At 40.0% G+C, this 121,375-nt stretch overlaps 1 protein-coding gene and 1 pseudogene across 5 annotated transcripts; one reads left to right on the plus strand and one right to left on the minus strand.

Annotated features, from left to right (window-relative positions):
• The first annotated feature begins 44,560 nt into the window (after window positions 1-44,560).
• Window positions 44,561-114,665, plus strand: LOC150010478 (WASH complex subunit 2-like). Of its 5 annotated transcripts, XM_090278381.1 has the most exons (31): window positions 44,561-44,637; window positions 44,762-44,884; window positions 45,647-45,811; window positions 51,854-51,916; window positions 54,269-54,442; window positions 56,574-56,667; window positions 57,433-57,494; window positions 58,666-58,713; window positions 60,462-60,572; window positions 61,102-61,183; window positions 61,831-61,899; window positions 71,844-71,962; window positions 72,379-72,436; window positions 73,477-73,536; window positions 73,929-74,102; window positions 75,992-76,119; window positions 76,600-76,686; window positions 79,930-80,031; window positions 83,653-83,784; window positions 87,878-88,041; window positions 98,948-99,056; window positions 104,148-104,303; window positions 106,000-106,182; window positions 107,123-107,251; window positions 107,380-107,460; window positions 108,027-108,149; window positions 109,138-109,200; window positions 109,545-109,757; window positions 111,325-111,942; window positions 112,764-112,941; window positions 114,322-114,665. In XM_090278381.1, the coding sequence occupies exons 2-31, from the start codon at window positions 44,762-44,764 to the stop codon at window positions 114,459-114,461; spliced, it is 4,008 nt and encodes a 1,335-aa protein (XP_090134507.1). In that variant the 5' UTR covers window positions 44,561-44,637; the 3' UTR covers window positions 114,462-114,665. The 5 variants fall into 5 exon arrangements, with proteins under 5 accessions (XP_090134507.1, XP_090134508.1, XP_090134510.1 ...); XM_090278382.1 differs by lacking the exon at window positions 109,138-109,200; XM_090278384.1 differs by lacking the exon at window positions 104,148-104,303.
• On the minus strand, window positions 68,483-68,928 carry LOC150010479 (recQ-mediated genome instability protein 2 pseudogene; annotated as a pseudogene).
• Window positions 114,666-121,375: the final 6,710 nt, after the last annotated feature.

A 121,375-nucleotide genomic window follows, 5' to 3' on the forward strand; every position in this document is an offset into this window, starting at 1 on the left:
GTAAACTTAGAACTTCAACAGAATAAAAAAGAGCAAGGAAACCATAAAAAAGAACCAGTCAGAAAGGAAGGATACACTAACAGAAATGAAGAACAATTTACAGGGAATCAACAGCAGAAGGGATGAAGCTGAGAATCAAATCAATGATTTAGAATAGAAGGAAGCAAAAAATACCCAACCAGAACAAGAAGAAAAAATAATTTTTTTAAAATGAGGATAATGTAAGCAGCCTCTGGGACAACTTCAAGCATACCGATATTCACATCATGTGGGTGCCAGAAGGAGAAGAAAGAAAGCTAAAAATTGAAAAAGTACTTGAAAAAATAATAACAGAAAACTTCCCTAATTTGGTGACAAAAGTAGACATACAAGTCAAGGAAGTGTAGAGAGTCCCAAACATCGTGAACCCAAAAAGGCCTACATGAAGGCACATCACAATTAAAATTCCAAAGGTAAAAGACAAGAGAAAATCTTTTAAAAAGCAAGAGAAAAGCAGTTAGTTACCTACAAAGGAGTTCACATAAGACTATCAGCTGATTTCTCAAAAGAAACTTTGCAGGCTAGAAGAGATTGGCAAGAAATATTCAAAGTGATGAAAAGCAAGGGCCTATAACCAAGATTACTCTAACCAGCAAAGCTATCACTTAGAATCAAAGGACAGATAGAGTTTTCCAGACAAGGAAAAATAAAGGAGTTCATCATCACCAAATCATTATTGTATGAAACATTAAAGGGTGTTCTTTAGGAAGATCAAAATATGAACAATAAAATAATAAGAAATACATATCTATCAACAATTGAATCTAAAAAGCAAAATAAACAAGCAGAATGGATACAGAATCATAGATACAGAAAACATTTTGATGGTTGCCAGATGGAAGGGGCATTGGAGGGGAAATGGGTGAAAAAGATGAAGGAATTAAGTATTATCAGTTGGTACTTACAGAATAGTCATGAGGGTGTAAAGTACAGCATAGGAAATAGGATAGTCAAAGAATATATATGCATGGACATAGGTAACAGTGTGGGGATTGCCTGAGAGGAGGGTAGGAATGAAGAGAGGCAATGAGGGAAAATTGGGACAAATGTAATAGCATAAAAAATAAAACATAATTTAAATTAAAAATAGCACTTAAGCCCTGGCTGGTGTGGCTCAGTGGATTGAGTGCTGGCCTGTGAACCAAAGAGTCGCTGGTTCGATTCCCAGTCAGGGCACATGCCTGGGTTGCAGGCCAGGTCCCCAGTTGGGGGCACATGAGAGGCAACCACACATTGATGTTCCTCTTCCTATCTTTCTTCCTTCCTTTCCCTCTCTCTAAAACTAAGTAAAGAAAATCTTTTTTAAAATAGCACTAAAAAAAAAAAAAGGAAATATTAGCCAATGAGGCTTGCCCTTTGCTCTTACCCTACCCTACTTTCTGGTATCCCTGTGCTAGGAGTAGGGTGCTTCCTGCAATAATTCAGCAAGAAGTGACTTAATGCTCAACTTTTAATTTCGGAATAGACTCTCACAGCTCATGGCAGAGAAAATAGCTTTAGAGAAAAAGGCTTTTGGAGCACCAACAAATCTAATTCTGCCCTGGCTGGTGTGGCTCAGTGGATTGAGTGCTGACCTGCGAATCAAAGGGTCATTAGTTCAATTCCCTGTCAGGGCACATGCCTGGGTTGCAGGCCAGGTCCCCAGTACGGGGTGTGCAAGAGGCAACCGCACACTGATGTTTCTCTTCTTCTCTTTCTCCCTCCCTTCCCTTCTCTCTAAAAATAAATAAATAAAATATTTTTTAAAAAGTCCAATTCTTAGCTTAAACATTCAGCATAAAAAATACCTAGCATCTGCCAAGACTAGATGAATTGCATAGGTCTGAGAAAAAGAGAGAGTTGGAGGGGGGAGCAATAGAGTGAGTCAATGATGTGGGTCCTTGAAAGGAAGCTCCACGTCCTACCTATTACCCCACCCAGGGTGGGCAGCAGAGGAAAGAGTGAAGATAAGTGGGAGGATCTTCAAGCAATGGGGTGGAAAGCTGTTCTTATTTCTTGTGGGGCCCAGAGAGAGCAAGAGAGGTCTTTGAACATCCCTATCTTACAGGGCATGGTGACAGCAGCAGTATGGATCAAGAGCTTCTCTGTCACCTGTGCTCCCAGGGTAATGAAGGACCACATCTAAAAGTGTCCCTGTGTTTGAGCCTTTTCAATGAGTGTCACTAGACAGGGACTGGGCCTGGACTGTGTCTACCTAGGCTGGCCTGTAGTTTGTGGGATCTTGACTTCATGCAGAAAAGATTTCACCATATGAGCCCAGATGATTTAAAAAATTTTAATTGTATTTTTTTCATTACCATTTAACTTCTTTATACCACTCTTCCCCTGCAATCAGGATACTATTGTCCATATACATGAGTCCTTTTTCTTTTTTGCTTGATCCTTCTATTCCTACCCCACCCCCATAGCTGTCATTCTGCTCTCTATCTATGAGCCTATCTCCATTTAGCTTGTTAATTCAGTTTGTTCATTAGATTCTACATGTAAGGAAAATCACATAGTATTTGTCTTTCTCTGACTGGCTTATTTTCTTAGCGTAATAGTCTCCAGGTCCATCCATACTGTTGCAAAGGGTAAAATTTTCTCCTTTTTTATGACCTAGTAGTATTCCATAGGGTAAATGTACCAGAGTTGTATTATCCGCTCATCTACTGAAGGACATGGGCTGCTCGCATACCTTAGTGATTGTAAACAATGCTGCAACAAACACAGGGTTCTTACGTTCTTTTGAATCGGTGTTTTGGGTTTCTTTGGATATATTCCAAGAAGTAGGATAGCTGGGTTAAATTTTTTAATTTTTTGAGGTATCTCCATACTGCTTTCCACAGTAGCTGCACCAGTCTGCATTCTCACCAACAGTGCCAAAGGGTTCATCTTTCTCCACATTCTTGCCAGTACGTGTTTATTGACTTATTGATGATAGCCATTCTGACAGGTGTGAGATGATACCTCATTGTGGTTTGGTTTTAGTTTGCATTTCTCTGATGATTAGTGATGTTGAGCATCTTTTCATATGTCTATTAGCCATCTGCATGTCCTCTTTGGAGAAATGTCTGTTCAATTCTTTTGCTCATTTTTTAATTGAATTGTCTGATTTTTGGTGTTGAGTTTTGTAAGTTCTTTATAAATTTTGGGTATCAGCTCCTTGTCATATGTATTGGTGAATATGTTCTCCCATTTTGTGGGTTGTCTTTTATTTTGCTGATGGTCTCCTTTGCTGTGCAATAACTTTTTATTTTGTTGTAGCCCTCTTTTTTTTTTTTTTCTTTTGTTTCCCTTGCCTGGGGAGATATATCTGTTAAAATATTGCCATGAGCAATGTCTGAGATTTTACTGCTTATGTTCTCTTATAGGATCTTTATGCTTTCAGGTCTAACATTTAAGTCTTTAATCCATTTTGAATTTATTTTTGTGTGTGGTGTAAGAAGATAGGTTAGTTTTATTTTTCTGCACATATCTGTCCCAACACCATTTATTGAATAAACTATCTTTAGCTCATGGTATGTGCTTGTTTCCTCTGACAAATATTAATTGACTATAAAAGTGTGGGTTTATTCCTGGGTCTTTATTCTGTTCCATTGATCAGTGTGTCTGTTTTTATGCCAGTACCATGCTGTTTTGATTACTATGGTTTTATAGTATAGTTTGATATTAAGTAGGGTGATTCTTCCAACTTAGTTATTCTTTTCATGTTCACTGTTATGCAGGGCCTTATGTTGTTCCATATAAATTTTTGAAATAATTGTTCTTGATCCCTTGCTCGCTGTCTTCTTCTTCTGGTATTGCCATGATGTGAATGTTGTTATGCTTCATGCTGTCCCAGAGGTTCCTTAAGTTCTCCTCATTCTTTTAAATTCTTTTTTCTTTTTGCTCCTTTGTTTGGCTGGTTTTTTTTCTATCTTGTCTTCCAAATCTCTGATTTGATCCTCTGCTTCATCTAACCTACTGTTTATTCCTCCAGTGTGTTATTTATTTCATAGATTGCATTCTTTATTTCCAACTGGTCTTTTTTTCTATGGTTTCTATGTCTTCTTTCATGCTGTTGAGTATCTTTATAATCATTACTCTAAACTCTATATTGGGTATATGGCTTGCTTCCCTTTCATTTAGTTCTTCTTCTGGAGTATTCACTTTTTATTTCATTTATGGCCTGTTTCTTTGTCTTCCCATTTTGGCTGCCTCTTTGTGTTTGTTTCTATGCATTATGTAGATCTTCAAAAACTCTGATTCAAACCTATGTCATATGCTGCCTGTTACTGGCTGCAGGCAATCTGTTTGGAGCAATCAGTGATCCACAACTTCTGACTTCCTCTGCTGGGCCTGCATGTGTGCAGAAAGGGCCAGGCTGTGCACCAAGGCCAGCTTTCACCAGCACTGGGTCTTGGGGCGAGTCAGCTGAAGAGTTCCCTTCTAGTTGTTAAACTTAATCAATGATATAGCCTCCAGCTGTACTCAGCTTCCCAGCTTAAGATCCACAGGGTGGGTCAGAGTAATTTCTGAAGGTGGGGCTACTGCTTCCCTTCAGGATAATGCCATTTGGACGGGAATGCTCTGCCTGAGAAAGGTACCTTGTGCAGTTTGGAGAATGACTCAACACAGAGATCCTAGTGGCTCTTCCTTCCGTTCTCTCCTCAGAGCCACCAGCTCCAGACTCTCATCATGCATATCTTGTCCACTCTGCTCTCCCTCTGCTGAAGCCCAGGGTAAGGGGCTACAAATGAAATTTTGTGTGTTGGCTCTTTAATAGGCTCTCTCTATCTCCAGCTGTCTCTCCCTGGTGGACAGAAATACTGGTACTTTTCACAGCTCGGTGTTTTCTTGGTTTCTTTCCCAGCTCTGTTGCTGTAGGCTAGGGAGCCTAGCTTGTGGTATAGACCTCACTCTTCTCAGGGGGAGCCTCCAGCCACTGAAATATCTCTCCAGAACTTTAACTGCTGCCCATGGGAACCCAGCCAGTCCTCTCGCACCTCTTCTGCATTCCTTAACAGTCTTGTTGTGAATTAGTTTCTTCTGTCTGTCCTTGGTTATAAGGCTTCTCTCCAGCCAGTGTTCAGTTGGTTATTCTACAATTTAGTTGTAATTCCAGTTTAGTCCTGGGAGGAGGTTTGTACAGCTTCCACTTACTTATCCACTATCTTGGATCCCAAGTCCAAATGATTGAGAGTATGTTTATTAAACCTGGGGACAGTGAAACAAAGGAAAGACCTTGGTAGAAGAAGCAACAAGACAGAGCCTAAGCAGTGCTCTGCTTTGGCTCCCTAGAAATGTTATAAGAAAGAAGTAAGCCAAGGTAGAGCTGCTGTTAGCTCACTGGGAAATCAGAGAAAAAGGGGGCCTTGGAGCCAGGATCAGAGGGTAAGCATGGCCTATAACCTTATTAAACATGACGTCTGAGCAAATGTCCCCAGGACTGGAAAATTACTGGAAAAGCAAGAACAGAACCTGACTAACCACTCCCCATAGCCACAGGCAAAAGACAACATTGGTGCAAACTGTAGCTTATGCAAAATCAACTGAAACCTCTCGTGTTGCAACACCCCTAACAGCCCAAACACCACACAACAGCAACCCTCCCCCAACCCTTTATAGTCCAATAAAAGCTCAAAACCCCAACCACTCAGGGTTGTATGATTCTCCATGCCTGGTGCTTTCCTCTCTTGGAATGTGAATAAAACTTTGCTCTCTGCATTTTTTTCTCTTCGTGAATTCTTTCACAACCTGTGTCAACAGCCAATCCTAACATTTTGGTGACCCATAAGGGGACATTTTATTTCTCCCTCTCTTCCACATCCTGAGACTTAAGATTAGGGGAGCAGTGGGGAGCAGAACCTCATCCCAGGCTTACCCTCTTACCCTGTCTCTGTGAGGTTTGGAGAGAGTATTCTGATCCTTTGCCATCTCTCTGGACTCTGAGGACAACCTCCTTTTCATCCCCTACACAGCCAGAGGTTGATAAGTCTCTCGGAATCTCAGGATGAAAACATTCTCTTTGTTGAAAGTGATAGCTTAGTCCCCTGTCTTATCATAAACCGTGGTGTTGGGTCTATCTAACTTGCCAAGGGTTTCAGCCACGAGGGACAGCTCTTGACTGTCTCCTTCCTGGGTTTTGTCTGCTCTTGCTTGGTCTTAGGGATGCCTGACTCTGGGACAGATTTTCTGGTCATGGTCTTCCCTCAGACTCAGGAACACGTGACTCTGGTGGCAGATCTCTAGGTTGTTCAAGTAATGAACACCCTTCTCAAACCTTCCCCCCAACTCAGCATGTTCTCATCCCTAAGCTATCCTTCCCTTTTAACTGGAAGGCTTTGGGACTTACCGACCTCAAGCCCAAGCACTTGATTTTCTACTGCAATATGGCCTAGTCCCAATACAAACTAGGTGACCAGTAGGTCTGGCCCATGAATGGATCTTTTTATTATAATACTATCCTCTAACTTGACCTGTACTGCCACCATCTAGAGAAATGGTTACTTATGTTCAGGCCTTTTTTTGAATTCTTGTCATTCCAACCTCCTGTTGCATGCTCTTCCTTATACCTACTTCCCTTCCTCCTCCATCTTCCCAAGATTCAGACAATCTCACCCTCTCTGTACCTCCTACTCCTCAATATCCCCCTTCTGACTCTTTGCCTAACTCTTTAACACCCCCTCCATCTCTTTTCCCTATATCTCCTCCTCAGACCTTTCCCCCTACCTCCTATTTCTGATTGGGTTTCTCCCAGCCATACCTGTTCCAGATGTCCCTTTAAGGAACCTCCTAATCCTGTAACCCAGCTCCCTCTCCATAAGTTTGCTGGACCAGAGGGCATTATTTGGGTCCAGGACTCCTTTTCAATGTCAGACCTCTCAAAATTGAGGTCAGACTTGGCAGTTTTATGGTGAATCCAGCTAAGTTTACAAAGGAATTTGAATATCTCACCCTGTCATATGACCTTTCCTGGAGAGCTATTCACATTCTCTTTTATTTACATTATCTTTTCTGCATGCACAAATTTGGGAAAGAGATCATATCTGCGCCACGGCACAGAAATATGGGGATGACACAAGTTGGAGGCAGCCAAATATTTATATTCCCAGCACCATGGCCATCCCTGACCAGGACCCCAGTTGGGACTACCAAGCTAATTCCCCTGATCACCATAAGTGGGATCACATGCTCTCCTGCCTCATACAGAGAGTGAAGTGGGCTATACTAAGCCTGTTAACTATGACAGAATTAAGGAAATAACTCAAGGGACAGGTGAGAATCCTGTTCCTTTCCTCTCTAGATTCCTGGAGGCTTTTCACATATGCACTAAACTAGATCTTGATTCTAGGGACAGTCAGTCTGTTCTAGCAATGCACTTTGTCTCACAATCAGCCCCTGACATTCAGTGCAAATTCCAAAAGCTAGAAAAGGGCCCTCAGACCCCACAATCAGTTAGTCAATCTGGCTTTCAAAGTCTTTAACAATTGTGATGAGAATAGATAAGATAAGAAAAGAGAGTGGGATTGACAACAGTTCTGGGAGCAAAAAAAAAAAAAAAAAAAGTTTTCATGTCAACCTCAGCAATTAAGGGGCTCTTCAGGGAGGGGCTTACCTGAGGCCCCTGACGCAGCAGCAAGGACAGCCATCAGTGACACCAAGGCCCCAAACCTGCTTAACTGTAAACAGAAGGTCACTGGAGCAAAGAGTACCCTAAGAAAAAATGGAAGCCACTAGGACTGCGCCTATGTTGTAAAAAGATGGGAGTGCCCTCTCCTCAAGGGAATAGATCTAATTCCCTTTCTGGAATTAGCAGGCACTCCTAGAGGGGTTCCCTCTCTACCCATGGACCTCCTTGGCCTCTTCTAGACATTGGACTGATGGGCACCGGCATCAGACCAGGTTCTGCTTCACATCATTGAATTGGCTGAGCTTCAGCTAATTAATTTCTTAATTGATACCAGTACCCCTTATTCTGCTTCTCCCTGGATTTCATGCCTTTTGTTTCTGTCTCCTGTCTCCAACATAGGGGTTCAAGGAAAGGATTTAGGCAACTCTGCAGGAGTGGTCCTATAGAATAGGTGGGCCCTGGACTTTTTCTACTGGTTAACCAAGGAGGGACCTGTGCTATGCTTAATGAGATTGCTGTTTTTTCATTAACCAGTCTGAAAAATATAAAACAATTTTTAAAATGTCATTGACAAAGCCATTAAGTTCTATAAAAAGGGGTCATTGGAAGGATTTGACTGGTGGGATTTTAAGGCCAATATCTGGTCCTGGTTTTCTTCACTAACTTCCTTCCTAGGACCTATTGCAGCCCTTTTCTTTATTCTCAATTTTTGGGCCATGTCTCCTCAAATATCTCATATCCTTCCTTTAAGGGAACATCCAGGCTCTGGGAAATGCCCTTCATAAATGGCCTCTGGCCACAGCTCTCACTTTTCAAGCTATTAAGTCCCACTCTCTTCCATATAGTGATCCATACCAAGACCCTCAGGTAGGGACAACTCTTCATTCTAACTAGCAGGAAGTAACCATAAAAAGATGAGACCTTCACCTATACTCCCCAGATTCGGTTTGATCATTAAGAATAAAATAACTTTAAAACCAGAGGATGGACGGAAAGGACGAAGCTAGCACCATTTGCAATCATGGCGCCATTTGCTGAGCAGGCCTATGACCTTATTAAACATGATTGTCATTTTACTGTTCTGAGCCTATGTCTCCAGGACTGGAAAATTACTGGAAAATCAAGAACAGGATCTGACTAACCACTCCCCACAGCCACGGGCAAAAGATAACATTGGAACAAACTGTAGCTTAAGCAAAACCAACAAAAACCTCCTGTGTTGCAATGCCCCTAACAGCCCAGAGGGTACACTACAGCAACCCTCCTCCCACCCTTTACAATCCAATAAAAGCTCAAAACCCCAGCCCCTCAGGGCCAGTGTGATTCTCCAGGCCTGGCCCCTTTCCTCTCTTAGAAAGTGAATATAACTTTTCTGGCTGCATTTTTCTCTATTTGTGAATTCTTTCACAGCCCAAGTCAACAGCCATCCTAACAGATCAGGTTAGGGTCAGAAAGACATTCAGAGTTCCTTAAGATGAAGTTAGCCCATGTCCACATTTATATCTCTGGTTTCACATTATTATTATTATTTTAATATTTACAAGTTTATTTGAGCCTAACTGATAACATGCCAGGAAACAAGATCTCAAATATTCCTGTAGGAAATGTCCTTAATTTTTCCATGATGGTGGTTATGTGGATGAAAAGGGGGTTCTGTGGAAAGAAATACCACAGGTTGATCTGACTGTAAATTCCTGACAGAGGGCAGAGGCAAACAATAGGGGGAAAATTGGGACAACTGTAATAGAGCAAAAATAAAATATTTAATAAAAAAAAATAGATTCCTGACTGGGCAGGTCATAATAGATAGTAACACCCCAGGCATACACCTTTTAGAATAAAAAGCTTATCTTTCCTCTAAGCAAGCTCTGTTAATTGTTTCTGTTTATCTAGGTTAACATACCTCTGAAATGCCTTTTTCAGACCCCTCAGAAATGTAGCCATCCTCAAGAGAGCATATAATCATGTTAGCTACTTTGGAGCTTAATCCTTGCCTTTTTTTCTCCCACCTACATATAATCTTCCTTATATTCCATTTTGAATTTCAAATGCCCAAAAGAAATTCCAAAATTGTTATTCTCAAAAGCATTTGAGATTTTGTTCCCTGGCATATGTTATCAGTTTGGGCTCAAATAAACTGTTATAAAAATGCTTTACAAGTTTGGACGTTTCTTATGTTGACAGTTACATGACTACACATTTGTCAAAACACATCCAACTGGACACTTAAAACAGGCAAACTTTTAAAAAATATTTTAAAAATATGATATAGGATGATGTAACTAGTGAATGGAAGTTTAATGAAAGACAGAGGACTAAAAAGAGACTACATATTTATCCTACAAGCTCAGGGTAGGCCCACATGAGGGGCCTTACAAACTCAGAGACTAAAAGTAAATACACAAGGTGTTCTGAATATAAAAACTCCTAACTAAAAGCCAGTCAGAGTGGGCAGTCATGTCCTAGGCCTGTGACTTTTTTATTTTCTTTTAAGATTTTATTCATTTATTTTTAGAGAGGGGAAGGGAGGGAGAAAAAGAGGGAGAGAAACATCAATGTGTGGTTGCCTCTCACATGCCCCCAGCTGGGGACCTGGCCTACAACCCAAGCATGTGCCCTGACTGAGTATGTGTCTCTTTGTTTTGCTTTTTATTCAGTTTCAGGGATTCCCCCACTTTGCTTTCTCCTGCCCCTCTAATCTATCACCAATGTATTTCATGTAACCCTCCTTATGTCTTCCCCTTTGAGTCTAATGTATAAAATAAGCTGCAAAACTGCCCTTCTCCAAAGCATTTTCTCAGTTTATTATTTTGCTTCTCAGCAATTGTCAGTTCGGTTCAAATAAACTCTAACAAGACCTTTTTGTAGGCTAGATGTTCTTTTTCAAGAACAATAATATTTCAGTGTATTCCCTCCAAACTGCTTATTAATTACCAGAGAAAAAAGAGTAGTTTTCAATGGAGACTAAGTGATATCGCCTTAACCAAATAATCAAAGCTAATTGCTAATGATGAGGCAAAAATGAACTTCCTGCTATGATGTCTTAAGCACCTTTTTGTGGGGTGTTTGCCAAAAATGCACAACTTAATCTAATCACAAGGAAACAGCAAACAAACCTATTCGGAAGTAGGGTGTGTATTGAAATGGCTGCAGTCAATAAAAGCTACAGGAACTGTCAACAATAAAATAAGACCATGCCCCCACTGGATTTATGTCTTAAAACTGGCACAGACCAGCTCTATCCAACATGGTGACTAATTTCACCTTACAATAACCCTTAGTCTTATAATACTCTCACTGTAATACATTAGCATGCTAAACAGCACACTCTGAGCTGCCATGGTCAGAAATGGAAAGCCCATGTGAAAACAAAAATTGGCCTCCTGAGCTCTTCTGACAAGTCTACATCGCTTGCCTGAAAAGATCCTGAATATTTCTCTCCCTTACTAATTGCCCTAGCCCCAGTTAAATGAGCCTCAATAAAAAAACAAATTCCATTAAAGGGAGTAGCCTTCTCTCTGTCTCACTGCTTCACTAATAAACTCACTTTCACTTTAAACTCTATGCCGTGTTTGAGTTTGAATTCTTTCCCACATGAAGCCAAGAACCCACAGTGGGTCATAGATCTTTGGGCCTCTGAACCCCCAGTAATGCCTACATCATCTCTATAAAATAACTGGCCCATACTCTTCAAAAACATTAAGACCATGAAAGATGAAGAAAAGATGAAGAGATGTTTTAGATTAAAGGCAACTAAATAAATATGACAAATTAATACAATCTTTGATCCTAGGTCAGATCCTGGACTCAAATATAGAATATTGGGATAATTGGTAAAGTTTGACTATGGATTGTGGATCAGATAGTATTATTTTATCAATTTTTAGGTTTCCTAATTTTGATAAATATACTGAGGTTATATTTGAGAAAAAATTCTGTTCTCAGGGCATCCAAACAAGTATTCATGGATAAAAGAGCATGATGAAGGCAAATAATTCTTAGATTGCTCAAAGTGTGTGTGTGTGTGTGTGTGTAAAGAGAAACAGACAGAGACAGAGGACATGACAGCTCAAATGGTAGAAAAATATTAACAGTTCGTGAATCTGGATGAAGAGTATGCAGGATTTCTTTGAACTATTCTATAGGTATATGTAAAACTGCATCAAAATGAAAAGTTTTAAAAAGTATCCTCTTAATGGTCAATACATGTGGGAGACAGGTATGTATGGTACAGAGGGCTGTAGCCTCTGTGCGGAGCCAGGACCAGAAGATGGGCCCATAAGTCTTAACCGACTGGCAAATGTGCCCCACATACCATAATGCCAGTCCCACACTCTGGAGGGTTTTAGAAGTAGAATAGGAGTGTAACGTACTCTTTGAAGCTAATGAAGCCTCTTTGCTTTGTGTAGCCCCAAATTCTTGTCAGTAGAATGTGAAAACAAAATGTTTAAGTAAAAAGAAACATCTGGAGTTCTATGATATGCCTTGGCACCTCGAAGACTTGCTACCTATTTCCGTATGTTAATTTATGTTTCCCTTTGTTGTTACTCCCAACCATTTGGTGGAGGTCTGCATTCTTACCCTGTGCATTTCTGCATGTAGCAAACTCAATAAAAACCCTGACTGAGAAAAGAGTGATCAGTGATCTCCTCTGAGAGACACTCACCCTTCTCTCTCCTCAGATAATTCATCTCTGAGTCAGTTCTTTCATCCACACTGAGGGATCTGCGGGATCGGATACCCCCACAAATACACACATGAAAAAAGTGATCAACTTCATTACTCATTAGGGAAGTGCAAATCAAAACCACAGTGAAATGCCAATTATCACCCACTAAAATGGCTATAATTACAAAAAGAGAGATAATAGCAAGCGTTGCCAGAGATGATAAGATATAGAAACTTAATGGTAGTTTCTTTGAAAGTTAAACATAGAGTTACTTTTTAAACAAGAAATTCCACTTCTAGCCACTGTTAAAGAAAAACAAACCACAGACCCAAAATGGAGACTCTTGTGCTAAAATTTATGATACCAAACCAAGATTGAATACCAAACTTAATTGCTATTAACCTCTGCCAGAAACAAAATCTTACCAAGGAGGTCTGGAATTTTCTGGTCAACACCAATAAAGTCATCTTGTCACATTGGACCTCTCCATTCCTTCTACCCCACAAAGAAGAAGCAATCTGTATAGTAGGAACCCTTGCCAATCTCTTCTCCAAGAACGAGATGTCCAAGAGTGTAAATAATCCTTTTTTTTTTGTCAATAGTTCCCTCGTCCCACTCTTCTGCCTATAAAATCCTTCAATTTTACACAACCCCTCTGGTTGCTAGATGGGATGCTGTCCAATTCATAAGTCATTTATTAAAGTCAATTAGATCTTCCAATTTGCTTGGTTGAATTCTGTTCTTTAACAGTACACACTCAAGAAAATTCAAAACAGATACTCAAATACATACTTGTACATAAATGTTTATAGCAACATTATTAACAATACCCAAAAGGTATAAACTACCTGAATGGTCATAAATAAATAAATGATTACCAAAATGTAGTGTATCCACATAATGGAATATTATTCAGCAGTGAAAAGGATGAAGTATTGATACATTAATAGAACATGGATGAATGTATGTGAAAGAAGCCATTCACTGAAGAGCATATATTATAGGATTTCAATTGTATGAAATATCCAGAGTAGACAAATACATATTAAAGCAGAAAGTAAAATAGTGGGGCCAAGGACTAGGGGGATAGTAGACTGAAAAGTTATAGCTAAAGGTATAGGGTGTCCTCTTGGGGTTGATAAGATGTTCTAAAATTGAACTGTGAATATATTTAAAAAGTATTCAATTGCACACTTTAAATAGTTGTATGGTATGTGAATTATATCTCAATAAAGTTATAACAAAGTGCTCTCTTGTTTTATGAAGTGTTCCAACTCATATGATAAGTCATACGTTCACCCTACTTAAGCTTTATGAACAATTTAAAAACAAGTCTGACTCGATCAAGAATTTTGCCTTTGCAGGTTTTGAATCCTAGCTCTGGCATTTTTTTAGCTTGGTGATCTGGGGCAAATTATTTAACTTTTTGTACCTCAGCATTCTCATCTGTAAACTGATAATAACAGTACCTAAGTTAAAAGGCTGTTCTAGAGATTAGAAAGAACCATTGTTAATATAACAAGAACTGTTTGTGTGATGTCAATGTAACCTGGCAGTCAAGAAGAGTGAACTGGAATGCACATGTGTGAACAATGATGACTTCAATGTACTACTAGACAGTGGGGGTGGTAGACACCATTGCGTGAGCATGTATACTGTGTAGCTATAGCATTCAAAATGACTTAGTGATCACAGCAACAAATCTGTATCTAATTTTCTGTTAAGTTTGAATATTTCTCCATGAAAACTATTTGGATGACTCAAAAGGCTTTTGGGTATAATGCAATGAGTGCAGGACAAATAGAAGTGTGGCACAATTGCTTCAAGTATAATTGAGAATCTATTGAAAGCAATCCACATTCTAGAAGGCCTGCCACAAGCAGAACACCTGAGAATGTTGAATGTATATAGGCTTCAATTAACAAAGATCAGTGTGACAGTGCAAGAACTAGAACCTTATCTGGGGATTCCAAAACTACCATGTCCAAGATTTTGACACAGGAACTTGGCATGAAATGTGTCATGGAAAAATCTGTTTCACAGCTCCCGCTACTAGGGTATCATGCTGCAGTTGCTAATAATTTGATTCAAACCACTACCAATGAACCAGATTTCCTCAAAAAGGTCATAACTTTGAAGGGAACTGAGGAGTCATTGTCTTATGTAATATGTTTCTTTTATCTTGTATCTTCTTCAATGAATGTCTTTATTTTTCATATTACATGACTGGGTACTTTCTGGACAGACCTCATATAAAAGTGTTTCAAAGTGTTTCAAGTAGTAAAAAACAAACAAACAATAGCAAAAAACCCCAAAACTTTAGGGTATGTAACAGAAGTTTCTACAGAGAAGAACTAGAAAGCTTGTCCATTCTTGCATGGAGGAATAAAGGAAAGGAAAAATAGGGTTAATAATAATAATGTCAACTAGTAATGGCCAACATTTATTGAGTGCTAAGTATTTTATATATATATTTTTTAACTATTTTATATTTATATGAGAAAACGACATCTAGCATTGACCATTCTCTTAGGAAAAGCAATGGTCAAACATATCCCCTTTTTATTCCAAAGTCCAGAGGGAGAAAGTGGGTATAAGACATTTTGGATGATTACTCACTATGCACTCCCAACTTCCTTCTCGCTGGTAATCTCATCTTGGAGAGGCTAGAAAGCCTCTGTTTTCTAGCCTCCCTTGAAGCTACAGGTAGACATGTGATTTTATTTTGGCCAATTAGACACAGTATAAGTTTCCTCTAGAGCATCTTAGAAAGATGTTTTGTCTTCAAACAGAAGGGACCAGCACAAAAAGAGAGATGCTGGTGTATTTGGTCCCACCTATTCCATCCTTGAATATGATTGTGATGTTTGGGGATGAGGAAGTCATCTTATGGTGAATAGATGACAAAAACTGGGAAAAAATGCCAAGGGTAACAGGGAAAAAATAGAAATGACATCACTGAGTTACCAAACCATTCCTGATGCCATCTGCTCTTGGGCATTGTGAATAACTTTGTGATTTATATCACTCTTAGTTGAGATCAAAAATATTTCCAATTGATACAACATGTTAGATTAAGGAGAAAACCAAAAGAAAAGGGACTCTGTCCACTTGAAGTCTTGTCAGAATGTTGCTGCCTTGGGGGTGTCTTGTAGCAACTAAGATGATGAGAGTACAATAATGGCAGAGAGAATTGGCTGGGTACCACGGTCAGTATGTGACAAGCTAGTGATCTTGAGCTTTCATGCCCCCAGGAGACATGGGAACACAGAATGCAGCTGCTTTGTTGGGAGTGAATGAACCTTATTGCATGGGAATAACAACAAAAACTTTAGGAAAGTGCAGCACCCACAAGACCACAGTGAAACCAATTCAGTCATGGAAGACCACCAGCCTGGATGAGTCAAGAGAGCAGTTCACTAATTCACCAGCTACACCTAAGAGACAAGGTGCTCAGGAAATCCACTGACAGACATGACTCCATACCAGAGACCTGTGGACACTGAAAATAGTTCCAAAAAACCTTCTCCTATTGAGAGCAGATCTGGGGAGCTTATCACCCCTCTCTCTGTTCCATAATCACGAAATTGGACAGAGGAAGGGACGGGCAAAGAAATATAAACAACTGTGTATTTCCCTGGAAAAACCTGAGTCATCTTGAAGAGGTTATTTGAATCAGAATAGAATGATACTGGTAGGTTTAAAATTCACCTTCACTCCTGCAGTTGCTCTTTTTCCCATCTGCATGGGGACTCTAAAGAAAGATTAAACCCACCTAAGAGGCATAAAGAAGTGTTCTGTGGGTTTGGGGTGCACATTTGTAAATTTTGGGTCCACTGTACACTTCTGTGAGTACAGCCAGGTCTTTCTGTTTGAGCTTTCTATTACAAGTAAGCTAGAGGCCTATGTTAGAATAACAATAGATTCAATTTTTCAAACCCTTGAACCCAGTTGCTTAACTTGCACAGTCTCATTGTACTCATCACAACAATACAGGAAAGAAGGTGTAAATTTCCCATTTCAAAAATTAGGAAACCAAGGCTGCCTAAGGCTAGAATGGGACATGATTTGATGCTACCAGAGGCAGATCCAGGAAGTAAAGAAAGTGCACCTCTACAATGCTATAAAAGATGTGGTAGGAGGAGTGACTCTCAATCAGCTAGCTGGAGGGAAGAGTCCACCAAAGAGCAGCACAACAATAAGCAAAACCCAAGTACAACCAGAGAGCCCAGATAAATGGCATAAAGGACATCCCAAGAGCATCAAATTCAGGAGGCCAAGGAGACTGCACCACAGAACCCCACAGAAGGTCACAACACAAAGACAGGAAGTCAAAGCAGATCAATCTAACAAGCAGAAAAAAAACAAGAAGAGTCACAAAAAAATGGGGAGACAAAGAAACAACCCTACATCAAAAGGAAAGGAGTAATCCCCATAAAGAGTGCTAAATGAAATAGAGGTAAGCAAACTATCAGACATTGAATTCAAAATAATGATTATAGGGAAGCTCACTGAAAACTAAAAAGAACTCCAGGGAAAATAGAAAGAACTCCAGGGAAGATACAGGGAACTTACTGAGAACTATACCAGCATTAAAAAGGACATAGAAACTATCAGTAAGAGCCAGGATGAAATGAAGAATACAATTTCTGAATTGAAGAACACAGTAGAAAGAATTAAAAGCAGGCTAGATAAAGCAGAAGATAAGATCAGTGACCTGGAGGACAACATAGAAAAAAATTCCTAGACAGTGCAACAAAATGAAAAAAGACTAAAAAAAATAAAATAAAATGAAGAGGGTTTAAGAGAGCTGCAGGACACCATGAAACATAGTAATATCCATATCATAGGAATACCAGAAGAAGTAGAGCAGCAAAGGATAGAAAACCTGTTTGAAAAACTAATGACAGAAAACTTCCCTAACTTGATGAGAGAAAAATCGCTCAAGTCCATGAAGCACAGAGAGACCCAACAAAGATGAACCTAAACAGGCCCACTCCAAGGCACATCATAACTAAAATGGAAAAAATCAAAGACAAAGAGAGAATCATAAAAGCAGCAAGAGAGAAACAGCTAATAATGTACAAGGGAGCTCCAATAAGGCTATCATCAGATTTCTCAACAGAAACACTACATGCCAGAAGGGAATGGCAAAAAACATTGCAAGCAATGAAAAACAAAGACCTACAACCAACACTGCTCTACCCAGTAAGGCTCTCATTCAAAGTGGAAAGTGAAATAAGGAGTTTCCCAGACAAAAGAAGGCTAAAAGAATACATCTCCACCAAACCAGCATTGTAAGAGATGCTAAAGGGTCTGCTTTAAGAAGATGAAGAAATAGAAACAGAAAGGAACACAGGTATAAAGGGGGAAAATCACAATGAATAAGTACCTATCAATAATAACTTCAAATGTAAATGGATTAAATGCTCCAATAAAAAGACAAAGGGTAGCTGAATGGATTAGAAAGTATGATCCACATATATGCTGCCTACAAGAGACCAACCTCAGAACAAAAGATCTACACAGACTGAAAGTGAAGGGATAGAAAAAAGTATTTCAAGCAAATGGACATGAAAAAAAGCCGGGGTAGCAATACTTATAGCAGACAAAACAGATTTTACATCAAAGTCCATAAAAAGAGACAGAGAATGATATTTCATAATACTTAAGGGAACAATCCATCAAGAAGATATAAACCTTGTAAATATAAATGAACCCAACATAGGAGCATCCAAATATATAAGGAAAATCTTGGACGACTTCAAGAAGGGTATTGACAGCAACACACTCATAGTAGGAGAATTTAACACCCTATTGTCAACAATTGACAGATCTTCCAAGCAAAGAAACACCAAGGATATTGTGAACCTGAACAACACTCTAGATCACATGGCCTTAATTGACACATACAGAACCTTTCACCCCCAAAAAGCTAAATATACATTCTTTTCAAATGCACATGGAACATTTTCAAAGATAGACCTCATGGTAGGACACAAAACAAGTCTCAACAAATTCAAAAAAAATTGAAATTACATCAAGTATCTTCTCAATTCACAATGGCTTGGAACTAGAAATTAACCACAAGGAAAAAACTCAAAAACATTCAAATTCATGGAGAATGAATAACATGCTATTATATAATGAATGGGTTAACAAGAAATAAAAAAGTTTCTGGAAACAAATGAAAATGAATACACAACAACCCCAAACCTGTAGGATACAGTGAAAGCAGTCCTGAGAGGGAAGTTTGTAACAATACAGACCTACCTAAAAAGGATAGAACAATCTCAAATAAACAACCTAACCCACATCTACAACAACTAGAGGAACAACAACAAAGCCCAGAGCAAGTAGGAGGAAGAAAATAATCAAGATCATATCATAATTAAATGACATAGATATTAAAAGAATAATTCAAAGGATTGATAAAACCAGAAGCTGGTTCTTTGAAAAGATAAACAAAATTGACAAGCCTTTAACGAGACTCATCAAGAAAAAGAGAGAGAAGACCCAAATAAATAAAATCAGAAGTGAAAGAGGAGAAATCACAACCAATACCACAGAAATAAAGAGGATTGTAAGAAATTACTACAAACAACTATATGACAAGAAATTTGACAACCTGGGTGAAATGGACAAATTACTAGAAACTTATAATCTTCTAAAACTGAATCAAGAAGAAGCAGAAAACCTGAATAAACTGATAACAACTAGTGAAATTAAAGGAGTAATAAAAAAACTCTTGACACACAAAAGCCCTGGACTGGATGGCTTTACAGGCAAATTTTACAAAAATTTTAGGTAAGAACTAACTCTTACCCTTCTCAAAATATTCCAAAAAATTCAAGAAGAGCGAAGACTCCCAAACTCTTTTTATCAGGTCAGTATTATCCTGATACCAAAACTGGGTCAAGACACACAAAGAAAGAAAACTACAGGCCAATATCACTGATGAATATGAATGCTAAAATGCTCAACAAAATATTGGCAAACCAGATCCAGCAATATATTTAAAAAATCATACACCAAGATCCAGTGAGATTCATCCCAGGGATGCAAGGATGATGTAATATTCGCAAATCAATAAACATAATACACCACTTAAACAAAATGAAAGACAAAAATCACATAATCATATCACTATAAGCTGAAAAAGTATTTGGTTCAGTTCGGCATCCATTTATGATAAAAACATCCAGCAAACTGGGAATAGAGGGAGCATACTTCAACATAATAAAGGGCATATAATAGAAACCTGCTGCGAACATCATACTCAATAGGCAAAAATAAAAAGCTTTCCCCCTAAGATCAGGAATAAAACAAGGATGTATACTCTCTCCACTCCTGTTCAACATAGTTTTGGAAGTTCTAGCCACAATGATTAGACAAGAAAAAGAAATAAAAGTCACCCATATTGGAAAGGAGGAAGTAAAACTGTCATTATTTGCAGATGACATGATAGTCTACATAGAAAACCTTATAGACTTCACTGGAAAACTACTCAGCCTAATAAATAAATTTGGCAAAAATAGCAGGGTACAAAGTCAATATTTAGAAACCAAAGGCATTTCTGTACACCAACAATAAAATATCAGAGATAGAATCTAGAAAAAAAATATGGTTACTATAACAACAAGAAAAAAAAAGTACTTAGGAATAATCTTAACCAAGAAGGTAAAAGACCTGTTCTTGGAAAACTACAGAACACTGAATAAAGAAATTAAGGAAGATACAAATAAATGAAAGCATGTACCATGTTCATGGATGGGAAGATTCAACATCATTAAAATTTCCATACTACCCAAAGCAATTTTTCAATTCAATGCAATCCCTATTAAAGTACCAATGATATATTTCATAGATCTAGAACAAATACTTCAAAAATTTATATGAATCCCAAATGACCCCAAATAGCCTCAGCAATCTTTAGACAGAAGAACAAAGTCAGAAGAATCACAATACCTGGTATCAAACTATATTACAAGGCCATGGAAATCAAAACAGTATGGTATTGGCATAAGAACAGACATATAGATGAATGCAACAGAATAAAGAGCCCAGAAATAAACCCGGGCCTCTATGGTCAATTAATATTTGAAAAAGGGGGAGGGAGCATAAAATGGAGTGAGAAGAGCCTCTTCAACAAATGGTGCTGGGAGAACTGGACAGGGACATGCAAAAAAATGAAACTAAACCACCAACTTACACCAGAATAAACTCAAGATTGATAGAAGACTTAAGTGTAAAGTGTGACACCATAAAAGCCTTAGAGGAAAAAATAGGCAGTAAAATTTCAGATATCCCATGTAGCAATATTTTAGCTGATATATCTCCTAGGGCAAGGGAAATAAAATAAAGGATAAACAAATGGGACTACACCAAACTAAAGTTTCTGTTCAGTGAAAGAACACATCAGCAAGATGAAAAGGGAACCAACTCTATGGGAGAACATATTTGCCAATGATCAGACAAAGGTTTGATCTCCAAGATATATAGAGAACTTATATGGCTCAACACCAATGACTCAATACCAAGAAGACAGATAATCCAGTTAGCAATATTTACAATAATGAAATGCTGGAAACAGCCTAAGTGCCATCAGTGATGAGTGAATCAAAAAACTGTGGTACATTTACACAATGGAATACTACACAGCAGAAAGAAGGAAGAAATTCCTACCTTTTGCTACAGCATGGATGGAACTGGAGAGTATTATGGTAAGTGAAATAAGCCAGGCAGTGAAAGACAAATATATGATCTCACCTAATACAGGAAACCAATGAACAAAACAAACAAATGAGCACAACAGAACCAGAGACATATAAATAAGGAATAGACTGACAGTGACCAGAGGGGAGGCAGGAGGGGGGAAAAGGAGGAAAGAAGAGGAAGGGAATTTCAGCGTGCCTCAGCCCGCCGTAAGGGACAGCGGCACCAGGCACTTTCTGGTCAGGCCGCCACTGTGACTGAGATAGAGGAGGGAGAATCATTCTTTCTGCTGTGCTCTTCAGAGAGGGTTTTTGTTTTGCTTTTATCTCCTCTCCCCCATTCTGCTTTTGGAAGAGGAGAAGGATGAAACCAAATCAACAAAAAGGCCCACAACCTATGAAAGAATAGGATGTGGCATGTATTGTAAACAAGAAATTTACTTTTGGCTATTACAACAGCTGATAAAAGAATACGGACAGTTAAGAAATACTGTCCTTGGTTCCCAGATAAGGAATCTTTAAATTAAAAGTTTGAAGAAAAAACTAGTCAGGAGTTAAAATGGCTCCAGAAAAGTAAAACCTCCATGTGTCATCAGAATTTACTTTTTTGAAGCTTAGTTCATGCGGCTCTTTGCCCAGTGCATACTGCTGTGGCTCAGAGCGCCGCAGCCTCAGAAAAAAAAGGGAAAGCAAGGAAAATAACTCAGGCTTAGAAGATGCCAAAACTGTGATGAAAGTAGGAAAGGGGCAGAGAGAGCGGAATATGCAAAGCACTGCAATCCCTGTCAAATGATTGGCTCTGCCAGACCCTCCTTGGAATCCTAAAAAGCCACAATAACTCTTGCTGCCTCTGCAGGCTGACACAAGCCCACCAAAATCTTCTCAAATAACAAAAAAAAAAAAAAAAAAAAAAAAAAAAAAAAAAAAAAAAAAAAAGGAGGAGTATGGAGTCCTCCCCAAAGAATCTAACTAATTCAGCAATCCACACTTATAATTTTTTAAATTGTGATGACTTCCTTATTACTCCTATAAAAAACTGTCTTGAGGAAGCAACTCAGACAAAAAATTGGAAAGCCCTGTCTGCTGTTTTGATCATTGTGAGGCAGGGACAGGCTCCAAAGTGAGAGTCCTACTTATCTGCCTCTAAATCTGGCCAAAAGAAGATCAGTTTAAATTACTGGTCTGTTGTAAGCTTACAGCATTTCTCTCCATCCCAAAGTGACTTTTCAAATATTATTTTATAATATACTATCATGAAGTCAAATATTTAGCAACCTAATTGGGCTTAAGTTTTAAAGGATTTATTATGTTTCTTGTAGAAAGTTGGGTATATTGCAGAAAGTCTGAGTAAGTAATAGGCAGTCTGTGCAAGATGAAGGATTGTGTAGGGGGAAGGAAGGAAAAAAGAAGTAAAGAGAAAGGAAGGGAAAAAAAGGAATTAAAGTGGAGCATTGTGAAGGAGAAGGGTAAGAAGGAATAAAGGAAAAAAATACATGCCACATTTGTGCATGGCATAGAAAGGAAGGACATTGTAATGGGTAACTCAAAAAAGAAATAAGAAGGAAAAGTAAGCATATGTTTCTTCGAAACATTGTAAATTTTAGACCTAGAAACTGCAGTCCCCAAAACAAGCCATGCCAAGCTGCTATCTCCCCTGCTTCTGTGAAAGTTGTCAAGGTCACTGGATAATAAAAACAGCCCACTTTTAAGCACACTAAAGGAATGCAGTAATCACCCCAAACAAAGTTGTTTCTCTTTCTCCAGACTCAAAGCAGGAATGGAGAGGGGGACACTCTACACTCCCAGCTCCATCTCAGGGAATAACTGCCACTGTTTAACCCCTTAATTCTCCCCTAGTATTTTACAGAAATAAGCTTGTCTCTGCTTTACATGCAAAAAAGTCCTAGGTTTGTAATATCATCAAAAATACTCAATTTACAGGCAAAAAGGATCTACCAAATTGCCATTGTTATGTGAATTAACCATTTTGTACAAGTTTACTCATCACGGGTTGTTTATCTACCTAACAAGCCCCTACACCCATTCTGGCCAAGAAACCGAGCCTTACTGAAGACCTGAATGACTCACATCCCATTGCAAATGCAAATTGACCAAGAAATCCTGACCCGTCTCTCTGCCACAGAGTCTGCTGTGCTGTTACTGGGAGATCGACAGAATGCTCTAATCATTCAACAACAGCTTCAATCCTGGCTTCTCAAGACTATGTGTCACCCCACTAAAATAGAACTCTAGACAGCATTCTTGAGCTGACATACAACACCATCTATAGAATGCCTTTTCCATCAACCTGAAAGGCCAAATTGATCGGCTACAATTTGAACTCCATCAATAGCTTATGAACATTAAGCAGCTCACTGAACAGAAGGTGTTTTAAACCCTAAGTAATAATTTTCAATGGCTTAACCCTAAAAATTGGTTTCAATGACTAAATTTATGTATATAAATAATAGGGACAGCTGAATGTTTATTGATCATCATTATACTTTGTGTCCTCCGATGTGTCTGCAAGCTTTTATCCTGTGATCGTATTCAAGAAAAGCAAGCAGCAAGCTTTGTAGGAGTTTCTATTGTAAGTTTCTGAGTTAACAAAAAAGGGGGAGATGTAGGGGACTGTTCTGTGTGGTTTTGAGAATTGTAGCCCAGCTGCAAGCTAGGTTCTTCTCCCTCCCCCAGAGGCCTATAAGACTCAACATGAGGCAGACATGACTGGAAGGCCACTCAGGAGGTTCCCATGGGAATTGGATTTAAAAAATGCATATTATGCTTTAGAGCTTGCTCTGTTTTTCTTCTCTCTTAGTTAACTATAAACAGTATGTAGCTGAAAATGTGTAAAGCCTTGCACCTAATGTTAGTGTGGTGCCAGGATGTTTAACAGACCCTGACACAGAGTGATCACTGTGTTCTTTACATTGATATCTGTAATCAGTAACTGTCCACTGTAACCCAAGTGTCTAAAACTTACTGACATTTTCAATTCCTTGCTTGCTCTCTTCTGACCTTGTATCCCTCAAATCTGCTCCTCAATAAAAGGGACCAGAAGAAAACATTCAATGTTCTTCTCCACTAGAGAAATTTGCCACCTCTCCTCCCTCCAGACAAAATACAGTATCCTTGGTAATTTTGTTCTCTCATCCGTGATCTCAAAACCTCTGCTGGACATGGAGTTTCCCACTGAGTCAGGGTGTTGGAGGTGGACAGCCTTCGGGTCTAGTCAAGGAACTAATAAAAATGACCCATGGACATGGACAACTAAATGGGGATTGACTGTGGTGGGGGTGGGGGAGGGGCAGGGGAGAGCAAAGTGGAAAATGGGACAACTGTAATAGAAAAACAGTTTTAAAAAAACATGCTAAGAAAGGGAAAACATTAAATTTAAAATGAAAATAAGAAAGGGCAGGAGGAAGGAAAAATGGAGGACTATATGGAACAGTAAAATTTGAGATTTGAAATACAAAAATAGTGAACATCTAGGAATGAAATTGAAGAAATGAAACCGCAACCACAATATCAATGACAAATGAGCAGATTAATAAACATGGAAAGAGAATAAGAATATTATAAGAAAGGGAGAAATAATGTGAGATGACTAACAAAAAGAAAAATGGTTTTGAGAGGCTGAAGGGAGGAGAAATAGTAAGAGTGAGGAATAGAAACAAAGAGTAAGAAGGGAAGAAATAAAATTTAAAATGAAAATAAGAAAGGGAAGGAAGAAGGCAAAATGAACTAAAAGAAGGGAAGAGTAAAATATGAGATTTGAAATAAAACTAAAATTAAAAAATAGTGAAATAATAACAAAATTGAAAAAAAGAAAAATATTAAAAAGCTATGCAGGAGAAAAAAAACACAAAAAATGAAGGACAAAGTGGAATTCACCTCAGCAAAATACAGTGTTTGCCCATTGTTTCTCCTTCTGGACCCACCCCTGGTGTTGTCAGATGGTGTCCCAGTCTAGTCCTAGGCAGCCTGTTTGAGACTTCAAGCAATCCACAGTCTGTGGCTGTCTCCTTCAGGCCTGGCCTATTCTCATTTTTCTGTCCTGCTGGCTTTCCATTAGCACAAGGCCCAGGGGTGGTTTATCTAACATCTGACAACACCACAAGTACCACCTCCACGTGCTTCCAGATGGGGTCTGTGGTGTGATTGGGAGGGTGAGATACCTGGATCAGCTCTGGAAGGCACTTTTCAGTCTTCAGGGAAGATGGTGAGTGTGTTCCCCTACCCATGCACCACACATCTTGGTCTGTCCCAGATTATGTCCAATAGTGTATAGGTTCTGATGAATTAGCTGTCCATTTCATGTGAGGGGCCAATCTGTTTAAAAGGGTCAGCTCTTTTCTGTTTGACACTGATGGTAGCTTTGTATAAGAGCCAAGGCTAGGTGGGGCCCTGAAAATCCCTCACTGCACCTATATTTAATCTCTGCTTTGCTGGTTCCAGTGGATTAGAATCTGAGGAACCAGTGTAATCCAGAGTTTGATAAAAGTTAAGAAGGGGCTTTTTTTGAGATTCTCCTTTTTTTTCCTGTAAATATCCATTAAGGAGGAGGCTCCTGAGCCTGGCCTCACTGTTCTGAAGAGCCTGCAATCGCACATGTGGGGGTTGGGCACTCCTGCCTGTCAGGGGACCTGCCTGGCTGCAAGGAAGCTCAGATACTTAGTTCTTACCAATCTAGCTCCCAACCCACTGCTCTCGCAGGAGACTCAGACCCAAACTCTCTGTTCTGCGCTGCCCCTCACCCACCAGCCACACCGGATGGGGTCCCCTAATTACTTCTCTGTGCCACCTTTTGTTCTTCCTGTGCAGCTGGACTCAGTGGGAATTAACTGCACTTTCAGTCTGGTTTCTTTGCTGGAAGAAATGCTGCACATGTGCATGGGTTCTCTGCAAGGCCACACTTTAGTTCCCTTTTTAAAAAGTCTCTATGTGGCACCAATACTGCAGAACTGAGACACCGACTAGTTGTGCATCCCACCTCCCCCAAAAGCAAAAAGTCTCTCATTCAGGGCTTCCTGCAGCCTTTCAGTGCCTCCAACAGTTTTAGGAGATAGAGCTTCTCTTTGCAACTCTCCCTGCTGGTGCTACAGCTATGCACGTGCTTCTCACTCTGTATGTACAGTTTGAGTGTCCCAGACTCCCTTTATCTTTCCAAGTCTCTCCTGAAAAGGGTAGGGGGTTCCCTGTACAGGATCACAGATCCCTGCTCTGGTGGGGGAGCCACTAAGCTGCATTTTCTGTCTGGTCTCAACACTGCTGCAGGCATCTCACACAGGGCATTTTTCCCCTCAACTTATAAAATATCTTACTGAATGGTACAAAGCATCCTCTATATTCCATTGTACTCCAGGGTGAGAAAGCCAATGCCCAGGACAGAAAGACCACTGCCCAGGGCACAAATTAAAGAATTTTGCAGCTTTTATCCAATTAACTTGTATGTAATTAAAATTGCACATATGAAACCAAACTTGATGTCATTAGAAAAAAGTATAAAGTTGGGGTTTTCGAGGCCCTTCAGAAGTCGGAGCCCATGGCTCACGCCCAGCACGCCCGCCGTTAAATCCGCCTCTGCACTTCCCCCTAGTGCAGTTTGTTGCTTTAAAAACCAGTATCTGAGTCCCTTTTGGGTGGGAATTGGTCCTGATCTGGCTAGCTCCCCTTCTTTCAGCTTGATGGGAATTGGTCCTGATCTGATTAACTCCCCCTCTCGCTGGAGAGTTTCCCAATAAATCAATTGCTTTGCTATAAGCTCATTGCCTTCTCCTGATTTCCTGGCAACTCCGGACCCACAGTATTATCATACAATGGAATATTATTTAGTCTTAAAAAGAAAGTAAATTCTGACACCTGCTACAACGTGAATGAACCTTGAGGACGTTATGCTAAGTGAAATAAGCTGTCACAAAAACAAAAATACTGTTTTATTCCACACATGAAGTACATAGAATAGTCAGATTCATAGACACAGAAAATAGAATGATGGTTGCCAAAGGCAGAGGGAAGAGAGGAAGGGGAATTGTCTGATAAACACAGAGTTTCAAGATGAAAGAGTTCTGAAGATGAAAGGTGGTGATGGTTGTACAACAGTGTGAATGTACTTAATGTCATTGAACTGTATACTTAAAAATGGTTACAATGGTAAATCTTATGTTATGTGTATCTTACCACAATTGTTGGGGGACTCAAATGTTGGAAAAATTTAGTTTTAGGTAACAACTAATAAGCTTAGTAATCAATGCATGTAAAAAGCTATTGTTTCAGGAACTGGAGGTATGACCCACCTTGACTCCAGGTAACCATAAGCAATTCCACCTTTGTGCCTCAGGAGGACTGCAAGCAATCAAGATGGTATCTGAGCCATTGTACTCCAGGGTGAGACGACCACCTTCCAGGACACAAAGACCGCTGCCCATGGCACAAAGACCACCGCCCAGGACATGGAAGAAAAAAGGCTGCAGCTTTTACTGATTAACATTTTCCCTGAATTCCAAACCTCTTACCTACAATTTTCTTTTCCTTATAAAAAGGGTCCATTTATAACGGAATTTAAGACAGTCTGTTGGGGTACAAACCTGCTATCTCTCAGATTTCTGACCATCTGAATAAAGTGCCCATAAAGATCCAATCCCCGTCTCTGCTTATTGGGTCTGGTAGGTGACAGGCAGTTTTTCTGGATTCACAATTTAAAAAACCAAAACAATAAAACAAAAACCCAGGTCACTTAAAAGCGGGAAAAAAAGATTGCAGTTAGCCAAGTGTCTGGTCTTGGGGAAGTCAAGTGCCTGTAAGCAGGAAGGTCTTTGAGGGGAATGTTGTCCTTCCTTGAGCTCTGTATAAAAATAGGGAGAGGGGTCTGGTGGGCCTTGTCAAGGGTTGAGTTCTCCAAAAGCGACCACATAGATGAAATTAGAGATGCATGATATTTATTAGTTTAACGGCTGTGCAAGTGTTACAGTAGAATGAATAGCAGAGGGAGACATGCTTCACCCACTAACACAGCAGTCCTGAGCCTGGTCTGATAATATTGCCAGGTGTTACAACATCACAAAGAAACACCATGTTAACATGGGAGGAAGGCAGTCCTTAAAATTCTATGTATCCTTTCCACTGTCTGGGAAAGAAAGCCTTTGAAACTGTGCTTTCATCCCAAGGCCAGAAAGGTGGGAAAGGGTCCATGGTGCCCAAAGCAGAAACCCATAAAACAACTTTGGGTAATTGCCTACCTCTGGTCACTATCTGTTGCTATCTGTTTTACAAGGGAGTCCCTAATACAGAAAGAGCCCATAAATGACTCTGGGTAACTGCCCCAACTTTAATTAACTGCCTCCCTTCACTTATGTGTTTTACAACAAAATGGAGTCTGGAGCAAGGTACGGATTTGGGCTAATAAACCCTCCCACATACTTAAGTTTGGGTAGTCACATCTCCCTGAGAAAAACTGGCACCATTTTTACCCATCAATCAATATGTAAATTCTTCACCGCCATCCGGCCAACTATCTATGTCCTCAGAACAAAGGGCTCACTCTCTTTGGCACTGTTGGTGCTCTTGGCTCTCTTGGCCCTCTTGGCCCTCTGGCCACCCTAGGGCAAGCTTCCATTCTGGCCTTTGGCTACCCTTGCTTTTGCTCTCCCATTCACTAATAAACTTTGTGTGCACCCTAATAGGCTTGCTGATCTATAATTCTTTACTGTGTTAGCAGGAAGAACTAGGGTTTCTCCAATAACAAAAGGGAGAGGAAGAAAGCAGAAGAAACTGGATTGAGATGCAGGCTCTGCAAACCCTCAGCCTACCAAGGGTGCACCATGGAGCAGCTAGTACCCATCAGTGTCCACTTCAGAAAGAATTGTTAGAACTTTGGACTCTGCTTCACCCAGTTTCTGGAGGAAGGTAGAGATCTCAAAGGAACCCAAGTTCACCCTGAAAACTAAGGACCCTAAAAGAGCTGACAGCTATAGGCCATCCACTGACCATACTTCTTGTAGCTAGTGTTAGAAATAGTAAAAACCGAAACCAAGGAAGCTGAGATGCAAGATTTATTAAGAGGAACCTGCCAGGCTGTCTCAAAGGAGAGAACAGCAGCTGGTGTATAGGCTGACAAGGCCTTAAATGGAGGGATAGGGAGGAACCTGCAGGGCTGTCTTGAAAGAGAGAACAGCAGCTGGCGTACAGGATGACAGGGTTTTAAAGGGAGGGATAGAGAATGACTGGAACAGGGTATTGGGGCGCCTGTGGGTAACGGTGGGAACAATGGGTTGAGTCTGGAGGTAACGGTGGGAACAATGGGTTGGGTCTGGGGTAACGGCGGGCACAATGGTGGGAACGAGGTACTTGGTGTTTTGTTGTGTATGTTGCTGGGGAGAAGGCACTTGGTGATTTATTGGGCATGTTGCTGGGGAGAAGAATAGAATAAGGGAGTAAAAAATTTTCTACCCCCTACTGGTGTTTTGCAAGATTTGAGGAACTTTTCACTGGACTCCTCAATACTCATTGTTTGTGGTTTTTACTTCCTACTAATCAACTTATTGGGTGGAGGGTTTTGAGGCTCTTACTGAACCTAAGAGCTAGGAAGTAAGTTCTTCCACGATGGGGGTAGGAGGATGGTGGTTGGGAGGGAAGGGGAGGGGATTGGGGATGCAATTAGACAGAACAATTCCTTGTCAACCACAGGCCTCAACCCAGGTTCTTGCAAGCCCTCAAAGACATTGTTCCCTAGGTATTGTGAGGGACAGATAAAAGTGACACTCAGACCGGTAAGAAATGATTAGCAGCAAAAGAGTAATCTAATCTTGAACAACTGTAATTTAGAAATAGAGGGGCTGGAGACAATAAACAGAGTTAACCAAGTGTGAGGGGCACCAATCATGGAATATTTATCAGCTGGGAAATTGTGGCTGGAGATATGAGACTGGGGACATAAACAGTCAGAGTAAACAGTCAGAGTTAACACAAGTGTGAGGGGCACCCGTCATGGAATACTAATCACCGGGGAATTATGCATGGTCAGCGAGTTAAGAAACTTATTCATGAGTTAATTACTACCCTTAGTTGATTTAGTCAATCGTGTTAGATTGTAACTCCGGAGTATCCAGTAGGGAAAAATGGAGAGGAAGGGGAGAGGGTGAAAAGGAGGGGTTTACTTGCGTTAGGATAAAAGCGGCCCGCTGTGAGCTTCAGTGTGCACCCTTTCATCTGGCTGCTCCCAGAGCTGCAGATCTGTGAATAAACAACTGCCTCACTTACTGCTTAAGTCCTATGTCCTAGTGTTTCATTGTGAGCTTTATTTCTCACAGTATTGATGCCTGTTCTATGTTCGTTCAGGCCACCTTTGAGTTCATCTGTAGCTATGGTGGATAGTTCCTTTGCAGGCTAGCAGTTTCACTTTTTGCCATTAGGATAAGTTAACTTTCAACTGCCAGCAAGTCTCTTTAAAACACACAAGTGCATTCATGCCACACACACATGCACACTTGAAAGAAAAAAAAATCTGCCTTTTCAGATGTCAGATTCTGCAAAATTATGGAGCCAAAAATTGACACAGTGCTTTGAATTCAAGGAACAAGCTGGTGTTATTGAAAGAAACTGAGTCATTAGACATAATATTTTGTACTTGCATTTCCCATAAAACAACTTCCATTATCTTGTGGCTATAATATGAGTGGATGGTGACATGTAATTGCTGACATCTTACCAATCTTGTCAGCTACAATATTAGCTTTGGGACCTCTTGAGATTTCTTATCTGACTGACAGGTTATCCATGAAATACATTGTGCAAACAGGATTTGATAAAAGAAAAACAAAAATTTGTTTTACACATTGGATGTTTGTATTTCAGATTTAAATCAATGGCAAGTACATATTGCTTCCTTTCTCAATTAATCATTGGCTAGTCATAGTTAAAGTTCATATTAACAATAGACTGAGTTTTCTTTGTAAAGAAAGACAACTCTGCTGTTTATTGCTGTAGGGCAGGTTATCCTGGCACTTGTTCAGCCCAGCATGATCTTTCTCCAATTTTGACCCTCTTAGTGCCATCCTTGACAGGTTACACCAGGGTCCTCAACCATAAACTGGGCAAGGCAAAGTGAAATATGATTAACTTCATGCCTTTTTCCAAAGAAATCCTAAATAAAGCTTAAACAAAGTTCAGACAATGAAGCTGATCAAATACAAATGGCAAATCAAGATAAGAGAAGACAATTCTTGGGAGTGAAAGAGTGTAACTGAAATCAGACCTGAGATGGAGGTTCCTGGTTTCCAAGGAGGTAAAAAAAGCAAAGCAATTTACATAGTTCTCAGAGAGAAGCATTCCAGATTCTTAACAAAGATACATTTCACCCCACCCGCCTAAATTTATTTTATTTTAGGATTTTATTTTATTTTTCATTTATTTTTAGAAAGAAGAAAAGGGAGGGAGAAAAAGGAGAGAAACATCAGTGTGCAAGAGATAGATACATGAATGGTTGCCTCTCGTACCCCCCCAGCTGGAGACCTGGCCCAGCACTCAGGCAAGTGTCGTAACTGGGAATCAAACAGGCAGCCTTTCAGTTTGCAAGCTGGCTCTCAATCCACTGAGCCACACCAGCCAGGGCAATTTCTTAAATCTTAAAAATGACAAAATTAACTTTTTAAGTAGAAAATTAAATCATAATTCATAAAATAAATTTCTCATGTGGAACTATACATTACACATACAAATTGATGTAATGCATTTCAGTTTTGCAGCACAGATAGAAGTAGTGAATTTTCCATAATGCCTTAAGCCCTATATGAAAAAAACATGGGTTTTGTTTTTAGAAATACCTGGGATTAGATTTCAACTTTACTGTTCACTCTTCGCGGGAACTAAAGAAATTGTTTAATCTTTCAGAAAATAGAGAAGACAGAATCGTCATCACAAGGTTGTAGATTACATGACGTAACACGTAAAACTAACAATATCTGCCGTATAAGAGATTTTCTTTCCTTTTCCTGTATCAGCATGCCCTCTTCCTCTGTCAGTCAGAGTTCTGTTGGGAAAAATGCACATTTGAGGTGTAACATTTAGCAAAGTGACTATTTACAAAGGGACTGTTTACAAAGGTGTACGTGTTACAGAATGGTGACTTTACCAGAGACTAGCAGTATCAGGGAGACATTCTCACTCCCTAGGCCTTGAGGAGTAAAGGGTAGGTCCTATTACCAGAATCTGGGGAGAGAGGCCTTTGGTGAAGGTGATGGGTGACTCAAATGTTGAAAAATTTTAGCTTCACTTAACAGCTAATAAGCTTGGTAATCAATGCATGTAAAAAGCTATTGTTTCAGGAACTAGAAGTATGATCCACCTGGACCATGAGCAGTTCCACCTTTGTGCCTCAGGAGGACGGCAAGCAATCAAGATGGTATCTGAGCCATTGTACTCCAGGGTGAGAAAGACCAATGCCCAGGACAGAAAGACCATTGCCCGGGGCACAAGGATCACCACCCAGAACACAGATGAAAGAATGTTGCAGCTTTTATCCAATTAACCTTTTCCATGAATTCCAAACCCCTTACTTACACTTTTCTTTATCTTATAAAAATGATCCATTTATAATGGAATTTAAGACAGTCTGTTAGGGTACAAACCCTCTGTCTTCTCAGAAAGCCAACCATCTGAATAAAGTGCCCATAAAGATTCAATTCCTGTCTCTGCTTATTGGGTCTGGTAGATGACAGGCAACATGGACACCAGCTTTTCAAGTGTCAAAGAAACAGACTATGGCATGGAAAGAGACAGGGAAATAAAGACTCCAGGGCTCTCTCTTCTCCTACACCCTGTGTCTGCTGCTGCTACCTACACCACCCAAAATCAGCTAGGAGGCAGAGGGAGAGGCAGTCAGAATAATATCTGTAGAGGTCACCCTCCCAGAGCACAGAGTATGGAGGGGAAAGATAAAGAGTGGTCTAAAGGGGCAATAGGTGACCATCCAGTTAATTTGGCTAAAAACCTTGTTACTGATGGTGTTATAGAGGTTCCATTAGTCCCATCTGGGGTCGCCAAAACTGTTACAGAGGGAAAGGGAGTTCTTTCACGTGGTGCCTTGGTGTAAGACCCAACAACTAATGTTGAGGAAAACAAGTCATTATTTACAATATTCCCACCTAGGGAGGGCAGTGAGCACTTCATCTCAGAGCCCTGTTCTCCTATGGGACCTAGCACTTCCCTTGCTCCCCAAATAGCTAGAAGTCAAAAACATGCCCAGAAGTTCCCCATCCCTTATCTGTCAGCTCTCTTCTTCAGGACCTTAGGTACGATGTCATCAGCCTCCATATAACAGTCCAGGAAAACATGTGCCATGTTGCACTGGATCATGCATGGTTCTCCCTTTCAAAGCAGCATGGAGTTGTCCTCTGCCTTCCTTGCAAACCGCATGGATCTCCTCTCTTCCTCTCTAAGATGGTTTCTGCTTATTTTTAAATCTCTGACTGCATCCTGTGACACAGTGGGTGTGGTAACCAGTTCTGACCATTCACAAAACCTTGCGCAGGCTCTGTATGCTCTTTCTGCACTATTCCATGGTCAAAACCCCTCCCATCTCCTTGGGGCCTTGGAAGAACCAAAGCCATTTGCATAACTAAGACACTAGCTACTAGCCATAGTCATGCAAAGGCATCTTAAAAGCTGTTGCCTTTTCTTCATCCCCCAACCTGAGGCTCTGGGGATTTTTGGAGACCCCCACTCTGTAACAATAGGGGACTCAAATGTTGGAAAATTTTAGTTTCAGGTAACAGCTAGTAAGCTGAGTAATCAACACATGTAAAAAGCTATTGTTTCAGAAACTGGAGGTATGACCCACCTTGACTCCAGGAGACCATAAGCAGTTCCACCTCTGTGCCTCAGGAGGCCTGCAAGCAATCAAGGTGGTACCTGAGCCATTGTACTCCTGGGTGAGATGACCACCTCCCAGGACACAAAGACCACTGCTCAGGACGCAAAGACTACTGCCCAGGACACAGAAGAAAGAAGGCTGCAGCTTTTATCTGATTAACTTTTCCCCTAAATTCCAAATCCCTACACTTTTCTTTTCCTTATAAAAAGGGTTCGTTTATAATGGGTTTTAAGATGGTCTGTTAGGGCACAAACCTGCTGTCTTCTCAGATTGCTGACCATCTGAATAAAGCGCCCATAAAGATCCAATCCATGTCTCTGCTTTTTGGGTCTGGTAGATGACAGGCAGCATGAACACTGGCTTTTCCAGTTTCATATTTTGGCAACTCTGCCAGGACAGATTTTGGGATTCTCTGGCAAGTCTGGGTATTTGGCAGAGAGTCCCATTGTCTGCCTGGACTGGGGGCTATAGGGTGCAGATTTGGAGATTCCGTAGCAGCTATCATGTGATTTTACTTGGGGACTCTCCTCCTCTGACCCTCAGCACCTCCTGTCATCTTCATTTCTTACTTATTTTGATTGAATCACTGCTCTTTCTGGTTCAGGTTACAATCCCGGGTCATGACTAAGGTTTTTAGGAATAACAAAGCATCGTCTGGGTTAATTAAGATGCTGTCTAGTTTATAGAGCTCTGTCTGGTAAAAAGGTGTCTTCTGGTTTTTGTGATATTACAGAGCTCTGTCTGGTGGAATTGGGGGGAAAATCCTCTGTTCCAGAAAGTAGCCTTTTGGGGTGAATTTTGGCTGATTGGTTGACCTATGCTTATAAACCTATGACTAAAAGAAAATGTTTTTTATTTTAATACTTTTTGGCTTGTGTATTGTATAATCTAGATTAAGGAGAGTGCTGGCCACTGAATGGGTCTTTAAATTACTGCATTATACTGCAATTAGAGTTGTTTTGTCAAAGCTCAGGAAAGGTGGATGAAATGCTTAACATGGAAGTTTTTTTTGTTTGTTTGTTTGTTTGTTTTTTAACATAATGAAAATGTAGGATTAAAGGGGAATAAGTTAATGGTACAGAGAAAAGGAAATTTGCCCGTGACAGCAGAAGCTCAGAGGAGAGGGATCAGGAAGATCTAGACATTATGGCTGCTGTGAGCCTGGTCAGGGTTCCCAGAGTCCCTCCAGCCATGGGGGACCTTCCTCCTTACTCAGCTGAGGGAACTGGGGAAAGTGAGTCTGAACTGGTCTCACCATCTTAAACCTTTCAGGGAACCAAATTCGGTGAGAAAAAACCCCTACCAGGGCAGGGCAACACTTTTCTGTGAAAACTTCTAGTGGGTGTAGGACAAGAGGGCAGCCCACTGGGTATTATTGGGCACATACTCCATTTTGTACATCAGATCTGTTAAACTGGAAAAACTCTGAAGAGACTAGAGTATATCCCTTTAGAATGGATGGAGTGCACCCAGGCTTTTGAGTCCCTGAAGGCACACCTGGCTTCTACAACAGCCTTGGGGCTTCCAAACTTACTAAAGCCCTCACAGTTATAGCTTAGTGATATTCACAACTCATTGTGTATTTTTCAAGGAAACTAGATCATACTGTCCAGGGATGGCCAGCCGGCTTGAGAGCTGTGCCAACCACCTGCAAGCTCTTACAAGAAACTGAAAATCTTCCTTTGTATAACCTATCACCATTTATACACCTCACCAAGTGTTGAGCCTGCTGGAGCAAAAGGGAAATTTGTGTCTCACTGCTGGAAGAGTGGGCAGGTACCAAGCCATTCTTCATGAGCCATCACAACATCTCCCTGAAAACAGTAAGTAAGTAAAACCCTGCCTCTCTTCTCCTGGAGCCTGACTTGGCTATGCTAATACATGACTGTGCTGAGATAATTGATGAAGTTTATTCTAGCAGAATTGATTTCAGGACCATCCTCTAGAAGAGGCAGACTGGACTCTGTATGCAGATGGGAGCAGTTATACGGGAAAAGGAAACAAAAAGGATGGGTACGCAGTTGTGGCTCTTGAAAGAATAGCGTAGGCTAAGACCTTGCTTCTGGGAAACTCTGCTCAGAAAGCTGAACTGATTGTATTGATCAGGGCACTGGAATTGTCTCACAAAACAAAGTGGGTGTGTCTATTGACTCAAGATAAGCTTTTCTAATTTTGCAATCATATGGTTCTATCTGGAAGGAAAAAGTACCATTAACCTCCAATAAAAAGGATACTAAGCATGCAGCAGAAACGTTAAAATTAGTAGAAATTGTTCAGGTACCTTTATGGTGGCAGTTATGCACTGCCTCATACATCGTAAAGAGGACATGAAGTAGCTAGGGGAAATAATCTGGCTGATCGAGCAGAGAAAGATGCTGCTAAGGGAACATTTATAATGTCTTTGGTACCTGTTCTAGACTTGTCACAATTTGACCCTGAATATTTGATGGCAGACAGAGAAAGCTGAGAGCTGGGATTTTGATGAAGAAGGAGCTGATAGTGGATAAAGAAAGAATAAGAAAGGAGTTATACTGCTTCCTGAACATTTAGTAAAGCCAGTCATGAAGCATTTGCATAAGGCCACTTGTAGGGGACTGCCCTGCATGGTTTTGGGGATTGTAGCCTGGCTGCAAGCTAGGCACCCCAGGGAGGCCTATAAGTCTTGATCGGAAGACTGGAAAGGCTGGAGACAAACATGACCCAAAAGCCCTTTCACAGGGTCCTGTGGGAATTGGATTTAAAGAATGAATATTCTGCTTTGAAGCTTGCTCTGTTTTTCTCACCTCTTAAGTTAGCTATAGACCCTGTGTAACATCAACTACCCAGAGGTTTATTCACTTGATGTCCATATAGTGCCAGGATGCCTAGTGGACTGTGATCCAGAATGCTCACTGTGTTCCTTACATTGTTATTAGTAACCAGTGATTGTTAACAATAATCCAAGCATTTGAAATTGATTAATGATTTGTGTATCCTGACTCTGTATCCTCTGGATACCCTTCTCAATAAAAGGAGCTTGGAAAGCTTGATTGGGGCTTTTCTCCCCTAGAGAGATCAGTCACCTTTTCTCTTCCTAGACAAAAATATAGTGTTTGGGTTACTTATTGTCTCTCATCTGTGATCCAGAGACTACTGCTGGACAGTGACTTTCCACTGAGCTGAAGGCGTGGAAGGCAACCCGTCTCAGCCACTGACTATGTAGGGGACTCATTAAGTACATATATTAAACTGTAGCTCACAAGTCCTGGAACTTCTAAAGCCATACAAAAAGTAATTGCTAGATGTGTTGTATACCAGAAGAACAACCCCAAGACAGATTCCTATCAAATATAAGAAGGGAAACAATACCAAGGGCAGTGTTCACTTGAGGACTGGCAAGCAGACTTTACCCAGATGTCAAGGGTTCGAGGAGGGAGATATTTTCTAGTCTTCATTGACACCTTTTCGGGATAGGCAGAAGCCTATCCTACAAGAACTGAGATATCCTTGGAGATAGTGAAAGCCTTACTGAAGGAAATAATCCCTCGCTTTGGCCTCCCTGGCAGCATACAGAGTGATAATGGACCTGCTTTTCTTTCAGAAATTACATGAAAGTTTAGCAAATTTTTAGGAATCAAGTGGAGACTCCACACAACATGGGGATCTCAGGCATCTGGGAAGGTAGAGAAGATAAATCACACCTTGAAGAAAAATATAGGCAAGCTGTACCAAGAAACTCATCACCATTGGGATCAAGCTTTACCTGTTGCCTTGCTCAGGATAAAGGTGGTTCCTCAAAGTGGGAGTATATATATAATCAAAAAGTGGTCTGGTCTGGTCTGGCCCAACCACAAAAGCATCATGTACTGGGACCTGAGGCCTCTTGAGGCTGCAACAATTTGCTTCATTCCCTGGACAATTCTCTGTTGCTCTCTTGGTGAGCCATCTACTCCAGCCAGCTCTCACTATTTCTCATCCTCTCCATTCCTCTCCGAGCCTTTGTTTTTTAAAACAATTTTTGGACTTCCAGCCAAGATGGAGGCCTAGATAGACATGCTGCATCTACCTCCACAACTAAGAAGGAATACAGCTATATCAAAACTAGAGACAACCAGAAGTTCCAGAAAATAGAGCTACATGGAAGTCCAACAAAGAAAAATATAAAGAAAAAATTCTCATCCAGACAGTTAAGAGGGGTGGAGCCAGGGTGGAGAAGAAGTGGTATGGTGGTGGCAGCAGCGGTGGCAATGGCAGGCCAGCAGAAAATGCAGTCATACATTTTAAAAAGTAGGGAGGGACACCTGGGGAGCATTCTCAGCACCAGACCAGGTCGCACAGCTATGGCTCCAGCACTGGGTAAAATAAAGACTCATTGCTTCTGACTGTTCAAACCAGTGGGGTTTGGGGCAGAGGAAGAAACAGCCAGTCTCTCAGCAGAGTCCGCTTGTTTAAAGGGCCCTCGCGGTCCTAGAACATCTGAAGACCTACCCATTCTAGGAACCATGACCAGAAGAACAGCTAGAGAGGTGCAGGTCCCATACAAGAAACAGGAGAAGTGCCTGGAAAGGGGCAAGTGCTGAGCAAGCAGCATTGTTCCCTTCAGAGCCCTCCCCCACATATAGCGTCACAATGTGGTGAAACAGGTCTCCCCATACTGATGAATACCTAAGGCTCTGCTCCTTACAACGTAACAGGTGGACAGCTCTACCTAAGACTCAGAGGCAGACAAAGAAGGGAACCTGTCAAGATGAGGAGACAGAGAAGTATGGCCCAAAAGAGGGAAAGGATCAAGGTTCCAGTGGGAGAACTAAGGGACAAGGAGATAGCCAACCTAAAAGATGAGGAGATAGCCAACCTAACAGACATAGAGTTTGAAACATTAGTGATAAAGATGCTCAAAGGCTTGACAGTTATGTTTAAGTATCGCAAATGCATAAGGGAAGAAGTGAAGTCTATGCTAAATGAAACAAAGGAAAATCCACACAAAACTAATGGTGAATGGAAGGAAATCAGGGTTCATATCAATGATTTGGAACATAAGGAAGAAAAAAACAGTCGACCAGTACAGAATGAGGAAACAAGAATTGAAAAAAATGAGGAGAGGCTTAAAAACTTCTGGGACAACTTTAAATGTGCCAACATCTAAATCATAGGGGTGCCAGAAGGAGAAGAGGAAGAGCAGAAATTGAAAGCTTATGTGAGCCCTGGCTACTGTGGCTCAGTGGATTGAGCATCGGACTGTGAGCCAATTGTCGCCGGTTCGATTCCCAGTCAGGGCACATGACTAGGTTGCATGTCAGGTCCCCAGTTGAGGGCGTGAGTGAGAGGCAACCACACAGTGATGTTTCTCTCCCTCTCTTTCTCCTTTCCCTTCTCTCTCTAAAAAAAAAAAAAAAAAAAAAAAAAAAGCAAGCAAATAAATAAAATAAATTATTTTAAAAAAAAGAAAAAGAAAGCTTATGTGAGAAAAAAATGAAGAAAAACTCACCAAATTCGGTGAAGGAAAAAGACATACAAGTCCAGGAGGCACAGAGAGTCCCAAACAAGCTAGACCCAAAGAGAACCACACCAAGACACATCATAATTAAAATGCCAAAGTGAAAGATAAAGAGAGAATCTTAAAAGCAGCAAGAGAAAAGCACAAAGGGGTGCCTATAAGACTACCAACTGATTTCTCAAAAGAAACTTTGCAGGCAAGAAGGGACTGGCAAGAAGTATTCAATGTGCTGAAAAGCAGGGACCTACAACCAAAATTACTCTATCCAGCAAAGCTTTCATTTATAATGGAAGGGCAGATAAAGTGCTTCCCAGAAAAGGTAAAGCTAAAAGAGTTCACCATCATCAAGCCATTATTATATAAAATGTTAAAGGGACTTACTTAAGAAAAAGAAGATCAAAACTATGAACATTAAAATGGCAACAAACTCACACCTATCAACAACTAATTCTAAAAAATAAAAACGGAACCCAACTAAGCAAACCAGAATAGAAACAGAATCATAGATATGGGGATCATTTGGAGGGTTATCATCTGGGAGGGGGAATGGGGAGAAAAAGGGAAATGGTGCAGGGCTTAAAAAACATAATTAGTTGGTACAAAATAGAGGGATGTTAAGAATAATATAGGAAGGGTGAAGCCAAAGAACTTATATGCACAACCCATGGACATGAACTAAAGTGGGTGGGATTGCTTGAGAGAAGAGGGGTACTGGGTGGAGGGTAACAAAGGGAAAAGAAATTGGGACAACTGTAACAACATAGTCAATAGAATATACTAAAAAAAAAAAAAGCCAAAATAAATAAATAAACAAATTGGCTGGACATTCAGAGAGAATGGACTGCGTGGACACAGACAGCTTACCAGTCATTGCATAAAAGGATATGTGACCTCTCCCTCCTTTCCACCACATAGTACTCATCAGGTGCCAAAACCCTAAGAAATGAAAAGGGTCTGCCATACAGGGCTGTGAACTAATGATAGTGGTACCCTCTCTTGAATAAGCAGGTTTAGCACATTCCTAAACAGAGCTGTGTGTTTGTATGCTGGGAAGTTGTTCTTTTGTGTAAGTAGACTGGAAAAATTATATTTCAGGGACACAATTAACCTTATAGCCTCTAGTTTGTTAAAGCTCTTCTGTGACCTCCCTTGAGCTATCTACTTTCTGAGTTCTTATTTGTAACATCAAGAACAGGAATATCTTCTTCACTTTGGCAACTATGGGAAACTCGTTCATACCTCTTTGGGGTATTTCCCCCTGCCTTTTGCTCCCTTTAAGGCCTGGCAAATGGTCTTTATTCAGCTTCCTCCAAATCAAGGATAAAAACATGTGTTAGTGATGATTTGTATGTTTTCTCATTGGGTGGAAACATTCCCATGCCTCAGAGCCACAGCCTCAGCAGTAAGTAAAATACTCTTGGAGAAGATACTTCCCTCTTGAGGAAACCCCTCAGATCTCCAGCGCAATCAAGGAACTCATTTCACAGGACAAATTATACAATCTATATAATTTCCAATATGTCCATTGTACTCATGTCCAACATATAGAGGCCATGAAGTCCCTGCCTCAGAAATAGAACTTAATACTTCCCTCAGAGTCTTGGATTGAAGGACCTAATTACTTGCTTTCACTTGAAGGCTTGGATGTTTCTTCTTGTGTGGGATCCAAATATACAACACCTTGCCAACCCAACAGTGAGGCAGATGTGGTATTATGTTAGTACTGATGCTGCCATCAGAAAGATTCTCTCTTCTTCTGCTATTATCCCTAAACCAAACTCCTTTGTCTAGAAAGTTTAAACAAATGAAGCAAATGCAACTGGGATATTGGGTATGTGTTTTCAGTCCTCACTCCAACTGAAACTCCATAATTCATAAGCAAAGCTTTGGAAATGTCTTCGATAGAGCTTTCTTTCCTCGATATGGAGTAGCCGAATTCAAAAGCCTATCAAAAATCTATTCTTGTGGCACAATAATGGAACACTACTGCAACTGCTCTTGACAAGGAATAATTGACAGTCTAGCTGTAGTACTATAAAATCATATGGCTCTGAATGTGTTAGCCACCCAACAAGATGATATTTATGCCTTATTAGGAGAGAGATGTTGCTTCTATGTCAACAAATCAGTTAAAGTGATAAAACAGCCTGAGGTTCTGAAACAAAACATTAAAATCTTAGAACTGACAAAACACTATCCTATAAACGAGGACTGGACAGTTATTTAGCTGGTTGGCTACAGGAATAAACACCGGGCTTCATTCTATATTACAGGCTTTAATCATATTGGTTTTTGTGACTGTACCTAATTATGTGTCTTAACAGGTGCATCAAATGACTACCGGCGACTATCCAAATAATGCTAGACCACTGAGACCACCGCTACAAATTTTTTTTTTAATCAGAGAAATATGTGACTTAGCTCTGCTTTTGACGCTCAGGAAATGTCTTTCTCTCCTAAATGGGATATAACATTCCAGGACTCAGTTTTCCTGGTGATGGGGGAACAGTGTTGCTTTTTAAATGGTGCTTCCTAATGATTAAACATAGATGATCTCTAAGGAAAGATCTCAGTCAAAAGGAGGAAATGTAAATAAATAAATAAATAAATAAATAAAAGCAAAATGGAGGTACCATTTTTTAAAGAGCAATCTAAAATGGAGCTGATGGTTCTCTAGGAAGCTGAGATAACATACCCCTTCCATGTGAAACTAAATATTTGAACTGGGCTAAAGCACAAATGGTTACATCTTTTTTCTTTTTAAAGACTTTATTTATTTATTTATTTTCACAGAGGGGAGAAGGTAGGGAGAAAGAGAGGGAAACATCATGTGGGGAATGAGCTGGCAACCCAGACATGTGCCCCAACTGGGAATCAAACTATCAAACCAGTGACCTTTTGGTTCTCAGGCCCATGCTCAGTCCACTGAGCCACACCAGCTATGGCCAAAAGGCTACATCTTGGTACAAGTCCTGGGATTGACTCTGCAACACTGAACTCTATATTAAAAGAAGTACCATTTTCACTTAGTAATAAACATAAGCAATCAACCATGTATAGGACAGTATAAGTTTAGCTATAGTGTAACACAGTGACTAACTATGTGGTTCCTGGCTCTGATTCTTTACTGATTTCCTAATCCTGAGTAAATTACTTATACTCCCCATGCCCAAGTGTTCTCAACTATAACCCAGTGATAATAGTGCCTACCTTGTGAAGTCACTATGAGAATTAAATTAATTAACATGTATTAAAGTATTTGATAAACACTGAGCACTTCATAAATGTTAGATATTATTATTAAAGGGGAGACAAATATGTAAATAAATTACAATACAATGCAACACTTCATGATTAATATTTTTACAAATGTATAAAAATAACTGAGAGGGCACTTAAACTATACTTGGGACAATCAGGGAAGACATCACTGAGGTGATAGAGGGTAAAACAAAAAAGAAGTCCAAGAGTTGGACAAATAAAGGGCAAAGGAGAAGTGGTAAGATCTATGTTTTAAAAATTTTTTTATTTGTCAATTATAGCTGACATACAATATTGTGTTAGTTTCAGATATAGAACATAGTGATGAGACATTTACATACCTAATGAAGTGATCACCACTGTAAGCCTAGTACCCATCTGTTACTATACATAGTTAATACAATATTTTTGACTATATTCCCTATGATGTACATTACATTCCTGTGACTTATTTTATAACTGGTAATTTGTACTGTTTAATTCCCTTCACCTTTTTTACCCAAATCCCAACCTTATCTCATCGGGCAACCATAAGTTTGTTCTCTATATCTATGAGTTTGTTTCTGTTTTATTTGTTCATTTGTTCACATATATTTGTCTTTCTCTCTTTGCCTTGTTTCACCTAGCATAATATCATTAGGTCTATTCATGTTATCGCAAATGACAAGCTTTCTTTCTTTTTTAATGTCTGAGTAATATTGTTTAATACTGACCATATGGCAGGCACCATGCTAGCTATTGTACAAATAGCATCATTTTTACAGAGGAAGAAACCCCAAGGAGGTTAAATTACTGACCCTGAGGCACACAGTAATGAGTTGTTGGGATCTTTATTTTTAAAAATAATTTGGTCTGTAACTGGAGGGTCTCAGCAGAGGGAACTTCTAATAAGTGTGACAGAATAGCCAGATCACTGAGCACTAGTAGAGCTGGGCAGAGAAGGAAAACTCTGACTCCAAAAAACCTCCGCTGCCTTGCGGCATACCTCTTCAGGGGAAAGGCTAAGGGAGTAAACCCCGACAGAAAATCCGGAGCCGGAGTCCCTAAGGCGGTTTGACGTTGTAGTCAACACCGGCAACTCCTGCGGCGCACCTGAAGCCAAGCTGTATTGACTCCGTCTTTCCCTTGGACCCTTCAGCTGCGAAGAGAGGGGGGGTCTGCTGCATGGGCAACAGCAGACCCTCCATATCACCCTGCCCAGGCTCTGTAGCTTCAGCTTCACTGGAGAGGACACTCCAGCGTCATCACAAGATGTCGATTCAACACGGGAGGAGACAGATACCGTGTCACTCCCGAGTCGGACTGCACAACCATTCTCGGCGGTGCAGATAGACTCTTAAGAAGCTACATCATCGTCTCTCGAGACGGACGGCTGCCGACAAAGTAGAGCTGGGAGAGTTGAAGGTGGATTGCTGGCAGGGATCAGATTATAAATGGTTTTTGCCTGTCATACTGTTAGACTGGACTTAAAATCTGAGTGCAATATCCAAGGAGTAAAGGATTTTATGCAGGCCCTACACAGTTAAAACGTCGCATGCCATTAAAACATGACGATGGCCAGATAGGTGAGTCATTCCCCATTTACTGATAGCCTATGTGCCAAACCCAGGACAGGCAGCGAACTGGCAGCAAGGAACAGGCGTGGGGAGGGAAAGCTCTCTCTGTGTGCATATCCCCGAGTCTGCCTGTTCCACACAAACTCCTTTCGGAAGCAGGGGCTGGCAACTACCTGAACCCTCCCGCTAAAATGCACGCTGGCGGACTCCTACCCTTTCGCGCCCCCTGGCGTCGGCACCCCACCCTCTTCTAGCTTCCCTGCCCCTGGTCAGCTACAAATTTTTTAACTTTTATTCCAGCTATGGATCTGCCACTTCCTTCCGGGCGCGCAGCGGGCCAGTCACGTGTAGGCTAGGTCACGTGCGTCCTGTCACATGAAACACGGTCACGTGTAAGGGGCTTGAGGCTTGGGACTCGGCTTCCGGGTATCTGTGGACCTGGGCGGGTGCAGGCTTTGTGGTGGGTGATGTGCTTGAGTGCACTTCAGGGATGGTGAGGGCGGGGGAGGGCGGGGGAGGGTCGTGTGGGGCCCGGGCTTTGGTTTTCCGAAGCTCAGCCTCTCTTCTTGTCGCTCCCGCTGCAGATGAATCGGACGACCCCCGGCCAGGAACAGGCGCCGGCGTCAGAGCCTGTGTGGGAGAGGCCCTGGTCGGTGGAGGAGATCCGCAGGGGCAGCCAGAGCTGGTCGCTGGCAGCGGACGCGGGCGTGAGAGGCCAGCCCCTGGGACTAGACGGGAGGCGCCGGGAGGGATGGTCAGGCCGCCTGGGGTGACGCTCAGCCTGTGAACTGGAGCCCCGATGTGCCCTCCACCTAGGCGGTCCTCTGCCACCTGTCTTTTTAATAACACACATCCCTTCTCGCCCTCAAAAACTCCACCAGGGCAGGGCCCAGGGCGAGGGCGGGCCCGTCGGCCTTTGCCCGTAGTGCTTCCACTTGGACTGTGGCCCAGACGTGGGCTTCTCTTACTGGAGGGGCAGGTCGATTTCCCTTGCCCCGCGGGATTGCTATGGAACTAGTGAAGCAACTGCCTGAGGGACCCTAGACTAGTGTGTATAGGGATGCAAGACAAGCCAGTATGCAGTTGTCGAGTGGGGTTTTTAAGGCGGTGGCCCAGAAAGCTCAGAACTGTGATTCCAAAGTCACATAAGAACAGAATTTTTTTTTTAAATTAGTGATTTGTTGTTTCACCCTTTGTAAGTGACCCCTGTAGAAAGACAGCCAAACAGGACTTTTAAAAATTCCTCCATAAATGAAATAACAAGTGCCCATTGATTACTTGCCACTGTTTTGATGGGTTTTCTAAATGTTTTTCATTGCCGTTTGGCCTTAGTACTGACAAAACCAGCATCCCTTTTACATTCCAGAATAGACGCACAAAGGTGAAAGAAGTATTTTTTGTTTTTTGTTTTGACAGAAAGAATAGATGCATATAATATTGATACTTCCGTATCTTTATTTTTTAAATAGCTACTACAGTTTCTACAGGAATTTTCACAGCAAACTATCTCCAGGACCCATGAAATCAAGAAACAAGTAGATGGACTAATTCAGGAAACTAAAGCCACAGATTGTCGCTTACATAATGTCTTCAATGATTTCCTTATGCTGTCTAATACCCAGTTCATTGAGAATGTGAGTTACTTAATTACTTATAAATAATGCTTTTTCGAGGTGCAAGAATCATTGTGATATTATGTGATCTATTATTAATTTCCCTTCTACATTTTGATGGAAGTGGTGGTTCTTGGTAAGTAAGCTTCTTTCTCTAGGATTAACCCTTTTTAAAAAAAAAAAAACTAATAAAGTTTTTTTAAAGTTTTTAAAAGAACCTAATGGTAAAATTTTCTCATTCTAGTCTTCCCATCGCTTTTTAATTTTGAGAGTACAATTGTCAGCAGTTGTGCTGAATTGCATGGTACTCAACAAGCCTTGTTATGGCATATTACGTAAAGAGAGCCATGCACCTGGTCAGGTCTTCTGAGCCACCAACATGTGGCTGCAGTGATTGATTATTCCATTATGTTCTGATGAATTATATTAAAGGCATGTATGTGTTCACTTGAAATATTCTCAGTTAACATTCTGTTATGATGGCTGAACCTGTGATATAGAATCAACTGAGCTGTAACACTATGTGTAATTTTGTTTGTATATTTATTGAGTTTCTGTTAAGTGCTATGTCCTAGGAATACATAGATAAATTTATATAAAGCCTCTCCTTACAAAAGATCACAGTCTTCCATAATAGTGTAGTTCCAGAATAGAAAGGAAGCAAGCAAGTATCGCTGGAACCCAGTGAGTAAAGGTGAGACTATTAAGAGATGAGGGTGGAGAGGAAGCTTAATTAAACGGATTTATATTTCTCATAGGGTGACTAACTTCCTCAGTATTAGCATAAATTAGTCTTTGAAAGGAAGATAAAGTAGTCTGTTACCTAAAAATGTTAGATGTAGAGTAATAGAAAAGATTTTGATAATTGCAAGATTTTAAAAAGCCCACAATTCTGGATTCTTATGAAACTACCAAATATTGTTATACAGGTATCTTATGTTTGTGCATTTTTTAGTAGTTCAGGTTGAAATGCCATGACTAGCCTTTTGGGGGGAGATATGTATAAAATAAAGATCTTGGAAATCTCTTTACCAGTAAGTTTAAAATATAACAAGTATTCTATTAAAATCTGTAGTCATATTCTGGTTGGCTACACAGAATATCCCTGCTTGTTCCTGAGCATCTTCCTCACTGGAAGAGCTAGGTTACAGGACTCAGCTTTACCGTACTATCACATGCAGTCCATTACTTTTTCATCAAGCTAAATTTGGTGTCGTTTTAAATGTGTATACTCATTTTCATTCTGCTGGATCAGGCATTCAGCTCTTCTCTGCAGTCAATGTTGCAGCCCTAGACAGGGCAAGGAATAAAGTTGGGAGGTTTCTTTTGTGCCCCAAGTGCCTGTACCACATTGGCACTGGATTGGTACCAGATTGATGCTTTGAGGTATGATTTTTCTGAATCATAGTCTTCTGGCCTTACTTCAGCTCTTCTCTTTTGTTCACGTTTTCTTAGATTGTAAGTTTTCTGTGATCTAGGTTTTTTTGGTGTGTGTTTTGTTTTTGTTGATTTTTTTTTTTTTTTTGGTAATACTTCTTTGTTTCTTTTCACTTCTTGGATTCCTGTTTTCCATCCATCAGTCCATCCCCTTAGTTCTTTATGTCTCTTCTCGTTCCAGTCTGCAGCCAGAATTCCCCTCTGGATGTGTCTGTTATTGCCAAATTTAACTGCTTCCCAGATCCTTGTAACATATGTGTTACGTGGTTGTTTCAGTTCATGGCAGAGCATGATGATGTGGAGAGTACGGCTAAAACTCAAAATATTTTTAAGCTGATCTTATATTTGGCAGTAATTTGGCTCTTAATGTATTTTTTCAAATTCTGACATTGGTATTCATGTATTATAGTTCTGGCTTGAGTGATGGTGCCATTTGGTTTCATGGTCTATTAGAAAGATATTCAAAGTCAGGTAGGTTTCTGGGTTTTAGTAATTAACCTCAGAAGCAGCTACAAGATTGTAAACTGCATTATGGAATTAGTGAAACTGAACAGCCATGAAGTCTTTGTAGGGCAAGAGAAATTAGTACTTTTAGTAAAGGCTCCAGAGGGGACGCTGAAGGAGGAGAAATACTAATTAACAAAATGCTTCAGTATATTAACAAAAGGGAGCACAGTTCTTAATTATCAATCTGTTAATTTAGGAATTTTGTCCTGAAACATAAATTGACCTAGTTATTAACTTCTTTAGTAGCATTTCCCAAGGTTATAATTTTACACTTATTGATATGCAGTGAATTTCCCTCTGAATCAAGCACCATATTTTTGTTAACTTTTATTTCTTCGGTTCAGCACAAACCTGATATATAGGGACTCATTGAATATTTGAATGAATGAATGTGAGAACACATAAATGGAAGTGACCAGGGCTATGTATAATCTGTTTAGAATTCCCCAGCCCCTGGTCCCCTTTTCTCCAATTCCCCATCTTCAGCTCTTACCATGTCTCCCCAAATGAGGGAAAGATCCTTTGAGTGGAAATACCCAAGATACTTTAAAATTCTGGATATGGTTACCTGATTTGAAAATGATTAAAAAACACATGAACCTGTGAGTTCAGGATGAAGGAAGTTAGCATTGATTGTCTGCTGTGTACTGAGTACTTGAGATGTACAGTTCTGGTTACTCTCAAAATTTTCCATGGGTTTTATGGATTTGCTTGTTGGTTTCTTAGAATATCATGTTTGACTTTCCAGCTGCAGGCTGTTGATGTCTTGTGAAGTAGTTTTTAATGACAGGCAGGGAAAAATAAAGGATGTTGGTACTGTTCAGACTTCAGGGTGAATCTCAACCTTTTAGGGAAAATGGTCTTGCTATTTAAATTCTGAGGCTGATATGTCTTAAAGTTTTAATTTTAAGAATTACTTATTTTTTTGTTCCTGTGTTTGAAAATTGCTTTCCAATTGCCTGATCTTTATCAAACAATTAGAAAAAAGATTTGGAAAAAGAAGCAGCATCTGAAATTTTATCAGCTAGTGGGGAGCTACTCAGCATTTTGGTATATACCAAATCCATTTCCCATGCAGACATTGGGCTTTAAGTATTTTTTCCTTTCTTGTTATAAGCGTATTGAACACTCATTGTAGAAGAGATTGGCTAGATAAAAAATATTAAAATTTAAAATAATTACAAAACAATTAATTATAATTCTACCATTCCAGTTAACCAACCATGAAATATTTTGGCATATTTCTTTCTCTTTTTTAAAACTTGAACATTTTCTCTTCTTTTTTTGAAGATTTTATATATTTTCACAGAGAGGGGAAGGGAGGGAGAGAAACATCGATGAGAGTGAGAAACATCAGTTGGCTGCCTCTTGCACGCCTCCAACCAGAGACCTGGCCTGCAACCCAGGCATGTGCCCTTGACTGGGAATTGACCTTTTGGTTCACAGGCTGGTGCTCAATCCACTGAGCCACACCAGCCAGGGCAATTTTAACCTTTTCTAGATTACTGTGTGTGTGTGTATGTGTGTGTGTGTGTGTATTTGCAGCCTGCATTTTTCTTAATGTTAGTTTGTTATTTTATAAGCATTTTAACATATCTATAAGGCTTTTGTGAACTTAATTTTTATTGTTCTTCTGCTATATGGCTAAATCATAAATTATTTAACAGTCTTTCAAAATAAAAATTTTTAGTGAAGTATTTCATATGCTTAGAAAAGAACAGGTAATAACCACGAATGCTAATGGTGTACACCATCCTGAATTAACAGATTTTACTATTTTGCTGTATTTGCTTCAAAGACATTAACTCTCCATTTTTTCCCTTAACTCTATAAACATTTTAGGTGAGGGCTCCTTTGTATCTCTGTCTTTTTCTTCTTCTTCCCTGGGAAGATATATTTGTGAATGTGCATGAATGCATATGTGTAGTATGAGGTAGGGATCTCATTTTTTTTTTTTTTTTCATGCGGTTGAACTTTATTGGGTGGTTATTTTCCTCACTGACTTATGTGTATGGATGCATGTGTGTGCAGATATGTTTATATGAATGTAAAATCAGGTGTACAGCCCTGGCTCATGTGGCTCAGTGGATTGAGCATCAGCCTGTGAACCAAAAGGTCACTGGTTTGATTCTCGGTCAGGGCACATGCCTAGGTTGTGGGCCAGGTCTGTGGTTGGCGGAGGGTGAGAGACTACTGATGGGTATTTCTCTCCCTCTTTCCCTCCCATCCCCTCTCTAAACATAAATGAATAAAATTTAAAAAAAAAATCTGTTAAGGCTTACATGTAATTCTGGCCTCTTCTATTATGTTTATCTGCTGTACGCCAGTATCATACCCTTAAATACCACAGGTTTCTAATAAATCTTAATAGAGCAAGTCCCCATGGCTTCTTTTTATTCAGAAGTGTCATGGTTCTCCTTGGCTTTTTACTCTCCTATGTGAATTTTAGAATTATCTTGCTAAGTTCCACAGAAAATCCTATTAGCATTTTGATGGAATTGCATAGAATAAGAAATTTGGTGTTGATGATTTCCACTGTAAATCATGATGCCATGAGCATCTTATTGTTTGTGTTTGTGATTATTTTTCATGGAACTAAATTTCAAGAAGTGGAATTCTTGGGTCAGAAGATATGGACATTTAAACATAATACTGTCTCATCAAATTGGCAGATATTTTTAAAAGGTGAATAACACCTGCTGGCAGAGGTTTGGGAACTGGGCAACTTGAATAAAATGTTGGTGACTGTGTGTGTTATCACAGATTTATGAATAGTAATCTGGAAGGAGTTATTAAGATTAAAAAACAGTTTTGTCCTTGGACTTGTCAATCCTGTTTTGGAAAGCCTATAGAAATAATGGATCAGGGTCTAAGAATATATGTGTGCATATGTTTACACCAGTTTGTTTACAAGAGCATAAACTGGGAATTTCCATGATGTTCACCAATAGGGACTGTCAAATTAGTTATGATTAAGTTCATACCGTAGAATATTATGCAGATATTAAGAAGATTGACTCAAATCTATATGCATTGACCCGGAAAGTGAAAAAGTGGGGCAGAAAACTGGACTTTTTTTTTTTTTTTTTTTTTTTTTTAAGCAGGAAGGGTGGGAGAATTCTGAATGTGTGCAGATATCTGTATATATTTGTGTAAGAACCACAGGAAAGAGTTAAATTGGTTATTCCAAGGGTTAGGTTGGAGATAGGGCAGGAAGTACTTTAAAATATGTCTCTTTTTCATATATCTTTATATTGACTTTTTAATTTTAATTGAGATACAATTCACATTCCATAAAATTCACCCTTTTCAAAAGTGTGCAAGTCAGTAGATTTTAGTATATTCACTAAGTTTTGTAACTATTACCTGTCTCTAATTTCAGAACATTTTTATCACCCCACTGTTTATAATAGCATTTTTTACCTTTGGTGTTTATAAAACCAAAAGTACTTCAACAATAACAAAGGAAATCATGATGAGTTGCTGGAGTGATAGCTCTGTTTGGAAAAGAGAGGCCTACAGTGTCCATGCCTGTGAGTCAATAAAATTGCTGGCCTGCTGGCCAAGTATTGGTGGGCATGGCCTATCTATTTTCATATAAATACAATAGGATAATAAAAATTTACCAACCATATGAAGCAACAGAATGAAAATAACTTTTACCTTTACCATTTCTAGTGCTCAAATGTTAAAACCGTTGTTACTGATTTTGTAAGTTCTATCAGTTGACGTTCTCCGTAGCCTCACATTTGAGTTAGCTGTATCATTGCCCCATCAGCATTAAGTATTACGTTAAACAGAAACGTGTGAAAGCTGGTACTGTACTGTTTTTGTGACTCTTTGGTCAACAGTGAGATTGAACTTCTTTTTATGTCTCCTAGTCAGTTGTGTCCTCCGTTTTTGTTTTTGTTTTTAATTTAGTTGTTGGTGAATTGACTACTGATTTGTGTTTTTTGTCCCTGATTAGTGACCTTGGCCAGTGCTAAATAATCATTTCTTCCTTGTCTTTATTGTATATTGAATTCATCCTTTTTAAAAATTGTATACTGAATTCTTTCGTTGTGATTTATTCCAAATGATGTTTTGACCATTTAAAAATGAATTTGCTTCCATATTTAGCGTGTATATGATGAAGAAGTGGAGGAACCGGTTCTCAAAACTGAGGCAGAAAAAGCGGAACAGGTACTTGTGTTAAATTCCTCTTCTGTTGAATTCCTGACTTAGAGATGAAAAGTGGTATAGATTTGTAATGTGGCTGGTAGGGGATGGATATTGGTGAAATGAGGAAAACTGCTCCTGTCCGCCCAATAAACTCTTTTACTTCTCACATTTAATATACTAAGAAATATATAGTAAAGTTTCTGCATTCTGGCTTTAGAGCCCAGTTCAGCAGAGATTTTCTGTAAAGGGCTAGTCAATAAGTATTTTAGGTTTTGCTAGCTTCATTGGTCTGTCGCTTTTTTGTCTTTTATTCATTTTTCTCTTTCCTTTTTCCTCTTTCCTTTAAAAATATAAAACCAATTTTTACATCGAGGGCTATGCAGGAATAGGCCAGAGGCTGGGCTATAGTTTGTAAGTTATTTGAAGACTGTTTACCTATCCTTTCATGACTCCTTTGCTTCTTATTTCTACCAGTTAGAACTGACAGATGCTTGCTGGATAGTCCACACACATTGGAGTGCCTTCTAACTACTGCAGGATGTGTTAGTATGGAGGATACGGACTATGGAGTGAATGTTACTGACTCTGGGAGGATTGCAAGGAGCTAGTGATGTGGAGAAAGACTGCCCTCAGGAGGTTGCAGTCTTGGTTGGGGTGACAGGATATATAGCATGTCAGAGCTCCATGAAAGTTCAGATGTGAAAGAGCTCAGTGGGTAAGATAGCAGAGAAAAGTTTCAAGGATGAGATGTTGGTTGGTTGAGGAAAGAAAGTCCAGATTTTAAGGCCATTTTAGCAAGAAAGAGTGCCATAAGCTAAGGTTCTGAGTTAGGAGATGTACCTGGTATTTTATGAAGAGAAGGGTTAAGGGGGAAGGGGTGGAAGCTGGAGGGCTTCATAAATTGGGCTGAGGAGTTGAAGGGCAGCAGTCCCTACCTTTTTCCCCCTGTGGCTTCCTGTTATTATTCCTGGGTTCTCACATCATAGGCCAGAGGCCAGATAAATGTTCTTGACTCTAGCAGAAGTTGTACCCTTTTCCTCCCACTTAGGAAAGCACAATGGGATGTGATTGAGTTTATTATGGGAGTATGGGAGTAGCTTTGAATCACCTCTAACTTATTTAAAAATATAAATCATTTGAAAAAGTTGGTACTTTATTAGTAACTGTTACTTGTAACATATGAAATTGTTAGACTAGGAAGGGATATTAGATACGAGCTATAGTTCTTCCTATTCCCAGCCTTTTTTTTAAAATAAGTTTTTTTAATATTACTAATTTTAATATTACTCAAGGGTTTGCTAACTATTTAAGTACAATAGTATCCAGTTACACCAAGACAAGGTTCAATTTCAAAGTGAAGGTATGTAAGTGAACTCTTCAAAATGCCACTATGTATTTATTTCACAAACATATTTTCACATACTTAGTACAGTGTTACCTATTTAGAAGCAAGCATACCAGATGCAACCAAAACAAAAATGCTAAATTAGAAACACTTCCATATTTGAGATAAAAGTGTAAAATTCTCCTAGGATTTTCCCTTCTGGTTCTCAAAACAACACTGTATGGTTTGGTTCTTTCTATAATTGTCCATCACTTTAGAATATGTGTGAAGAGGGGGAATGACACTAAATTTTTTTTTTCAATATTTCTTACAATTGATAACATAGTTGATTGTATGAGGGACTGTCACTGAAAACTGCGTTGTAGGAAGTAGAGACCTGTGGACTATTTTCAGCAGGTTGGTGATCTATACAGACCTCTGGGGCGGGTGGGGAAGATTGTTCTTAGGGTGGTGAACAGCATAGATTAGAGATGAAATTGACCCTCTTGGTTTGAAACAAATTTATAAAATAGCTGTAATTGTCTAATTACCATTATTTTTTAACTAATTAAAAAACCACACCTCTTGCTGGAGTATTTTCTTCTAGGTTTTTACTCTTAAAATTGTCCAAAGCACCATTAGTTAACCAAGGAGAGTGGGATAGAGTTCTGGTAAAGCTGAAAGTCTAAGCCCTTCACTGCTCTTGGAGCAGGAAAGTGAGGGGCTATTTGAGGGCTTGTGATATGCCGTCCATTGTTGCTGTACTTTTACCTAAGTTATCTGACTGAACCATCATGCAGTAGTCTCTTGTTTTCATAGATGGGGAATCTGGAGTTCCGGGACTTTTACTTTGACCCATATCCTGAAAGTGATAAACTTGGGATTTAAACTTATTCCAAAGTCTGTATTAAGGCATTCATCAGAATCTGCATATTAAGATTTTTTTTTTTTTTTGGAGCACTGATCTAGGTTTTAGAGGACATTCACAATGTTTTATTATAGTGGAATCAACATATTGAAGATCCATGCTGAACAGTATTTTTTTGTAGGAGAAGACCCGGGAACAGAAAGAAGTAGATCTGATTCCAAAAGTTCAGGAGGCCGTGAATTATGGTTTACAAGTATTGGACAGTGCATTTGAACAACTAGATATAAAAGCAGGAAACTCAGACTCTGAGGAGGAAGATGCTAATGAGCGGGTGGAACTGATCCTCGAACCAAAGGTAAAGGCATGCAATTCAGATATTTATTGTTACACCTGTTGTGTTTTGGATACTTTATTTGGGCACGGAATTACTAAGACATGGACTTTAACTTTACTTCTAGCAAGTGAACATATCACTTAGCATTTTTATAGTGACTCCATCAGAAAAACTTGCTTTGCAGGAACATTGACTGAATACTTACTAGATCCAAGGCTGCATGCCAAGTTAGGGGAGTACAAAGTTTCAGGGCATGGTTCCTACTCTCAAAATGCTTATAGCATTACGAGATAGTGGGGAGAGAGGAGACATTTATGAGAGTCACCATCATAAGTACTTCTAAGCTGGAGAAATTAGGGAAAAGATGAGACTTGAATTGGGTGTGGAAGTTGAGAAGGCTAATGAAAGGTAGAGATTCTTAGGAACCTGAATTCTGTAGCTTGTGCTACAGGACACTGCAGAAGTGTTGAAAGATATTTGGGTTGTTTTCAGGCTTTGGCTATTATGAAAAAAGCTGCTATGCATGTGCATGAACAGACCATTAGTCTAATAGGTATTTATTGCTTTACTATTACTTTCTCTCAGATTGGCAATGGAGACAATTGGGGCAACACAAGAATCCCAAGTAAACACAAAAAGTGACTGTATTGCTTTTGAGAGTCCTTGTGACACTAAAGTGCCCTACAAACTGAAACATGCTACAAAAACAAACTCTTCTGGTCATTCATTTAGCTGTACATTTCTTTTTCAGTTTGAACTTACAGTGTCATATCAAGTTGGGGCTGACCCTTTACCACTGTTACACTTGCTGGCTTTCTTTTTTACTGTAGGGATTTAGAAGTTACCAATGGAACCTAGGAAATGTATTCCCTGGTCTGCACTTGCTAGTCCCAAGTCGCACACTACTTTCTCTGTTACAGGAGGACTTGGGAAGGCCTTCTAAGTCAGCAGTTGACTCCATTCTCACTTTGTTTTCTTTGCACCAGATTGGTTGCTATTGTATCTTTAACTTTTACATTAACCTTCCCAAACTTTTCTGTTGTTTGAAGCATCAGAATTATTCTCCCTTGTCCCCCAATGTCTTTTCATAGGAAAGCGCTGTGATGACCAAAGAATCATCTCAGAGGACAAGTCATCTTTTCTTCCAGCAGTGGAGATGGGAGGTTGTCCTGGGGGTGGAGTGCTTTCTTGTCCTTAAGTTTTTAATGTGTCTGATGGATGGGTCTCCGATATGTATTATCGTATACACTGTTTCCTTCATTTCATTCTGATGTTTTGACATCTGGTCTTATTTTACCAACTTCACTTTTTAAAATTATACAGTGTGAATCTCTAAGGGATATTCTCTTTTTTTAGTTATTTTTTCTCTGATAGGTTCACATCCATCTTTTAGACATTATGTTCATTATGTTGATTGTAGATATTTGCATAGTTGTCATTCTGGTTTTCGTTTTGTTTGTTTGTTTGTTTTTTATCTAGCCCATGCTTCTTGTGCTCTCTTACAGCCTTCTCCTTTGCTCTGATGCAGTGTGAAGGAGTCCTCAATTCCGTTTATGCCGTGTGACCTGTTTGTCTATACCTCCTCCCTAAAACCTGGATATACCCACCTGCCTTCTCATAGTCATATAAAAAACATTTGGGTTATTTCTTCAGTGTTCTTCTCTCCAAATTTAGGACTCTTATTGAGGAATCTCAAGGTTGATAGATTAATTGGTTGGTTTTTGTTTATCAGTGTCACTTTTTAGGGGAGAAAGGTAGGATTAGGAGTCATCAAAGCTTGCCAGAATTTCTGATTTCTTTTCTAGGTCCTCCTCCTTTTGAACATGTTGCTATGAAGTTGTGGCCCTTTGCCTGTGTTGATTACTGCTGGTAAATGTTTTGCAGGCTTTTGCCACTTTCGTTAATATAACTAGGCACTCGACTCTGTGTGATTCATCCTCATCTTGCCATCTTTACCAGGATTTGACTTTCTAAATAAGGTTTTTTGTTTGTTTTTTGTTTTGTACTTTTAATCTTGCTGTGTTTCTTACTCTCTGCTTTTATTATGTAAGTTTTGGGAGGGTAGTCAGCTGAAACAAGATACCAAATGGAAAGCTTAATTTTATTTTTCAACCTAAATGTTTAATGGCTTATTTTCTAACATTTTTTACAGGATCTATACATTGATCGTCCTTTACCTTATTTAATTGGGTCAAAGCTGTTCATGGAGCAAGAAGATGTAGGTCTTGGAGAGCTGTCCAGTGAAGGTACTCTTTGCACCAAATATTTTTGTTACTTTTAATATTTATATCTTAACTTTTTATTTTAAAATGTTCTAATTTCAAACTTTACATTAATGTTGTAGGAATAGTACCAAGAACTTCCACATACCCTTGACCCAGCTTTACCAGTTGTTAACATTTCACTACATTTGTTTTATATTTTTCTGTATATATATATATGTAATTTTTTTCTGAACCTATTAGACACACATTAAACAGACATCATGCCTGTCACTCCTAAACATTCTGTGTGTATTTTCTAAGAACAAGGACATTCTCTTACATAGCCATACTAAAATTATCAAAGCCAGGAAATTTAACGGGACATAATACTATTGGTTAATCTTCAGTCATATTCATATTTTGCCAGTTGTCCCAATAATGTCCTTTATAGTCACTTCTTTCCTCTGATCCAGGATCCAAATCCAGGGTCACTCACTGCATTTAGTTGTCCAAAAAAAAAAAAAAAAAGCTTTCTTTGCTTGTCACAACCATGATATCTTTGGAGAGAACAGGCTAATATTTTTCTTTGTAATTAGTACATTTTTCTTTTTGTAATTATTAGCTATCTTGTGAGGAGATACTCGGAGGCTATATAAATATTTCATCCCTCAGATACTTTTAATTCTAGTTAGTTTTATCAAAATTTCTGTGGTGCTGTTATATGGTGGTTTATGATTTTGAGAAGAAAAGAAACTAAGCTCATTTTTTATGAATATTGGTGATAACCCTTATCTTTGTTCTAAATAGAAGGTTCAGTAGGCAGTGATCGTGGTAGCATTGTGGGCAGTGAAGAAGAGAATGAAGAAGAGGTAAGGACTGTTTAGTGTGTCTAGGTCATGAATGACAGGAAACTTAGGGTGTCTTTAGCAGGCCAAGTGAATAGATGTTTATGAATTAGCCATCTGTTTTCATAAATCTTTTAACAGTCATAGAAGCCATTTTCTGAAGTTTTTCTCTTGGGATTGAATTTCCTTATTTTGTGAACAAAAAATGGAAAATTGCTTTAATCTCTTTTACTATTTCCCTCCCTTCCAGCTTCCCACCAAATCTTCTTTTTACCAATATATTTTGAAGAGGACAGCTTAGATATTTTTTGTGGGATCTCTTCCTGAGATACAGTCTTTGAGTAAATTCTATCTTTGAATAATTCTAGGGAAAATGTGTCCAGATTTGAAACTTTCATTATAAAATCTTCTAGACCAGAAGAATACTTAAAGCATTCACTTATGTTTTTGTTTTGTTGTTGCTGCTAGCATCTTCATATCTAGAGTATAATCTGATTCCTTGCTCTAGGGACTTGGAGTCTGTTGACCTTGACCACTGTTGTATCTGGCTTGGCTCCTTTAGACTGAATATTTGCTATTGCAAAGGGTAGAGACATTTGAGTGTGGATTTCTAAAAGGAGACCAGATTGTATGCATATACTTCTTTTTCTCTTCTTCTCCTGTCCTCTTCCCCTGCCCTCCTTCAGTCAGCCCTCCAAACAAAACATCTAATAGGAAATAAACTTCCCTTAAATAACGTCCCTATAACTGATGGTCATTAGCTGAATCCATTGCTTTTAGCCATCAATGTAAGTCTTCATGTAATTGCTGTTGGCAAATACTGATGTTCCCTTCCTGGGCCTGATGAAGTAGTTACCCTGTTTAAAAGGGAATATAGAGTGGAGTCCAAAAAGTAAAATAACACAAATCAACTTCAGATAATTAGTTAATTAAATGTGAAACTCTTACTTTAAATTCAATAGTCAGAGAGACATGGACAAGTTGTTAAAGATGTTTTAATTAACCACAAAATATTACATGTTAATTAGAACAACTCTTGGTGATATAGCCAGCTTATATATACCTTGATACTTCAGGTGACCAATAATCAGTACAGAGACCGACTGTTGATGAGCCTCAAAGACTTAGACCCAAAATTATTGCTGTGCTTCTGAGTAAAGGCTCTATTAACAACAAAGTCCTTTTCCCCCTAAAGGAGTCAGATGAAGATTTTGTCAGTCATAGTGACAATGATCAAAACCAGGTAAGGCTTATATATTAAAGTGATTTTACTTTTAAATGTTAATTGAAGCGTAGCATATATACTAAATAGACATTCAAATTACTTTTGAATGATTTACTTGAAAATAAGGATTTATTCGTATTTACAACTAATTTTCCTTCAAGCATTTCATGTTTTTACGCTAATCACTCTTTTGTATATATTTTTTAAAATTTTTATGTTTTATATTAATTTTTCTTAGGAAAAAAAATGAAGTAAAAAACAAAATTGGGAAACAGCCTCTAAAAGAAGGCCCATTTACTCAAACTGAATCCCTCTCCACTGTTTTAAAACTTAAGACAGTATAGCAGTAAGATGAACACTCTTCTAATCTTACTGTTTTAATATCATTGTCGTAGTGTTTGGGTGTCCTTCTAAGGATATATTTTTTTGTGATACATATATATATATATATATATATATATATATATATATATATATATAAAATTTATTTTTTGCTATTTCATGTTAATATAAATGTTTCTTTGTCCTTGTCATTTTAAGTAGTTTTTGTAATTTGCTTTGTAAAGTTCTGTGTTTTTAAGCACACGTATATATGGTGCTGTCATAGTCTAAGTGTATATGAAAAATAGTTTATTTTTAGGATTTTTTGTGATAATGATGTATTTAGTATTTTCATACATAAAAGTCCTTTGTTTATGTGAACTGTTCCCTTAGGCATAAGGTGGTGTAGAGTTAATAGTAAAGGCTCCTTATGGACATTTGAGATTATAGATCCTGCATAACGATTTTTCTACAATCTCATCACTGGGATTATGATTTTTGCTACCATAATATAAATAGTTGTATATAGAGTTTATCCCAGTTTGCATTTGTTCCCCAATTGGGAGTATTTTTTCATAAAAATTTTGAACTATCAAATGAAGGATTTAGTACTTTCTGGTTGGTACTTGTATTTTCCCAGTTGAATTCACGAATATGGCTGGTCTCTATAATTTTAATGATCAACCCATATTTTTTTCTATGGAATTTACTATTAAGATCTGTAAATTCAGTTTTTCAAACAATACAGTTTAGTGGTTAAAAGCATTGGCTTATCTATTTGTATTGTTAAAGATAGACTGGTTTTGTGTATCATAGCTAACCTCAGTTCTAAAGATTTTAATTTGGTGACTGGCACACTTTATTGATCTAAACATTAAAAATTCTCTAAAAAAAGTTATACACTCCAGTGGCCACTTTTGTAAAAATTAGAACTTAACAGATAAAACGTAGTTTCAGCCCTCCAATCTTCATCTCACAGTCTCCAGAAGCAGCTGGTATTAGGATCTGTGAGTGTACATACCCAGAGTGTTTCTCTTTGTTTTTGCAAGTACAGTATATCTGTGCCCATGGAAATGGTATAGGGATGAGCAGGATGCAGAGTATCATACCGGGTTTATCATTCAGTTTTTTCACTTATTGCCTTGGATATCTCTTCAATTGTTGTAGCTTATTTTTAAAAAAAAAACTATTAGTATTCTTATTAAGATAAAAAGATATTTAGTTTAATCATCTCTTTAGTGATGGATATTTTAAATATTTCATTTTGTTATTCTTGTGCTAAAAATAAATCTTATATATTATCTGTTCTAACATATGTACTGCTTCATAACTTACGCTGCATTTAACAAACTATTACCATTTTACCTAAAGGCTAATTAGCAGCATTTCTTATTCAGCTCGATGACCTTATGTAATAGTTCTAATCTGGTGGTTTATACTCTTAGCAAACTGCACAAATAAGTGATGAAGAAGAGGACGATGATGGTTGTGACATTTTTGCTGACTCTGAGAAGGAGGAGGAAGATACTGAGAATATTGAAGAAAGTACTAGACGTGTAAGAAACAATATAGTTGCTATCTCTTGGCAAAATTTAGAAGTGGTACCTGACTCATTCCTTTTATTGCAGGTTATAACTGTAACCATCTTATTTTATATCATATTTGTATTTTCCTTTACTTTTGAAACTAATGGTTGAACATTAAGTTGCCTTGCATATATCACATTCTCTTTCAAATGTTATAATTTTACAAGTCAGATCATTCAAAATATATTCAGTTTCAGAATTTTAAGACCCTAATACTCCTCCTCTGCCCCCTACCCCAAGGACTTCATGGTAGTTTTCTTATCTAGCTCTTTGAACTATAAAAATATAAGGAAGTATGGAGCATCTCCCTTTGAAGGAACACTGAATCCTGTTTCTCAGGTGATCTGTATAGGGAACGTATGTATCAGTTCATTTAAACACTGTTTTCTCATTTCAATTTCTTTATGACTGTTTCCAAAATTTGGTTAGGTATTCAGAAGTAAACTGTACTAGTTTATATGTTACAAAAAGTGATTCTTTCTGTCTTTTCTGCTTGAAGAAAAGACCCACAACCTTTGCTGATGAGCTGGCTGCTCGGATCAAAGTGGATGCCACAAGGCAGATGGGAGAGGAAAAAAGAGGTAGGTATGCCCCCCTGCACCTTTTATCCTCTAACATGAGTTAACATTGTGGTGGTGGGGAAGTGTAGGACCCTGCTGGGTGGGCTTCCTGAGGGCAGTTCTCTGTTTAATTTTACTCAGGCATGAGAGACTTAGGTCGCACTTCTTGTTCCTTTTTTTGGTTTATAGACACTGATAACTGAACACTGTGGAGCCCCCAAGAAAAACGCACATATATACATTTATATAACATTGTATATGCAATTTCAGGGGATTAATGGATACTTTAGAGAAGCATGGGCCCCAGATTAAGACTCACTGACTTAGTATTTACTCCTGTATCTTGACTAACTGAAAATGTACTATACAATGTATTCTAGTGATTTAACAGGGTGGAAATATGTCAGGGTAATTTTTTCAGCAGGTGCAGCCCTGGTATGCACATGACTGTGGTATATAAGTTGAAGCTTTTTGCTTAAAAAGAGGCACTGTTGAGTGCCTGCTATGGTAAGGCACTGACTGTGAAGTGCTCAGGTAGAGCTGAGACACAAAGTTGAATGGCTTGCTCCGAGTTTAGGAGTCAAGAGGATGGCAGACAAATATGTAAAATATCAGATAAATACTTAGCATAAACTGAGTGTGGTTAAAATTGTGACATATTTTTCAAGCCTTATCTCTAGGAGCAAAATCTCAGAAGACGTTGAAAGAGAAGAAGGAGAGGAAAACTCCCTCAGATGGTAGGCCTTTTCCCTCAGTTTTTTTTTTTTTTTGAAACTAAGCGATTCCAAGGTCTTTTTTATTTTATCTTATTTTTTGATTACATTTAGTAGGGTGAGATTGGTTAATAAGATTATATAGGTTTCAAGTGTACAATTCTGTGATACATCATCTGGGCAAAGGATTCAAAAACATACAATTTATGTGCTTACCACCCCAAATCAAGTCTTTTGCGCCATATATTTGACCCCCTTTACTCTTTACTAACTCCCCACCCCACTTCCCTCTAGTAACCACCATACTATTAAATGTATCTATAAGTTTTTGTTTGTTTTTCTTGTTTGTTCATTTGTTGCTCTCAGGTTTATTCCCATATATGAATGAAATCCTACGGTTCTTAATTTTTCTGTCTTATTTGGCTTAGCATGATATTCTTAAGATTCATCCATATTGTTGCAGATGGCACTATTTCATCTTTTCCTACAGCTGAGTAGTGTTCCATTGTATATATGTATCACATCTTCTTTATCCAGTCATCTATCAGGACACTTGGGTTGTTTCCATGACTTGACCTTTGATTGTTTCCATGTCTTGGCCACCATGAATCATGCTGCAGAGAACATAGGGGTACATTAATTGCTGTGAATAAATGTTTTCAAGTTTTTTGGGTAGGTACCCAGTTGAGAGGTTGCTGGGTCATATGGTAACTGTATTAATTTTTTGAGAAACCTACATTGTTTTCCATAGTGACTGAACCAGTTTACATTCCTACCATCAGTGAATGAGCATTCCTTTTTCTGTACAATCTGTCCAACACTTATTACCTGTCTTGTTGATAATAGCCATTCTAATAGGTGTGAGGTGGTATCTCTTTGTGGGTTTGATTTGCATTTTCCTAATAGCTATTGTCCTGGAATCCAATGCTGATTCTTTTTGTCCAGCAATTGGAAGAATATGCGAGGCAAGGTTGTAGTCTCTGACAGTTCCTTTACTGCAGACATTACAGTATTCACGCATGCCCTCCACCCTTGGGCTTGTGCTGGACCACAGCTGGCTGCCGGCTGTGCTGCCGCAGCTCGGCGCACATCCCCTGGTGCTTGGTGTGCCCCCAATCATTGCGCCAACACTCCCATGGGGGTTCCTGCCCCTTTTATATTATGCATAGACAAAGCCAGCTACTAGCCAAAATATGACATCAATGCTTATATAACTGTCTGCATTGCACATGCAGATCTAATTCTTATCTCTGAGCAGCCCGTGCCTGGCCATCTGAGGTGAGGGAGCCTGACTAGATTCCATTGTCCTCACACTAATGAAGTTGAGCATTTGTATACCTATTGGCTATTTGTATGTCTTCTTGGGAGAGGTGTCTGTTCAGGGTGCTCTGCCCATTTTTTAATTGGGTTGTTTGGTGTTGAGTTGTATGAGTTCTTTATGTATGGGGGTGGGCAAAAGTAGGTTTACAGTTATCTGGAAAATAATACAGTAATTAATATATGAAAATACAAGAATAAACTTTCATGTACTCACGAGTGTAAACCTACTTTTGCCAAGTCCTGTATTTTGGATATTAACCCCTAGTAATACCTTTTCCTATTTGATTGGTTGCCTTTTTGTTTTGATGGCAGTGTCTTTTGCTGTGCAGAAGCTTTTTAGTTTGTTATAGTCATAGTCATTTATTTTTGCGTTTACTTCCCTTGCCTTTGAGGTCAAATTAGTAAAATCCTCTCTTTGAGTATGAGGTCCATAAGTTTAGTACCTATGTTTTCTTATATGTAATTTATTATTTAAGGTCTTATATTTAGGTCTTTGACCCAGTTTGAGTTAATTTTTGTAAATGGGGACAAACTGTAACCTAGTTTCAATTTTTGGCATGTGGCTTTCCAATTTTACCAACTCCATTTTTTTAATAGGCTTTCTTTTCTTCATTGTATATTTTGGATCCTTTGCCCCCATACACATGTGGTTTATTTCTGGGCTTTCAGTTCTGTTCCATTGGTCTAAGTATCTGTTTTTCTGCCAATACTATGCTGTTTTGTTTATCATAGCTCTGTAGTGTAATTAGAAGTCAGAGTGTGATACCTCTGACTTTGTTCTTTTTTCTCAGGATTGCTTTTGCTCTTTGGGGTCTTTTGTAGTTCCATACAAATCTGATGATTTTTTTTCTATTCAAAATATGTCATTGGGGTTTTGATGGGGATTGCATTAACTCTGTATATTGCTTTGGGTAATATGGACAGTATAACTGTTGATTCTTCCACAAATATGGAATATCTTTCCATTGCATTGTGTCTTTTTCAGTCTCTTTTAATAATTCTTGTAGTTCTCAGTATATATTTCCTTCATATCCCTTGTTAAGTTTATTCCTAGGTGTTTTATTCTTTTAGTTGCAATTGCAAAAGGAATTGTTTTTTTGTTTTTTGTTTTTTGTTTTTCATTTCTCTTTCTAAAGTTTCATTGTTAATATATAGGAAGGCAGTGGATTGTTGTACATTGACTGTATCCTGCAACTTTAATATACTTGTATATTGTTTCTAATAGAGTTTTGGTGAGTCTTTAGGGTTTTCTATATACAGAATCATGTCATTAGCAGAAATGACTTTTATTTCTTTCTTTTGATTGCTCTGGCTAGGACTTCCAGAACTATGTGTATTTCGAATAAAAGTGGTGAGAAGGGGTATTTTTGTCTTGTTCCCGATTTTAGAGGAAAAGCCTTCAGTTTTCATCATTGAGTATGATACTGGCTGAGGCTTTGTCAAATATGGCTTTTATTATGTTGAGTTATTTCCTTAATACCTGTTTTGATGAGTGTTTTAATCATAAATAAATGTTGTATCTTATCAAGTGCTTTTACTACATCTGTTGATAATATCATATATTTTTATTCTTTGTTTTGTTAATGTGGTGTATTACATTGATCAGTATACATATGTTGAGCCATCCTTGTGCCCCTGAATGAACCCCACTTGATCATGGTGTATTATTTTCTTAATATCTTGTATTTGATTTGCTAGTATTTCTCTGAGGATTTTTTGTATTTGTGTTCGTTAGAGGTATTGGTCTATAGTTTCCTTTTTGTGTGTTATCCTCACCAGATTTTACTATTAGTGTTATGTGGGCCTCATAAAATGTGTTAGAAACTATCACTTAATTTTCATTTATTTGCAAGAGTTTGAAAAGTGTGGGTATCAAATCTTTGAACGTTTGGTAGAATTCACTAGTGAAGCCATCTGGCCTGGACTTTTACTTTTTTGTGAGGATTTTGATGGTGGTTTCAATTTCCTTACTGTTGAGCATTGTATTTAGGTTTTCCTGTTCTTCATCTTTCAGTATAGGGAGGTTATATACGAGGTCTGTCCAGAAGGTATCCAGCCATATAATATGAAAAATAGAGACATTTATTGAATAAGATACAAGATACAAGAAACGATGTACATAGGACAATGATGCCTCAGTCCCCTTCAAACTAGGCACCTTGGAATCTCACACAGTTCTCCCAGTTGCCATCAGTTGCCCCATTGTATTTTTCTGAATCTCATCGACAGTCTGAAATCTCTTCCCTTTAAAAGGCAATTTTATTTTATTTTATTTTAAGTATATTTTATTGATTATGTTGTTACAGTAGTCCCAGTTTTTCCCCCTTTACTCCCCCCTCTGCCCAGTAACCACTTCGCTCCAGCAATCCCACCCCCCTTAGTTCATGTCCATGGGTCGTGCATATTAGTTCTGTGACTTCACCTTTTTCTGTATTATTGTTAATTTCCCACTGTCTGTTTTGTATCAACCAATTATGCTTCTTAATGCCTACACCATTTCCCAGTTTCTCCCCCTTCCGCCTCCCAGGTGATAACCCTTCAAATGATCCCCATACCTATGATTCTGTTCTTATTCTGGTTTGCTTAGTTGGTTTTTATTTTTTTAATTCTATTTTTTTTAATATGCTTTATTGATTATGCTGTTACAGTTGTCCCAATTTATTTTTCCTCTGCTCCCCTCCACCCAGTGACCTGCCTCCCTACAGTTGTCATCCCCTTTTAGTCCATGTCCATTGGTTGTGCATATAGTTCTTCTCAACTTCTTCCTGTTTACTCCATTCCCTCCTACTATGCTTCTTAATTCCTGTACCATCTCCCTCCCTTTCCCTCTTCCTTCCCCCTGCTGACCTCCCCCCAATATGTTCCCCATACCTATAATTCTTTTTCCACTCTTGTTTCCTATTTAGTTTGCCTTTGTTTCGGTTCCCTAGCTTCTGCTGTTGGTTGTTGTGATTCAGTTTTCATTTTAATGTTCATAATTTTGATCCCCCTTCTTCTAAATCCATCCCTTTAACATCTCATATAATAGTGGTTTGGATCTAATGAACTCCTTCAGTTTTGCTTTGTCCTGGAAGCACTTTCTCTGCCCTTCTATTCTGAATGACAGTTTCACTGGATAGAGTATTCATGGCTGTAGGTTTTTGATTTTCATTACTTTGAATATTTATTGCCAGTCCCTTCCTGCCTACAGGGTCTCCTTTGAAAAATCAGCTGACAGTCTAATTGGTACCCTTTTGTACATAATTCTTTTCTTCTCTCTTGCTGCTTTTAAGATTCTCTCTTTATCTTTAATTTTTGACAATTTGATTATAACGTATCTTGGAGTGGTTCTCCCTGGGTCCAGGTTTTCTGGAACTCTGTGCTTCCTGGACCTGTAAGTCTGTTTCCTTCCTCAAGTTTGGGAAGTTCTGCTTCATTATTTTTTCACATAATTTTTCAATTTCTAGTTCTTCTTCACCCTCTGGCAATCCTATAATTCGAATGTTCTTTTGCTTATAGCTGTCCCAGAGGTTTCTGTGTCTCTCCTCGTATTCCTCACTTTTTGTTTCCTCTTTCTGCACTGGTTGACTGTTTGTTCCTTCCCTACGTTCCGATTTATTGATTTGATCTCTGGTTTTCATTTCCTCACCACTTGTATGTGTTTTTGTTTGTTTCAATATGACTAGCTTTCATTCCTTCCCTGTTTTGTTCCGAATCTTTTATTAATTCTTCAAGCTGCCTTATGACTATAGCTCTGAACTGAGCCTCAGAAAGATTTGCTATTTGCTCATCAGTTAGGTCCCTCATCTGCTGCCTGGTGAGCTGTGTCACCGGGATTTCAATCATGGTCTGCTTCATCCTGACAGTTTTCTGTTTACCTTTGCTTCCTGGGAGGGCTGTAGGGGGCAGAGCCCTGTGCATTCGTCACTACCTGCCGACCAGCGACCTTTTTCACTGCTCTGTGGTGCTTTGTGTGGGGGTGGGGGTCCAAGATAGAATTCTGCCATCACTCTCCACTGAGAGACCAGGAGTCTCTTTCTCCATCCCCACGCCCTCTTGGTCTCACAGTCAGGGACAATGGGGGCCTGCCTTCCCCAGCGTTGGAATCGTGAGCTGACGGGTCTCGACTGCAGCTGGGATTGCTCCCCTGGCATTTCTCACAGTCCTGCCGCTCTCCCCGCTGCTACTGCAGACAGCACTGCCAACTTTTCTGCTCTGGTTGCCCCTCCTACCCATCCAGACGAGCACTGCTGGTTTATAACTTCATATGTTGGGCTTCCATGTAGTTTTATTTTCTGGAATTTCTGGTTATCTTTGGTTTTGAGGTAGTTGTATTCATACTTAGTTGTGGAGGGAGACAGCGTGTCAGTCTAAGCCTCCATCTTGGCCGGAAGTTTTGTGTTTTGTTTTTATTTGTTAGACTCAGTTGTTGATAGTTGTGAGTTTGTTGTCATTTTAATGTTCATAATTTTGATCTTCTTTTTCTTAAGTAAGTCCCTTTGACATTTCATATGATAATGGCTTGGTGATGATGAACTCCATTAGCTTTACTTTGTCTGGGAAGCACTTCATCTGCGCTTCCATTCTAAATGTTAACTTTGCTGGATAGAGTAATCTTGATTGTAGGGCCTTGCTTTTCATCACATTGAATACTTCTTGCCAGTCCCTTCTTGCCTGCAAAGTTTCTTTAGAGAAATCAGCTGGTAGGCTTTTTTTTTTTTAAACTTATTTATTTGTTAGTTTATTTATTTATTTTTAGAGAGAGGGGAAAGGAGAAAGAGGGAGAGAAACATCACTGTGTGGTTGCCTCTCATGTGCCCCCAACTGGGGACCTGACGTGCAACCTAGTCATGTGCCCTGACTGGGAATCGAACCAGCGACACTTGGTTCACAGGCTGACGCTCAGTCCACTGAGCCACAGCAGCCACAGTTGACTGAGATTCACTTTTAACACCACGGACAATGACTGAGATTCAAAGTCTGCATCATAAAACAGGGTTACAGCAGTAATGGAAAAAGTATCATCACTAATAAAACTTGAAAAATGCAACAGGAGATTTCTGTGTGACACCACATCTACTTTTCTTCAGCAGTTGTCAAAGCACAGGGGCAGCTGGGGCTGAGTGAACTGGCATGTATGTCCCAGCGTTTAGAAACCCTACATCTGGACTCCTTGGGGAGCCAAAGCACAGCTCTTTGAGAAATTCTTGAGAAATACACATGGAACAATGGTCTTTAAATCCACGTGGTTTAAGAACCTAAGTCCTTTCAGAATTTCAGTTGTTTTCAATGACATGTCTAACATCATTTAAGTAAATGATTTACTCATCCTGAGTAAATCTACTTCCAGTGCCCACATGCTTTCATGCACAGAATTATCAGAAGGATATGTCATTTTTACAGCCAGAAGGCATGGCTCAGGGATGCAGGCATGAATCACTCCCATTACCATCACATACTTTTCTGGGGTGAGGCAGGGCCGCCCACGCGGCACCCGCTCTAGGTCGCACACTGAGAAGGCCCAGCTGGGGTCCCACAGCCGAGCCTTGCTGCCACCACCGTGCCTTGCATTCACACAGCCATCAGCTCCAGCAAGTCGTGGCCCACTGCTACCCATGACAGCATCCATGCGCCCTGGCCGCCTTCCGCGTTGCGCCACAGCTGCTCTGCCAGCTCCTTGAGTGGCGGGGTCCACAGCAGCCTCACTGCCACTGGGCCGCTGCCGGAAAATGAGTCGGCCACAGCTGCTGCCATTATGCTAGGCAGCCATTTTCCTGCCAACTTTGAGAGCTGTATAGTACCCTATTCTTAAAAAGTGGAATATCCTGCTTCTGTCTGCTTGTTGGTGATCTTACTTGTAGTTTTGTGACCTTTGTTCTTTTTTCAGGTAGACTAACCCTCTTGAATATTCCCTGCAGTAGTGGTCTTCTGGTGGTAAATTCCTTCAGCCTTTGTATGTCTGGAAAAGTCTTTATGTCCCCTTCATAGCTAAAGGATAACTTTGCCAGATACATTTATTTTTGGCTGGTTATTTCACTCTTTCAGTAGTTTGAATATTTGATTCTAATCTCTCCTGGGTTTCTGCTTAGAAATCCAATTATAACATACGGGGCTTTTCTTTAAAGCTTACTGTTTTAATACAATGCCTTGCAGAAGGCCTTTTGGATTGAAGTAATTAACTGTTCTGTTTGCTTGTTGGATTTGAAGATCTAGCTCTTTCCATAGGTTTGGGAAGTTCTTGTCATCTATTTGTTTGAACAGACTCCTTTGTTCCCTTCTCCCTCTCTTTCTCTTCTGATATGCCTACTCTTTCTGATGGCGTCAGAGTTTTCGTAGAGTTCTTTCATTTCTTTTTATGGTTAAGTCTCTGTTATCTTCCTTCTGTGTCATTTCTACACTTCTGTCTTTGCTATCACTAATTCTTTCCTCCATCTGGTCAGCTCTGTTTCCTAAGATCACTAGTTCATTCTTTATATTGTATTTCTCTCTTTTTTTTTTCTCCCTACCTGAACCCTCTCATTTATATTGTATTTCTTATTGAGTTCTTCATGTCAAGATTTCTGTTTGGTTCTTTTAAAAAGTTTCAGTCTCCTTTTTAAAGTACTCATTTGTTCATTGATTTCATTTCCGAGTTCATTGAACTACCTATCTGTGTTTTCTTAATTTTTTTTAAAAGATTTCATTTATTTTTAGAGAGAGGGGAAGGGAGGGAGAGAGAGAGGGAGAGAAACATCAATGTGGGAGAGGTGCATTGATTGGTTGCCTCTTGCACACCCCCCAAATGGGGACCTGTCCAGCAACCCAAGTGTGTGTGTGCCCTGAGTGGGAATTGACCAGCAACCTTTTGGTTCACAAGCCAGCATTCAGTCCACGGAGCCACACCAGCCAGGGCCTTATCTGTGTTTTCTTGTAACTTGTTGATTTTTTTTTAGAACTACAGCCTTGAATTTTCTGTCATTTTAAATCACATAATTCAATGTCTTTAAGGTTTTTTTTTTCCTGGACTTTTTTTTACCTTGGTTAGTCATGGTATTTGATGGATTCTTTCTCTGTCTAGGCATCTATCTGTGAATGGCACTTCTCTAGTAGATTGATAAGAAGCCTTCCTATTGTTTTCCAGTAGTTGGCACTGAATCACAAGTTTGTTTGTTTGTTTGTTTTAGTTCTCTTGCACTGTTCTGGCTTCTCAGATCTCTGCAGGGTGGCGGAAAATGTCCTGTGTTTCCTGGGAAGGTGGACATCTCCTCTGTGTTCAGGTCGCCTTGGTCTCAGGGGACCAACCCTACAGGGGAATGTGGTGGGCGGTGATGTTCCACATCCCTGAGATCCCTGTGCTGTCCCCTGTGGCCAGATGCTGCCAGCAGGGCAGCTGTGATGTGTGGCAGTGGGATGAGCTGGGGGAAGCTGGCCACTGCCTTTGTTGCTTTGCTCTCCTAGTGATGGCGACTGGCAGACCTCAGTGGCCTTCTCTCTGTATCTCTAACTCAACCCTGGGGTTAGTTGCAGAGTGTGCCTGTCACTCAGGGAAAAAGTGTTTCTGTGGTACTGATTCTCAGGTTTGCAGATAACATACTCTGCAACCTGACACAGCTATAGCTTCTTCTGGGCCCTGCTGCTGGCTCTGAAAGGTTTGGGGTGGGGGTGGGGGCGCAGGTTCTGGGAAGATGAGGAGAGGCAGTCAGTGGCTTTGTTTCTCGTGTGTAATGCTGATTGCCAGACAACTGTGGCCACACTCTGAGCTTTGTGCCTGCTTACGTCACTGGACTCAGCCCAGCCTCATTTCCTACAGACCACTCCTGTAGGAATGCTCACTGTATCTCCTTGCTTTTCCCAGCTGGCATGGCCAGAATGCCAGTGGCAACCTGATTCCTCGCCTTTCCAGGGTGAGCTCCACAATGAGCTCTAGGCTGGGAGCCTCTGGGCTGTGTCTCTAGCTTCTCTCAACTCTTCTCCCTTCCCAGCTCCATGGTTCACTTCCATTTGCCCACATTTAGATGTTTCAAGGCATGAATTTCTCAGATGTGTTTGTGCCTTAAGCAGGGGATACTTCGTTGAATTATAGCTATTTAGATTGTTGAAACTTGAAGGGGACCTCTCATGCCAGTATTCCTTTGACATCACCCAATTTTTTTTTTAAGGTTGCTCTTAACTGAGGAATGTCACTTACATAATTCATGAAGTGCATTTTAAATGCTTGATAAATGGGGTCTTTCCATGTTTTCAGAGCATTTAAAAGCATGGTTTGGGGTGCTGGGAGGAGAGATGGATGTGGAGGGGAAAATGCTCTGAAGACTGAATTATTAGATTTTATAGCAATTGTTAGTTGTCTTTCTGGAATTCTGTAGAAGTATGAAAACTAGGGATCTCTAGCATTTTTTTTTTCAATAATGAATATATCAGGCTCTTTCATATTAAACAGTAATGTCCGTTACATTTGCACTTGTGACTGTCAGTCTGCAAATCCCTTTGTTTAGTCTGCTCCCTTTCCCCACATTTTTGGTAGGTTGGGTCTTGAATGGCAATTGAAAGATTTATTTGCTTCAAAGAAATTCATACGGTTAGATAAACTTCATGCCAGTTTTGGAAAAATTGTAAAGGCTAATATCTGGAATTTGAGTTACAGCTTCATCTTTAACTCTTCCTGCAAAATATTTCTTTCTGTTTGCTAGATGAAGAAGATAACTTGTTCACACCCCCCAAGCTGACCGATGAAGACTTCTCACCATTTGGCTCTAGAGGTGGTCTGTTCAGTGGAGGGAAGGGACTTTTTGATGATGAGGATGAGGAGGTGAGTCCTTAGTAATCTGAAGCTCTCCATAGCTGTGTTGTGGAAGAAATACACTTTGGTCTTTTAATAGGGAAAAAAAAACTACTTAGTTGGACGTGGCTTCTGCTTTTCTAGTTGGAAAAATTTGAACTAAGAATCACAAAGAGAAAACATTGTATCTTGGTGCCCTTTGTAAGAAGAGGATGTGAGAGTGTTAATAGTGAACAGTTTACTTGATTAGGCAACTGTTTCTTACCTTATCTATTGTCTTCTTCCATATTTGTACTTAATTCCTGGATAGGCCTAATTTATTTACAGTCTGATTTGCCGTAGTCTTCACTTTGGAACTAATTTTCTGTCAGAACAGCAAATATGTATCTCAGCTACCTTTTCCATTGCTTTTTTGAATTCTGTGTCATATATTGTATTACAACCAGAGTGACCTCTTCACGGAAGCCCCTCGGAATCAGGCAGCTCGAGCACCTGTTAGTGAAGGTAAGCTTGGACTGAGACTGACTGCTTCTCTGTATACAGATTCCAACACTGTTTATGGCCCCTAGGAGATGGAGTCCCAGAAGTTGTTCAGACCTTACTGTTTTGGTAGGCAGGAAACTGTTATGTTTGTCTTGTTCTAGTTAATAGTAGTTTATGTGCACTAATTCTGGTCTTGGAAGAAACAAATAATACCATCTGTAAATCCACATCACAGTTTTGCCTCTTAGAGAATTCATAAAAAGTCATACAGGAAAAATACTCCAGCAGTATTGAGGATATTTTAATTTAATCAATTTAATTCAAAGAAACATTCCTAAAATTCTGTGTATAAATTGGAGATCAGCAATTCCCTAGCCCAGTGTGCATTATAATCAGCTGTGGACTTTTTAAAAGGCACACATAAAAAATTAAAAACTTAAAAATTTTATTCCTTTAGGTCTGTGGGAGTTCTTGGGAAATGGGAATTAGTTATTTTAAGCAATTCGGTCTCCCCAGGCCACAAACTGTCAGATTTTGGACTTGTTACAGTGCTGCCTTGATTATTGTATGGTTCCTGTTCTACACTTTTTGGCATTGGTGATTTGCCTAGTTTTCCTCTTTCTTGTTATTATCTCCATTTTTCCACTGATGTCTGAGATTTTTTGCCTTTTTTTTTTGTTGTTGTTGTTCATTCTCACAAACAGTAATGGATAGAGGGGACACTGTGGAGGAGCCCTGCTTGCTCTGTCCCCCCCCACCCCCCCTCATTGTGCACTGCATCTTCCTTGGCCTCTCCAGCCAACCCCGCTGCTCTTGTCTGCCCAGAGTCACAGTGATTTTCCATGGGAGTCACAGCTGAGGTTGCATTAGTAACAAGAAAAAGTCATGGCATGGCACTGGTAAAGAAGATACTAAGCAATTTTAAAATGACTTAGGAAAAATTAGTTTTAAAAGGTTTCTTATTAGCTCTGTATTGTGTTGAACATATTTGAGGAAGGTGCATTTAATAAGGAAAGTTATTTCCTTTGTTGAAATGGTTATCTCATCCTTTCTCATTTTAGTGTCTTCATCCTCCAAACCTGGAAAGACAGTCCCAGCAGAAGCAGTTTCTGTATTTTTAGGTATCATATTGTATGGTTTGTTTTTTAAACTATTATCAGAATCATTTTGTCATTTTTAAATTGCCATTTTCTGAGGGCAGGTTGGAGAATAGGAGGTGCTTCAGAAGGTATGGGACAGCTTCCAGAAAGAGCTCATTTACTGGGGTTAGATCATATTCTCTTAGAAATTAGTGACCTTGGACCTTTTTTGTGTTTGGGTGACCAGGTAACTGATTCTGGCATAATCTGTAGCAGAAAAGGATGGAAGTGGTTGGGTCCTTATTGGGTTCTGTGGATGAACTGAAACTGAAAGTTCCCAGTAGGCAGTAGTGTTTTGTTTTTTTTTTCTGTATAATCAGGAGGCCTACCCACACTAGCTAATTAGCCAAGTTGTGTTGTTTCTGTACCCGCAGGTGACACAGATGTGTTTGGTGCAACCTCTGCTCCATCTCTGATGGATTCCCAGAAGCCCAGACAGCCCACTCCAGGGAAACGCTTATACCTCCCAACACCCACTGGCCTCTTTGATGATGATGATGATGATGATGACTTTTTTTCAGCATCCTGTAGCAAACCCTGCAAGACAGGTGCTTATTCCAGCCTGTTTATGAATTTTGTCAGGAAATAATATTGACCTAAAAGGACACAAAACTCCTACAGTTCATCTCTTGTGGTACCAGAACCCCTCCTCAAGTGTTCCTTTCAGAGAGTTGTCTCATCTCTGCTTATATAGGCATGGTACCGTGGAGATCGCTATTTTATGAAAGAGTCTTTTTTGCTTTGAAAACTAATTGCTAGGAATTCTTCCTTAGAGAGAACTAATTTCGATCTGTTCCCCCATAATTGCTCAAGAATTTTAGTTCTCACCTTTGTAATCATAAAGTTTTAATCACACTTTCTTTCAGCAGTCCTTAGTAAACCCTATGAGCAGAAGGCCATGCTAGCTATTTATTTCCCAGCTTCCCTTATGTTTTCCAAAAACCCAGGTAATGTTGACTTTTCCATGTGTGATATGGTTTTTAGCCCCTTGGGTACTTTGGCACTCTCCCTTTTTCTCCCTTCAAATTTAAGCCAGTATATTCATGAAATCACTCCTCTAAGTCAGTTCTTTAAGGTGCAAATGCCATTCCTGGGACTCTTATCAAAATGCAGATTCTGATTCAGTGGCTATGGAATGGGACCTGCAATTCTACATTTCTAACCATCTCCACAGTGGACAGAGATTGCTGGTCTGTGGGTTGTACTAGCCCCCTTTTCAGTGGTAGGTGTGGAAAGTAGGGGTAGAAGCAGAAAGTGAGGGAAGTAATTGCCTGGTTATTTTAGAAAGAGTTCAGACGGATGCATAATGCACTCATATCTGTGCCAACTGAAATGACAGTGAATGCTCGTGGCTTGGAACTGATTTGGAATCACAAATATTGATAGACCCCCCCTTTTTTAAAAATGATTTTATTTATCTTTAGAGAGATGGGAAGGAAGGGAGAAAGAAAGGGAGAAAAACATCGATGTCCAAGAGATACATCGATCACTTGCCTCTCACATGCCCCCATCTGAGAGTCTGGCCTGCAACCCAAGCATGTGCCCCAGCTGGGAATCAAACCAGTGACCTTTCAGTTCAGAGGCCAGCAATCAATCCACTGAAACTGAGCTACATCAGCCATGGCTGATGCCCCTTTCCTGACAGCTATTGCTGTCCTGGGACATTCATGATATAGTGCCCTCATTCCAGTGACATACGCCTCATTCAGTGCAGAAGTGCTTGTGGTAGTGAAAGGTTGGCAGTCACTCACATACTTATTAGCAGGGTAAATTATAGTTCTTCCATTCAGTGGAATTTTGTGAACCTGCTAAAAAAGAATGAAGTCTATGTATGTTAATATGGCAAGATGGCCTAGGTACATTAAGTGAAAAATGCAAATTGTAAGACTCATTGTTCAAATGATCATTTACTGCCTTATTTGTGAATGACTAAAGTTAAAAATTAGTATATCCTTTGGGAGAAGTAGAAGCATGTATACCAAACCATTCCATTGACCATCATGTTTGAATGGGGAGGTGGAGTTACAGGGGAGCTTTCATTATTTGATTTTATATACTTTTGTGTAATTCGATTTTTTAAAAGGAAGAGGTGATCCTCATTTCTCAGCTTCCTAGAGTGATTGATTCTTAAATGATCTTTCTTTCTATAGGTGTCTCTGTACCTTTTATGTCAGTCCAAGCTACTATTAGCATGGGATGCTGTTGCTTGGATAAATGTGTAAACCAGCTGGTTAAACCATGTCCTGTGTTTCATTTTAGCTGCTGTTTTGTTCTTTGAAAAATTCCAATCTAATCCACTTAATATTTCTTTATAACTAATCAAGAAATATTATACTTTCTAAATTTGTTCTTTGGGAGGGAAGAATTTTTAATCTGAATTTTATGGTGGAATTTTTTTTACCTTAATATAATTTTATGCTGTGGTATCATTTTAAAGACAAACTCAAATCCACTGCCAATATCTTTGATGAGGAGGAAGGAGATCTCTTCAAAGAAAAAGCGGTGGCTTTGCCAGAAGCTACTGTGAATCAGACAGATGAAAATGCAGCAAGAGCAGAAAAGAAGGTGAGCAGGAGGGAAGACTGAACAGAGGGGAAGTATTGTTTACTTTCAAATGTATAGTGAAGAACAGAAGACAACAAACACCCAAAGAACTACCACCAAGACTGAGCCGTTGTTAGGATTTTGTCATACCCAGTTGTTGTAACAGCCATTGGTGATCTTTACCTGAACCAGTTACCATGGTGGGCGGTGCAAAGTAATGTTTTTCTTGTCTGTTCTGAGAAATTTATCAAGCAACTGTTTCTTTCCAATTTCCTACCTAACTTATACCAATTTTGAAATTCTTTCTCATGTTCTTCTCATTTTGAGTTAATTTGAGTAAACTTGATATATGTCCAAGGTCCATGACATCTTTCTTTCCCTGCCATGTGGCTTGGTGCCTTCTCCTAGTAGACACTCAGTACAGTTTCTGAATGAGTGATTGAATAAACTCTCATTTCCAGGTGTCTTGTTTGTTAACTCTCATTTTTTTTCCCAACAAAGGTTACCCTGCCTTCCAGCAAAAGTCTTAAGCTCTTGTCAGAAAGAAAGACTCAGAAAGATTTGTTTTCAGATGAGGAAGACACTGAGGTAAGGAATTCTTTTTTTAGTTCTGGGAATTAGTGGATATAGCATTAGAAATTATTTCCAAATCAGGATTTTCTTTAGAGGTACAAGACATTTTATTATATCCTCTAGTTCTTTGAAAATAATCTCTTGCGAACACGTGGTCTTTAGAAAGCAATATGTGTACAATACTTTTCACTCTTGGGTTTCAATCTAGTGCATTTTCTGGGATGAAAATACTCTTGTCTTCAGGATGCTCAAATTTTAGACTCTTTGTTGATTCTCAATGCAGTGAGGCACTTGTACCACAATGGAAATTTATACACTGCTTATGTTTTTGGTAGTCTTAATAAAAACTGGGCTTATTGATGAAGTGATAAGTATTTTGGCACAGGTTTTTATCTTGAGACTGATAACAGGGTCACTGCTTTTTCTGATTCCCACAGAACTAATTTTAGGCCAGGCTTTTAGGGGATCAAAGACCTGTATGAAAATGCAAAGGGCAGCAATCAGTCCCCTTCACAGAAAATTATGTGGACAGGGCAGCAATTTACATATAATTTCAAATTTTGTGAACTTTGAGCTAAACTGTAGTGGTTACTTTGCACTAACAGCCAGGGTGAACATACAACTCGTTGTAAGTAGAGCAATCACCATAGATATAAATAAAACCTTGGAGGCTTATATTATTTTATTGATGTTCAGTGTACAGAAGATAGGAATCAATCAAAATCCTGACACATGTGCATGGCATGATGGGGCCTCACACTCTGGTCTCATCCTGAGTTCTCCCCTTTGAGTTATTTGCACTGACTCCTGCCCCTCTGGGAATGCTCTTCCCAGAATTCAGAAAAGTTCCTCGCTTTTTCCAGTTTTCTGTAGTCCCCCTCTGACACCTCTTTGCATGAATGCAAGCTTGCCAGCATACACCCTTCTGTTGTATAGTTCCCTACAGTAGGCATCGCTGGTGACATTGCACGTCCATTTGTTCATTGTCCCAATTAGGAAGGCTCGGTGAGGGCAGGGCATTTTGTTCCCCGCTCTTATAATACCTGCACTAGTTATTGGCACTTGGTAAGCCGTCAGATAGTTGCCATCTACTTGAAAAAGGGAAACGTTAGCAATTTTAGTGATTTCAGAAGTGTTCCAGTTACTTATTACTGTGAAATAAATCACTCCAAAACTTAATGACCTAAAACATCACTATGTTTTATTAACACTTATGGTTCTAGAAGTTGACTGGGCTCAGCTAGGTGCTTTTTATTTAGGGTCTTGTGTAGTTTCTAGCGTGGAGATGGCTGGGCTGAGAATCATCTCACTCATGTTTCTGGTGCCTGGGCGGAAAAGACTCAAATAGCTGGGGCACTTGGGGCACTGACACCCCTTTCTCTCTCGATCTCTGTGTGGTCTCCCAGCATGGCAGCTTCTGGGAGACTGGACTTCTTGCATGTTGGCCCAGAGTTTCTAAGTGAGATTCCCAAGAGCTGCGCATAGGCTGTATTGCTTTTTGTACCCTTGCCTTGGAAGTTGGTGTTGTCACTTTTGCTGCATTCTGTTGGTTGAGACAATCACAAAAGCCTGCTCAGGTTCAAGGGTAGGGTATTCAGACTCCAGTTATTGATGGTAGAAGTGTAAAAGAATTTTCAGACAGGTTTTTGAAACCACCACTGAATGCTTTGTTCCATGTGCATCATCACAGATTGTTTTTATCGGATACTGTGAGGGTGCTTAGGCATGGAGAAGTAGAACAGTATAGTCTAAAAGATAAAGCTTTGGCTAGAAGGATAGAATCTTTACTACTGCCTCTATATCTGAAGTGTGGAGCTAAAGCCTGCCCTATGAAATCATTCTGGGGACATGTTTGAGGTAATGGAAAAGCCTTTTTTTCCAGCACCGAGGAAGATGTTAGTCAAGGGTCCAGAACCATGACGTTGAAATTTGTTTTTGTTCTTTATTTTGGTTTATTTATTTATTTATTTATTTATTTGTATATTTTATTGCTTATGCTATTACAGTTGTCTCAATTTCTTTTTCCCTTTGCCCCCCTCTGCCCGGTATCCCCCTTCCCTCCAGCAATCCACCCTTTTGGTTCATGTCCATGGGTCATGCATATAAATTCTTTGGCTTCTGCATTTCCTTTACTATCCTTAACATCCACCTATCTATTTTGTACCTACCAATTATGCTTCTTAATCCCTGTACCTTTTCCCCTATTCTCCACCCACCCACCCCACATCCCTGGTGATAACTTACTTATTTTAAAGCAAGAGAACCCATTGACAGCTTGCCAGTGTGTAAAATGCAGGAGAGACGTAGAAAACCTAGAGTTCCCTGTATGGCCTTTCCTACCTGAACAGACCCATGGGACTCCATAAGTCTCAGGCAGAAACCACTGGACTCTAGTCTTTATTTGAGGAGTAAACATAAGGTCTTTATATGAGGGATAAACATTGATTCCATAATTTAAAAAATTATCCCGAAAGGTTTTAGAAACTATGTTCTTGTTCTATCTAATTGTCTGGCTCTGTGTACTGAAATTTCTTCCTGAAGAAACATTTGTTCTATTTTATGTTAAATTAATGCAGCTAATTTTATGTTAATTCATGCCGCTCATTTTGCAGCTCTTTCTTTGCATGACAGGCTAACATTTTGTAGCATTTTGCAAATTTCTTCAGAAGCTACTAGATTTTTAAATGGTTTGCAACATCTCCTAGCTCTGTAATTCAAGTAGAATACCAAACATTTCAAAATAAAAACAATTTTTATTTATTTAAAAGAAATAGTATTATACTCTTATAAGAGTAACCAATATTATACTCTTTATTTGCAACAAAATAAAACCGTCATAGATCCAGTAATTTGGGAAGCTAGCTTTTGTTTCTATTATGGAATCTATTTAATTCCTTTGATTTTTTTGGACAGAAAAAGGAAGTCATTCTTATTTTAGCATGATAGGAGATTGATTGGAAATTTTTGCCTTCCCTTAAATCACCCATCTGGGATGCCAAGATAGAGCAAAGTGGGAGTATCCAAACCTCCAGGTTCCAGTGAGGTCACTTGGAGTTAGCAGTGGTCTCTCCTTTCTCACAGTCAGGCACTTATACTGCCCACAGCTAGGACAGACTCTGATGTGGGTTCCTCAAGGATGGCCTTAGCAAGCTCTGTCTCTGACAAAGAGTCATCATGTCATAGTCTTCAGTGTTTTATGTCTGATACTTAAAAACTGATGTATCTTGTTTACTAGGAACTTTAATCTTCATCCAACAGGATTTGTTTTCTTCTCAAAATGTGAGTAAGTCAAAAGATGCATCTCTCCTGCCTAGCAAACTCCCCACGTCAGTCTTGCTTTTTGATGATGAAGATGAAGAGGTAAACATTGTTATTGCAACACAAGATAATCAGGTTTTCAATTAATAAAAAAACTATTTCCGATAATAGCTTCATAGTCAGAGGTTCAGTCTGTAGAATACGGTGATATGGAACCAGTCCAGCCATCTGACTGAGGCTTATACAGCAAAAATATTTTGGTTTTTATTTCAGCAACTCATGTTCTCTTAGTTATACAAAGGACAGGACATTAGATTCTTGACCCGACTCATATGGAAGGCTTTGTAGATTTCACTTTAAAAATCTGCCTTTAAGAAATACTTTTTAGAGCAGCGGTTCTCAACCTGTGGGTTGCGACCCCTTTGGGGGTCGAACGACCCGACCCATTCACAGGGGTCGCCTAAGACCATCGGAAAACAAATATGTAATTACATATTGTTTTTGTGATTAATCACTATGCTTTAATTATGTCTAATTTGTAACAATGAAAATAAATTGTGCATATCAGATATTTACATTACGATTCATAACAGTAGCAAAATTACATTTATGAAGTAGCAACGAAAATAATTTTATGGTTGGGGGTCACCACAACATGAGGAACTGTATTAAAGGGTTGCAGCATTAGGAAGGTTGAGAACCACTGTTTTAGAGGATGGGTCTCTGTTATATCCAATGATCTACAAGAAAGTCTTGGGTCAAAGGGGAGCAAGAGGGGAAGGCAGCTATATCCTCACCTTGCTTTTCTTTCCCACCCTGGATGAGAGAGCAAAGTTGGGGAGGAAATAAGAGGGAAGACAGAGCAACCTTTCATTCTTACATGGTCCTGTGAGGTGGCTGAGCTCCTGGGCTTCAGCATCAGACGTCAGCGCTCATATCCTAGCTCTACCACTCTACCACTTGCAGATCAGGGAACTTGGACAAGTAACTTAAAAATGTGATAGCTCAGACAACGAATGTACACCCTTTGGTGCAGTGCCTGGCTTGTAGTAAGTACACAGTAAATATTAGCTCTGGTCGTTAGTATCCCCATTGGATACCAGTTCAGTATTCTCATGGCCTTTCCTTCCTTCCCACACTTTTTAAAGGCTCCCTTTATCGAATCCTTACATTTCAGGACTGTGCACCTACTGTAATATACTGTTAAGGGTGTTTTTCTATCTAACTTTGGCTCAGGCTTTCTGATGGTTTTATTATTCTTATCTAAATAAAAGTACCTTAATAGGCGCTCTGGAATGCTTGATGATACAAATATTTACATATGTCTTTGAACCTATAAGAATCAGCTCTTAGACTTCCGGCCAAGATGGAGGCTTAGACTGACATGCTTGGTCTCCCTCCACAGCTGAGTAGGAATACAACTACCTCAAAACAAAAGATAACCAGAAATTCCAGAAAATAAAAATACATGGAAGCCCAACGTATGAAGTTATAAACCAGCGGTGCTCATCCAGATGGGTAGGAGGGGCAAGAAACCGTGGTGTTGTTTGTGGTAGCAGCGGGGATAGCGGTGGGACTGCGAGAAACACCTGGGGAGCAATCTTGGCTGCAATCGAGACCCGTAAGCTCGCGATTCCAACGCTGGGGAAGGCAGACCCCCCATTGCCTCGAACGGTGAGGCCCAGAGGACGGGGCAATGGAGGAAGAGGATCCCGGTCTCTCAGCGGAGAGTAAAGGCAGGAATCCATCTCGAACCCCCGCTCGCACACAAGGCGCCACAGTGCGTCGAAAAAGGTGGCCAATTGCCACCGATCACTGGGTAATGACGAGTGCATGGGGCTCCGCCCACTATAGCCTGCCCAGGAAGCAAAGCTAAACACAAATCTGTCAAAATGAAACAGACCACAATTGAAATCCCGGTGACGCAGCTCACCAGGCAGTAGATGCGGGACCTGACAGACGAACAAATAGGAAATATTTCTGAGGCTCAGTACAGAGCTATAGTCATAAGATGGCTTACAAAATTAACAAAAGATTTGGAACAAGACAGGGAATGAATGAAAGCTAATCATACTGAAATGAACGAAAACACATATGAGACAAGTGGTGAGGAAATAAAATCCAGAGATCAAATCAGTAAATCGGAACATAGGGATGGAACAAACAGTCAACCAGTGCAGAAAGGGAAAACAAAAAGTAAGGAATGTGAGGAGAGGCTCAGAAACCTCTGGGACAGCTATAAGCGAAAGAACATTCAAATAATAGGATTGCCAGAGGGCGAAGAAGAAGAACTAGAAATTGAAAAATTATGTGAAAAAATAATGAAGCAGAACTTCCCAACTTGGGGAAGGAAATAGACTTACAGGTCCAGGAAGCACAGAGTTTCAAATAAACTAGACCCAGGAAGAACCACTCCAAGACATGTTATAATCAAATTGTCAAAAATTAAAGATAAAGAGAGAATCTCAAAGGCAGCAAGAGAGAAGAAAAGAAGGGTCCCAATTAGACTATCAGCTGATTTCTCAAAGGATACCCTGCTGGCAAGAAGGGACTGGTAACAAATATTCAAAGTAATGGAAATCAAAAACCTACAGCCACAAATACTCTATCCAGTGAAACTGTCATTCAGAATAGAAGGGCAGAGGAAGTGCTTCCAGGACAAAGCAAAACTGAAGGAGTTTATTAGATCCAAACCACTATTATATGAGATGTTAAAGGGACAGGTTTAGGAGGAGGATGAAAACTGTGAACATTAAAATGAAAACTACATCACAACAACCAACAACAGAAGCTAGGGAATCGAAACAAAGAAATTAAGTAGGCAACGAGAGTGGAAAAAGAACTATAGGTATGGGGAACATATTGGTGGGAGGTCAGCAGGAAGGGGGAAGGGGTAAAGGGGAAAGGGAGGGAGATGGTACAGGAATTGAGAAGCATAGTAGGAGGGAATAGAGTAGACAGGAAGAGGTTGAAAAGAACTATATGCACAACCAATGGACATGGACTAAATGAGGGGGACAACTGGTGGGAGGGGGGCCACTGGGTGGAGGGGAGCAGAGGGAAAAGAAATTGGGACAACTGTAACAGCATAATCAATAAAACATTAAAAAAAAAAAGAATCAGCTCTTAGTAGGTCAGTGATTTTATTTAGTAAACTACTTCTTAAGTTTGTATTGTCTTTAAAATTAACCAGAAACACAAATCATTTTTTCCCTCTGTCCCAGGTTTGTGTCCTTTACAAACGTAAAAGAGTAGAGAAAGCCCTATATTTCACCCCTTTTAGCCATGGCTGCAGAGTGTAATTCATATAAAGACAGGTGCAAGTTGCTGGCTACTGCAGGATGCTGGGCTGCTCTCCTAGCAGCTGCAGGCTGTGGCCTCCCCAGTGAGCACAGAAGGCCTGCTTCCACCAGTGGGTTACATTTCTCCCCACTCACTTCTCCCTCTGCTGCTCCCTCCCAGGTGCCCTGCCTTCATGTTCTGTGCTGTGTTTACCTTTTGTGGAAGGAGAATACACTTAGAGACTACTAGATTGTTGTAGGCTTGTATGTGAGAGAGAAGTGGGATTTAGAAGCATTTTGTGATTTTTCCCTGTATGTGTTATATATATTTTGTACCTGACTAGAGATATACTCTCTTAACAATTAGACATGAGACAATGTCTTAAGTTTTTTGTTTTATGTGTATAAAGTTGTTGTACTCCTCTGCCATTTGTTTTTCTAGGATAATCTTTTTGGGGCTACAGCTGCTAAAAAGCAGATACCATCTCTACGAACTCAGAGCCAAGAGAAATCAAAACCCTCTGCACCCTCCAAAAAGAAAGCATCTGCCTTATTGTTCAGCAGTGATGAGGAGGTGGGTTGAAAGTCTACTAGAAAGGAAGAGGGCATTGTTTGATGGGATTTAAGAGCTACAGCTCTCCTAAACATTTTCTTTTTCTCCCTACTTTATATCAGGTAAAGTTCAGTCACTAAAGAATATGTTCACAAGACTAACCTTTTTTGTCTTAAAGATAGTATAGTATATTAAATTAAATATTAATTTTTAAAAAATGGTTAGGAATAAAATAGATACGACCCTAAAATTATAATGTGTGCTAATTCAAATGAGTTAGGCCTTATTTTATCTTATTACATGATCCCTGAAATAACAAAATTAATAACATGAACCTGGACATGTTAGGAATATCCTGTACAAGTTTAACTCCTTTTTTATTAGAGTTTAACAATATTTCGGTTTACTTTCTAGAAACATTAGCAAAGCCGGTAGCGAAATATGATTTAGCTGCTGTTCAGATTTAGCTATACAGAAAAAAACTTTAAATATAATGATATTAAAAATCCTGAGCAATAAAAATTTTTTATTATAATAATTGCTCTTTATTTTAACACAGGCAAATTATGAGGGTATGATATGGATAGATATAATGTTAATTTTTTTTTTCGTATTTAAGTATATTTTATTGATTATGTTGTTACAATTGTTCCATTTTTTTCCCCTTTGCTCCCCTCTGCCCAGTATCCCCCTTCCCTCCAGCAATCCCACCCCACTTAGTTCATGTCCACGCATATAAGTTCTTGGCTTCACCTTTTCGTATATTATTCTTAACTTCCCCTGTTTATTTTGTACCATCCGATTATGCTTCTTAATCCCTGCACCATATCCCCATGTCTCCCACTCCCCCCTCCCAGCTGATAACCCTCCAAATGATCCCCATACCTATGATTCTGTTCGTATTCTGGTTTGCTTAGTTTGATTTTGTTTTTATTTTTTAGATTCAGTTGTGAGTTTGTTGTCATTTTAGTGTTCATAGTTTTGATCTTCTTTTTCTTAATGAGTCCCTTTGACATTTCATATAATAATGGCTTGGTGATGATGAGCTCCTTTAACTTTACCTTGTCTGGGAAGCACTTCATTGGTCCTTCCATTCTAAATGATAGCTTTGCTGGATAGAGTAATCTTGGCTGCAGGTTGCTTTTCATCACAGTGAATACTGCTTGCCAGTCACTTCCTGCCTGCAAAGTGTCCTCTGAGAAATCAGCTGATAGTCCTATAGGCACCCCCCTGTAGGCAACTCTCGGCCTCTCTCTTGCTGCCCCCAGGACTCTCTCTTTATCTTTCACTTTTGGCATCTTAATGATGGTGTGTCCTGGTGTGGTCCTCTCTGGGTCCAGCTCTCCTGGGACAGTCTGTGCTTCCCGGACCTGTATGTCCATCTCTTTCGTAAAATTTGGGAAGTTTTCCTCATTTTTTTCAATTCTTGCTTCCTTATTCTGCACTGGTTGACTGTTTTTTTCTTCCTTATGTTCCAAATCATTGATTTGAACCCCGGTTTCCTTCCCTTCACCATTGGTTTTGTGTGGATTTTCCTTCGTTTCACTTAGCATAGCTTTCACTTCTTCCCTTATGCATCTTCCATACTCAAGCCTGTCTTTCAAGCCTGTGAGCATCTTTATCACCATTGTTTTGAATTCTGCATCTGTTAGGTTGGCTGTCTCCTCTCTTAGTTCTCACACTGGAACCTTGATCCGTTCCCCCTTTTGGGCCATACTTCTGTGTCTCCTCATTCTGACAAGTTCCTGTGTTTGTTTGCCTCCGTGTCTCAGGTAAAGCTGTCGCTCCTATTACATTGTAAGGGGCGGAGCCTTAGGGTTTTGTCAGTAAAGGGTAACCTGTTCCACCATGTTGTGGTGCTGTATGTGGGGGTGGGGTCCAAGAGGGAACAATACCGCCTGCCCAGCACTCGCCCCTTTTCCTGGCACTTCTCCTACTTCCCAGTGGGACTGGTGCCTCTCTAGCTGCTACCTTGGCCTTTGTTCCCACAGTGGGGGGGTCTGCAGACATCCTTGGACTGTGGGGGCCCTTTAAGCAAGCAGACTCTGCTGAGAGACTGGCAGTTTCTGCCTCCATCCCAACCCCCACTGGTCTGCAGAGTCAGACGCAATGAGGCTTGATTTTCCCCGGTGCTGGGACCATGAGCTGTGCTGTCTGGTCAGGAGCTGGGATAGCTCCCCAGGTGTCCCTCCTGACTTTGTAAAATGTGTGACTGCACTTTCTGCTGGCCTGCTGCCGCTGCGGCCACAGCTGCCGTTGCTGTCGCCACCACACTGCTTCCTCTCTGTCCCGGCTCCGCCCTTCCTACCTGTCTGGATGAGTATTTCCTCTTTATATCTTTGTTTGCTGGACTTCCATGCAGTTTGATTTTCTGGAACTTCTGGTTGTTTCTGGTTTTGAGGTAGATATATTCTTTCTTAGTTGTGGAGGGAAATGCAGCGTGTCTGCTACGCCTCCATCTTGGGTGGAAGTCTAATGTTTTCATTTTTAATTTTATTTTTCCATAACACAAATTTATTTGGTATTTTCATGAAATGGTTCTCTTGGCATCCTAAGGATTAGTGCCAACTCAGCCAAAAAGAAAACTCCAACTAAAAACCCTTAGAGAAAGGAAAACATAAAATAACAGGCAGTGAACCCTGGCTGATGTGTCTCAGTGGATTGAGCACCAGCCTGTGGACTGAAGGATTGCCTTTTGGATTCTCAGTCAGGGCATAAGCCTGGGTTGCAGGCCAGGTACCAAGTTGGGGACGTGTGAGAGGCAACCAATCGATATTTCTCTCACACATTGATGTTTTTCTCCTTCTCTTTCTCCCCCCTCTCCCCTCTCTCTAAAAATAAATAAATGAAATATTTAAAAAAAGCCAGTGACACAATGTACAGATTTGACTCCTACTCTGTCAGGCAGGTCAGTCCCTGGGGGAGGAGGCCTCTGTAAGACCTCGGCTTGTCCCTCTGGAGGCCCAGTGTGCATGGGGTGGGGAGCCCTGCTCTTACAGGAACACAGGAGTTGTTAATGTTTTTATTGAAATCAACCTAAATGAAACAGCATAATTTTCTTTTTCTACTCAAATGTATAAACTTACAATGGATTTTCCTTTTTTTTCCCTTCTTTTTGCATTGTTAGTCATTTTCCCTGTGGTGATGACCAACCATCAGTTGAGTTTTCCTTACTATAGTGGTTCAAGGAAAATAGGAACAACATTACTTGCAGAGTAAAGATAACCAGCATTCTAGAACAGTGGTTCTTTACATTAGCTGCCCTTGGCAATCACTTGGAGAATTTTTAAAGAGTGCTAATACTGGGTTCCACTGCTAGAGATTCTGAATTAATTGGTTTGAAGGTATAGTTTTCTAAAGCTCTTTCATGGAATCTAGTATATAGTTGCTTCTCTAGAGGAGCCTGTCTCAAGAAATTTCCTGGGCATCCTGTTATGAATGCAGGTTCTGATTCAGAAAGACTGGGGTGGAACCTGAGATTCTAAGTAACAGATGCTGCTGGCTTGCAGACCCTGCTTTGATTTGCAAAGCTCTAGACACTAGAGACAAAAGGACCACTTAAGCAAGTGCTCAGGAATTCCTTGATTTGAGAGGATGAGCAAAGCCAGGTGAGGTTTCCTTTAATGCTAAGTCCAGATTCAGAATTCCATAGTAAAAGGGTCACTAGCGCCTTTTATTGTGTTGTGTTTACATGTGCATAGCATGAGCTTTCTATACATTTTTTTTTTATCCTGCTTTGGGATTTTTTAATTTACGTATTTCTCTCCAAAGTTGAGAGCTTTTGATTTATTTTTTAATTTTCCTCTTCCTTTTGATCCTCTAAAGTAGACAAGTTCCCTGGTCCTAACAGAACAGAACCTTAGAGAGGAGAAACATTGTGGCAGGCAGTGGAGGATGAAGGCATGAGAAGGTCTGTGAAATCACAAAGAACCCAGCTGTCCATATTTGGGTTCCAAGAAAAGTCCTGGACATGAGCTTTCTTCAGGTGTGACACACTTAGCGTAATACTTAGTTTAGATATAACTTAGTTTAATGAATGTAAATATTTTTTTAACTTCCTAGGTTCCTTAGACCACATTGCCACTGGATTTTAATACATATTTTGTATTTTAAGGACCAGTGGAATATTAGTGATTCACAGACCAACTCAGCATCTGCCAACAGTTCCAAAGGAGAATTTAAGGACTCTGGGACCACCCAGGATCAGGAGACTATGAAAAAGACCAGCCTCTTTGAAGAAGATGCCGGAGATGATTTGTTTGTTATTGCTAAGGACAGGTGAGTCCTTATCTTGAACCTTTGGCATTTTAATTATGATGTGTCATGGTGTGGTCCTTTTTGGGTCTAGCTTGTTTGGGACTCTCTGTGCTTCCTGGACTTGTATGTCTATTCCTCACCAAATTTGGCGAGTTTTCCTTCATTATTTTCTCACATAAGCTTTCAATTTCTTGTTCTTCCCAATCTCCTTCTGGCACCCCTATGATTTGGATATTGGCACATTTAAAGTTGTTCCAGAGGTTCCTAAGCCTCTCCTCATTTTTTTCAATTCTTGTTTCCTCATTCTGCACTACTTGACTGTTTTTTTCTTCCTTATGTTCCAATCATTGATTTGAACCCCAATTTCTTTCCCTGCACCATTGGTTTTGTGTGGATTTTCCTTCGTTTCATTTAGCATAATCTTCACTTCTTCCCTTTTTTTTTTTAATTTTTCTTTTTTGGTTTTTCAATTACAGTTGTCCCATTTTTTCTCCATTTTTCTCCCCCACCCAGCCCACCCCTTCTCCCACAATCATATCCCTCCCCTTTGTCCATGTCCATGAGTCATTTATACTTGTTCTTTGACTAAACCCTTCCCTTACTTATCCCCCTTCTCTCTCTCCCCCCTCCCCCTTATTGACTGCTATTCTTCTCTTTGTTCTATTTAGTTCTTTTGTTTGTGCTGTTCTTTAGTTTCCTGTATTAGGTGATATCATATGGTATTTTTCTTTCTTTGCCTGGCTTATTTCACTAAGCATAATTCTCTCTAGTTCCATCCATGTTGTTGCAAATGGCAGGAGTTCCTTCTTTCTTTCTGCTACATAGTACTCCGTTGTGTAAATGTACCACAGTTTTTTGATCCACTCATCTACAGATGGGCATTTAGGCTGTTCCCAGCACTTAGCTATTGTGAACAGTGCTGCTATGAACATAGGGGTGCATAAGTTCTTTTGAATTAGTGTTTTAGGATTTTTTGGGTATAATCCTAGCAGTGGAATCCCTGGTTCAAAAGGCAGTTCCATTTTTAGTTTTTTGAGGTAATTCCATACTGTTTTCCATAGTGGCTGCACCAGTCTGCATTCCCATCAACAGTGCAGTAGGGTTCCCGTTTCTCCACATCCTTGCCAGCACTTGTTGTTTGTTGATTTGTTGATGATGGCCATTCTGACTAGTGTAAAGTGGTATCTCATTGTGGTTTTTATTTTCATCTCTCTGATGGCTAGTGATGTTGAGCATTTTTTCATGGGTCTATGGACCTTCTGTATGTCCTCTTCAGAGAAGTGTTTGTTCAGTTCCTTTGCCCATTTTTTAATTGGGTTGTTTCTTTTCTTGATGTTGAGTCGTATAAGCTCTTTATATATTTTGGAGATCAGTCCCCTGTCTGTGATGTCATTGGCAAATATGTTTTCCCATATGGTTGGTTTCCTTTTCATCTTGCTGATGTTTCCTTTTGCTGAGCCAAAACTCTTTAGTTTGATGTAGTCCCATTTGTTTATTTTTTCCTTTATCTCTCTTGCCTTAGGAGATGTATTCGTGAAGATACTGTTATGTGAGATATCTGAAATTTTCCTGCCTATGTTTTCCTCTAGGACTTTTATGGTGTCATGGCTTAAATTTAAGTCTTCGATCCATCTTGAGTTTATTCTAGGTTGTAGTGTAAGTTGGTGGTCTAGTTTCATTTTTTTGCAAGTTCCTATCCATTTCTCCCAGCACCATTTGTTAAAGAGGCTCTTCTCACTCCATTTTATGTTCCTTCCTCCTTTATCAAATATTAGTTGACCATAGAGGCCTGGGTTTATTTCTGGATTCTCTATTCTGTTCCACTGATCTATATGTCTGTACTTATGCCAGTATCAGACTGTTTTGATCACAGTGGCTTTGTAGTATTGTTTGATGTCTGGTATTGTGACTCCTCCTGCTGTGTTCTTCTGTCTCAAGATTCCTTTTGCTATTCGGGGTCTTTTTTGGTTCCATATGAATTTTTGAAGTATTTGTTCTAGGTCTGTGAAATATGTCATTGGTATTTTAATAGAGATTGCATTGAATCTATAAATTGCTTTGGATAGTATGGCCATTTTGATGATGTTGATTCTTCCCATCCAAGAACATGGTATTTGCTTCCATTTATTTGTATCTTCCTTAATTTCTTTCTTCAATGTTATGTAATTTTCAGAGTACAGGTCTTTTATCTCTTTGGTTAAGTTTACTCCTAGGTACGTTATTTTTCTTGTTGCTATAGTAAATGGTGTTTTTTTTGTTTGTTGTTTCTGTCTCTGATATTTTATTGTTGGTGTACAGAAATGCCTTAGATTTCTCTATATTTATTTTGTACCTTGCTATTTTGCCAAATTCACTTATTATATCGAGTAGTCTTTTAGTGGAGTTTATAGGGTTTTCTAGGTATACTATTATGTCATCTGCATATAATGATAGTTTTACTTCTTCTTTCCCAATTTGGATGCCTTTTATTTCTTTGTCTTGTCTGATTGCTGTGGCTAGGACTTCCAACACTATGTTGAATAGAAGTGGAGAGAGTGGATAGCCTTGTCTAGTTCCTGATTTCAGGGGGAATGCTTTCAGGTTTTTGTCCATTGAGTATGATGTTGGCTTCAGGCTTCTCATATATAGCCTTAATTATGTTAAGGAATGCTCCCTCTGTTCCCGTTTTGCTGAGTGTTTTCATCATAAATGGGTGTTGTACTTTATCAAATGCTTTTTCTGCATCTATTGATATGATCATGTGATTTTTGTCTTTCATTTTGTTTAGGTGATGTATTATATTTATTGATTTGCGAATATTAAACCATCTTTGCATCCCTAGGATGAATCCCACTTGATCGTGGTGTTTGATCTTTTCGATGTATTGCTGGATCCTGTTGGCCAATATTTTATTGAGGATTTTAGCATCTATGTTCATCAGTGATATTGGCCTGTAGTTTCCTTTCTTTGTTGTGTCTTGACCTGGTTTTGGGATTAGGGTAATAACTGGCTTCATAGAAAGCACATCAGAGAAGGAAAACTCTGACTCCAAAAAACCTCCGCTGCCTTGCGGCATACCTCTTCAGGGGAAGGGCTAAGGGAGTAAACCCCGACAGAAAATCCGGAGCCGGAGTCCCTAAGGCGGTTTGACGTTGTAGTCAACACCGGCAACTCCTGCGGCGCACCTGAAGCCAAGCTGTATCGACTCCGTCTTTCCCTTGGACCCTTCAGCTGCGAAGAGAGGGGGGGTCTGCTGCATGGGCAACAGCAGACCCTCCATATCACCCTGCCCAGGCTCTGTAGCTTCAGCGTCATCGTCGATTCAACACGGGAGGAGACAGATACTACCGTGTCGCTCCCGAGTCGGACTGCGCGGCCGTTCTCGGCGGTGCAGATGGACTCTTAAGAAGCTACACCATCGTCTCTCGAGACGGACGGCTGCCGCCGCCAACGACATAGAAAGAGTTTGGGATTTTTCCCTCTTCTTGGATTTTTTGGAATAGTTTGAAGAGCGTAGGAGTTAGTTCTTCCCTAAATGTTTTGTAAAATTCACCTGTGAAGCCATCTGGTCCAGGGCTTTTGTGTGCAGGGAGATTTTTGATTACTGTTTCAATTTCCTTCTTTCTTATTGGTCTGTTGAAACTTTCCACTTCTTTTTGATTCAGTTTTGGAAGGTTATATGTTTCTAGAAATTTGTCCATTTCTTCTAGGTTGTCAAATTTCTTGACATACTGTTGTCTGTAGTAGTTTTTTACTATCGTTTGTATTTCTGTGGTATCAGTCTTGATTTCTCCTCTTTCAGTTCTGAATTTGTTTATTTGGGTCTTCTCTTTTTTTTTCTTGATGAGCCTGGCTAGAGGCTTGTCGATTTTATGTTTTCAAAGAACCAGCTCCTAGTTTCATTGATCTTTTGGATTGTTTGTTTAGTCTCTATGTCATTTAATTCTGCTCTGATCTTGATGATTTCCTTCCTTCTTCTTGCCCTAGGCTTTGTTTGTTGTTGTTGTTTTAGTTCTTGTAGCTTTAGGGTTATATTTTTTATTTGAGATTCTTCTATTCTTTTCAGATATGCCTGTATTGCTATGAACTTCCCTCTTAGGACTGCTGTTGCTGTGTCCCATAGGTTTTGGGCTGTTGTGTGTTCATTATCATTAGTTTCCAGAAATTTCTTGATTTCTTCTTTGATGTCATTGTTAACCCATTCATTATTCAATAGCATGTTATTCATTCTCCATGAGTTTGGGTATCTTTGATTTTTTTTCTCTGAGGTTGATATTTAGTTTCAAGGCATTGTGGTCTGAAAAAATGCTTGATGTAATTTTAATTTTCTTGAATTTGTTGAGGCTTGTTTTGTGTCTTATCATGTGGTCTGTCTTTGAAAATGTCCCATGTGCATTTGAAAAGAATGTATATTTTGCTTCTTATATATATATATATCAGTTAAGTCCATGTGGTTTAGTGTGTTGTTCATGCCTGTATATCCTTGGTGTTTCTTTGCTTTGATGATCTGTCTATTGTTGATAATGGAGTGTTGAAGTCCCCTACTATGAGTGTGTTGTTATTGATATCCTTCTTGTGGTCTTCTAGTATTTGCTTTATGTATTTGGGTGCTCCTATGTTGGGTGCATATATGTTTATCAGTGTTTTATCTTCTTGATGGATTGTTCCTTTAAGTTATGAAATGTCCTTCTTTGTCTCTTTTTATTGTCCTTGCTTTGAAATCTGTTTTGTCTGATATAAGGACTGCTACCCTGGCTTTTTTTTCCGGTCTCTTTGCTTGGAATATTTTTTTATATCCCTTTACTTTCAATCTGTGTAAATCTTTTGTTTTGAGGTGTGTTTCTTATAGACAGCAAATATGTGGGTCCTGTTTTCGTATCCATTCCGTTACCCTATGTCTTTTAATTGGAGCATTTAATCCATTTACATTTAAGGTTATTATTGACAAATATTTATTCATTTTCCTTTGTACCTGTGTTTCTCTCCTCTCTTTTTCTTCTTTTTCTTAAAACATTCCCTTTAGCATCTCCTGCAATGCTGGTTTGGTGGAGATGTATTCTTTTAGCCTTCCTTTGTCTAGGAAACTCCTTATTTCACCTTCCATTTTGAATGAGAGCCTTGCTGGGTAGAGTATTCTTGGTTGTAGGCCTTTGTTTTTCATTGCTTGAAATATTTTTGACCATTCCCTTCTGGCTTGTAGTGTTTCTGTTGAGAAATCGGTTGATAACCTTATCAGAGCTCCCTTGTATGTTACTTGCTGTTTTTCTCTTGCTGCTTTTAGGATTCTCTCTTTGTCTTTGAATGTTGCCATTTTAATTATGATGTGCCATGGAGTGGGTTTTTTAGGGTTCCTCTTCATTGGTACTCTCTGTGCTTCCTGAACTTGTATAACTTTTTCTCTCATCAGGTTGGAAAAATTTTCTGTCACTATTTCTCCTCTCAGTTTTTCAATTCTATGCTCCTTTTCTTCTCCCTCTCTTATTCTGATGATCCTGATATTACTTCTTCTCATGCTATCCTGTAATTCCCTTACATCTTGTTCATATTTTTCATTTTGCTGTATTGTCTGAGAGTTTTTCTCTACATTATCTTCTAACTCACTAATCCGATCCTCTGCTTCGTTTAGTCTGCTTTTGACTGATTCTATTGTGTTTTTCAGTTCAGAGATTGAATTCTTCATTTCTTCCTGGGTCTTGTTAATAGTTCCCATGTCTTTTTTTATACTGGTGTAGTTCTCTGCAAGTTCCCTGTTATTTTCTTGGAGCTGCTGATAACTTCCTTGGAGGTTGTCATAGTTGTTTTTAAGATTGTCGAGTATATTGAGCTTCTTCACCACCATTGTTTTGAATTCCATGTCTGACATTTGGGCTATGTCTATTCCATCTACCTCTCTTTCTGGGGATTCCTCTTTTCTTTTCATTGAGAGGTTGTTACTGCATCTTACCGTGTTAGATTCTTCTTGTTTGTTTTTATTTTTTTGGGTTTCTCTGCTTTGACTTCCAATCTTTGTGGTAGGAGATTCTTTATAGGAGATCTGGGGGTTTCAGTGGTGCTGTCTCTTTGATCTCCTGAGCCTGATGTTCTTGGGTTACCCTTTACGTCGTTTGTTTATGCTGTCTGGTTATATTTCAGATGCTCTTTGGTAGAATCTTCCTTCTGGCTAGTTGATTGAGAGTCACTCTATCCACTTTGTCTTGAGTTCTTTTGTGGAGATGTCAGTTCAGCCTTCATTTGTTGTCATCTTTTTCTGCATCCCCAGCTGGTCTAATGTGGCGGGTCAGAGGTTCTTGTTCCTTGCAGCCGTGGTATGCGCCGGCTGGAGCCAGCTGAGGGGCCTTTGCGCGTGTGCCCCTGTGCGCGCAGGGTAGCCCAAGAGCTTGCTTCGGGCCTGTCGAGCTGCGCTCCGGGCCCTGGTCTCTCGCCTCACAGGGCAGGGTCCCAGACACTTGGGCACAGTGGAAGTGAGCGATTGGCGCCTATTGAGGCCGGGCCGAGGTGCTTCTGTGCTCTCACGCCCGTGCGCACGGAAGGTGGCCCGAGAGCTAGCCTCAGTCCTGCTGAGCCGAGCTCCGGGAGTTGGTCTCTTGACTTTCAGTGTGGGGCCCCGGACACTTGTGCACAGTGGAAGTGAGCGTCTGTGAGTTGCTGCTGCCCGCTGTTCCCCTGCCACAGCTGCCCGCCGTCCAGAACCCGTTTGGGCGGGCATGAGCGGAGCCTGAGCAAGTGGTGTGCGTTCCGGCCTGGGGACTGGTGCCTGGCGCCCACTGGAGCTGGATAGGGGTGTCTGCGCACAGTCTTCTGCGTGTTCAGTGGACCTTCCCTGTTCCCGTTGGGGCACTGATCTTATGTTTGTTGGGGAGTGTCTGAGGGGCACCTGGACTCGCGGCTGTGCACATGGGCCGGTGAATGAGGGCACTTCCCTATGAGCGCCCGTGTGACCCAAGGGGAGGGTTGGGGTGTGGACGAGCGCAGCTCTGCACCTGCACTCCTCAAGAGTGTCCTACCACTCCCAAACTTTCCACCCCTCTCTGCAGTCCACAATAGAAAAATACAAAGGAAAATCACGTTCTCACATGCACAGCAGTACGCTGTCTCCTGTCCTTCAGCACCAATGCCACTTGGTCCAGTCTGGTCTCTGCCAGCGGGCAGGGATCTGCTCTCCTCCCAACTCGTCTCTGGGGAAGCCTGTGGTCGCCAAAAAGCCTTTGTGTACTTCCAGCCGCAGCTCGGGCAGCCACCCCAGTCAGGAATCCTGTTTCGTCCCTTTTTCCTCTGCTATCCTCACTAAACAGGTTGTTCCCAGATGGTTTTTCTCTAATCCGGCAGTGCCAAGGCTCGACTCCTGCCAGTGTCCAGCTCCTCACTGATATGTTCTTTCTGCAATTAGCCCAAACTGCAGACAGGTCTCGGGAGCCTGAAAGCGCAGCCTCCCCTCACTCCTCTGCCATCTTCTCTCCACTTCTTCCCTTATGCATTTGCTGTACTCAAGCATATCTGTCAAGGCTGTGAGCATCTTTATCACCCCTGTTTTGAAGTTTGCATCTGTTTGGTTGGCTGTCTCCTCATCTGTGAGGTTGGTTATCTCCTTGTCGCTTAGTTCTCCTAATGGAACCTTGATCTGTTCCCCCTTTTGGGCCATACTTCTCTGTCTCCTCATTCTGACAGGCTCCAGTGTTTGTTTGCCTCTGTGTCTTAGGTAGAGCTGTCGCGCCTGTTACATTGTAAGGTGCGGAGCCCTAGGTATTTGTCAGTACAGGGCAACCCTTTTCACCACGTCGTGGCGCTGTATGTGTGGGGCAGGGTCTGAGAGGGAACAATGCCGCTTGCTTAGCACTGGCTCCTTTTCCAGGCACTTCTCCCACTTCCATATGGGACTGACACCTCTCTTGCTATTTCCCTGGTCGTTGTTCCCAGACTGGGTGGTTCTGCAGAGATTCTAGGACCGTGGGGGCCCTTTAAAAAAGTGGACTCTGCTGAGAGACCAGCAGTTTCTTCATCCACCCCAACACACACTGTTTGCACAGTCAGAAGCAATGAGGCTTGATTTTCCCCGGCGCTGGGACTATGAGCTGTATGGTCTGGTCTGGTGCTGGGAGTGCTACCCAGCTGTCCCTCCTGACTTTTTAAAATGTGTGATTGCGCTTTCCAGCAGTCTGCCACTGCTGCTACCACCACACTGCGTCTTTTCCACCCTTGACCTGCCCCTCCTACCTGTCTGGATGAGTATTTCTTCTTTATATCTTTGTTTGTTGGACTTCCATTCCGCCTGCTTTTTTGGAACTTCAGGTTGTCTCTAGTTTTGAGGTAGTTGTATTCCTTCTTAGTTGTGGAGGGAGACACAGAGTGTCTGTCTAGGCCTCCATCTTGGCCGGAAGCCCTCTTTTTGTTTCTTTCTCTGCTCAATCCCACCACCACCCATAGAGCTGTCAGCGATATCTGTACTTTTTAAATCATTGAGAATACCTACCCTATTATTTATAATGAGGAATACTCTAGTTCACTGAGCAGCATATTTTTCTTCTAAGGACAGAATTTGTTGAGAGGCCAAAATATAACCAGTAGTTGCTAAGATGTGGAATGAGGGCCAGGTTAACGTTTAACTGTCTTTGTTTTCTCTTTAGTTATCTATGTCCAGAAAACTAGCTTTTCTCCGATTACCTTTAGAATCTGTCATCAAATCTTTTTCTGTGGGTTAGGGTTTTTTTTTTAAGTATATTTTATTGATTATGTTGTTACAGTAGTTCTATTTTTTTTCCCCTTTGCTCCTTTCTGCCCAGTAGCCCCCTTCCCTCCAGGAATCCCACCCCCCTTAGTTCATGTCCATGAGTCATGCATGTAAGTTCTTTGGCTTCACCCTTTCCTATATTATTTTTAACTTCCCCCTGTCTATTTTGTACCAACCAATTATGCTTCTTAGTCCCTGCACCATTCCCCCATTTCTCATTTTCCCCACTCCCAGCTGATAACCCTCCAGATGATCCCCATACCTATGATTCTGTTGCTATTCTGGTTTGTTTAGTTGGATTTTGTTTTTATTTGTTAGATTCAGTTGTTGTGAGTTTGTTGTCATTTTAATGTTCATAGTTTTGTTCTTGTTTTTCTTAGGTAAGTCCTTTTGACATTTCATATAATAATGGCTTGGTGATGATGAACTCCTTTAGCTTTACCTAATCTGGGAAGCACTTCATCTACCCTTCCATTCCAAATGATAACTTTGCTGGATAGAGTAATCCAGGTTGCATGTTGCCTTTCATCACATTGAATACTGCTTGCCAGTCCCTTCCTGCCTGCAAAGTTTCTTTTGAGAAATCAGCTGATAGTCCTATAGGCACTCCCATGTAGGCAAGTCTCCGTGTCTCTCCTGCTGCCCCCATGACTCTGTCTTTATCTTTCACCTTTGGCATCTCAATTATGATGCATCCTGGTATGGTCCCCTCTGGATCCAGCTCGCCCGGGACCCTCCATGCTTCTCGGACCTGTATGTCTATCTCCTTCACAAAATTTGGGAAGTTTTCCTCATTTTTTTCAATTCTTGCTTCCTCATTCTGCACTGGTTGACTGTTTTTTTCTTCCTAATGTTCCAAATCATTGATTTGAACCCCGGTTTCCTTCCCTTCACCATCGGTTTTGTGTGGATTTTCCTTCATTTCACTTGGCATAGCCTTCACTTCTTCTCTTATGTATTTGCCATACTCAAGCATATCTGTCAAGTCTGTTTGAACATCTTTATCACCAGTATTTCGAATTCTGCGTTTGTTAGGTTGTCTATTTCCTTGTCGTTAGTTCTCCCACTGGAACCTTGATCTGTTCCACCTTTTGGGACATACTTCTTTGTGTCCTCATTCTGACAGGGTCCTGTGTTTGTTTGCCTCTGCGTCTGTTGTAAGGGGCGGAGCCTTAGGGGTTCGTCAGTATTGGTCAACCTGTTTCCTTATGTTGTGGCGCTGTATGTGGGTGAGGAGTCTAAGAGGGAACAATGCTGCCTTCCCAGCACTCGCCCCTTTTCCAGGCACCTTTCCCACTTCCACACCGGACTGGCGCCCCTCTGGCTGTTGGCCTAGGCCCCCTCTGGCTGCTGGCCTGGTTGTCGTTCCCAGAGTGGGTGGGTCTGCAGACATTCTTTACAGTGGGGGCCCTTTAAACAAGTGGACTCAGCTGAGACTAGCAGTTTCTGCCTCCACCCCAACCCCCACTGGTCTGCATAGTCAGAAGCAATGAGGCTTGATTTTCCCCAGTGCTGGGTCCGTGAGTTGCAAGGTCCGGTGAGCAGCTGGGAACGCTCCCCAGGTGTCCCTCCTGGCTTTTTAAAATGTGTGACTGTGCTTTTTTCTGGCCTACCACTGCCGCCACTCCTGCTACCACCACACCGCCTCCTATCCACCCCGGCTACACCCTTCCTGCCTATCTGGATTAGTATTTCTTCTTTATATCTTTGATTGCTGGACTTCCATGCGGTTTGATTTTCTGGAACTTCTGGTTGTTTCTAGTTTTGAGGTAGTTGTATTCCTTCTTAGTTATGGAGGGAGACACAGCGTGTCTGTCTACACCTCCGTCTTGGCCGGAAGTCTGGGTTGGGGTTTTTATTTGTGTGTTTGTTTGTTTAGAAATTATTTGTTCAGAAAGTCACACATAAGATTTTCTCCTGCTCTACCTAGTTAAAAAATAACTATCTTAGATGCTTAAAAATACCAGATGTCTCATTAAGAAACCCCTGGATGTTTGTACCATAGGGGTGAAAGACATAGGCTGAATATCTGCTAGATACAAACTTCACCTACTTCAAAGGTTTTTCTTGTTTGCTTTCAACTGTGTAAGGTCAACAGATGGCTCAAGTGTTTTAGTGGTAGGTGAATTTCTATAGATGTGGTATAGTATGGACATTGTATTTAAAAAAAAACAAAAACAAAAAAATAAACGCCTTTTATTTGACTTTTGTTTGTTTGTGTAGCCACACGAAGACCCAGAGAGCATCACTCCTCTTTGAAGATGATGCTGATTACGGAAGTTCTCTGTTTGGTTCTCCTCCCACATCTGTTCCTCCTGCGACAAGGACAACGGTATTTTTAACCTCTTAGTTTCAGGAAGTATCCTTGAGGTGATGTTACATAGATAGTGATACCTTTCTGAATCAGTTCCTAAAGCTTGACCTTGGAGACTGAGTCTAATGGAAAAATTCATTTACGTAGTTTTAGAAAGAGATCTTCTGGTTAGTGGTATGTTACAAAGGAAATACACTGCAGAGCCTGGAGAAAAGGATTCTTCCATGTCATGCAGACCGGTTCAGAATCAGGTACAGGTCTCAGAGTCTCAAGGGGAGTGCTGCTACATTTCTCCTAGAGGAATTGCCGGGTTTAGTGCCCGTTGTGTGGAGTTCTGCTACCACTAGACCAGGGCAGTTCAAGCATGAATAATCTCTTTTAGGAGCATGTTTTAAGTGCTAAGACTCTGGTTTATGTTAGTAGTAAGTCATTAAAGAGGAAGAAAATTCTGACATGCTACAATATGTTTGAATCTGGAAGAAACCAGTCAGAAAAAGACAAATCACGTATACTTCCACTTACATGAGGTACTTGGAATAGTCAGATTTATAGAAATAGGAAGTAAAGTGGTGCTTGCCAGGGTCTAGGGATTGTGGGAAATGAGGAATTGTCTAATGGGTACAGAGTTTTAGTTTTGCAAGACAAAAAATTTTGAAGATTGGTTGCAAAGCAATGCAAATATTTTTAACACTACTGAATGATACACTTAGAAATGGTTAAAATGGTAAATTTTATGTTAAGTGTTTTTTACCACAGTTAAAAAGAATTTTTTTTTTAAATATATGATAAGAAAAAAAGTAGCCAGTGAGTGGCTTATGGTGTAAATATCCTTGCAGTGATTATATCTAAGTGGCATCACTACCACAATCACCCAAGCTAAAACATTTAGCCAATGTTGATGTTAGTTATGTCAAAAAGGAGTATTAAAGAACGAGAGGAAGGTGGCATTTCAATAATAATTGTTCAGTGGAACTACACATACTGGAATCCTGTCTTTGGCCGGTCATTTATCCTTCTCCAATGCATTCCCTATTTTATTGCCATCTGGCCATTGCTACCATTCCCAAGGGAAATACAGAACTTCTTAAGCTATAACCCCTGAAGAACACCTGTGCTAGATTAGCTTAAAAGGCCAAGAATCAAACTGACTCACGGCCTGCCATGAGGACCTTCAGCAGCAAGCTCAAGACCACTCCAGTTTGGCATGTGTTAGAGGCAGAAAGACCAAGACTGGGAAGAATTGCTGAGTTGCCTGGCACTCCTCCCATGTGCGAGCAGCCACAGAATCCAAAAGGCAGCTCTTCCACGGGGCTGGATGAAGAAAATTTACCCCTCCAACTAGAGTGACAGGTGACCAAATCCCTGATACCTGCATATTCCCAGGTACATTGCCCCTTTTAGGGGTACAGTGAAGGAAGGCTATGTCAGTAAAGGAGCCTGGAAGTTTCTGTTTTCTACAGGTTGTTACTTTGCTCTTTTTCCATGACTATTAAATATTGTTTTGTTTAAAGTTTATTTTAAATTATACTGTAATACATGCATGCTTTCTCAAAAATGGTTTTAAAAATGTATAGAGATTCCGAAGTCCCATTCCACATTCCTTCCTAGATGTCGTCACTGGTAACAGTGTTGTCAGTTTTTCAGGCCTGTTTCTAAACATTTACATTAAAAAAAAAATTTAGTCAGTGTTTTTCTATATTTCTATGAATCCTTTTTGTCCTGCAGCATTATTGTCATTTTGCACTTTGCTGTTTCCACATAATATTATTCCACAGTGCAACTATACCAGGACATGTGTGACTATTTCTCCTTTGATGGAGTATCACCACTGTTTTCTGCAAGGTTGTTAGGGATGCTTCTACTCTCCTGCCTTGTCATCTTTAATCATGACTATTCAGATAATTTTTTAACTTGCCTCTGTCAGTCTTCCTTCCCTTCATCTGCTCTCCTTGCTGTTGCCCTAGCTCTTCTTAAAGATAACCGATTCTATCATGTTCTTGTTACAATACCTCAGCTCAGCCTACCATGCCACCTTTAATCTCATTCAAACTGGACTTATCTTTTCCAGTCTCATGTACCACATATGCTAGGGGACTCATCCTGTTCCAGAACACTCCAGAAGAGGTTGTTGTCTCTTTTGTCTGGAAATAGTCTTCATATTTTCAGACATAGTACAAATGTTAACTTGTCCTATCAAAACCCCCCAGACCAGGCATATGCCAGTTAATGATTGAGGAACTGTTCCCTAACCATATTCCCATTAAGTGGGGTTGCACAGTTTGTACTAGAAGCATTCAGTGCTGGAGGAGCGTTCTGTCTTTCTGGGCTCTGGAGCTTCTGCTGGTGCTTCTCAGATGCTCAAAATCTTTTTCATGAATCACCTGTCCATGTGTCTCCCTAAATAGGACACTTAGTGGCTCCATGGTTAAAAGAGTCGGGAGATCTGAGTGGCTTTTCTTTATAAATTATAAGTAGTAACTTCTACCTTGGATAAATAAGCACTAATCTAATGAATTTTGAAGGTTCTGTAAATGAAAAACTAAAATCTATAGTATTATGATGATCAAATAATACAAAGTTCAGAGATTCACATTGTAAGTAGCTGAACAACCTGCACACATAATTTTTACCATTTGTGAAATATAATCACCTTTGGACAAAGTATATAAAAGATATTTTCTGTTTAGAAATCTTAGAATTTTTTAAAGTAAGGTAAATGTGACTTGTAAACCTATGAAGAAAATTATGACAATGATGAAGAGTCAGCTTATGTTTAGAAAGGTTTAAAACCAGTAGTTTGGGTAACATTTTCCTTGGATTAAGGCCCATAGTTATTTGAAGGGAGAATATGTTTTACCATAATTCTTGTTTTTTTATCCTCATCAACTTGCATTGAAGTTACATGTAATTTTCAGTGAACCCACACTGCACAAACGTTTTTCCTTTATTTAATGCAGTTTGCCTTATTTCTTCTGAAACTCTTTTGTGGGTTTTCAGTCTTTTATTTCAAGTTCAAATGATTATTATTTTAAGGATCTCTTTCTAACAATAACTAAAAATTTCCTTACCTTAGTATTCTTCATTAATAGTATTTTTTATCATAGTAGTGTTGTTCTTTAGTTTCCAAACTTTTCTTCCTAACTTGACTTCATATCATCTAGTCTAGTAGGATGAGAGAGTTATAGTATTTTTCTCAAGAATTTTTGATGTCACTTGCCCTAAGAGTGGTGGTACATCTACTCAAGTCATATAACCTCAGTTTCCTAATCTCTGAAGTTTTCGTCTCCCAGTATGAAAGAGATGAGAGATGGAGCAAAGTGCTCGCAATCCTGTGGTGACCCTTACTTGATGTAAAATACCGTAATTGGTGTGGAAATATACTGTATGATTCATTAAGTAAATACACCAACAGATGTGTGGTAGCTATTAAAATAAATTAAGAAGAAAGTAAGGGCTAGGTAGAGATATAAGTAATATTCTTATCAACGAAGCAAATGATACTGAAGAGAACAGGAAAACCTTGAAAGATGAGGATTTGCTTCTAAAGTAAGGAGGAGAAGGCATGGCAGTGTGAAAGTTTGCAATAAATTTAAGGAATAGTGAGGACTGATGAGGTGCAGATGAATAAAGGGATATAATGAGGTGTCAGTTGATTGACATGCTTAGCCTTTGCTTAATGCAAACAGCATGTTTGGGGTAGGAAATGAAGTTAATCTGGTATTTTATTTTAGCAAGACAACTCTGGAAGATGTTATGTAGCAGAAATGTAAGAGGAGGAAGGCAGAAAGACTAGTAATTGTCTTGGTGGCAGAGGTAAGGATCTAAGTAAGCGATGTTGGTATCTGTGGAGTTGAGAGACACAAGGAGACCAGGTGCAGAAGACATGGTAGCAGAAACTCTAAAGTGCCATATCTGCGAGTCTGGGGTAGTAGTGTTTATTTCTCCTTTTTCTTTGTTCCCCCTTCAATATCCTGTCCTATTGTTAATGGTGTATGGGATGCTTGGGAACTCCCGAGATGGAAATTAAAGGCGTTGACCACAAAAACTATACTCAGGTGAGAGGTTTATTAAAAAGCTTGTACACACGAGGGAAACAGCGTCCTGGGGGAGAAAGGAGGTGCTGTTGCCCCTGAACAAAACCGGGGGAACTGTTTTAAATAAGTTGAGGCAGAAAGGATGCAGTCTGTGTGGCATGTCTTAAGTATGTAGAGGCAGGCGGGGACTTTGGTGCCTAAGTAGTGGAACTACATACATGATTCTTCATGCTTTACATGTCTCATTAGCATGTTAAATCTTCACCCAGGGGTGTGTTTTTTAGGATTTAAATGAGGGAGGGTTATTGAAAGGACAGTCTTGTTAGTGCTTGTGTGTGAGCCAAGAGAACAAAATTTAAGCCTACCAAAGTAAATCTTGAAGACAGCAGTGTTCTTCAGTCTAGCTGTTAATTGGCTGTAGGAAAAAGGGAGAGCAATGGGGCAATTAATGGTTTCTTGGCTTCCTGCCAAGGTAGGCCCAGGGCGTAGCCTGCCTTCCTTGCTCTCTCCCACAACACTCCCTAAAGAGGCCTGTAGTTTCAGCTTGTTCTGTGCATTGCAGGGATAGCACACCGGTTTTGTTGTTGTTGTTGTTGTTGAGTGTTAACCGAAAAAGGCCAAATGAGGGACAGCAAGCATTTGTTCGAGATCCAAAAGAAAGAATAGCTCTTCAGGAAGCACTGATTCAGCCAGAAACCCACATAGCATTCTGATTAGGAGGCAAGGGAAGGGGAACAATTACATGAAGAGAAGGAAAGCGTTTCTGTGGTTGTTAATAAACTAAGGAAGGAATTTCTATATGTATAGATAAACTAAGACAGTGATGTTCATTCTAAAGAATGTTTTAAATTTTCAGTCTTAGTTGTAATCTCTGGTTTCTTGTTATCTTGGCAAACCATTGGGATACAATGCTGCTCTAAGCCCAGTCCAAAGGTTATTTTACCCAGTTTTACCACTCCAAAGGTTTGTGGAATAAGACATACAAGGCGTTCCTCTGGGATAGCAGCTCTACTCCATTTTCAAGTGGTTCTGTTGATATTATTCATGAGGATGTCATTTACTCATCTTTTGGTAGAAAAAAGAGACTGTCCCGGAGGTACCACCTTTGCTATTCAGCAATGAAGAAGAGGAGGAGGCACAATTTGGAGTGAAACCTGTGGACAAGAAGGTTGAGAGTGCCAAAGAATTGTCAGAATGTGGGAGCACTCATGTGGTTGAGGAGTCAGAAAAGGTGGATTTTTTCTTTTTGTATATTCTGATAAGTTTGTCTTATGTTTTTGTAAAACCCACACACGAATACACATGTATGTGCCATTACATTTTTCTACCACAGAAAATAAATGGCTCATTGGTTGAAAGTTTTGAAAACCCTGGAAAGTATAAAGAAGAAAATCTCTGATTTCACCTTTCAGGGAACCTTCAGTATTGCCTCTCAGCCTCTTTTCCAGGCTTGTGACACAGTGAGGTGCCTGTTCCCATTGCATTCATTACAATTTTGTTCTGATGCCCATTTTGCCTTTCTTTCTCTACATCTTATTTTTCATTTTGGTTTTCTCTCTGCATGTGTGCTCTTTCCGCTGACTTGTTTTCTTCTCTGTAGCCTTTCTATTACCCTGGTTCTCTTACGCGCCCCACCTGTACTTGAATTAAAATGACTGTCTTAAGAAGATTTTAGTTTACTCTTCTTTTACATTCAGTTGATGTTGGTGTGACTTAAAGTGAAATTTATCCTTCTTCCAAAACATTACCTTTCTTTTTCTGGATGATCTGTCGTTTCCTACAGGAGAGGTCTGTGGATAAGGCTGCTAGCTGCATCTGGAAATAAGCAGTTGCCATTAGTCTTTGTATACCTTTTCCTCTTTTCTCACTTTATTTGTACTCTCTGTGTTCAACTGCTTAGGGTTAATCTCTCTTCTAGGGCCTATGTGAAGAACATTGCATATACTTTTCCTCTTGAGGCTCCTTGTGGCTGCAGTGATACATGTTTTATTTGTACCTGAGTCATTGTATGACATTCTCTTCCTGTGATTTCATTGTGGGCCTTTTCTGTGTTCCAGAAGTCCCTCAGTTATGCCAGTTATAGCTTGTTCCACACTTGCACTCTGTAACTGCTTGTTGTACTGCTCTCCCCCTTGCTTGAGTATAAACTCCTTGAGTATTGGGGCCGGGTTTGTTTTGTTCACCACTATACCTGTTGTACTTAGCATATTACTTTGCACATAGTAGTCACTTTTAAAATTATACATTTCTTCAAAGAAGTATATATGTTCATAGTGTAACCACTTTGAAATGAGGATGCACTTCACAGTTAATGGCATGTTTAACTGGGAGTTGTTTTTTGTTTCTTGCTGGTTCATACAATAGTAATTGTTCTTAAAATCAATGCTAACTTAACCTGAAATGTGGTACTTGTTAAATGACTAGAATAAAGTCTTCATTTAAGGATTATTAGAGATTCTACTCATTGCATGCAATATAATCTTTCAACAATTTAAATGTCTAATTTTGGCAGTTAGGTTCCTCCTTGTGATTTGTGTGTTAGTTAAATATTAGGAAATATATGATCCACTCCTAATGATTTATATTTGTGTTATCTCTATGATTTAGAAGTTTTTTTTATAGCTCTTGAGCAGCTTATGTGGATCAGAGTAATAACTGACATATATCCCTTGGTTGGAAAGAGGGACTCATGGCTTTAAATGATTGGAGAATTTGTCTTTGGCTATAACTTATCTGCTCAAGACTATCAGGGCAGCTGATGAAGAATTGGCCTCAGTGTTTTATTACCTGGGAGTAGGTGTGCTGAACTGCAGTACACCAAAATGTGCAAATATGGCAATTCCTGGATTAATGAGGAGTTTGGAAGGCCCTCTAATAGAATTTGTATTTCCAGGTGTTACTTTTTTCCTGATTGTTTCCATTTTCAGGAAGGGCCTTTGACTGTATCTGCTCAGGAAGCAGTCAAGCATTCTGATTTATTTCCTTCATCATCCGAATTGGACAAAGGAACCAAAAGTAGAACCAGAACTGTTCTTAGCTTATTTGATGAGGAAGAGGAGAAAACAGAAGATCACTACAGCATTCAGCCTCTAAAGAAAGAAGTAGGAAAGGTGAGCAAAAGAATAAGAGTCTTATTTCATGCTATCATTTCTGTCATATGAGTTGATGAATTGAGGGTTCTAGTTACTCCACATCCTCACCAAGACTTTTGCTGTATTTTCTTCTAATCTTAACTGTATATGATTTTGTACTGTGATTATTTTTTTAGTTATGAAAATTTTAACCTTAATTTCTGTTATTACAACTGGTGTTCATGTATAATCAGTAATAATAATTATTAGTTAATTTTTAATGTGACCCATTTTGTCAGAAGTGAGGTTTCTTTTGTTTCAATTTGTGGATGTGATACTAAAGAAATAGGGGAGAATTTTAGAATGTCAAGTCTGGGGCACTATTAATACCAAACCAAGTAATGTAAATAGTAACTTTCAAATCTCAGATATCCTAGCAAACAAAAAGAATTTGTTTGGAATCTGAAGGCTGTGGGATAGAAGGTAGATGGGCATATGGGAAGTTTGACTGCTTACGCCTGTACCAAGTCTTTGGCCTAAGGTGCTGACAGGTTAGGGATACATAGTTGACCACTCTGTAGTCTCTGGTATTAAGTCAGCTGCTGTCTCTCTTCCCTTTGAAAATGCGATGGAGAGAACTTAATTAATTTTTGTGTTTTCACTCCTAAAATGTTTCTCATTATGGAATTAATCATTGTTTTTTAAGTAAAAAGTTCAGACACTACACAAGGATTGAAAGATCTTTCCAGATTATATGTTATTTGTATTTATATATTCTCAACTATTTTTGGTAGCTATGCGTATTCCATTATGTTAATGTGTCACTCCCTTTCTGATTGGCACTTAGGCTGTGTCCAGCCTTTAGCTAATATAAACAAAGCCTCAAGGAGGTATCATTCCGTTTTTATAGTTGTATATGGTTTCCCTGATGTAAGTCCTTAGCAGTTTAAACACACATGAACTCTCCTCTTTTTCCCAGAGTCCCACTCCTGATACCCGCCCCAGGAGCACAGGTGTGTTTCAGGATGAAGAGCTTCTTTTTAGTCACAAGCTCCAGAAGGACAATGACCCAGATGTTGATCTTTTCTCCAGCACCAAAAATACCAGGGTCAGTTCCAAATGGTTCTCTACATCATGACTTTGTTATTTTATTAGATATTACCTGAGCAGCTCACCTAGCTCTCTTTGTAAGTTGTTTTGGTTTGGGCTGTTGAATTTGAGTTTTGTCTGTTCTAGTTGCTAGAGCCAAGTGTTGGGAGCCTTTTTGGGGATGATGAAGATGATGACCTTTTCAGTTCTGCCAAGTTCCAGCCTTTGGTACCAGCCTTTTGTTCTCAGTACTGGGGTGTGTGGGAAGGCTTCTGGGAAAAGAAATCATGTCTAATTACATGATTAAAAATATACTCAGAGAATTTTGGGGCTTACTAATCAGTGAATGGCAAATAATGTGCTGATGAGAGTGTTTATGTTGTCCCCCTCTCATGTTCCGTAGCTAATATTAAAACATTAGTTAACCTACGCTCTTTTAGTTCAAATTTGTTTGACTTCTAAGTTATTGTAAGGTGAGTGCACATAATACAGTTACTAAATATTCATGCTTTTTAGGTGCAGAGCTTTACATTTGAGTGTTAGCCTGCATGTGCCATTTTCCCCTGTCCCAGTAGATATTGTAAGTACTCGTTTTCTTTTTATCAAGAGAGGACTCCTGAGAAAGTCACAGTCTTTACAGTGTTCTTTCTGAAATGCTGCTTTTGAGTTAGTTCAACCTTCATTTGATAAATGACTTTTAAAACGCAGAACTGAGATTCTTTTATTGCATTATGACTTTTCTTTAAAATGTTTAAGATACTTGACAGACTTCTGGTATTCTTTTTCATTTGAAGATACCAGAAAAGAAGAGGGTAGTGAAAAAAGAACACTTCGTTTCCTCTCTCAAGAACCAGAAGCATCCTGAATCTACTCAAGGTATCAAAGAAAAAAGCATGTGGAAACTGGAAACCCCTCAGGTTAGAATTAATCTCTAAGAATTTTGAGCTCTTGTTTTCATCCCAATACAGATTAACTTCGTTACACGGACACAAGTTATTCAGAGTTCTCTGAATTGAGGAAATAGCACCTAGGTTTACCTCTCTTTCTTTACTGTATTTTAAAATCCCTGTTAATCTCTCTTCTCATTCTACCTTCCGGGCCCATGAATCTGTACTTATCATTATTATTTTTGTAATACCTCCAAATTCTGTCCAAGATAAGAGTTAAGGTGGGGTGAAGAATCTTTTTCCCACTAGAACTTTCATTTCTCCTTTTGGGCTGCCTTGGAGTAGAACTACATTTGAATAAAATATACATTGCATCCAATTTCTGGTTTCCCCCTTCATGTTACCTCTTCTGAGGTCATTGCTGTTAGGTCTCTGTCCTCAGCAGTCTTCTCTGTGGAGGGCTTCCTGAGGATAGGCCAGGACTGGAGAGGGAGTTCCCTTCTGGCTTGCAGCTGTCCCTAGGTATCTAGCTGAGGCCTCAGTGTCCTGAGCTGTGAAACAAGTCACTAGGACTAGTACATCTCAAGTGACTTGCCTCAAGTCTCAGCTGCTTTTGCTCCTGGAACCAGTGCATTCAGTAGGCTGTGGGTGAATTTCTGTGTGCTTTGTAATATTTGCTGTGTGGATAACTAGCATGGTAATTTTGCCAGTTGATGAGATTTTGATGCTCTGATACACTGTTAATTCTCATGAATCTTATTCATGATCCCTTTCTCCCTTTACTCCATATATAGTCTGACAGCCTTCCACTTACCACAATGGATGAGGAGGTATAAGGGAAGTAATTTTAGTGAAGTGTTTTTAGGCCGCAGGCAAGATTTGAATGCATTTCCCATTAGAGAATCACAGAAAGTGATAGTTTAACTCCATCACAGATTTATTTACAGGCATAAATGTAATCCAAGAGACACCATTCTATTTCCTTAATGGATTTTTAATTGAATGTAATTTCACACAGGACTCACCAGGTCCCGCTCCATTTAAAACCAAAGAGCCGTCCTCTCGGATTTGGAAAATACAAGTAATTAAAACATATTTGGAATCTTCATTGCCTGCCTTGTGGCATCTGTACACTTTTCTGGATTTTTACTTTTGTCAACTGCTGCCAGGTGTTTTCTCATCTTTTCCCCACCCTCCAGTTGTTGCTTCTTGTGTGCTGCATCTGTAACATCTGTTCTTCCGCCCAAGTCGTGGGCACAGGTGTATAACCCTCTGTTTTAATTCTAAGACTTGATGAGGAGACTTACCTACATTTTTCCTCTCATATTACTTGTTATATACACTGAGTCTTTCATGATATGTCACAGTAATATAGACTGCTGTGTTTAAGAAAATATACAAAGTAAGTTTTATTTTCTTCCTTAGGAAAATTTAGCAATTAACCCTGCAGCTTTGCTGCCTGCAGCGACTCCCCAGATATCTGGAACGAATCCTCTTCTTCCGGAACTGGCTTTTCATTCTGCTGAACCTGGGAGAATCCAGAGTCTGGAAAGTATACCCACTCTTTCTGGGAGTGGGGAGGCTGGCGTGAGTTTTGATCTTCCAGCTCAGGCTGACACTTTACACAGTGCAAATAAGGTGAGAAAGCCCTCTTTGCTTGCTTGCTTGCTTTTTTTTTTTTTTAAGCCAGAACAACTTGTATGTTTCTTTCTAGTTTAACAGTTATTTACAATAGGCCAACTTTCCATTTGAAAGAGGCACCTCATCCTTCCTTCATATCCTCCCTAATCCTGTGTCCACTTTCTGCTACCTGCATTTGTTACATTTACATTCTGCTCAGTAGCCACAGTGAAATCCCACTACCTCCACGCTGTTCTTGCACTGCCACCAAGAGGTCTTCTAAACACAGAGTAGATTGTGTCCTTCCTCTTCTGGCTCCTCACTGCCCAAAGCAGGACATTAGAGCTCCTTGGATTAGTGTTAAAACCTTTCCAATCTGTGCTACCTGAAGCTTCCAGTTTTCCACCCAGTCACTCCACACTATCTGCCTAAGCCCCGGTCACACCAAGCACCACTCTGAATACATACCCCACCTGGCTAGTGCCATCAGCTAGTGCTGTGTCCTCTTTTAGGAATGCCCTTCCTCATTGACAGCTCTGTGGTATTTCCCCTGCTGCCCCCTGTCCTGAGCTCCCTCCTCTGAGATCCCCAGTTAGTACAGACCTGCCACACTGTTCCATAGGACTGTGGACTCATGCTAGATGGATTGTGAACTCTAAGGGTTTGCTTTCATTTTAGTGTTTGTTTGTTTTTTTCCTATCCAGTCTACTTCCTCTCTAGAAAGTCTTAGCTGATCTTTGAGTAAGCAACAGTTCATAGGATAACCCTGGCAGATACATTCCTTTCAGGTATTTCCAAACCTATTTTCCTTGTGAAAAATAAACCATCCTGACTTTTATTATGTTTTCTTAGTTTTTATTTTGGTTAAGTTTAAATTAGCTCCTTAAAATTATTTGTTAAATATCCTTAAAATAGGCACAGTCAAGTACTTTGCCCAGAGTAGCTTATACCTTCTCAAACTACTCGATATTTTGGGAAAGACCACAAATACTGCATTATTGCAATAAGTGACATATTTTGAGATTCTATTAAGAGTTCTGATTTCTAAGCAATAGTTTTTTATGTAGAATATTTACCATTTGAATTTATTGTTTGTTAATTTGAAGAAAAGGTCATCTTAGATTATCTTTCTTTTATTGTGATATTTCCCTTCTCCTGGAGTGTGATTTTAGGCTAGTTAGTAGCAGAATTTCTTCTGTTCTTTGTTGTTTTGAAATATATCCACATTTAAATTGAGGGCAGAGTAGGGACCAGGGAGGGTTAGGGGACACAGAGCCACCAACATTTCTACTGCAGGTTTCAGTGGCAGATGAAGCTTTTGTATGAAATTGAATAGAAATTGCCCTCAAAAGACTAAAAAATGGGGAACACTAGAGGATTAAAATGACTTAGTTATGGAGTACTAGGAGCTATTAAACTTCTGGAAATCTTAAAAAATAACCTCTTTTGTGTCTTAGATAGTATTTTGACTGAGGTAGATTAGATAACCATGTAATTTTTTGAGTTGCTGGTTTTTTGCTGTGTTAGCTTTGGACACTTTTTAAAAAAATCTTCAGATCAACGTGTGGTCTTTCTGTCATTGCAGAGCCGGGTGAAAGTGAGAGGGAAGCGCAGGCCACAGACCCGTGTAGCTCGGCGGTTGGCTGCCCAGGAGTCCAGTGAGGCTGAGGACATGAGTGTCCCCAGAGGGTCCATTGCACAATTGGCAGATGGCACCATTTCACCAGATGGCTATCGGGCACAGCCCAGAGCAGCTGGTGGAAAAGAGAGCTCTGAGGAAGCCCTAACAGCTTCCACTTCAACTTGGACAGGTGCTCTGGTTCCTGGAGTGAACAGAAACCCCTCTGGAAAATCTCTGGGTCAGGCTCTTGGGGATAACCTTTTTAATTCTGGAGATATCTTTTCCAAAGACAATGAATCTCAGCCCATGGGGAGAAGAAAAGCCAAGGCAAAGGCAGCAGAGAGCCCAGCCAACCCACCAGGGGGAAGTAAAGAAAAGGGCCCCATGTTTCCTGCTCTAGGTGAAGCAGGGAGTGATGATAATCTCTTTAAGTCTGTTAAACCAAAACCAGCAAAGAAAACAAACCCCTTCCCTCTCCTGGAAGGTGAGGACTATCTCTTCCCAGATCAGAAAGGCAAGAGGAATGAATCAAAATTCAACGGTCAGCAAGCTGTCATCTCAAAAGCACAAGATATTTTTGAGGTAAGAGGGTATAACAGTATGTTTTTGTGCCTGGTTCTTTATGAAGGAAACTACCACTTGACTTATTTTAGCTGTTGGTTACATTAGGCTTGTTTGTTGCTGCCCAACATCTACTTGCTTAGTAATTATAATTAGGTTCTTTTATTAATAACCGAAACTTGAAATAGTTGTTTTGTTTTATATAGATGGTAATTACTGTCTGGCCATAACCATTGATATAGATCTTATTTTTAGAGTTTTTATCAGAATGTTGCTTCAGTCAGCTTCCTTGGCATGACATTCTATGACATATATAAAGCAGTATTGGTACAGCTTGAGTGTTTAACCTCTGGTTCTTAGGCAAACGGGCCCTAGCTGATGATTGAACACAGGTTACAAGGCCTTTGGTGGCACTCTCTAGGCAGTGTTTATAGAACATCTGGGTACTGGAAATACGAGGTGAACTATGACCAGTGCTCTGTTCTTTAGCACTCTCAGGGAGAGAAATTGGGTACAGACAGGGCAACAGATAAATAAGATGTTTTCAGAAAATGTTAATGTCTTAAAGAAAACAACCCAGGACAGTGGGGCATAGTGATGGGCAGGGGTAGGAGGCACTTTCCAGGTAGGACTGGTAGAGCGGGCCTTTCTATAGAGTTGACATTTGAGCTGGGACTAGAAGAATGAGAAGGACCAGGCCAGACAGAAATCTAGCAGAGGGGGCAAGTCATGTGGCTGTTTTAGAACACTGGCAGTGTGCGTTTCTACATCTTGTTGAAATGTTTTTACTAAAAAAGAGTTTTTGATTTAATATTGTTTTGCTTGTTTTTTGCCTTAACAAGGATGATATATTTGCTACAGAAGCAGTTAAACCCTCACAAAAAACAAGAGAGAAGGAAAGAACATTTGAACCCAGCATGTTTGATGATAACATTGATATTTTTGCTGACCTAACTATAAAACCAAAAGAAAAGTCCAAGAAGAAAGTGGAAACTAAGTCTATATTTGATGATGATATGGGTAAGTTTGGTTTCCTGCAAATGGCATAGAGTATTATCATTCAGTGACTTTGCTCTTTATCTTGGCCCTTTCCTGGAAAATGTTCGCCGGTGGGTTTCCTTTGGCTTGTGATGTAATCCTGGGTTAGAGTGAAGAGAGATAAATAAATGGACTAGTTATTTTGGTGAAATAACTTTTTGATATGATGGACATCAGGGATTTGAAGGGGCCCAGAATTTGACCTTTAAGTATAATTTAACTTTTACCTTACTATTCCCCCTGCCAATTATCTGTGACAAATCTGAACACTCTGGTGTTATGGGAGGAGACTCAGAAACTACCCTACATGCTGAAGTTGATAGAGGTTGCTGCCTCAGGTGTGATGCAGTTGTTGAGTCACTTCTAGCTGGAGAGTAAGCATCAGTGTTCAGAGAATGGAGGGCATTTCACGAGGAGAACAGGACTAAATAGGGAAGCAGGCTATAACTCAGAGTTCACATCTCACCAAAGATCTTTTTTGTTTGTAAATGTGCTCATTTTCACTCCATAACTAAATGTAGGGCTTCTGAAACGTCTTGTGTATTGGTAGATAGGACTTGGGTTAAAGCCAGATATACATTTCCTACTCCATCTCCTCTCTCTCCAGGTCTAAACTTTGGGGTTAACTTGTAGAAAGCTGGGGCTGTAGTATCACACTGCGTCTTATTCCCCAAGCAAGCTGTGAGCTCCATCTCTATCTGCTTCCTACAACATGGTGTGCAGAAGAGACTTTCATTTCTTTCATTACAAAAAACGTGATACAGACCTATTCAGAAAATGTAGAGTGAAAAACAAATCCTAGAGGTAACCATTATTGAGAGTTAGGTTGTATTTTTTCAGATATGGTGATATTGTTATGGGTTTATATACTTATTTTTTTCCAAAGTAAGAATTTACTTTACCTATTCTGCTGTTCCTTTTAGTCTTATGTCAGTAGAGATCTGCTTCCCTGTTTTTAGGTGGTTAGTATTGCTTTGTATTTAGTTCTTAGCCTATTGAGGGTGATCTAGATTGTTTCTACGTTTTCTCTATTACAAATAATGCCATGGTATTTAACATTTGTGTATATGTATGTACATTTACACATGCTAAAATCTTTGTAGGATAGAATTTTATCAGTAACGTTACTGAGAACCTGTGACTTGTATTTGATCATAGAACTCAATTAGTAGCAGAGCCAGGACCAGTATCTAGGAGGCTTGGCTTTGTCTTAGTGTTTTTAGGTATCCTATTATATTACCAGACTTGAGTCTTTGCTGGTTTGTGTAGATGTGTCTTAAAAGTCCTCCCCACTGCCCACCCAACCCCCTCCCACCACCTTTTTTTTGCCTATTTAGTAACTCTTTTTCTTTCTTTTTAAAGATGACGTCTTCTCCTCTGGTATCCAGGCAAAGACAACCAAACCAAAAAGTCGATCTTCACAGGCAGCACCTGAACCAAAATCTGAACACAAGGTGGCCAACATATTTGATGATCCTTTGAATGCCTTTGGAGGCCCATAGAACATACTGGGTATCACATCTCACTCTTGAGCTACGTCCTTGAGTTAATAATGCTATCTTACATGTTCATTGTCTTAACTGAATTATAAAAAGGAAATACTGAAACAGCATACTCACCTTTTACCAAACGCACTTAGTATTATTTTTCTGCACTGGTTTTAATCATGCTTAATTCTGCAAAACAAAAATAAATGTTTCACAATGGTTTTTTGTTTGTTTATTTTTTTAAAACTATATTTTAATTTAATTAGCCTTGGTAAAGGCACAATGTGATTTAGGTGTATTAGGGAAGAAACCTCCTTGTGCCTTTCATGGGTGGTCAAGGAATCCTAGAGGTAGCAAGCAAATACCAGACTGATAACCAAGGGTCTTCCTTATAAGTGGATGGGAGCCCTGTCTTAGAGCCTGGGCAGATGATAGAGGAAGGGGATGAGAGATTATCCACTTCATGAATCTTTGCAATAGGAGAGAAGGTTTCTTCTGATTCCACTGAGGTTTTCTTTTATGCCTCCACAAGTCTACTGAGGGAAGGTTTGACATATTATGGCCCTTCACTATCAGTTTCTGAAAATAGTGTTTTCTTTTTTAAATTTATTAATTTTAGAAAAAGAGAAAGTGAGACAGACAGACATTAATTTGTTACTCTATTTAGTTATGCATGCACTGGTTGATTCTTATATGTACCCTGACTGGGGATTGAACCCACAACCTTGGCATATCAGGACAATGCTCTAACCAACTGAGTGAAGGCAGAAAATAAAGGTTTATTGGAACCCAGTCATACCCATTTATTTACATATTGCCTATGGCTGCTTTCACCCTACCTGTAATGCCAGAGTTGAGTAGTTGTGACAAAGGCTGGATCGCCAACAAAGCCTAAGATATTTCCTGTCTGGCCCTTTACAGAAATAGTTTGCTGATTCTTGCTCTCAGGCATTCAGTTCAATTCCTTGGACATTTGCATTATTTTGTGAAAGAGGCAGAATGAACCCAGGTAATTGTAGGGAGAAGTGCTGAGGATGGAAATGTCAGTCTCTATAGCAGCACTGTTCCATAGAACTCTGCACCTAAGGGAATGTTCTGTACCTGTGTGGTCCATTGTGGTCGCTACTAGCTGCATACATGGCTGTTACTCCCAGTCTGTGTTTTCCTGAACTGTGCCGTGTTGGTGCTCAGTAGTCAGTCTGTAACAATGGCACAAACTTGTAGGCAAAATTGGCTTCACCAGTCCTGAAGCCACTAAGTTTGTCCTTGGGCCCTTTTAAGATTGAACTGGGAATTAATTGCTCATTTCCTAGTCAGATTTTGCCCAGCTCCCACAGATCAGCTGCTTGCCCTGCTCTGCTTACGCTATAGGCAGGAGAGCAGGAGAGGGTGCTTACTAGTTACCTGTTCCTTTCTCTCTCCCTTGTGTGCACCTCTGCTTTGTCCCTGGTCCTGCTCTTGACTCCAAGCCCACTGTGGAGTCTGACTCAGTAAGCATTTGTTAAACCTGATTTTCTTTTGCAGTGATCAAATCTTCTAACCTGTCATTAGGATGGATTCCAGGAAATTCAGAAGAGTTAGAAAATAGGCAAATTGCTATTACCTTTGAAAGGGGGAAGGAACATACTAGCCCTGTGGTGGACACTTTCCATGTTATTTTATTCAGTCTCCGCAACTCAAATAGGTAATGTCCTCGTTTTACAGATAAGGCTAAAATCTGAAAGCAGAGTAGAAGAGTAAAACAGGTTTGGATTTTGTTTTGAGATCTAAGCAAGTTCTTTTTCCTTTCTTAGCTTTTATTTGTTGTCAGGTAGGGTTTTCAGTACCAACTTTGCAGGACTGTGAGGGGAGAGAATATGCAAAGTGCATATTCAAGGCTAGAAGCACACAGACTCTGGAAAGGACCCCGCCCTTCCTTGTTGGTCTCCAGGGCGCCCCCCTGGGCTCCAGTCAGGTGTCCACTTTTAGTAATAAAGGGTTAACATCCGGGCCACTGCTAACCGACAACCACCACCGAACGCAAAGGAAACCTGCTCCCCAGCAACCTCCAGCGCTGGGGCCAGACTTGATTGGAGGGTGGCGTGAGCGGCAGCTAGTGATTGGCGTGTGGAGTCACAAAGGGGCGGAGTGCGGACGTGGATCCTTGTTGGTCAGCGAGCAGCGGGGCTTATGGGTGGGTGGGCAAGCGGACCAGATTGTCGGTGAGGGCGAGTGGGCGCAATGGGGAGTGTTTCTGGGGGCGCGGGGCGCGCTGCTGCTTCTGTGGGCCATAGAGCAGTGCCTACCTCTGGGCACAGGACAGGTGGGCCGCAACCCCTCGGCCGCTGCTGCCCAGAAGCCCACACGGCGGGCTGTCTTCACTGAGGTCACAGCCTCCACTTTCCGTCCCCTGTGAGTGCGATGCCCAGCGCCACGCCCGCCGGCTGCTCTCCCAGTCACCAGTTTCTACGCAGAGCCTGATCGCTGTCCTCCAAGATCAGGCCCCTGTGTCTGCGGAACCAGTACTCCTGGAGGAGCACGGGCTGCGCAGGTGACTCAGGTGTCTTCAGGTGTCTGTACGCTGATGGCCCCAGTACACGTTGGCTCCGACGGATTTCACAGTTCCACTATGAAATTAATTCTAGGCTAGAGTCTAGGGTACAGATGCATGGTGTGGTGATGTAATTTCTGTAGCTTGTATTTAAAACAGGATTTTTTTCCCCTCACAGTAAAAATAGTTCATTAATAGTCACTTTTTAATGGCTGAATATCTTTCTGGATCCTTTTACATTGGGTAAAAGTTTAAAAGATAACTTTTGTGTGGCTAATACTATTTAGAACAGAGGTTAAAGCTAATTCTGAGTCACTGAAATTATTTATTCAGCGCTATTATTGCCTAACCTGCCTTTAACATACCTTTCATCTTTGGTGGTTGTATTTTTAGGAACTTTTTCAGGAGAGTTGAGAGAAATGTTTTGGGAATTGATTTAGAAGTGTTTTTGATGCCATTACTCTTTTTATATATTATTTTATTGTTGATCAATTACAGTTGTCCCAATTTCCCCCCCATTGCTCTCCCCTACCCCCCACCACAGTCTGTCCCCACCCTGTTGGCCATATCCATGGGTCCTTTATACTTGTTCCTTCACTAGACCCTTCCCCTTCTTTCCCTGTCATCCCCCTTCCCTTTGGTCACTGTCACTCTGTTCCTTATTGCCATGTCCCTGGTTCTCTTTTGCTCGTTTGTTTGTTTTGTTCATTAGGTTCCACTTACAGGTGAGATTATATGGTATTTGTCTTTTGCCACCTGGCTTATTTCACTTAGCATAACACTCTCCGTTTCCATCCATGCTGTTGCAAAAGGTAGGAGTTCCTCTTTTCTTTCTGCTTCATAGTATTCCATTTTGTAAATGTACCATCATATACTGATGGGTACTTAGGCTATTTCCAGCCCTTGGCTATTGTAAATAGTGCAACTATGAACATAGGGGTGCATAGGTTCTTTTGAATTGGGGTTTCAGGATTCTTCAGGTATAATCCTAGCAGTGGCACTGGATCAAAAGGCAGTTCCACTCCTTGTTTTTAGAGGAAATTCCATACTGTTTTTCACAGTGGCCTCACCAGCCTGCATTCCCACCAACAGTGCACTAGGTTTCCCTTTCTTCACATCCTCGCCAGCAGTTGTTGTTTGTTGATTTGTTAATGATGGCTATGCAGACTTGTGTGAGGTGAAATCTCATTGTGGTTTTAATTTTCATCTCTCTGATGGCTAGTGATGTTGACTATTCTTTCATATGTCTATGCAGAGGATAAAGCTAGTTTCCCAAACTAAGTATACCAAAGTTTATCCAACTCTTAACATACAGATACATTACAGTACAGCCACTGTAGAAAACAGTATGGAATTTCCTCAAAAAACTAAAACTGAAACTGCCTTTTGATTCAGTCGGGATTATACCCTAAGAATCCTGAAACGCCAATTCAAAAGAACCTATGCAGCCCAATGTTCACAGCAGCATTATTACAATGATGACATTACTCTGAATAGCTAAGTATGTTTTTAAATTATTGGTTAAAATTCTGGAAGTACTTGCTCTATCTGCCTTCATTTAGCTTTCTGAATATTCTTGTTCTTGCATCATTTTCCATCCTTTGAGTCCTCACTGCCCTTTGTTTATTTTTAGGGAAAGGGGAAGGGAGGGAGAGAGAGGGAGCAAAACATTGGTTGCCTCTTGCAGGTTCCCATCTGCAACCCATGCGTGTACCTAGATGTCCATCAATAGATGAATGGATAAAGAAGATGTAGTATAAAGATATTACAATGGATATAGACCACAAGCTGATGGTTGCCAAAGGGGAGGAGGGTAGGGGGATGTGAATTTTAAAAAGTTCATTTAAAAAAAACCAGCATTGTACCTTTAGTGGTTGGTACATAATTGATACCTCAAGAAATACTTGGAAGAAGGTTTCATTTTCAAATCTTTGATGCATGTAGATAACATGAATGAACAGGTTAAGTTTACCCACCTCTGGGGAATACTTCTTAACTTACTCTATGAGACGAATATTACCTTGATACCAAAACCAGAAAAAGACACAAAGGAAACTAGATCAAGCTTCCAGTCAAGATGACTAAGAATGTAAATGCGGTACTTGCATCCTTTCACAACAACATTAGAATTACAACTAAATTACAAAACAACCATCATTCAGAACCACCCGAAATCTAGTTGAAGACCTATAGCTAAGGATATAAAGAAGCAGCCAGGTTGAGACTGGTAGGGGGAGTGAAGATAGAACTGGCTGGTCCCATGCTCACATATGGTAGTTAAAAATCGAGAGGGATATCGGCTGCAGAGGTTCCTTCTGAGGAGTGAGGGGTCCCTGTCCCACACCAGGCACCCCAGTACAGGGTTCCAGTGCCGGGAAAAGAAGTCCCCATAACTTCTGGCTGTGAAAACAAGCAGATTGTGATTGAGTGAGATGGAGGGCTGCTGAAATACTGTGTGTGCCTCTTAAAGGGCCTATGTGCAAACTTACTTGGACTCATTTGCCCTGAGCTTCAGAGCTGGGGCAGCAGCTTAAAAGGCTCCAGGGACATACAGAAAGGAACTTCATTGTTTGACATCAGGGCAAGAGCTGAAGGGGCAGTTTTCTCCCATAGAAAAGTGCTGGAAGAGGCCATTGTTTCTTTGCTGAGCCCTTGCTCCACAAAGCTAGCAGGTGGGTGCATTTGAATCTTCATCATTCTGGCTAACACTGTTCACCCCACCCTGCTGATTCCCCGAGACCCCACCATACCTATGAGGCCCACCCAAACCGTTTCCAGTGGTTTTTTCCATATAAATGGCCTGTATTGGCTCATGCTGCTGACTTTCCTAAAATCTCTCAAAACAGCCTCTGTCCTTGGCATGCCTTATCTCTCTTGCTAAGTCATCCCAGGCCTGGCATTAGTGGCAGCTGGCTTTGGTTCACAGGTTGGCCTAATCCCAGGCACCTCCAAGTGCAACACAAGTAGCAGCCACCTGCAGATTGCTTTGTATTCATTCTGGGTGGCCCTGGATAGGGCACAGGTAGCGGCTAACCTGGCACCTCCCAGCAGGCTGGCCCCAGAGCCAGCACACCCAGTGTACAGCTTCATACCATGCCAAAGCACCACCCAACCAGCTCCACAAGTGACATACTTAAGGGGCGGGGGAGACTCAACTGGGTACCAGAGCCCCACTAAAGCAAGTCCTGCTTGGTGGGGTCAGCCTTTGTACAGCAGATTCTACACAGTGGTTTCAGCTGGTCTTTGAAGCTGATCAGCATGGAGGGTGAGTCCCTCCTATTAACAAGCCAATAGCAATCAAGACTCAACTACAACATGTAGGTGTACACAGCCTACACTGGGGGTAGGGTGTGTGCACCTGGAGCACCCAGGTCAGGTGACCAGGGAGGATGGGCCACTGGGCCTTTCAGGACGCTTACAACATAAGGCCACTCTACCAAAACTGGGAGATGTAGCAGCTTTACATGATACATAGAAACAAACACAGGGAAGCAACCAAAATGAGGAGACAATGAAACATGGTCCCAAATGAAATAACAGAATAAAACTCCTGAAAAAGAACTAACCAAAATGGAGACATGCAATCAAGTAAATGCAGAGTTCAAAACATTGGTTGTAAGGTTGCTTAGTGAATTCAGGAAAAGAGTATATCAACAAAGAGATAGGAAACACAACAATGGAGATGGGGGGGTCAGAAATGAATACAATAGCTGAAATGAAGAATGCATTACAGGGAGTCAACAGTAAAGGGAGCAGAGGATTAAATCAGAAATTTTTAAGATAAGGAAGCAGAAAACACCCAATCAGAAGAGCAAAAAAAAAAATTATTTTTTTTTAAATATGAGGCTAGTATAAGGAACTTCTGGGACAACTTTTAAGTGTACCAACATTCCTATCATATGAGTGCCTGAGGGAGAAGAAATTTGAAAAAATGACAAAAAACTTCCCAAACTGGTGAAGGAAATAAAGTCCAGGAAGCACAGTCCCAAACATGATGAACCAAAAGATGCCCGTGCCAGAGGTTAAAGATGAAGAGAGAATTTTAAAAGCAGCAAGAGAAAAGTAGTTAGTTACCTACAAGGGAACTCCCATGACTGCCAGCTGATATCTCAACCGAAATTTTGCAAGCCAAAAAGTATTGGCACAAATATTCAAATGGATTAAAAGGAAGGACTTATAATCAAGATTACCCAGCAACGCTGTCATTTAGAATTAAAGGACAGATAAAGAGCTCAGACAAGAAAGAGCTAAAGGAGTTCACCACCACTAAACCAGTATTATAAGAAATGTTAAAGGGTTTTCTTTAAGAAAAACTAGGGGAAAATAAAAAAAAATATGAATAATGAAATGGCAATAAGTACACATCTATCAACAATTTCTTTAAATGCCAGTGGGTTAA

The sequence above is a fragment of the Furipterus horrens genome, unplaced genomic scaffold (assembly GCF_987537825.1).
Source record: "Furipterus horrens unplaced genomic scaffold, mFurHor1.1.pri manual_scaffold_5, whole genome shotgun sequence".
Classification (NCBI taxonomy): domain Eukaryota; kingdom Metazoa; phylum Chordata; class Mammalia; order Chiroptera; family Furipteridae; genus Furipterus; species Furipterus horrens.

Bases quoted from the DNA above. Each gene is read 5' to 3' on its own strand.
- LOC150010478 (XM_090278381.1), top strand. From the start codon at position 44,762: ATGAATCGGACGACCCCCGGCCAGGAACAGGCGCCGGCGTCAGAGCCT. The intron at 88,042-98,947 runs GTGAGTCCTTAT...TTGTTTGTGTAG, and splicing joins TTTGTTATTGCTAAGGACAG to CCACACGAAGACCCAGAGAG. The intron at 108,150-109,137 runs GTTAGAATTAAT...AATTTCACACAG, and splicing joins GGAAACTGGAAACCCCTCAG to GACTCACCAGGTCCCGCTCC.